Source organism: Notolepis coatsorum, assembly GCF_963971535.1.
Source record: "Notolepis coatsorum genome assembly, chromosome: 13".
Lineage (NCBI taxonomy): Eukaryota > Metazoa > Chordata > Actinopteri > Aulopiformes > Paralepididae > Notolepis > Notolepis coatsorum.
In genome coordinates, this window is record NC_140177.1 from 76,191,564 (window position 1) to 76,306,563 (window position 115,000).

General features: G+C 43.0%; 3 protein-coding genes across 4 annotated transcripts; 2 read left to right on the forward strand and 1 right to left on the reverse strand.

Moving 5' to 3' along the window:
• The first annotated feature begins 12,168 nt into the window (after positions 1-12,168).
• Positions 12,169-60,735, forward strand: pgap6 (post-glycosylphosphatidylinositol attachment to proteins 6). The gene is made up of 13 exons (XM_084326844.1): positions 12,169-12,316; positions 18,421-18,604; positions 19,499-19,700; positions 32,135-32,262; positions 40,054-40,319; positions 41,782-42,137; positions 42,707-42,803; positions 43,824-43,938; positions 44,443-44,585; positions 50,256-50,434; positions 51,381-51,527; positions 51,674-51,790; positions 55,563-60,735. Exons 1-13 carry the CDS (start codon positions 12,253-12,255, stop codon positions 55,878-55,880), a joined length of 2,316 nt encoding a protein of 771 aa, XP_084182970.1. The 5' UTR covers positions 12,169-12,252; the 3' UTR covers positions 55,881-60,735.
• Positions 60,736-65,014: 4,279 nt separating this feature from the next.
• On the reverse strand, positions 65,015-81,377 carry rgs11 (regulator of G protein signaling 11; the record flags this gene model as incomplete). The annotated part of the gene is made up of 17 exons (XM_084327713.1): positions 65,015-65,144; positions 65,305-65,387; positions 65,637-65,775; positions 65,899-65,986; positions 69,926-70,041; positions 70,900-71,013; positions 71,384-71,445; positions 71,545-71,568; positions 72,113-72,181; positions 73,596-73,677; positions 75,860-75,936; positions 76,345-76,403; positions 77,149-77,200; positions 77,544-77,650; positions 80,175-80,225; positions 80,949-81,045; positions 81,315-81,377. The coding sequence occupies 17 exons, from the start codon at positions 81,375-81,377 to the stop codon at positions 65,015-65,017; spliced, it is 1,413 nt and encodes a 470-aa protein (XP_084183839.1).
• Positions 81,378-84,232: 2,855 nt separating this feature from the next.
• Positions 84,233-106,527, forward strand: ints15 (integrator complex subunit 15). 2 transcript variants are annotated; one of them, XM_084327151.1, is made up of 8 exons: positions 84,233-84,325; positions 85,096-85,296; positions 92,006-92,227; positions 101,963-102,128; positions 102,920-103,197; positions 103,532-103,769; positions 105,398-105,437; positions 106,051-106,527. In XM_084327151.1, exons 2-8 carry the CDS (start codon positions 85,102-85,104, stop codon positions 106,394-106,396), a joined length of 1,485 nt encoding a protein of 494 aa, XP_084183277.1. In that variant the 5' UTR covers positions 84,233-84,325; positions 85,096-85,101; the 3' UTR covers positions 106,397-106,527. The 2 variants fall into 2 exon arrangements, with proteins under 2 accessions (XP_084183277.1, XP_084183278.1); XM_084327152.1 differs by lacking the exon at positions 84,233-84,325 and having other exon boundaries at positions 85,244-85,296; positions 91,995-92,227.
• The last annotated feature ends 8,473 nt before the right edge of the window (positions 106,528-115,000 follow it).

The following is a 115,000-nucleotide window of genomic DNA, read 5'->3' on the forward strand; positions in this document are numbered from 1 at the left end:
ATCCTGCTACATGGAGCTGCAGTCCATGTAGTGTTAGCTTGTGTTAGTTGGGAGCTGCAGTCTGTGTTGTGTTAACTTGTGTTAGCTTGTGGAGCTGCAGTCCGTGTTGTGTTAGCTTGTGTTAGCTTGGGGAGCTGCAGTCTGTGTTGTGTTAGCTTGTGTTAGCTTTGGGAGCTGCAGTCTGTGTTGTGTTAGCTTGTGTTAGCTTGGGGAGCTGCAGTCCGTGTTGTGTTAGCTTGTGTTAGCTTGGGGAGCTGCAGTCCGTGTTGTGTTAGCTTGTGTTAGCTTGGGGAGCTGCAGTCTGTGTTGTGTTAGCTTGTGTTAGCTTGGGGAGCTGCAGTCTGTGTTGTGTTAGCTTGTGTTAGCTTTGGGGAGCTGCAGTCTGTGTTGTGTTAGCTTGTGTTAGCTTGGGGAGCTGCAGTCTGTGTTGTGTTAGCTTGTGTTAGCTTGGGGAGCTGCAGTCTGTGTTGTGTTAGCTTGTGTTAGCTTGGGAGCTGCAGTCCATGTTGTGTTAGCTTGTGTTAGCTTGGGGAGCTGCAGTCTGTATTGTGTTAGCTTGTGTTAGCTTGGGGAGCTGCAGTCCGTGTTGTGTTAGCTTGTGTTAGCTTGGGGAGCTGCAGTCCATGTTGTGTTAGCTTGTGTTAGCTTGGGAGCTGCAGTCTGTGTTGTGTTAGCTTGTGTTAGCTTGGGGAGCTGCAGTCCGTGTTGTGTTAGCTTGTGTTAGCTTGGGGAGCTGCAGTCCATGTTGTGTTAGCTTGTGTTAGCTTGGGGAGCTGCAGTCTGTGTTGTGTTAGCTTGTGTTAGCTTGGGGAGCTGCAGTCTGTGTTGTGTTAGCTTGTGTTAGCTTGGGGAGCTGCAGTCCGTGTTGTGTTAGCTTGTGTTAGCTTGGGGAGCTGCAGTCCATGTTGTGTTAGCTTGTGTTAGCTTGGGGAGCTGCAGTCTGTGTTGTGTTAGCTTGTGTTAGCTTGGGGATCTGCAGTCTGTGTTGTGTTAGCTTGTGTTAGCTTGGGGAGCTGCAGTCTGTGTTGTGTTAGCTTGTGTTAGCTTGGGGAGCTGCAGTCTGTGTTGTGTTAGCTTGTGTTAGCTTGGGGAGCTGCAGTCTGTGTTGTGTTAGTATTCATTCCATTCTAAACGTTAGTTACAAAACATGACCTGTCTATATAACGTTGAGGAACAAATTATAAGTGTGTGGGTGTGTGTTTTGGTGAACATTGGACTGCAAACAGAAAATGCATCACAGTTAGACAGTAGCTACTGTAGCTGTCCTTCCGGATTAGCTTTGAGCTAACTATCTTTCCCGACCCATGTATTCATTCCATTCTAAACATAACGTAGTTTACAAAACATGACCTGTCTATATAACGTTGAGGAACAAATTATAAGTGTGGGTGTGTGTTTTGGTGAACATTGGACTGCAAACAGAAAATGCATCACAGTTAGACAGTATAGCTATACTGTTAGCTGTCCTTCCGGATTAGCTTTGAGCTAACTATCTTTCCCGACCCGTATTCATTCCATTCTAAACATAACGTTAGTTTACAAAACATGACCCGTCTATATAACGTTGAGGAACAAATTATATAGACGGGTAATGTTTTGAACAACTAACGTTACGTTTAGAATGGAATGCATCGGCAAAGATCCGTTAGCTCAAAGCTATTCCGGCCAGTTTATCAACTTCCTGTCATTTAGAAATATGATTTTATAGTGAAAATCATTACCAAAACGTCCGGAAAAACCTAACGGGAGCATTATAGACGGTCATACAAATGTACAAATGCTATAAGGTGGCAAGAAATGCACTATAAACAATACTTTATGCATCGGCAAAGATCCTTAGCTCAAAGCTATTAAGGCAATGCTGGCTAACAAGAGGCTAGCCGACAATGCTGGCTAACAAGAGGCAAGCCGAGCCGGGCCAGAGCCGGTTTATCTTTGGCGAGCCCGAGTCGGCTCTGGCACGGCAAGCCGAGCCGGGCCAGAGCCGGTTTATCTTTGGCGAGCCCGAGTCGGCTCAGCCCCGGCAACCATTGCCGGGCCAGAGCCGGTTTATCTTTGGCGAGCCCGAGTCGGCTCAGCCCCGGCAACCATTGCCGGGCCAGAGCCGGTTTATCTTTGGCGAGCCCGAGTCGGCTCCGCCCCGGCAACCATTGCCGGGCCAGAGCCGGTTTATCTTTGGCGAGCGCGAGTCGGCTCCGCCCCGGCAACCATTGCCGGGCCAGAGCCGGTTTATCTTTGGCGAGCGCGAGTCGGCTCTGCCCCGGCAACCATTACCGCGCCAGATCCGGCTCATCGTTGGCGTGCCGTGCCGGACATATGCCGAGTGTGCCGACCGGTAGCCGGAATTGGGCCGAGTATGCTGGCCACCTGGGCTAGAACCCACCTCACCCCTGCCCACTTTGACAACCTAGGATGGCTTAGAGTAGACGACAGAGTACAGCAACTTGCAATGGGCCTGGTCTACAAGATACACTACACGACCAAGGTACCCATGTACATGACAAAATACTTCCCAAAGGTCAGTGAATACCACGATCACAACACCAGAGGGAGCTCCACAAATCACGTTAAACCCAGATTCGGCTCAAACAAGGGACTAAACACGTTTCGCAATTATGCCACATCAATGTGGAACGCCCTACCCAAAGCTGTAAAGGAATGTGAATCACTAACCACTTTCAAAAACACTCTCAAAAAACACCTAAGGGAGACTGCAACTCGAAACTGGCCCCTGTAAATGTCCGAACACAACCCCCTCCAATGTACAGTAAATTACCAAGTATGGTCTTGTCAATAATCCAATGTACAGTGTTTGTTTGTACAGGTGTACAGTGTCCCCACCCACCCCTCCTACCCAACCCCCCCCCCCCCCCCCCCCCCCACCCATCCACCTCCAATGTACAGTCCCCCCCACCCCCACCTACCCAATCCAATGTACAGTTTCTACGTCTAATGTATATACTCTTTTCTTTCTGGACTCTTTTTGTATCACAAACAGTACTGTAATTGCAAATCTGGTATGTCATAAATGTATAGATGTAGCAGTACTGTCTATCGGTATGTCATGTATGTCACATATGTTACGATGAATTGAAAATGGGGGACCCTGATGTAAACAAGACGAAAGTCTTTCTCTGGTCTGCATCCCCTTAACAATTGTATGTATTGAGCTGTACTGTACTGTACCCATTCTGCAATCTGTTAATAAAGTTTTCAATCAATCAATCAATCAATCAAGTCTGAAGCTAACTGAATTACAGACAGGATATTGACCGGACCCCATTGACTTTGCATTGGTTTGTGGCTAACTAGTCGCCGTCGGTGCTAGTTTAAAGAACAGCGTGGATTGTGATGAGACAGGAATGATTCTTACTGTAACTGAGGGGTACAATTCAATGACTGTATTGATAAGTATGGTATCATTAAACCACTACCGCTTTATGTACTTTAATTACTGGCCATACAGTACATGATATATAAATATGATGAACACTTCCCACAATGAATCGGTTCCACACAAAGGTGTAATCAAGTATTTATTGCAGCAAAAGGTACATAATATACTTCTCTATTTTACTTTGGATGCGCTTATAAGGCAAAGGAATGTGCGTAGGCAAATCAATAATGAATGTCCATTCTCTGTTCTTGTTCTTTAATAGTTGTCATACAGAAGTACAGAATACTTTCATACAAAATGCTTCTTACTGTTACGCTCCAGAGACTGTGCTAGACAAGATAGTATCAAATAACATAATAACATAATATAGCATGAATTTAGAAGAAGAAAATGAGGTCACAGTGTTCGGTATAGACATATGTACAATGTTCTGAGTTACCATATAATATACAATACACAATACTATGCAGTGTACTAATGTACAGTACTATCTAGTGCAAAGCAGAAATGGGATGAGGTACAATTTTAGGTACAATTTACAGTAAGGTGTACGAGTTGTAGTGCAATCCTTCATCCATAAATATAAAGTGTGGGGAGTGGGTGCTACAGTGTGTTTGTTTAAAGTGGGTGTGTGCTATAAGTGTGTGGAGTGGGTGCTACAGTGTGTTTGTTTAAAGTGAGTGTGTGCGTGTGGATGTGTGTGCTATGTGCGTTTGGTGGTTGTTGTTGTGTAGTGTTCATTCATTGTTCGTTTAGCAGCCTGATGGCCTGGGGATAGAAGCTTCTTCTGAGTCTTTCTGTGCTCGCCTTGAGACTCCTGTATCGCTTGCCTGACGGCAGCAGTTCAAAGAGGCAGTTGTTCGGGTGACTGGAGTCTTTAATGATTCTCTTAGCCTTGCCCTTGCAACGCTTGTAGTAAATGTTCTGGAGGGTGGGGAGCCCCCCTCCAATTGTGCGTTCGGCTGAACGTGTCACTCTTTGTAGTCTGCTTTGGTCTTGTGCAGTGCTATTCCCAAACCAGGAGGTGATGTTGCCGGTCAAGATGCTCTCTATTGTACATGAGTAGAAGTTCTTAAGGATCTTCTGGCTGACTTGGAACTTCCTTAGGCGCCTGAGGAAGTAGAGGCGTTGTCGTGCCTTCTTCACAACACTGTTAATGTGTGTGGTCCATGTCAAGTCCTCGGATATGTAGGCTCCGAGGTACTTAAAGCTGTTGACTCTCTCAACCGGTGCCCCGTCGATGCTGAGGGGGCTGTAGTCCTTGACCCCCGACCTCCTGAAGTCCACAATCATCTCCTTTGTTTGCTGACGTTCAGGGAGAGGCTGTTTTCCTGGCACCATCCCGCCAGGACCTTGACCTCTTCCAGGTAGGCCCTCTCGTCGTTGGCAGAGATCAGGCCCACCACCACTGTGTCGTCAGCAAATTTGACGATTGTATTGCTACTCCGCTGAGCCACACAGTCGTGTGTGTACAGGGAGTAGAGGAGGGGACTCAGAACACAGCCCTGGGGGGCCCCTATGTTGAGGGTGATGGATGAGGAGGTGCAGTTGCCTGCTCTCACCACCTGGGGTCTGCCAGTCAGGAAGTCCAAGACCCACTGGCAGAGGTCATAGCCCAAGCCCAGGTCCCTGAGCCTCTGGTTACGCAGGAGGTAATTATACAACCTGAATCTTAGGGAATTATATCTATGGTACACTAGTAATATATAGCGGGAGATACTGGAAGGGTCCCCCGGTTGTAAGCCAGCAGGGGTAGAGGATCTGTCGGTAGTAGAGAGTCTGGTCAACAATGACTAAGGAGACTCCAAGTACAGGAGACGGTGCAATAGTCTCTTGATCCACAGACGAATACAGCTGTTCTCCGTAGACTGTAGCTCCACAGTGGAAAGCTAGCCGGCCTCAGGCTCTCTGAGGCGCAGACTCGACGTGGCTCCTCACAGGGTAAATCCCACACGTGTAGGCGTCGGCGATTCTCCGCTCCATAAATCACAGGACCAAAACAAATATAATCCAGCCGCAAAGGGCTATGTAGTCGTCGGGTAGATTAATCCAGTGTACATGTCCACACGGTTCTCGTCTAGGTCTCCTCGGGTGAAAGCGCCATGAAAGCAGCCCAGCCTGGATAAGCACTCTAGCTGATACGAGGAAGCGTTGGTGATGCTGGTCACTGTAGAACTTTAGCCGCACGATACACTATACACAAATAGACTATTACTGACTTAATAGAAATATGTCGCACTCGACGGTATAGCGCCAAACTCTGACAATTCAGTTATTAATTCGCACGCGGTCTCAATGCTCTTATTTGGGGCCAAACAGGCCATACTTCACCGCACGGAGTATCGTGGGTGAGGCTTCAACGTATTGGGTAACTCTACTTCTGTATTCACCTGCGCCATATTTATATGCACGGCGAACAATCTAGTGCCAACCTCATTTCTGTCTCGTATTCCTGGGCAAGGCCGGGCATGTACAGACATGTCTTGACGGTGGCTTTGAACCTGACTCCGGAGGCATGGCCCTGGCGCCTGTGGACCGCTGTCCAATAGGAGAACGAAACATCATGGTCCGTACTAGGCTAAAGGGATATTCCGTGTATATGTACAAGGAATATACAAGGGATATCAAACGATATACAAATACTATGCAATATATATCAATCAATAAATATATATATTCGGTTTAATCTGATCCTTTGTAACACTTACCAATCAACAGGTAGTAGGGTTGGGGTTCCAAAAATAAGAAATGTATATAACTATAACTCCAACAGTATGTTGTGCATTGAATAAGAACTTCCCTTTAATTAAGATAGCTTATATCAACAGTATGCCATTCCGTGCATTACTTTAACAATCTATTTTTCAAATAACGTTAATATGTGTTGGAATGGACTCAAAATAAAGGGCTGTTTCCTTTCACCACAGGGAATGTTTTATCACCCATTGTCATGCGACTTCCACAATCCTATTGATTGATTGATTGATTGAAAAGTTTATTAACAGATTGCAGAATGGGTACAGTACAGTACAGCTCAATACATACAATTGTTAAGGGGATGCAGACCAGAGAAAGACTTTCGTCTTGTTTACATCAGGGTCCCCCATTTTCAATTCATCATAACATATATGACATACATGACATACAGATAGACAGTACTGCTACATCTATACATTTATGACATATCAGATTTGCAAATACAGTACTGTTTGTGATACAAAAAGTGTCCAGAAAAAGAGTGTAGGCCTATATACATTTGACGTAGAAACTGTACATTGGAGGAGGTTGGGTGGGTGGGGTGGGGTTGGTGGGTGGGGGCTGTACATTGGAGGGGGGGGGGGGACACTGTACTCTGTACATTGGAATACTGACAAAGCCATACTTGGTAATTTACTGTACAACTGGGTTAATCACCCAAACTAAAACACTCCAAAGCATACGAAAGCTTGGGTGCTCATTTGCGCCTTTATACACTAGGGACATTGATTATGACAACACTTTCTCTAGTCTACAATATAATTAGACTGACCGTATAGGATTCCATTTGTTTATTTGTATACGTGCAAAACGCAATTTGTTATGCGTTTCATATAGAGTTTTAGATGTCCCTATGCCATAAATGTCATGTATGTGTATGTCATAAATGTCTATATGAATTGAAAATGGGGGACCCTGATGGAAACAAGACAAACGTCTTTCTCAGGTCTGCATCCCCTTAACAATTGTATGTATTGAGCCGTACTGTATTGTACCCATTCTGCAATCTGTTAAATAAAGTTTTCATTCATTCATTCATTCATTCATTCATTCATTCATTCATTCATTCATCTTCTGGTGCCATATTTTATTAGTTAAATATGATGGTATAAAACAACATAAAGTAAATCAGAACATTATATTGCATATTTAGAACGGTATAATAATAATAATAATAATAATAATAATAATAATAATAATAATAATAATAATAATAATAATAATAATAATAATAATAATAATAATAATAATAATAATAATAATAATAATAATAATAATAATAAATAATAATAATAATAATAATAATAATAATAACCCACCCAAATGAGCCCCCGGCCATTTAAACAAACAGAACCGGTCGTGCGCGGAAGGCGTGCACTTGTTGCGCACAGGTAGGCTCGCCCCGTGCGGGTTGCCGATGTGAAATTCCGACTATTGTGCAAAGACTATAGACAGCATTTCCAGCTTTATGTTCTAGGCTCCACCGGCAGTGGCTCAACCCTGCATAGTGAATTGTACGGCTATAGGACATATGATTACATTTACACTTCCAGCGATTTCTTTCTCCGCAAGGCTTTTTCTGTGATTCTGGCAAGTTTGGCTTTATCATCATCATCATGGTTAATTGTGGAGTTTTCAGGAATACAAAACGCGCGTACTGTGGACTCGGTAACTTGTCAGAGAGTCTACATTCTTCTCATACTGGCTCTTGACTTTCAACGGCGCAGCCGCTTCACAAGAAAAGTTGACGACCACTGCTACTGACTGTTATGGAAGAGGGAAGTGTGAGCGAATCGCTTCCAGATTTGAAAGAGCTGGAAAATAAGATGGGGAGGAAAACCCCAGAGAGCCTTCTGATATGGATGAGGGATGCTGCTCTTCGAGAAGATTGTTGGAGCTCAGATGTGGTCGACCACAACTCCCTCGGCGACAGTTTCTCGGGCAAGATCAGAACCTTGAAACTAGAAATGGTAAAGACTTGTATTTCATTGGTTATTTAATTATTTTATGGATACTCTTTCACAATAATGGCCTATCTATCATGTGGGTCCTATGAACATTTGTAAAACATTCCTTGTTTGCAGAATTGCAGTGCAGGCACCAGGGGGCAGTAATACTTGAGCAACTTGTTTTAGCATCCATGCAGTTGGTTTAGTGTTTACCCTAAAAATGCCAGGGTTTTTCTATCAGCTGTAGACATACTTTGAACCCACCACATGCTTACATGCACTTGACAGACATACTGAACGCTCTTTCAGCACCACGCCCACCCAAGGCCTTTAACTCATTTACCTCCATTCATTTTACCCATTGTAAATAGTATAGCCTCACTCCGTTCTCATTTTCCTCCTACCTCTTATCCACCATTTCTATGTGTGTAGATTTAGTATATTTGTACCTCATACCACCCCAACACACTCTCTGTCTCTCTCTCTCTCTCTCTCTCTCTCTCTCTCTCTCTCTCTCTCTCTCTCTCTCTCTCTCTCTCTCTCTCTCTCTCTCTCTCTCACTCACTATAGATCCATTCTGTTAATGCTTTCTCTCTTATCACACACACTCTTATATTCCCTTTATTCTCACTTATGCCTGACCCGGCCCCTCTTTGCAGAGCCGTCTGCGTTCTGCAGATGTGAGCATCCTTCGCCAGCTGGTGGCCGTGCATGAGGGCATCGAGGGGATGCGCTGGCTACTGGAGGAGCGAGGTACCCTGGCCAGCCGTGGCAGCAGTGTGACCGGCAGCCTGACCAGCCTGGTGGCTCTGGATGGGGGCCCTGGGTCCTCCATGTCCCCCTGCAGGTACTAACCATAGTGCAACTATTTGAGCAGTTTATGCTTCTGACAATAAATTATGCTACATAATTTATGCTACAATTATTTTCATTTTTACGTTATTATTATTATTATTATTATTATTATTATTATTATTATTATTATTATTATTATTATTATTATTATTATTATTATTATTATTATTATTATTATTGTTGTTGTTGTTGTTGTTGTTGTTGTTGTTGTTATTATTATTATTATTATTATTTTTTAAACATTGATCTTAACTGATCACTGTGACTTTATTGCTTTTATCGTTATATATGCCTATGTTTGTGTACAGCACTTTGAGCTACATGACATGTATGAAAGGTGCTTTATAAATACTTACTTACTTACTTACATAGAAAACAGAATAAAGAATTAGCACTAATTTCCCTAAGTTAATTAATACATTTATAAATCTAATGCTATCTATCTATCTATATCTACCTACCTACCCACCCACCCACCCGCCCGCTAAACTCACACAAGTGTATTGTGCTCTGAAAATTGAAAATTGAATAATTTTTGTATTTACTAAATAATTTCTCTGGGGTGGTGGGGGGCTAGTGCAGTAATCATATGCATAGTTGTATATGGGGAGGGGACATGTTTATTTCTTATTCTTTACAGTATGTGTGAATAAATATATTGCCTATCTCCCTGCAGGGAGAGCCCCAGTTCAAATAGCCTGCAGGAATCCAGTGAAAATGAGGAACCTTCAGGTCCAACGCTGAATAATGATGACGACGTCTTACGCCATACAAACTATTCTGACCAGTGGAACAGTGGATCTACTGAGGAGGGGCCTCCTAGTCATTCAGGCTCTAAGTCTGGACTCAGTTGCACTGTAGGGGAAAGGCACGGTCAGGCTCGGTCAAGCCCAAACGCTGCCACTGCCAGTCAACTGGAGCTGCAGCCGTGGGTTTCTGCCGTGGCTCCCACACAGGACTTCAAGTCCGACGCTGAGGATAGAATCCAGATATCTGACCCTCTCAGGAGAGCCTTGTTGAGATCCAACAGGACCGTAAGGAGGGGACTGACAGGGAGCGGTCGCTCTGCTCCTTCTCCCAAGATTGAGGAAGATACGTCTCCAACACACTGCAGTCTACCGAGAGAGAGTCCCAGAGCGTCCCAGAGCAGTGTGGCAGAGGCGGAACGGAGCAGGCCCAGTAGAGATGAGGTTCTGTTGGGCTACGACGCTCAGTGGCACTGGGTGGAGTCGGAGGACGACGTGACTTTCCTGTGACCCTCTGTGAGCGACTTTAATCTACGATGGTTGGTTAGGAGGAGTGAGTGTTATTAAACCGCCAAAGACGCAGTGAGAATTAGTGATGATCTGGTTGGACATGACATGCGTCTAGGTGGAACAAGGACAATATTTAATGCAGGAAGTGTCAGTGTTATAAGTTGGTGATGCTCTAGAGAGTTATAGTGTCAGTCTGGACTGTTTTGTTTAGATTTAGTGCACTATTGTAAGTAACTGTGTTGTATCTTCCATGGGAAATGTCATCATGGATGTGTCATAATATGATACATATTATGCATAATCATTATAGTTATTACATGCTCACAATATGTACTGCCTTCTGGAAAGGGCATTACACGTAATGTTGTGCTTAGGTCACAATTATAGTTGAGGGCGTTTGTGATGCCATTGTGATGCATTATTAGCCTACATCATGGTGCAATAATGAGTAGGTAATTCAAATATTTCACATTTACATTTTTGGTAATAAACAAGAGAAATATCAGAGTGAGTGGGTAATTGAGTGAATACATTAATGATAAACTTAATTGTATTGGTATTGCACGTTTCTAAACAATAGAGGCCTTACATGGACTGTTGACTCTTCCAACATGGCTACTTATAACCATTGGTAACCAACCACTTTCAAAAGAAAATGGCAACCGTAGCTTCTGTGGTGGAGTGGGTAAAAAGACATTTGGCATCCAACCAGAGTGCAAATGTAACAGTAAAGTGCAATAGGAAAACATACAATGTACAGGTGATTAAACTGGGTATAAAATATATGAATTAGTACTACTGAGTATAGTGCTAATCAGATGTATGTACAGAGTTGTAGTATTAATATGTACAGTGATACAGGTATAAAGACACTGGTAGTAGTCATACTGGCCGGCAGTGTAACTAGTAAGGGATATGTACAGATATAGATATGGTATCTATCTACAGATATGTAAAAAGGATTATATGCAGATATGTACAAAGAGATGTGGATATATATATGGTAAGAATAAATATATATATATACATGGTATACAGCACTATTGTACATGCTATCATAGAGTTATATGCAGGTGTATAAGTAGGTACCGGTATATATAATAATAATAATGGATTGGATTTATATAGCGCTCTTTGTGACACCCCAGTGACTCCAGAGCGCTTACAGAGTCCATTATGTGTTCATACACAGTCGTACCGGTGGTGGTAAGCTACAATTGCAGCCAGAGCTGCCCTGAGGCAGACTCACGGAAGCGTGGCGAATAATCATCGCCTACGGCCCCTCTGACCACCACCAACATTCATTCACATGCATACGAGTCAAGTAGGTTAAGTGTCTTGCCCAAGGACACAACGGCAGTGGGATGGACATGGGCTTGAGCGGGATTCGAACCACCAACCCTTCGATCATTGGACGACCCGCTCTACCCCTGAGCCACGCCGCCCCACAAATCCCATAGAAGGATTGTATGCAGGTATATTCAGACATCCATGTGTGTGTATATATATATATATATATATATATATATATATATATATATATATATATATATATATATATATATATATATATATATATATATATATATATATATATATATATATATATATATGCTGTAAATGTATACAGTATATACAGCACTTGTACATGTTATGATCATACAGAGTTAGATGGGTAGACTATGAGGTAGGTAGTTTCCCATCTCATTCATATTTCATGATTTCATTAATTCCATGGATAGCTCAATAAACTCATGCAACATTATGCCGAAGTAAATACTTGTGTTGTTGCGTCATGGTAGGATAGCAGCATCAACCAAAGTGACGAGAGGCAATTGCGCCCTCTGGCGATGTTGCAAGCGGCTCAAACACACACACGCACGCACGCGCGCACACACGCCACCGACGTCATGTATTTACTTAGTAACCAGGAAGCGCTGTGCAGGTCAAAGAATTGCCCCTGAGGCTTGCCAGTGCCTGGACTACAGCTTGTCAAATGAGGATGTGTGCGTTAATTATCCGAAGATAAAAGGGAAATATGGACGTTTATTTTCTACATAGTCTGCTTTTTATCGCTCTGACAGTCGGGACATTTGGAGACGGTAAGTAGTCGGTAGCGAGAGGAATGAAGTCTGCGGATGAAGAGACATTAGCATGCTTGCTAGATGACTAGCTAGTAGCTAACATTACATTGATTTAAAACATCCTACTACTAGTTGAGCTGAGCGCCGAGGGCTGCCTCTCCGAAACTCAATGTAGACACGGTACACGTGATATTGAACACTGGGCTCGTCCCCATAGACATGCTGCTCTCTGGGCCTGACAAGTGACAGAGGTTTCATAACAAACATATAGCCCCCCCCCTGTATCTTTCTTTCATCTAGCGAACTGTTTATTAACAGATTGCAGAATGGGTACAGTACAGCTCAATACACACAATTGTTAAGGGGTTGCAGACCAGATTAATTAAAATAGCAGTACTGTCTATCTGTATGTCATGTGTGTCATATATGTTATGATGAATTGAAAATGGGGGACCCTGATGTAAACGAGACTAAAGTCTTTCTCTGGTCTGCATCCCCTTAACAATTGTATGTATTGAGCTGTACTGTACTGTACCCATTCTGCAATCTGTTAATAAACTTTTCAATCAATCAATCAGAGAAAGACTTTCGTCTTGTTTACATCAGGGTCCCCCATTTTCAATTCATCATAACATATATGACACACATGACATACAGATAGACAGTACTGCTACATCTATACATTTATGACATACCAGATTTGCAAATACAGTACTGTTTGTGATACAAAAAGTGTCCAGAAAAGAGTGTATACATTTGACGTAGAAACTGTACATTGGAGGAGGTTGGGTAGGTGGGGGGGGTACTGTACATTGGAATACTGACAAAGCCATACTTGGTCATTTACTGTACAACTGGGTTCGGACATTTACAGGGGCCAGTTTCGAATTGCAGTCTCCCGTAGGCCTATTCCTTAATGACAGGTCAGTAGTGCTGCTTTTGCTTCCGCGTTTTCCCTGATTGGCTGCGCCATGCCCCGCGGCAGGCGCGGCAACCGCAGAGCAGAGCGGCGGAGCGGCAGAGCGCGAGCGGAATTAGGTAACCGCCGCAGGAATCCGCCATGATTTTCATTCGGCGCTTCAGCTCACCTGGCATAGCAGCGGTCCGCGGTCCTGCGGTTCGTTGTTGACGAGTTCGAATCCCATGATTTTTCTTTTTTTAACGTGATTTTTTTTTTAACGTGTATTCTTTCGCCGGTTAAGGTTAGGCATGGTTAAGGTTAAGGTTAGGCATTGTTTCGGAGTTGGTTAAGGTTAGAACGGTTAAGTTTAGGCGCTGTTAAGGAGCTGGTTAAGGTTAGAGTTTGTCTTAGAGACAGCCTATTTCCGCACTGCCGCTCTCCCGCGTTGCCGCGGTCACATGGTCAAATTGTCACATTCTTGCACTCATGACCTGTCATAAAGCCACACGCCTCCCGTAGGTGTTCCTTGAGAGTGGTTTTGAAAGTGGGTAGTGATTCACATTCCTTTACAGCTTTGGGTAGGGCGTTCCACATTGATGTGGCATAATTGCGAAACGTGTTTAGTCCCTTGTTTGAGCCGAATCTGGGTTTAACATGATTTGTGGAGCTCCCTCTGGTGTTGTGATCGTGGTATTCACTGACCTTTGGGAAGTATTTTGACATGTACATGGGTACCTTGGTTGTGTAGTGTATCTTGTAGACCAGGCCCATTGCAAGTTGCTGTACTCTGTCGTCTACTCTAAGCCATCCTAGGTTGTCAAAGTGGGCAGGGGTGAGGTGGGTTCTAGGAGTAAGGTCAAGCAGTAGTCTGACCAGTTTGTTTTGAGATGTTTGTAATTTTGTTTTTAGCGCCTTTGAGGTGCTTTGGTACCATGAGGTGCAAGCATAGTCATAGTACCCTTGAATGAGTGCTCCTGCCAGAGTCTTCAGGGTATTCTTGTTTACCAGTGAGGAGATCCGGTACAAGAATCGAGTTCGTTGGTTGACTTTTCTTTATTACATTGGATGCCATTTTGTCACAGGAAAGATTTGCCTCTAGGATGGAGCCCAGGTAGGTAATTTCTTCTTTCCTTGTTGTGACAATATTGTCACCCACTGTAACTGAGAAGCCGTCGGTCTTGCTGAGGCCCCGTCCACACGAACGCTGGGTTTAATGTAACCGTGATTGTATGTGCGCAGTTGCACTGTTCGGCCACACACAACCGGGGATTTGCTACACTGCAACCGCGGTCTTTTGAAACCGGTGGCCAGGGTGGAGTTGTGCGGTTTTGCAGTTGCGTGTGGGCATAGCAACCGAGGTTATTCCCAGTGTTTACAGCAGAGCTGTCGCAATTATTCCCCATGTTCACGGCAGACCGCGGGGTAGAGAGATTAGAGCAGAGCCAACTACACCAGTGTTTACAGCAGAGCTGTCCCAAGTAGCGTTATATGAAAATTATTGTAACAAACTTTTGTTCAAAACGTATCGTCTGTGTTGAAGAGTGTTGTGATCGACTGATGTCTGTTGACGCTCAGAGTAAACATGTAGCTGCAGCTAAACTAAACTCATGTGTTGTCAAGTTATTGTTATAACTTATAAGGAACCCAGTCCAGACTGCATCCCCTTAACAATTGTTTGTATTAAGCCGTATTGTATTGTACCCATTCTGCAATCTGTTAAATAACGTTTACATCCATTTCATATCGGTAACGTTACTTCTTCTTCTTCAGTTAATTAATGGCAGATCGCGACCCAACAGGAAGTTTAGTGAGCGTTCAGTCTTTTCTGATTGGTTGAAATGGCCTTCATGTCTGAACAACATCGCCGCCTACTGCTTTGGCATTGTATTACATTGTACTAAATGTATCGGTTGCTGGGTTCCAGCTCTGCCCGTGAGTACGCAGTTATACACGGTTGTCCACCTGTGTTCACCGTGTGGACGGAGTTTTATTTTCTACATAGTCTGCTTTGTATCGCTCTGACAGTCGGGACATTTGGAGACGGTAAGTACTAAGTAGTCGGTAGCGAGAGGAATGAAGTCTGCGGATGAACAGCCATTAGCATGCTTGCTAGATGACTAGCTAGTAGCTAGGCTTGGGCGGTATAATCTTTTTCATACCGTCATACTTGCTGACATAATACCCCGGTATACGGTATATGACGTATGACTTTCATTTTCATCAGGGGGGGGGGGGGGGGAGCTAACAATATACTCGTTATCACCATACATAACGCTTGCTTATATTGAAACACGTTGAGATTAGGGCCGTTCTTTCAACCTGAAAGTGCACTTTCTTCAACCTCGAAGTAAACAAATCACAGAACGGTAGCCACTGCCGGCACCATCCAGGTATCAACGTGAGCTAACGGTAGCTAGTTAGCCACCATCCAGGTATCAACGTGAGCTAACGGTAGCTAGTTAGCCACCATCCAGGTATCAACGTGAGCTAACGGTAGCTAGTTAGCCACCATCCAGGTATCAACGTGAGCTAACGGTAGCTAGTTAGCCACCATCCAGGTATCAACGTGAGCTAACGGTAGCTAGTTAGCCACCATCCAGGTATCCATGGTGTACACCTGATATTGAACACTGGGCTCGTCCCCATAGACATATGCTGCTCTCTGGGCCTGACAAGTGACAGAGGTTTCATAACAAACATATAGCCCTCCCCTGTATCTTTCATCTAGCGAACACATTAGCCAGATAAACATAATGTAATCCGTTATCTAACGTTATCAATTATACGAGGTATTGTTCTGCATTTATCCATCCCACTATTTAGTTCCCACCAGGGACCAATTTTAGTTCTAATGTACGTCTGTCGTCTGCCCCTTTCAGCCTAATTTAGCATGCGTTTCCACGGTGACCATTTCTAACTATTGACGAGCTTTGTTTATACATACAAAGCTCGTCAATAGAGCTCCACCAGTTCCTACTGAAGACTGCTCTAATCTGTTGTATAGTTTCTGCCATGTATGGTTTCTCTTACACATGAGATATATATAACGAGATACATATCTTGTTATAACAAGAAACATATTATAACGAGATAAAGATCTTGGGCAATCTATAAATTGGGGTAATGGAAGAGCTGTGTGTTTTACGCCTGAGCGACCATAAAGACTTTACGGATAGACAGATAGACAGTATTGTAGCATTTCCCAAGCTGGACTTTACTTCAGACAAAATGAACTCCGTGAGACTGATGGCTATGGTGCGGTATGCCAACCATTTATTGACCGTTTCACTATTTGACACCGTACGAGCTGAAAGTGGAAACAGACATACAGTCATTCGTTTGTCCAAACCACGTTTCCAGTGAAAGGTGTATCACTGGTTAGCATCTTAGCTAGTTCAGCTCAATACACAAAATATGAAGATTGCCAATATAAACAAATAACACAATCCATAAATAAACACGTACCTCTTCGCCTTCCAGCTAGGTGCTAAACAAGGTAAGAAGGGGGGTTTCCTTCACGAACTGTTATATTAATGAGAGATATCCTTTATTTACATTAGTACTCTCTCCCGTCCCGTCAAGCATTTCTCTGAACTGTAACGTTAACCGGAAGTCGTTGTTACGCAAGGTAGACACAGTGCGAGCGGGACCACCAGTATCTTCAAAAATAAAAGACAGCATTTCAAAATAAAAGACGGCAAAAACAATTCCACGAAAAATCAAGTCTAACGTTATAAACAGAGGAATTTGGTTCTTTACAAGTATAGATGTAGCACCATTAGTGTCTATCTGTATGGTATGTTATGATGAATTGAAAATGGGGGACCCTGATGTAAACAAGACTAAAGTCTTTCTCTGGTCTGCATCCCCTTAACAATTGTGTGTATTGAGCTGTACTGTATTGTACCCATTCTGCAATCTGTTAATAAAATGTTCAATCAATCAATCAAAACTGCCTGCAACGTTGACAAACTAATGATAAAGAATGGGCCCCGCATAGAGAAGCATCCAACTGCAGAGCCGCAAGGCGGCGCTCTCAGGTCCGGCGCTCTCAGGACCGGCGTTCTGAGGACCGCTCAGCAGCGCCACCCACCCAATGGCTGAATTGGGTCACGAGACCGTCACGAGACAAAATAAATATCGCGCAAATTCATTGATTGGTTATGCTTAGAGTTTATCTTTAGAGCAGGGCGATAGACCACCAGCCCTGATTCCAAACTCTAAGCATAACCAACTTCGAAAGAGAGCGACTTCGAAAGAGTCGCCAAGCTTAACCAGAACGGAAACAAGGCGGACAGTAATTTACTCATACAGCTTACAGCGCGGCGCGCCCGCACAGTGCAATACTCCAATTCAGCCATTGGGTGGGTGGCGCTGCTGAGCGGTCCTCAGAGCGCCGGTCCTGAGAGCCGGACCTGAGAGCGCCGCTCTGCGGCTCTGCAGTTGGATACTATTGCCCACATACGGGAACCAGGATATAATAACCGAAGGACCCCTACCTGCGCAAATGAATACCAAATGAGTGTGAGTCCCATTGCGCCTGTAAACAATGGGCCAGGTTGTGTGTAAAACACTCCCCAGGAAGCTCAGTAAAGTGTATCATGTTTCTCTACCCTGGTTCTCTATACATAGTGAAACAAGGAACATTCCACCAGGATAGAGAGATATCATACACTTTACTGAGTTTGTCTGCTTAAGTTTGTCTGCTTTTTTTTTTTTTTTTTTTTTTTTTTTTTTACTTTGATTGGATTTGATTTCTGTGTAACTGTCAAGATTGTCTGATCTTGGACCTGCAAACGAACTCGCCCCAAGATAATCTAAAATACTTATACTAGTAGCACACCTGGAGAGGTTGGCTTTCCATAGAATTAAAATACATTTTGACATATACCAGGTATTTGTTCTGTGTGCATTTATCCATCCCACTATTTAGGTCCCAGGGACCAATTTTAGTTCTAATGTCAAGTTCAAGTTCAAGTTCAAGTTCTTTAATAGTTGTCATACAGAAGTACAGAATACTTTCATACAAAATGCTTCTTACTGTTACGCTCCAGTCAAGAGCAATGACTGCAGTATGTAGGACCTTCTTGCTGTGAGGCAACAGTGCTCCTAACCACTGCTCCGCTGTGCTGCCTGCCTCACACTTGAGGCTTGTTCGGTCATGATGGCTGATTCAAAGAGAGCTGCTGAGTGCGTGTGTGTGTGTGTTTGTTTGTTTCAGATGGACAGGTGACATTCGTATCAGAACTGTCATCCAAGCCTGCTCAGAAGCTGTCGAAATACGGTTGGTACGGCAATGTGAGGATGCAGAGGTTCCGGATTCCGGAGGACGCTGCGATGGCTCGCTGGCTGTTCTCCGTGACCAGGAGCAGTGGTTTCCACTGCGGGCAGCACAATGTCTCCATGTAAGCTACTGCACCCCACGTCATCATGACTGCACCCTTATTCATCCCTCTGTCATTCATTCCGTCACTCCTCATAGTCCTCCTTCTTCCCCCTCTTACTGAGTTACCTGGGGGTCTTTCTTTGGGGTGACAGTGGCTCAGGAGGTAGAACAGTCGTCTGGTAATCGGAAGGTCCTCTGGTTTGATTCTGCCTCCTCCCAGCATCATGTCGAAGTGTCCTATACCGCTCCTGGTGAGCAGGTTGGCACCTTGCGTGGTTGCATCTGCCGAGCCACCGCTTAAACCCTCTGTGGGTGAATGGGTGAATGTGAGGCACAAGTTGTAAAGTGCTTTGAATAAAAGCACTATATACTGTAAATGCAGTCCATTTGACCATTTACCTGGGGTCTGTCTCTACTCCATACATCATCTTTCTTTTTTTTTAAACTTTGGCCATTTCCCTGGCTCTTTTATACGTTTATCGCATTTATACTTGGTCAAGTTCGACGGACAGAAGCAGGCTGAAAGGGTTCAGATGGGGGGGAAGACACTCTGGGAAAGGCACGGCTGCAGTCCGGGATTCGAACTCGCTCAGCCCCAGATCCGTGACGAGCACGGTTGTCCACGGCGCTGAAATAGCACTCGCGGTACGTGGTGAGCTACTGGAGCTCCCCCATACATCATCTTTCATCTAAATTTATTTCCTCTATCTGTTATTCCTCCACTATTTCTATTATTTTACTATTTCTACTATTTTTATTGTTCTCCTTCATGTCCTTTGATGCCTCTCAATCAAATTCGATTTGTGGCTGTTTTTAACTACTTCACAATCACAGAATTCCCACAAATCTTCTTCCTCTCTCCTCCCTCACCACTCCAGTTATCTTCCTGTGTGTGTCTCTCTCTCTTTCCCAGCCATGTCAGGTGGGGTGCCCCCCCGGTTGTAAACCTGGCAGGTTCAGTGTTCCCCAACTCAACACTGTGGAACCCCGCCCTCTCGTTAACCTTACCCGTGACATCACACAGCTCCACAACCTTTAACGTGTCGGACCCCGCCCCCGGACACTGGTACCTGGTCGCCCATCTGCCACGAGATGATGGGCGCATAGAACACAAGGCGAGTACAGAGCAGTGAATCTTTTTGTTAGCCCAGTCTCTAATGTGGCGACGTCTGACAAGACAGTCTTTCATGGGCATCAGCGGACTTGTTTTTTTAAGCTAGCTCAAAGTTAGCGGTATCACATGAAACTAGAGACTACAAAGAACTAGGTTATGCTAGTTTAGGGCTGGGCGATAAAACGAGAATGATAATTATCGCGATATATTTTAATAATCCATATCGATTGATAATAAATAAAAATCATTTTTTTTTTTTTTTTGTGACCTGCAACAGGGCAGTTTTAAAACCAGAGACAGTGGACAGACTTGTCTTTCTTGCCTGCAACGTAAAGTAATGGCTTTGCTTGTCCAAATGACAATACTGACCAAATTGAGATTTATTTTTCTCTTGTCCATTTATTTAGTTTGCTTTCTAATTTAAAATACAGTTTGAAACTGTCTGTACACAGTAGGTTATGTGTGCTAGCAGAGCTAGGCTCCAGTCGCGAGTCACGGTGCACGTGTGCGGTGGTTTGTCCACCAAAAAAGCGCCAAAAGATAGAAAAGAAACTAGCAGAGCCAGAACTGTTCAACTCCCCTGGAGCCACAGCCAGCAGAGAAGCCGGTTTACTTTAGCTTTCAAACCAGCTGCAGCCTGAGAACTGGAGTGTGAGGGGCTGTAACACTAAAGATGGCGGCAATGACAAAGAATTGCTGCAAAATAAACATACATCTGTTGTTTAAAAAAATAAATGTAATACTTATAACAATAGTACTTATAGTACAATAGTACAATAATACTTACAACAATCGAGTGATATGATAACATTATCATATCGTTATCGTGATATCATTTTTGGCCATATCGCCCAGCCCTAAGTTTACAGCAAACGTTTCAAGTCCTGTTTTATTTGTCACATATAAGTAGGGCTGACCTTCGAATTTCTTTTTGGCATTCGAAGCTTCGGGGGCGAGATTCGATTTTAATTTGAAGCTTAGAGATAAAAAAAAAATATATATATATATACCGGTATATAGTTTTTATTAATTAATACATTTTTTTATGTTGTGGGACTTGTACAGCACTTTGGTCAACTTTGTTGTTTTTAAATGTGCTCTATAAATAAAGTGGATTGGATTAATTAATTAAATTAATAATGAGTCAGGAGCTGCGCTGCCTGGGCGGCTGCTCTCCATTACACAGCCAACAACATTACATTACATAATTATGTTGCAACCTTTGTCTATAAAGCAAACAATTATATAAATATTTATATGTAGTTAATGGAGACAAAGGCAGAATTCGACTTAATTTTTTATTATTTATTATATGGGTCGGGACACTATAAAAAATACTATAGAGAATTGTAGGTGCTGTAAAGTTTAAACCCTTTTAAATCTTAGACAAACGAAACACTTTCATGAAATATTGTAAGCCGTCATTTGAGGCTTTATAAAAGCAGCACAATGAACACAAATATGTCAGTGCCGAGTTTGACCTCATCTTAAATAACAAACGGCATTGCTTGTTGTAGTTAACAAGGCAGAGTTGATTTGGCAGGTAAAAAAAAAATATATATATAGAATATATATATTTCTTTAATATATTCAAATTTTATTTTCCCATTCGAATCCCATGCCCATCGAACGAAGCTTCGAAGTATTTAAGACAGCCTACATATAAGGTACATGTACATCATAGTGAAATGTTTGGTTCTGTATGACCCTCCTGAGATTGTGCTTCATACAGTAAAGAGTGAAAGATCAAACACTCTCAGGCATTAAAGCGTTCCGTCTTGAGACGGAATTCCGTCCATTTGATTCGGAGTCTGACGGATTGCCCGTCAATTGGCTACCTGGTATAATATGACTTGTAGATGCATACAGATTGAAACTAAATTGAGCCAATCAGGCATCAAATATCATGAAAAAGGGAATTTTTTCCTACCGCAGCCACGCCAAGCAGTCATGGCGAGCAATAATGGCAGGACGCACGCAGCGACTCGAGAGACAGGATTACGCTAATAGTAGAAAGAAGTTTCAGTCAAGCGACCTGCACAACCCCGCCCCCACACACACACACGCTACTGCATCAAAGTTACTTATGATTAACAAAGGCATTCGTTTTGTGGCATTAACGTTATAGTTACACGTTCAATAACATCAGCGTATTTACCCGACCATATAGCATTGTTGTTGGTCATTCATAGCTCAGTTCCTTCCTTTGCTCAGAGAGCCCGTACTGAATTGTACCCATTCTGCAATCTGTTAATAAAGTTTTCAATCACAATCAGACAAATGTATAGAAAAGCTTTTATTATAACATTCGTTGCAGTAAAATCATCATGCCTCGTTTGGTACTCCTGTTATTAGCTCCGGTATGTTTGTTATTGATTCTCTCATGTAAATCAATGGCGGACTTCCCGGAAGTAAAAAACGAATAAGCGCTTGCCGATTGGTGGTAAGAACAGCAGAGGCGGGTGCAAGCGGTGTGACATAATTGGCAGAATCGACTGTCAATCAAAATTGTTCTGTTGCCGTCTAGAGATAGTGCTCTCTTATTAAAACTCATAAACAAGTCTTGAGCAAGACAAGTTAGTCTGTTAGGTTATGAAAGCCAGTGAGTATTGTATGACTCAATTATGGTAGAAAAGGGTAACCACTGCGCTCAGACAGGTGCGTAGTCCAATATTAATTATGCAAAAAAAGGGAGGTAGGGACCGCACTCTGAATATCGTTGTTTTTTATTTTCAAAGGACACAAAACGTTTTCAGCCATCCGGCCTCACACACTGATGAAGGCCGGATGGCTGAAAACGTTTTGTGTCCTTTGAAAATAAAAAACAACGATATTCAGAGTGCGGTCCCTACCTCCCTTTTTTTGCATATTGTATGACTCAGACTTCAGCAATAATTATGACTCATGAGCATTATAAAATAAAAACACACATGGTATGGTGGAATACCATAAAGTAAAGCGGGGCTCGCAACACGTAGTTCCAAGGTGTTTATTTGACAAAAAAAGGCAGATGCGACGTTTCGACCCTTCTGGTCTTCTTCAAGCATGAAGACCACACAACACTGACATCTTTTTATACAGGAAGTGAACTAAATTGAATATCAGCCCCACCTTTTTGTCAAATAAACACCTTGGAACTACGAATGAGTTGCGAGCCCTGCTTTATCTTATGTATTACTATTTTTACAGTTTGGCTCAGCACCAACAAACGGAGGATGTGCGTTATTTATTTTTTCTGAATACCATAAAGTACCATAAGTAAGTAAAGAGGCCTATGTTCATATCTGTGAGCACAATTTGTAACACAAAAAGAGAGACGTGTAGCCTATTTATTTATTTAATATTTTATTTATTCATTTTATTATTATTATTTTATTTGTTGCCATGCCTAAAATAATAGTCAAGCATAGGGCTAAAACATTTTCATAAACAATAATATAATTGTTTGTTATATGGTTATAATAAAAGCTTTTCTATACATTTGTCTGATTGATTGATTGATTGAAAACTTTATTAACAGATTGCAGAATGGGTATAGTACAGTATGGCTCAATACACACAATTGTTAAGGGGATGCAGACCAGAGAGACTTTCATCTTGTTTACATCAGGGTCCCCCATTTTCAATTCATCATAACATATATGACACACATGACATACAGATAGACAATACTGCTACATCTATACATTTATGACATACCAGATTTACAAATACAGTATTGTTTGTGATACAATAAGAGTCTAAAAAAGAGAGTATATACATTTGATGAAGAAACTACATTGGAGGAGGTTGGGTAGGTTGGGTGGAGGGGGGGGGAACTGTACATTGGAGGTGGTTGGGTGGGTGGGTGGGGGGGGGGGGGGTAACTGTACATTGGATTATCGACGAAACCGAAACAAGTAGGCACCCTTAAAACGCTAACGCTATTAAAAAAAATACAGTGGAGGTTAAAATAAGAATATGACTTGGCCTGAAAAAAAGGAGATTTTTTTTGCTTTAAACAATATACAAAACTAAAATGTAGAAAATGCTAAAGAAAAAAGGAGGTTAACAATTGCTCCAAAGTTAAGCAAAATAAGACAATTTTCAAAGTGGTCTCTTGACCTTTCACCTCAAGGTATCTTTATAAAAGTGGGCTCAATGGAACCATAACACTCACCTTTATAACCATGCTGGATTACTCTTGTCCCATGCAGGTTTATGATTGTTGTGCAGAAATGTGATTTTCTTTTTCTTTTCTTTTTCTTATTATATATTTACCCTATTTCTGCACATTGCCCTCCGTAAAAACAGTCTTGGAATTGCACTAATTTGGTATGGCTGAAAAGCTGACATTCGTGTGAATCCAATGAGCTCAATAGACCTCTCACTGGTTTTCGACATTTTGACGAGGCCCAGTGCCTTTTCCTTCAGCCCATGTTGAAAATGAAACTAATGTTGTCCTTGATACTGCATGTGGGGATAATGGGGAAATTGCATTGGATTTCATCTTTTGTTAACGTTCCAATTTTTTAAAGCCAAGTTCTTAACAACAAATGACGGATGTTGCAGAGAATGCACTGACGCCAGTGACCTGATCTACAATGCTAAGCTATTTTTGGCTAGCGATTTTAACTGCCGCTTCGATATTCAAAATCCCTCGCCTTATCAGAGAGACAAATGTATATTAGAAGGTCTTGTTCCAGTGGAACACAGCCTGCATGAACACAGACAAAGCTAGGAGTGATCTATTATTATATAATATAGTATTAATAGTCCATTAATTTTCCTATAGCTGCAGCAAAGGCTGCAGAGACGGGATCAGCTGGAAATAGGTCCCCTGTGAGAGGTCTATGAGCCATTTCAAACTGTACTTCACTGTATACAATGAGCATACCTTGATACATTGACATTAAGTGGGATTTTCAGAAAGGAATGCTTTTTTCTGATTGCAAAAATGGCAAATGTTTGCAGGAATTTCCAGATATCGAGTGATTCAGCCCTACCCAAAGCTGTAAAGGAATGTGAATCCCTACCCACATTCAAAACCGCTCTTAAAGAGCACCTACGGGAGGCTGCAATTCGAAACTGGCCACCGTAAATGCCCAAACCCCCCACCACCTCCTAATAGACAGTCTCCTCCCAACCGCATGTATATATTCTCTCCCCGCTGTATGTATTTTTCTCTCCCACCCACCCCCTCCAAATGTACAGTCTCCACCCCACCGTATGTATATTTCTCTCCCACCCACCCACCCCCTCCTAATGTACAGTCTCCTCCCCATCATATGTATATACTCTGTCAGGATCTATGGGTAACAGTACTGTATATTTGAATACCGTTTATGTCACAAATGTATCGGTACTAAATACCTGTATGTCCCTATGCCATAAATGTCATGTATGTTGTGTATGTCATAAATGTCTATGAATTGAAAATGGGGGACCCTGATGTAAACAAGACAAACGTCTTTCTCTGGTCTGCATCCCCTTAACAATTGTGTGTATTGAGCCGTACTGTATTGTACCCATTCTGCAATCTGTTAAATAAAGTTTTCATTCATTCATTCATTCATTCATTCATTCATTCATGGTAAATTACAGTATGAACTTTTCTCAAGTGTTTTTCAAGGTCTTGAGGTGTTAACACATTGGGCGCCAGACCTGAGATTTCTCAGGGTTTTGGTTTTTTCTTTTCTTTGATTTTTTTTATTCGTTACAGGTTCACAGACCTCAGTGTTACCATAGGAAATATGTCCTGTCATGAACCATGCTCCGGGTACAGACAAAATAAGGGAGACCACACAAGTACTTGAGGATTTTAAAGAAAAGTAATTTAATTAAGCTATTAAACTATTTACAAACAAAGGAATTAAAGAATGAGTGGATCAGTAATATCAGTAATGTAGTGAGTGCATGGATGAGTCTGTGTGTGGTGCGTGTAAGTGATAAGATGAGAAAACAAACAAAACAAAACAAAATGTCATGACTAGCTTGGAGGATAGAGACAGCCAAAATGGATAGGGCGGCTACGTGGCGTAGTGGGCAAGGCACTCGCCACGAAATGCTGGAGATGCTGGGCTCGTCAGTTCGAGCCCAGCGCTCCACATTTGCTTTCAGTTTAGCTGGTCGTCCGTACTAATACACATTGGCCGTATTAGGGGGTGGGAAACTGATGGGTGGGGATCGGGCGTTGTGGACAGCGACTCCTACAGGTCGGTTGGTGCGCCTGCGCAGTAGAATCAGGAAGTGTCGGGGGCAGTGTGAGCCTCCCACGGGTTACTCCTCGCCACTGAGAGATCGAGCTGCGCAGGTGAAAAGATGCGACTGCTGTTACCTCAAGTACCGGAGGGGACTTGTGCTATGTATGACTTAGTCCACATTGCAGCCGGCTTGTGGGAGGCAAGAAACAGCGTCCGTGACAGGGGAGGGTTGAATTGGATGATACGAAATTGGGATGGGAGAAAATATAGAAAAATGGGAGAAAAAGTGGATCAAAAAAAAAGAGACAGCCAAAATGGAGAAGCCAGTCCTTTTACACAGGTGTGCCTCCTCCTCCTGGTGTGTCTGATTGCCAGGCTGTGAATGACAGACAGGTTAATACAGATACCCAGGTATATCCCTTAGTCAACCTGTAGGAGAGGGATGGGGTTGTCACAATCCCAAAAGTGCAATACCGGCCGCATCCTACTAGGTGGCAGTATCGCCCACTCTTTGAAACCTTATTTCACACTGTGTGTTACATTGTATATGGACTGGGCGGAGAATTTAGACCAAGCCAAGTGAATCGCTTCATCCGACCACTTCGAAACGCGTTCAGCACACTTGAGGCATATCTTGTGCCACTTCATGTCAGGGACCCGATCGACATCAATACTGGAAATCGCGATCAGACAATTGGAATATTCTTTTTGCGATACCTCCTAGTAAAGGTAAGGACTATATGACATCAATCCAACAATGATTTCACATCGATCGCAAACGCATGCCGTTGCTGACGATCAAAGCATCAAAAAACGACCCCCCCCCCCCCCCCCCCCCTTTCATGCATTCATGATGAAACATAATACCTATTATTATATACCTTTTGAATTGGAAATAGTAGCGTGTCCAGGCGAGCAACGCCAACGCTTTTAGTCAAATTCACATATTGCTCCATAACAGTTACCAGGAATTAGCCAGGATCACTCTGAAACGATACAATATTCACCACGGTATAACACGCGAACGTATACATGAACAAATGTATTCTTTTTCACATGTTGAACGATGGATAGTTAATGTGAAATGAGCCATAGTATTGTTTCCATAGCTATAATATAGAATATAGATATAGCCCTGCAAACACCGCAACGCACAGTGAAAATCCCTATCCTTTACAGCGCTGAGTACAAAGATGGATAGACCGGCTGGCGCCCAAAGTGTTAATGTGTTCTTTTGGAGTGGTTTTTGACCAATTTCCCAATTCTGAAGTGGTCAGAAATGGCTGCAGAAACGTATTCCAATTAATTGAGCATGTGAATGGTCATTATAGGTAAAGGACACAATGGCCCAAGCCCGTTCATTTACATTTTGTCATTTAGCTGACGCTTTTATCCAAAGTGACTTTTTTATCTTTACGACAAGTCAGCAGGAAGGGACAACTCTTACAGGTGATTAACAATGTTCATCAAACAGTGCTGAAACTTTGGTGCTGCAGTGTTGAGTGCATAATAGTAAAGACATATTAGTATAGTAAGAAGAATGCATGATAGTATAGATGGTAAGAAGGTTAGTGTTTTTGTTTACTTTTTAATTTATTTCAGATATTGATTGATCTGTCCTAACTGTGGTGGGAAGTTCGTTCCACGATTGTGGAGCGAGGACAGAGAATAGGCGGCTTCTCTTTGATGACCCTCCCGGAGCTCGGATAGGTGTGGGTCTGAGGCGGCCAGAGGATGTAGAGCGGAGGAGTCTTGAGCAGGGGTGCAGTGGTCATGCCACACGGTACCACGCCGTCCCAGCACCTTTCTGAGCAGAAGTATGCGCACGGATGTGCACGCGCACGCACACAAATGCGTTCACAACTTTCACTCGACTCGTCATTTTTGCACAACAATAGCATAACAAAGAACGAGAAGTGCAAAACCAAAATACAAGCCCTGTACCAATTGGTGGGGGTTTGCTTGAGCTGTGTGGAACCTCTGTGTGACAAATGGTCCCGACTGGAAGGATGGTCCCGACTGGAAGGATGGTCCCGACTGGAAGGATGAGACATTTGTTAAGTTGTGCTTCAGAAGGAAACTGTCCTTCTGTAAACTGTAAGTTACATTGTTAATTTAGTTTGTATTTACTTTTCTAGTTTAAGTTAATTCAATTAAAGAAATTGTAACTACAATATTGTATCTACAATTACATTTAAAACATTGTTTGTTTTTCAACCATAACTGTTGACAATATAATTTCTTTATTGAAGGCTACATCCTGCTACCTTTTTCAGCTTCTATATTTCAAGGCAATATTTACAAAAACTAAACTAAAACTAGTAATTTCCTATACAAACATGTTTCCTACTATTTATGCATAATAATCATCTGTTCTGTGCGCAAGCGAGGGAACATGTATGCGCGTGCACGCGCATGCACGTGGCATCATTTAAACAGAGTACACTACAGGCACTTTTTTTTTTTTTTTTTTATCCACTTTTTCTCCCATTTTCTATTTTTCTCCCATCCCAATTTTTCATATCGTCCAATTCAAGCCTCCCCTGTCTTCGAACGTTGTTTCTTGCCTCCCACAAGCCGGCTGCAATGTGGACTAAGTCATACATAGCACGAGTCCCCTCCGATACTCGAGGTAACAGCCGTCGCATCTTTTCACCTGCGTGGCTCGATCTTTCAGCGTCGGGGGTCTGGGCTTTGGAGGGGCCCCGCCCCCGTCGCTTCTTGATTCTACTGCGCAGGCGCACCAACCGACCTGTAGGAGTCGCTGTCCACAACGCCCGATCCCCACCCTTCACACTTTTTTTTTTTTTTTTTTTTTGGTCTTTTTCCCCCTCTTTCCTCAGATTTTTCTCCCATCCCAATGTTAGTCGTTATGCCAATTCCCAATCCCCTTCCTGGTCGCTGCACACTTACCCCCCACAGTCGGTCTGGGAGAGTGGAGGCTATCACGTGCTTCCTCCGACACACGTCTAGCCAATCAACCGCTTCTTTTCACCTGGCAGCACGGACTCTCACTGAGAGGGTGTAACGTGTGGAAGGATCACACTACCCCCCTTAGATCCTATCCTGAGCAGGCGCCCCGACCGAACTGTAGGAGTCGCTGTTTACAACGACCCGGACCCACCCCGCCAGCTTTCCCACCCTCTAATACTGCCAATGGACCTATCTCAAACCCTGCCCTCTTTTCTTGATCCTCCAATCACAACTGTCGCGAGGATCAAGAAAAGAGGGCAGGGTTTGAGATAGGTCAATTGTATTAGTGTGAACGGCCAGCCAAGCTGGTGACACGTCGGGAGCTGGATTCGAACAGGTGAATCCAGCGCAATCTCCGCTACGCCACCTGACCGCCTAGTACAGGCACTTCTGAAATTACGACTGCACCCCTGGACTTGAGGGTGTGTAGTTTGAGACCATTGACCAGAGGTAGGTGGGAGCCGTTTCCTTTGCTGCACGATGTGCCAGGTCGAGTACCTTGAAGCGGATTCGTGCGGCGATGGGGAGCCAGTGCAGGTCCATAAGAAGTGGGGTAACATGGGCTGACTTTGGTAGGTTGGAGATCAGGCTGACTGCTGTGTTCTGGATGAGTTGAAGAGGCTTGGTGGCGGTGATCGGCAGACCAGCAGGCACTAGTGCATTGCAGTAGTCGAGGTGCGACATGACTGTTGATTGGACAAGGAGTTGAGTGGCTTCTTTTGTCAGGAAGGGGCGGATCCTTCTGACATTGCTCAGGAGGAATCTGCAGGTTCTGGTCGTTGCGGCGATGTGAGCGGAGAAGTTCAGCCGATCGTCAAGGACTACACCAAGGTTCTTGGCGGTTTGGGGGTGAGGCCACGGCTACATTTTCCACTGATGGAAAGGTCGGTCAGCGGGGATGATTTGGCTGACAGGTGAAGCAATTCTGTTTTGCTTAGGTTCAGGTTTAGGTGGTTGGTTGTCATCCAGGCGGAGATTCACTCGGAGACATGGATATCTGAGGGAGGAAAGGAGAGGAAGAGTTGAGTATCATCGGCATAGCAATGATACGAGAAGGCATGAGACGTAATTGTTACCCAGAGATTTGGTGTAGAGGGAGAAGAGGAGGGGTCCAAGGACCGAGCCCTGGGGGACACTCTACCCGTCAGCCGTGCCAGAGCAACCTTTATAGTGAGGGGGCCAACATGGGGTGGATATCTTGCTACTTTTGATTCTGTGTTTCCCCCACTGAGTGACCTGCCAGGCTGCGCCAGCATTTTTAAGCGGTGCCTCGTTTTAGTGCAGCATAGGTGGCAAAAAGCCGGTAAGACTTTTGAAAGCGATTCTCCAGGAATTGGCTGGGTGTGAGGCACCCACTGGATAGATTACACATACAAATAGATTCACAGATGTGTGTGTGTGTGTGTGTGTTTACCACCACAATGAGACGAGCCGCTGTAATGTGCGCTGTGTTCCCTTCTAAAGTGTATCGGCCTGAAATTAAGTTGATTATTTATTGTGGAGATGGGTCTGGTCTGGCAGTGCAAGACTATGGCTAAATGGATTAGAAATGTATAAATTAATTCGAAATGTACTGGAATAAAAGACCCTGCACAGATGCCCTCGCAGTTTACAACTGGAACCACCAACAGACTCCCTCATCTCTTGCATAAAGTAATATTATTTATATATAGATTTCAGTGCCCCATGCTTTGGCTTTTTGCTCTTTTTTTCTTCTTTTTCTTTTTTTTACATTTATTGTCCATTTCCTTTCACTTGACTATCTAGTTTTGTTGTTTGCCGCTCTTTCTGTTTGATTTCTATTAACATCATGGATGCATCCACTTTAGGAGGGGCCACTCACCACACCACCCTACATCTGCCTTGCACTAGCTAGCCCATTGCCAGTTGGGATCGAGTAACCTTGATTCTGGTTGGCAATACATCTTCTCTGTGCAGAAGGTAAATGCTCTGAGAAGTCATGGCACTCAGGATTACAGAAGATAACCCTTTCTGTCTGCCTCTGTGCTTGGATGTTCACTTGTGATGCCAGTGTTGGAAGCTACCGTAATGACTGTAATAGAGTAATAATGTAACGGACCGGTTCAAATGACCATAATCCTTGAAAGTGGGGGGACCAAAAGTCCCCTGGCCCCTCCTTTCTCAGCGCCAATGCTGCACTTTAAACATTTTAATATGTGGGATGCAAAACACAATGTTTGTTACATAGTAAGACATATTTACATGCTGTGTTGAGCTGAGCTGTATCTCAAATTATTCTTTAGGGTCCCATCTTTCTGATGGTGTATAAGACTTGTACATGGCACCTACTGCTGACATTGAATCTTCCCCCTCAATACACCCCTCGTCCCCTCCCCTGAAAAGGGGAACAAACCAACCTTATTCATCACCTCCATGTACCAATAATTAATATCCGAGTTCACCTCTCTCCCCCAATTCATCAATTTCATCGGACGTGCAAACAAACCTGACACTATCAATCTGTTTGTTTCCACACGGTTGCTTGCTTGACCACCAACAATGGTCTGGTACAGATTGGTTTCGCTGAATGGTGAAGATATGGAGGTAACGGTAGCCGATCTCTCTGCTCCTCATGACAAACAACACAGTTGAGGGATCATTAGGAATGCTGTGGTGAATCTAGTAATCTGCACTAACCTGTTTTTCTAGAGTTGTGGTATGTTGGGTGTGTTTTCCTATGTGAAACTGCTCAATGACATTCTTCTAGACTAGAGTAAAGACATTCCTTTTTCATTTCTCAGCTCTGCTCCTGTTTGTTCAAAGCTGGCAGTAAAAGAAAGCAAGAGAAAGTCGAGTACAATTTATTTGTAAAGCCCAATATTACAATACATGTTTTTATTGGGCTTCACAAGCCCACAGTGAACACCACCCCCTGATCTTAACACTCAATGAAGATGGATAGATTGATGGATAGATGTTGTGGCTCAGCTGACGCAACAGGGTATCAACAACATTCACAGAGTGTTGTAGTGTAGTGGTTAACACTGTCGCCTCACAGCTAGAAGATCTTGGGGGGAAAGGATGACGGGATGGGAAGTGCAGAGAACATTTTGTCAGTGCGTGTGTTCCTGTGGGTCGCCCATCGTTCGTGTGTGTGTGTGTGTGTGTGTTAATCTGATGACAAATAAAGACTTATACATTGGGAGTTGCCACCCAGGAAGATCATAAGGCACTGTGACAAATGCACAGACGCAGGATGGAGAGGCTGGTTGGGCACACTCTCTCTCACTCTCTCTCTCTCTCTCACTTCATCACACAGGGATTTCCATCCTGTTCCTACTTTTTCCAGCCACAGCTGTCAATCAGAAGAGCCATCGACACGCCCATCCTCCAGCAGGCCACACCCCTCTCTCATACTGCAGTTTCTGACAGACCTGCACGCCTCAAGTAGGTTGTGTGTGTGACTGTGTGTGTGTTGCGGCACAGCTACAGGAGGCTATGGGAACCTCAGTTTACGCCATATTTATATTTACTGTATATATTATATATATATATATATATATTAGGGCTGTCAAAATTAATGCTTTAACTTATTTTAAAGCGTTAAAATAAATGAATCTAGATTAATCTATGGAGTGAAAAATCTTCAATCTTAGCGCCGCGGATATAAGAAAGAGGTCTAGCTGAGTCAATGTTGATGGTTTTGTTGAACATCTGCATTTCACAGGAGAGAAACTGTATTCAAAGAAAGCTATTAACACTTTAATCGCCATGTGTTAAATTCATAATTTACCATCCCTCGCCAGCTCTATTTGTCTATGGAGAAGTTCCCCTTCTTTGCAGGGCTATAACTTTTTAAATTCTATTGCTACATTGCCATTATTATGGCCCATTCAATGTCCTATATGTATTGTTCAGGGTGTAGCAACGTTAAACTTTTTCATTCACATATTCATACTAAAATATGGTCTAAAGTATAAGTATGTTTTTATCGTTTTCTGCAGCTTTCTTCAGAACGTGATTTATAGCCCTAAATGCATTATATTGATGATCAAATACAGTTTGGTAGGAATCTGTGCGAGATAAAAAGTTTCAACTGGACATGGTTCTAGAAGTTTCTACGCATCATCTGATGATGACCGGATGGGCGGGGGATCGTTTATAATTCCGTGGGCAGCGTTAGATGATTCATCCAGAGTGGGTCATATGTTCATCAGATCAGTTAGTATAGAATACGTTAGAAAATAACGCTGAATCTTACCGTGGCTTCCTCGTGCCGCTGGCAGATGAGCGTGGAACAGATTTTTTCCTATTATGGGATGTAGAAATGCCCGATCCATTTCCAGGTTGTATAATAGTATATACGTCCAAATAACGTTGTTTATTGAGTTAGGGCGAGCAATCTATTATCCAGTGTTTCAAGATGGAGTCGCGGGAGCTATAGCGAGTGGCCGGACCACATTTGGATGAGTACTACCGGTTCAAAGGTTAATATCTGGTTGGCGATCTGCCGATCGGCCACCAGATGGCGCTCTTGAACCGCTAGAGAGTTGAGAGGAGATCAGCAGTGTGTCTCAGGGCTCCGGAAAGGAAATATGATTTCGATGACAGATTTTTGAAATATTGACATCAAAGACGAGTTACGGCGTCTTCGGCAGAATGAGCATGGCTCGGAATGACGTGAAAACTCGTTCCCGGCGATCATAGTGTTAAAATAGTCTTTGAATCTAAATATACTTTCTTTGTGTTGATTTTACATTAATTCCATGATTTTACTAAAGTAAATAATGGAGGATGATCTACGGAGTTGATTTATATAATAAAAAAATTAATAAAAAAAATGGAGTTATGAGGTTTTGTCCCGACATCAACGATATGTTACAAGCTTCTGTCTTTTTTTTCCGATCAAATCTTTATTCATTTTCATTTTTTTTAAACAAGACAAGACGCAACACAATACAGTAATAATAAACAACAATACTAGACAGGACTTCACATGACAATAACAGTAGTAATAATAATAACACAAAATGATAATAAATTGGACTAACAAAATAATAAAAACAAGAGTATGAATAAAAAAAAGTTGCCACTGAAATTCTAGGTAAGGAATAGGAGTTAACCCCTTACTGTATAGTGAACCTCCTGAGCACCCTCCATCTCCAGATCCGGCAGCCACGGATCTCAACCCGGAGGACCCACAGTCCGGCACCCCCGCGAGCCAAAGCACCATGCCTCTTTGATGCCTCGACCCGCAGAGACCCCGAACCGCGGCCCCCCCCGGCCCGAGCCCGAAACATATATATAATTAAATATATAAGAAAAAACAATCGAATACATAAAACCAAAAAGAAAAATAACAGACATGAACACTCGCTCTCCCCCCCCCCCCCCCGCTCACCCCAGGACCCCAACGTGAGTCAATCATATAATACCTTATTTGATACTAAAAAATTCCAAAGTTATATGCGTTCCTTTAACTTTTCCACCGCAGCCAACCAGATTGCGATATTGGCTTCATTAACACCTATAACACGTGCAGTGGATATCTCTAGATAAATGACATCAAGATAGGTGAGAATCCATACCTTCGGACATAACTTATATGGTTGTATCCAGCGTGAAGCAATCAATTTTTTGGCAGCTGTAAGGCCGGCCAAAATGAGTCTCTTTACATGTACAGAGGTCGGCAATTGAGAAACATTATTTAACAATAATACAGAAGGCAAGGTCGGTATAGTCAAAGAGAAAATCTCTGATAGCTGAGGGGTAACATTTTCCCAGAAGATCTCAACAGGAGGGCACTCCCAGTACATATGCATATATGTTCCAATGGCACCGTTTGGACATAAGGTACATCGAGAGTCAGGTCTGAGACCCATTAGGTTCAATCGCCTGGGGGTCAAATAAGTCCTATAAACAAAATTTAGATTAACACTTTGATTGCCATGGTTAAATTCATAATTTACCATCCCTAGCCAGCTCTATTTGTCTATGGAGAAGTTCCCCTTCTTTGCAGGGCTATAACTTTTTAAATTGTATTGCTAAATTGACATTATTATGGCCCATTCAATGTCCTATATCTATTGTTCAGGGTGTAGCAACGTTATACTTTTTCATTCACATATTATTATTCATACTAAAATACGGTCTAAAGTATAAGTATGTTTTTATCGTTTTCTGCAGCTTTCTCCAGAACTTGATTTATAGCCCTAAATGCATTATATTGATGATCAAATACAGTTTGGTAGGAATCTGTGCGAGATAAAAAATTTCAACTGGATGTGCTTCTAGGAGTTACTACGTATGATCTGATGTTGACCGGATGGGCGGGGGGTCGTTTATAATTCCGTGGGCAACGTTATATCATTCATCTAGTGTGGGTGATATGATCATCAGAGCAGTTTATATGGAACACGTTAAAAAAAAAACGCTGAATCTTACCGTATCTTCCTCGCGCCGTTGGGCGATGGGTGTGGAGCAGAGATATTCCTATTATGGTTTGTAGAAATACCCGATCCATTTCCAGGTTGTATAATAGTATATACGTCCAAATCATGTTGTTTATCGAGTTATTTGCACCGATCGGTGTTCACTGTGTCAAGATGGAGTCCCTCTAACGATAGCGAGTGCCCGGACAAAATATGGGTGAGCACCACTTCATCCACAGATCACTTCCTGTTGGGCGATCTGCCGATCGGCCACCAGATGGCGCTCTTGAACCGCTAGAGAGTTGAGTGGGACTCAGCAGTATATCTCAGGTCCCCGGGGGAGAAATATGATTTCGATCACAGATTTTTTAAATATTGATATCAAAGACGTGTTACGGCGTCTTCGGCAGAATGAGCATGCCGGGGAATGACGAGTTACGGCGTCTCCGGCGATTAAAGTGTTAATCTGTTGGTGATCTGGGTTGCGTGATGATAGCCGAACATTTTCCCAGGCTGCATCCCAATCAAAATCTATATCCAACTCAGGAATATCCTTTCTCCAAATCGTATCTAGGGGTAGGTCCTTATATGAGGACATAAGTACGTGCAGATAAAAGTCCGAGACGAAGCCTCTCGATGTCTCCCTGTCATAAAATAATTTGTGAAACCGGTGACGCTCTAGTGGAACGTCCCATGGAACGCCATGAGCCTTCAGAGCTGCTCTAATTTGTAAATAAAAGAAAAAGGAGGTTCTGGGGAGATCATATCCGTTGGATAGATCCTGGAAAGAGCGGAGACCAGAGTTATCGAAGATATCCCCCAATGTATGGATGTCTTTCTTTTCCCATCTAGGGTACCTAATAGGTTGTTGTCCAATAAGGAGTAAATTGTTATTAAATAGAGGGGAATGCGTGTGCCATTTATGGCGGTTAGTGCACGCTTTCTGGGTGTCACGCCAAATCTGGATCACATGTGTGATAAGAGGGCCAAATCGTAATTTGCATTGCTTAATTGAAATGTTGGTATACACAATATCCTGAAGTCTATAAGGGGTCACTATCTTCTCCTCCAATGGTCGCCAGGACACGGCTGCTTGAGCGTCAAACCAAGTGATGAGAGGCCTCAAAGAGTACGCTTGAAAATAATATTTGAAGTCTGGAAATGCTAAACCCTGTCGAGTTTACTCCTCTGTGCAGTGGATCTCTTTAAGCGTGGGCGTTTGTTGTTCCAGACGAATTTATATGCAGCAGAGTGCAGTTTTTGCCAGTAACCAACAGGAGGAGATAACGGTAGCATGGAGTTGATAAAGTTAATTCTGTGTAAAACATTCATCTTAATTATTGACGCACGGGCCTGTAATGAATTTTTTTATTTGGACCACCTGTTGGAAGTCTACAAGCTTCGGTCTTAACACTTTAGTTGCCAAAGGACGAGTTTAGGCGTCCTTCCCCGCCATGCTCAAGTTGCCGAAGACGCCGTAACTCGTCTTTGATATCAATATTTCAAAAATCTGTGATCGGAATCATATTTCCTTTCCGGGGACCTGAGACACAAGTGTGATCTCCTCTCAATCCTCTAGCGGTTCAAGACCGCCATCTGGTGGCCGATCGGCAGATCGAAAAAAACGGATGTTACCTTTAACCCGGCAGGACTCACTCCATATGTGGTCCGGGCACTCGCTAATGTTAGAGAGACTCAGTCTTCACACAGTGAACATCGATCGCTGCAAATAACTCGAAAAAACAACATGATTTGGACGTATATATTATTATACAACCTGGAAATGGACCGGGTATTTCAACATCCCATAATGGAAAACTGTCTACCCCACGCTGATCGCCCAACAGCCCGTGGAGACTGGGGTGAGTTTTAGCGTGTAATATTACCGTGTTCGACACTAACTGCTATGATGAACATTTGACCCACATTAGATGAATGGTAAAACGTTGCCCACGGAATTATAAACGATCCCCCGCCCATCCGGTCAATATCAGATGATACGTAGAAACTTCTAGAAGTACGTCCAATTGAAATTTTTGATCTCGCACAGATTCCTACCAAACTGTATTTCATCATCAATATAATGTATTTGGGGCTATAAATCACGTTCTGGAGAAAGCTGCAGAAAGAGATGAAAACATACTTATACTTTAGATCATATTTTAGTATGAATATGTGAATGAAAAAGTTTAACGTTGCTACACCATGAACAATACATATAGGACCTTGAATGGGCCCTAATAATGGCAATCTAGCAATAGAATTAAAAAAGTTATAGCCCTGCAAAGAAGGGGAACTTCTCCATGTTAAATAGAGCTGGCAACGGATGGTATATCATGAATTTAACCTTAGGCAATCAAAGTGTTAAGTAGAAAAATGCGATTATTAATCTAGATTAATTACAGAAAATTGTGAGATTAATTAGTTAATATTTTTTTATCTATTGACAGCACTAATATATATATATATATATATATATATATATATATATATATATATATATATATATATATATATATATATACCGGTATCCACATTAAATTGAACACAAACTGTTCAAAAGATAATTATAACACCACCGACAAAGTACTGGGTCCATGTCCATTATTAATGCAACGTGAGAAGATGGGATACCTATTTCAGAATCAAGAGGAGAAGGAGACGAACTACAGACATTGGTCCTCATGATATTAATATGTACAATGATACAGGTATAAAGCAAATTCAATTAGTTAGATTGGACATTTTGATTAATTATATCAAGCAGAGAACGGAGAAATTCTGCACTACTGATGAATTAAGTTATATCAGAACGCACACACACACCAAGCCGCCTACTGCATCGTTAATAAACTATAGATTTTATATGGAATTCGTTAAACTTATCCTTTGTGTCTGTTGTCATTTGTGTCATTTATTTATTTATTTATTTACTCTGCAGGGGTAGACCGTCCGCATGGCTACATCTGTACAATAATGCTTTATATACCGTATATATATATTTACCGTATATATATTTACCGTATACATATATATATATTTATCCACATCTGTCTGAATATACCTGCATATAATCCTTTTTACTTACCTGTAGATACTATATTTATATCTGTATATATTCCTTACCTACTCTTATTGGTTATACCGCTGGCCAGTATGACTTACTACCATAGGGTATTTATACCTGTATCACTGTACATAATAATACTATAACACTACATACATCCGATTAGCGTTATTACTTAGTAGTACTCATTGATATATACTCCAGTTTAATCACCTATACATTGTATATTGCTATTGCTATTACTGTTACATTTGCACTCTGGTTTGATGCCAAACTTATTTTTGTTCTACTGTACTTGTGCTGTATAATGACAATAAATACATTTCAATCTAATATTTAAGCATTACATCACACGCAGGAGTGGTTTGTGACCAATAAACCATGCCTAGGGGTGGTCGTTAGACCCCCCTAGGCATGGTTTATTGGTCACAAACCACGACTGCACGTGGTGTAAAGCTTTTATACAACTGCCAGATTCATCCAACCTTATTTCTATACAATAAACACACATTAATCGAAGATTTATTGAAAAAACCATCCGCCAGAAAAAGTAGTTCCCACAACTACAAAAAAGACAAGTTGCCTCCATGTGGAAGCAGCTTGAAGTGCATCCAACCAAACTAACACATCCAACTGTGTATTATTGGAATGATTGAGAGAAGTTGCCTCATGTGGAAGCAGCTTGAAGTGCATCCAACCAACTAACACATCCAACTGTGTATTATTGGAATGATTGATTGAAAATTTTATTACCAGATGCAGAATGGGTACAATACAGTACGGCTCAATACACACAATTGTTAAGGGAATGCAGACCTACTTTCCATAGAACTTCATTCTTAGATGCTTCTATATAAAGTAGGTAAAACAAATTAAAACGTTTTCTTTGCCCTATAGGAAAAAAACGTTTTCTTCGCCCTATTTTTTTATTTATTTCTTTTAGCCTAAACTTAACCAGTTGGAAACCAGGGGTACAGTAATAAAATTAGCAATCAACCAATCAATCAATTCAATAGACCATGCTCACTTAAAACAGCGCTGCTTCTCTCTCAGTCTGACTCCCCCGCTGTTGCAGACAGGAGTGTGTGTGTGTGTGTGTGTGTGTGCGTGTGTGTGTGTGTGTGTGTGTGTGTCACAGTGTGTGTGTGTGTATGTGTGTGTGTGTGTGTGTGTGTGTGTGTGTGTGTATGTGTGTGTGTGTGTTTGTGGGTACGCCAGCGTCGGACAGTGTGAGAGAGAACGCTGCAGTCAGTAGAAAGAAGGAAGTAGAAATTTAAATCAATCAATTAATCTATCAATCAAACCGCGATTTTTCTTTTGTTCTAGATTGACTCAAGACCCATCAATTACATCATCCAACATTGTTTAAAGGGCTAACACATTCCCCTTGACAGAATCGCTTCATATTTAGTCGTTATGGTGCTTTCAACATAACCATTTGTTGTCCGCGATCTTGTTTTCTCCCGGAGTGAGCCGGGGAGGGTTATGTGATTCGGTTGTGGGCGGGTCCTGAGCCCAGGACCGTGGATTGTTGCCAATAAAGACGTGTGAATGGCCAATCAGAATCGAGAAATTTGCATGCCGTTGTATAATATCTAATAGTGACTAAATCTGCTGTTTTGATACTTAGGAGAGAGTAGAGTTCTGGAGTCTAGGGGACAGCCGCTGCAAAAGCACAGTCACCTTTTGATTTTCATCTCTTGCGTGTTTGTTAACACACCGTATGTGACTATGTTTTAGGTTGTTTGTCCCAGAGTTCACCTCCTCGCTGTCCGTCTCTGTGACTGACTGTTCCTCGGTGGAGGAGCCACAGAATGGAACGTGTTCATTGGTCTTGAGGCTTGGCTCCTCCTCTTTGAAGGATGGCCCAGTTACCGTGAACTGCTCAGCCATTGGATGCTCCGCAACTCTCTCTGCCCCACCGTGGAACACCTGGTTACGAGTTGTGGTGGAGAGTGTCCATGACAACCGTACTGTGACCTTCAATGTCACATCAAACTATACAGGTGAAACGCACACACACCCGGTTGGTTTCAATCAATTACATTATTTTATTTACTCATGCCCGAGCATTCATTCTCATCGATTCTATTATAAAAAGAAATATATATATAAATTCTCATGACGAAGGTTTTTCAGTATCTGAATTTGAATGAAATCCCACTTCTTGAATTGGTTCAAGGACACTAAATAGACCTGTTCGCTGTTTACAAACATACCGTGTTCGAGCCAATCAGCAATACCAACTGAGTCACATGTCTAAATTACCCCGGACCAGGCGGTCAGGTGGCGTAGCGGAGATTGCGTTCGTCACCAACACCGGAGACGCTGGATTCGCCTGTTCGAATCCAGCTCACAGCTCCGGCGTTGTCACCAGCTTGGCTGGCCGTTCACACTAATACAATTGGCAGTGTTAGAGGTGGGAAAGCTGGTGGGGTGGGTCCGGGTCGTTGTAAACAGCGACTCCTACAGTTCGGTCGGGGCGCCTGCTCAGCGCGGATAGGATCTAAGGGGGGTAGTGTGATCCTTCCACACGTTACAGTCGTTACACCCTCTCAGTGAGAGTCCGCGCTGCCAGGTGAAAAGAAGCGGTTGATTGGCTAGACGTGTGTCGGAGGAAGCACGTGGTAGCCTCCACTCTCCCAGACCGACTGTGGGGGGTAAGTGCGCAGCGACCAGGAAGGGGATTGGGAATTGGCATAACGACTAACATTGGGATGGGAGAAAATCGGAGGAAAAAGGAGGGGGAAAAAGATTAAAAAAAAGATTTAAAATAAATAAATTACCCCGGACCTGCGCGAGCTGCTGCACCAAAAGAAGTACAACGGGGCTCTATGGAGAAACCATGACACCCCGAACACACTGCACCCCAGCACAATTGACCTATCTTAACCCCAACCTCTTTTCGTGATCCTCCAATCGCTGTTGTGATTGGAGGATCAAGAAAAGAGGCCAGGGTTTGAGATACAGCAGGTAAATTTGAGCAAGTGCCATACCCCCATCTCCCATTGGTTGACTTAGCCTCCAACATACTAACCTTGAAGTGAAAAGCGGCAGCGGTGGCCTAAAGGTTAGAGAAGCGGGTTTGTGACCGGAAGGTCGCCGGTTCGATCCCCTGGACCGGCAGGAAAAATCTGCCGCTGAAGTGCCCTTGAGCAAGGCACTTAACCCCCAACTGCTCCAGTGGAGTTGCTCAGTGGCCAATGGTGTCAGACTGTGGTTGTACTGGGCAGCTCCCAGGTGTGAATGGAACTGTGTGAATGTGAAGCAGGGCGTAGCTGAAAAATAGCATCTGTGCTCAGCGAACCTACCCTGGGTAAATAAAGGTTAAACAAAACAAAAAAATGAATTGAGCCCAACCCTGATAAACGCCTTAATCTCTGAGGTTCACATGCATTTCCCCCCCCTGTGTCTGCTATATCTGCGATAATGCTTTGTGCGTTTGTGTTTCTAATGTGTGCGTGTCAGTGGGCTGCAAGCCGAAGAGTGTGGGCCTCGCGGGAGACGACGACATCGACACGCTCCGCCGCATCAGCAGCAACGCCACGTCGCCAGGCAACAGCTCGGCGGTTGCAGAGCCGGCGGTCGCCCCTAACAACACATCAACCTCATCGCTGTCTTTGCCGCTCCTGTCTTCGTTGTCGTCGGGGTGCGTGCTGAGCGTTCCAGTGCTCAGCGAGGAGCTGGACGTTCTGTCTCTCCGCTTCAACCCCGTCAACGGACCCAACGTCAGCGTGACCAGTGCCTACCCCACACTGCTCAGCTACCCCCTGCAAGCGCACACGAGCGGAGGCACGCTCAACCTGCAGCTCACACTCAACACGGTGAGTCGTGCACTGTGATCTGGACACACGCACACGCACACACACACACATACACTCACAATAGCAGGGGTATGTATCTATTGATGCCTTGTTGGTCTTAGTTTTGACTCACGACTCAGTCCGATTCCCTGCATAATTACTCGTAAAGTATACATGTGCACGGCTGCACACACACACACACACACACACACACATCGAATTTAAAGATAAGACTGAGTTTAAAGATCAATGTCAATAAATTATTTCACTTCATTTAGTTTCACTTTTCATTTATTGTACTTTATTTGACCTAAGGAGTCAATTGAGTCAAACCTCCTTTTCAGTGACGCAGAGGACGTCTTCATACATTACAAGACATGACATTGTTTGAAATAAACAGTAAAACAAAAGCAGTTGTGCAATCAAGAATATATCTGTATAGTAGCAAATAAATAAAACAATGAGACCGTAGTAGGTCAAGGAAAGCAATCGCACGTTGCTTTAATCAAGGTTGTTGGTTGAAATCTAAAGTGAGACAAGATTACTGAATTTACATGCTATAAATATTGTGTGTGTGTGTGTGTCTACAGACTAATATGACCATAGGGAACGGCAGCAGTGTTGTGGCCTGTCTGTCTCCCTGGGCTCCCGTCCTCAACCTCAGCCACTCTCAACCCTGTCACACAGGTACTAGTCATATCAACCACTCTCAACCCTGTCACATAGGTACTACTCATATCAACCGCTCTCAACCCTGTCACATAGGTACTACTCATATAAACCACTCTCAATCATGTCACATAGGTACTACTCATATCAACCACCCTCAACCCTGTCACACAGGTACTACTCATATCAACCATTCTCAACCCTGTCACACAGGTACTACTCATATCAACCACTCTCAACCCTGTCACACTGTCACAGTGTCACACTGGTACTACTCATGTCAACCATGGCATCTATTACTATTCTTGACAGTGACTTAAGTGACCGCCTATTCTCAGTCCTTGCCCCACAATGGTGGAACGAACTGCCCACCACAGTTAGGACAGCCGAAACCCGTCCAATCTTTCGCGGTCAACTAAAGACGCACTTCTTCAACCATTATCTGACATTTAAAAAATAAAAATAAATCTAACCCTAACTAACCTTACTGTCATGTACTTGTCCTAATATACTAACATACACTGTAGCACTCAACACTTTGATGAACATTGTTACTCAGCTGATAGATTTGTGCCCTTCCTGATGACTTGTCGTACAGAACTTGTAAGTCACTTTGGATAAAAGCGTCAGCTAAATGACTAAATGTAAATGTTAACTATTCTTACAAGTCTTGACAGATTACTTGGTTTGCATTAATCGCTATGGTCACAGGAACATAACAGTTGAGATATAATTCACTTGATGGGTTCATGTCCTTAGTATACTTGCACATAAAAGATAATGAGATGGACTAAAAGATTGCAAAGTATACATTCAAGGATACAAGAAAGCAGTGCCTTTTTCCAATCTGTGTGCCTGCCAGTCGTTATCTGTCCACTCCCCTTGTACACACTGAGATGAAGCTTGAAAAAGGCTGTGTTGTATTGATATTGTTTCACCACGTCATAAAACTGTGTGTGTGTGCGTGTGCGTGTGCGTGTGTGTGTGTGTGTGTGTGTGTGTGTGTGTGTGTGCGTGCGTACCTGTTTGTGTCTGTAGCGTTGTTCTTAGGCTATGGTGTCCGTGTGAACGCCAGTGCTCCCAAAGCTGTGGTCAGACTGCCTTTCCCTCAGTCATCAACCTGGTACCTCACCCTGCAGCTCACTTGTAACAGGTACACCACACACACACACACACACACACACACACACGCACGCTTGTTTTAAGCATAGGTTCCAGGATGGTGTTGATTAGATAAAACACTGTTCCTGCATACTGTTCCCCGAGTGTAGGTCTGTATTTATCACGCATCTTAACCCTTTCACTGCCGCACACTACCAAATGGTTAACCATTTCACTGTGACAACACAGAAGGTTAACCCTTTCACTGCCACGTGACAAAGGGTTAACCCTTTCACTACCACATTACAGAAGGTTAACCCTTTAACTATCACACTACAGACGGTTGGTTAAAGTAGGAGTGCTGCTCTGAGAGCAGATTGGCTCATACGTCATTGTGAGCTATCTGGTCATGTGACCGGAGCACTGATCAGTATTCCTATTTATACAGTAGAAGTGTGATAAATATGGAGCCCTGTAATTTGATAAGATATCTCCCTGTCTTGTTCGCTCCCTATATATATATATATATGTGTGTGTGTGTGTGTGTGTCCTACAGCAGTGACTGTGGTAATACGTCAGTGGTTTCTGTGGTACCAGAGGTGTTTATCAGTGCCTGTATGGAGGACTGTGGGACGTACGGAGAATGCAGACTACTGAGATCCTACAGCTACCTCTATGCTTCCTGCGTCTGCAAGGCTGGTACGACACACATGCATACACACGCACACACGCACTCACTCATACACCTGCTATTACTCATGCAAGTACCTCAAGAGTGCTCATTGGAATCTGTATTAGGCCTTTCACACCGGCCGGGCTCCGTGCCGGAGCCGGTTCCCGAACGTAATCTCGAACCGGCCAGCGCGTTCACACCGGGAATAATTGGTTCGGAACATGACCGAGGCTTTAGTTCGGCCCTCTAAGAAAATACTGAGCACCGATTTGACAGATATTGCGATTAAATTTGCGATTATAATTTCATTTTTTTAACCAGCCCCACAGAGGTTTATTGTTAAATGCGGCTTGCATCTGGCCTACGTGGCGGGTCTGTTCGGGACACCGAGCCTGAAAATGTTTCTTTTTACCTGGGAATCGAGACCGGTACCCAACGGTACCTTTTTTTCTGTACTTTACTCTCCCTCTCTGAGGTCTAAACTTCACAACACACAATCTAAAACCCCTTACCTCCCTCTCCCAAACCGTTCCTACAACAATTTGTCGTACAACATGATGTTGCATGATCATGTATATTTATTTTGTATTATAATTTTTTTTATGTTTAAATATCAACATTATCTGGCAATCCTCAGTAAATACTATCAAACTCCTCTGATGTCAGACCAGATATGAGACACGTGCACACACAGACACACACACACACACTGAAAAGGAGAATGGCTTAAATGATTTTTTTATTTTATTTTATTTTTTTATCTACTTTTTCTCCCCATTTTTCTATTTTTCTCCCGTCCCCAATTTCGTATTTTGTCCAATTCTACCCTCCCCTGTCTCGAACGTTGTTAGGCCATGCCTCCCACAAGCCGGCTGCAATGTGGACGAAGCCTTGCATCACGTGTCCCCTTCGCTACTCGAGGAAGCAGCCGTCGCATCTTTTCACCTGCACAGCGCGATCTCTCAGCGGCGGGGGTCTGCGTGGGAGGGACACGCCGCCCTCGTCGCTTCCTGATTCTACTGCGCAGGCGCACCAACCGACCTGTAGGAGTCGCTGTCCACAACGTCCAATCCCCACCCACCAGCTTCCCACCGCCTAATACTGCCCAGCATCTCCTGCGTTGGTGGTGAGCGCCTTGCCCACTGCGCCACCTAGCCGCCGGCTTAAATTATTTTTGAATATTTCAGCTAATGAAGTTAAATGTTTATTATCATCAACTATCCAGTTCGTTTTTATATTGCAACGTTTTTCTACTTAAACATTAATTGAACCAGTAGAGAGAGAGAGACGGGCTCCCCCCCTGAGCCCCGCTCCCCCCCACCATTTCCTTACTCAGCTCAGATGTTTTCTCTGTCTTGAGCAGGGTTAGCTAGGAACAGCTTTTTCAAGGTTTGCACCTTGGGCATGGAATGGGCTACAGGACCATATCCACACCCCGGTCTCTCTTGGTGAATTTAAATCTCTATTACATAATTTCCTACAAGAAGAATGTCGCTGCTTTCTGTAGTCGGGTCCCAACTGCAAAACTGCAAAATTACTGTATTACCCTGTATTATACTGTCATATACTTTTACTATCATGTAGACTATTCTGCTTTGTGTTTTTGTGTTTACATGTGATGTATTGTATTTGTGTTTTATTATGTTCTTGTGTGATGTATCGCACATTTTATTGCTGTGTGATGTATTGCAAATGTTATTGCTGTCATCTTGGCCAGGTCTCCCTTGCAAAGAAGATCTTGTATCTCAATGAGACTTCCTGGTTAAATAAATAAAAAAAAAGAATAATACGTTTGCGATTTGCTAATTGCATCATTTCAAATAGCGATGAATCGTTCAGCCCTAGTTTGAAAGTGCCGGCTGGCTCGAGATTACGTTCGGGAACCGGCTCCGGCACGGTGTGAAAGGCCTATCTGTGACAGCTCTGTTGACAAACAGGTGCTCTAGTCATGACCTTAGTACTGTACTAGACTACATCAACCTCTTAACTCAATCAGCGCCAGACCCGAAGAAAGTCTGGTTAACTCACCAACCGTTCAGCGCCAGACCAGAGTATAGTTGGGTTTTTATCGTTATTTCTTTTATTCAATATTTTTATACATTTCTCTCACACGGACCTCGGGGGTTACCATAGGGAACCACTCTGAGATCACTAGAGTGCAATACCAGCCGCATCTTGATAGGTGGCAGTATCGCCCACCCTTTTTTCACACTCGGTGTTACGTTTAATTCACTCCGTGCGCAGTTTTTTTGGTCAGGCGAGTCTAGCGGTTCACTCGATGGCATTGAAACACGTCCAATGCCCCCGATGCATGTGTAGTGGTGGATTATGTTGGTGACACGATGGACACCAATACTGGAAATCGCGATCAGACAATTGGAGTATTCTTTTTGCGGTACCTCCTAGTTAAGGTAAGGACTATATGACATCAATCCTGCTTTGATCCAACCATGATTTCACATCGATGGCAACGACCATGTGTAACGTACTCCAGAATGTATGCCGTTGGTGATGATCAAAGCATCAAAAAACGACCCCCCCCCCCCCTTTCATGCGTTCATGATGAAACATAATACCCATTACCGGTATATACATTTGATTTGGAAATAGTAGCGTGTCCAGGCAAGCAACGCTTTTAGTAAAATGCACGTATTCCTCCATAGCGCCGTTTTATGGAATTAGCCAGGATCACTCTGAAACTCTACTTATATTCACCACGGTATAACACGCAAACGTATACATGAAAAAAAGATTTCATGTATACGTTTCTTAGTACACTTGATCTCAAGAAGGTGCTGAATGAGCTCAGTGGCATTCTTTCACTTGTGGTCAATGTTAGCTGCTGGTGTTATTCACCGTCAAGGATGGAAAAGAAAACGAATAATAATAATAATTTGTATTCTCCTTTTGGTTCATTACAATTTACTCAAGCATACAATATTTCTGACAGTGGGAATACATTCCCTGAGTTCCATAGATGTCCCTAGATACCAAGAACATGCAAATGGAGGTTTCATGTATATCACTGATAGGGAGTCCACACGTGATAACAATTTAACAAAAGATTAATTATTTATTTATTTAATCCTATCTAAACAACACAAGGCATAATGACATAAACAATGAAATGGTTTGTATGAGAATCCGTAGTGAGTGCAGTGTGTATGAGTGAGTAAGTATGCTGTGGTGTGTGTGGTATCAGTGCTACAATATGTCAAAAGGTTTCAGCTTGGGTGTAGTACAACCTGTGCCTAGGAGTGGAGAAAGCAGATGGGGAAAGCAGACAAAGGGGTTAGACAGGGGAACATATACTGGTGCTGCAGGCAGCTCTCTGCACTGCACAGGTGCTTCAAATTTGGCTAACGACCTACCCACTCCACCATGCTCTCTCCGAGTCAACAGACTCCCCATTTGTGTCTAATCTGGCCGTCGCTTATCAATGACTTGTTTGCAGTCAACATTGTCAAAACTGATTGTTTTTTAATCGGTTCATTTCCGTTTTATACCATTTTGAAAAACGCTAGTTTTTTTTAAGTTTCAGGAAAATATAAAGATTCTGTGATAAACGCCCTTTACTGGAATATTCTGGAATACACAAAAACTTTGTATTTTTTCGGCCTATTTATGAATCGTTTTCAAATAAACGCTAGATTATTGATAGTATATGTGTACTTGTGCACGCTATATAAGCGGGCTGAAAAATCAAATCTCTTATTTCCTGATCGCACACACACACACATATGGCACACGATCTCTGTGAAAAAAGTTCTGATTATCCTAAGACTCGTAAAATAGATTCCTTACCTCAGATCAGATGTTCTCCAAAAAGATTATTCCAATTCCTGATCGCCATTCCAAATATCGATCGCGTTTATTGATCCAATGCTGGATACTGGAAATATGTATTTCACGCTGTTTTGGGGCTCGGAAATGACTTGGATCCTCTCGGGTGGCTTGCCCGAGAAGTAAAATGAGGAAGCTGGATTTCCCCCCCCCCCATGTGTTTCGTTTCAATCCATTCCAAAGGGGTGCAGTACCACAGGGAGACGATAGGGGGTGGTATTTTCCCAATGGAGCTCAGAGAGAGTTTGCAGCAGCACTAACGTGAGACTAGATTGAAGAAATATGAATTCAAATCGCTAATAATAAAAATAAAAAAGCGAGATTTATCGTCGCTGACACAACGGTCGGCATGAACTAACGATAAATCTCGTCGCTGGCACTCAATGTGTTAAGAGGTTACCCTGTGAGGCCCAAATAAAAAGACATTAGCAACTTCAGAGGCCAGAGGGTAGGACCTATAAAGACATGTGCTATCCAATAGCATTGTGAGGCTGAACAACAGGACCCATTGACTATGTACATGTGCTAAAACATTTAAATAAACATTTATAGACTTTTATCATTTATAGTGATTTTGTAATTCTGCAACCGTGGGTCTCACAGGGTACTTTTAACCATGTGAGGCCAAAAAGAAAAGACATTAGCAACTTCAGAGGCCAAAGGGTGGGACCTATAAACTAGGGCTGTCAGTCTATCGCGTTAATTCGATTAATTAATTACACCGCAAATTATCGCGTTATGAAAATTACAGCAAAATTAATAAAAAAAAATATATACATTCATTTTTATTTTTTAAATCTCATTAATTCCATAAGTACGTAGAATAAACATTTACAGACTTTTTTTTTTTAAATGGTCCATTTGCATGTTCTTGGTATCTGATTCTAGGAACATCTATGGATCTCAGGGAATGTATTCAGTGTCAGAAATACTGTGTCTGTTACTAGGCTTGAGTAAATTGTAAACAGAAGGTTTTGTAGATACAGTACTGAATTCTACCATCCGGACACATGCAATTTGAAATATGATTATAGAATATAGAATATCAGGCCTATAAATGACCTTATTATGGCCAAGTCGCACATCTATGGATCGGGCCAAATCTCCCCTTTCCAATGGCAGAGTTCAATCTGGATTTAGTATCACCAGGCGTGATTCACGAACCGTGAATGAAATCTACTGTAAGTACACTTTTTTTATAATTGAAATGTCTCCACCATTTTTCATCAGATTGCAACGGCGTTTTTTGCTAGACGTTCACAGAAAGGTAGAGAAACTAACTCTGTTCTGTTTTATTGCAATAACGTTCAGTGCCGCAAGATCGTAGTAAAAAAAATTGTTATGCGATTAATTAGATTAATTAATTACAAATCCTGTAATTAATTAGATACATTTTTTAATCGCCTGACAGCACTACTATAAACATCATATAATGACTGAAAAAAAGTTGAGAAACGCTGGTATATATGGTGTGGCTCTTTGTGGTACCACCGTAATTTTTGTGGCTCTAAGTCTCTGACTGGTTGTCCACCCCTGGGTTAGGGTCTTTACTCTTGGCTACATTTAAAAAAGAAACGCAATATCACTTAATACTATCTATTAATCTATTTGTGACGTGAAATAAATCTTGGCCCGGTACTGGCCCGATCGGGCTTAAGAGGTTAACAAAACTCACCATCTGTTGGCAAGAAACTCAGACTAGGATTCATCCTCTCTCTTTTCAATCTATTTCTCACACAACTCTCTCACTCGCCCTCTTTATTTTGCACTGTTTCTCTCTCTTTCTCACACACACTTTCACTTCTCTCTCTCTCTCTCTCTCTCTCTCTCTCTCTCTCTCTCTCTCTGTTCAGGCTGGAGTGGGTGGGGCTGTACTGATGACTCGACAGCCCAGTCGTACAGTCGCCAGATGACGGCAGCTCTACTGCTCACGCTCAGTAACCTGCTCTTCCTGCCGCCCATAGTGGTGGCCGTCAGACGCTCCTACATCACAGAGGCCTCCGTCTACCTCTTCACCATGTTCTTCTCTACGGTAACACGCACGCACGCGCACACACACACACACACACACACACACACACAATGTTGCATCTTCTATGGGTCAAATGAGTCCTAAACACACACATACACACAGATGTATTTATTTGATTGAAACATTTATTTATTTGACAAACTAATTTTACCTTCACAGGTCACATCTTAATTTGTAAGGCTACAAAATATGGCTTATTGATAATATGTGCAAATTGATTTGATATTTGTATGCAAAATGGTAAATTATAGAAGCACTTTTGATTAAGTGAATGTAGATTATCTTATCATGTTTACTTCTAGCGGTCATATGACCAGTGAGTCGCAGTGTTATGCATATATGGACTACAATACCCTGCAGCATTGTGATATGTTCTGTATGCGTGTGTGATTGATTGATTGAAAACTTTATTAACAGATTGCAGAATGGTGTACAGTACATTACAGCTCAATACACACAATTGTTAAGAGGATGCAGACCAGAGAAAGACTTTCATCTTGTTTACATCAGGGTCCCCCATTTTCAATTCATCATAACATATATGACATACACGACATACAGATAGACAGGACTACATCTATACATTTATGACATACCAGATTTGCAAATACAGTACTGTTTGTGATACAAAAATAGTCTAAAAAAGAGAGCATATACATTTGACGTAGAAACTGTACATTGGAGGAGGTTGGGTAGGTCGTGGGTGGGGGGGGGGGGAACTGTACAACTGTACAAGCAAAACTGTACATTGGAATAGCGACGAAACCATACTCGGTTCTAAGAAGAGGGTCTCGTGTATTCTTGGGTTAGGTAATTTACTGTACATTGGAGGGGGTTGGGTTAGGACATTTACAGGGGCCAGTTTCGAATTGCAGTCTCCCGTAGGTGTTCTTTGAGAGTGATTTTGAAAGTGGGTAGTGATTCAGTGTGTGCTCCATATTTGTAGTTCTACCACGCCTGTGACCAGCCAGGTGTAGCGGTTATGTGCATAATGGACTACGACACCCTGCAGTACTGTGACTTCCTGGGCTCCGTCTCCTCCATCTGGGTCACCATCCTCTGCATGGCCCGCGTTCGAGACACACTCAAATATGTAAGACACAGGCTTCATGGTCACACTAACTTAAGATACTTTCATATTTGTAATAGTTCCCGTTTTTATTTCTGTCACTTTTGTGTTTCTAAACTATGTGTCTTTTCTCTCTCCCTTTCTCTCTCTCTCTTTCTGTGTGCATATAGTCTCTGTTCATGTTAGGCACTTTGCTGATAGCCATGTCAATGCAGTTGGACCGTAGAGGTATATGGAACATGTTGGGACCCATCCTGTGTGCTGTGCTGGCCATGGTCACCGCCTGGGTAAGAGACAGTTACCCAGTTATACAAGGATTTAATAATGCATCGTCCCACAGTACTGGGTCAGGACCTACATATAGGTCACAGAGAGATGAATGTGTCCTCAAACTAATTATTTTAATATTTTTATCATTTTGCTCCCATCCCCCACTTTTGTCATTATGCCAATTACCTTCCTGGTTGTTGTGCCGCCCTACTGTCGGTCTGGAGAGGATGTACAACATGCCTCCTCCGACACATGACAGTTTCACTGGAAGAGCATAACACGCATGGAGGTTCATGCTATCTCCCCCAGATCCCCTCCCTGCTGAATAGGTGCCCCGACCGGCCAGTAGGAGTCGCTATTGCAATGACCAGGACTCATACCCCACCCAGGGTTTCCGTTAGCCGGTAATTACCGGTATTTGACCGGCAAAATCTGTTGAAGTCCGACATATTTAATCTCTCCGGTCATAATGTCCGGTGAAAATAATTCCCTCTAAGCACAATTTCATTATTTGAATTGTATTCAAATAGGCTAAAATTAAATAGCCTATGCGATGAACGAAACAATCATTACATTTGTTTCATCGTTGCTTCACCAAGCAGGTCTAATAATGACAACGACGTTGTCAGCGAGAGCTTAGTGGCGTCTATACTTTCCGTAGCGGCATTTCTGCAGGACGCTCTCTGATTGGCCGACGTCAGTTTCTACACTGGTTAGGCTTAGGCACTCTTTCGAAGTAGGTTAAGGTTAGAGTTTGTCTTAGAGCGTGACGGCAAGTTCTTTCGACGGTTAAGCTTAGGCACTCTTTCGAAGTTGGTTAGAGTTTGTCTTAGAGCATGGCGATAGAACGCCAGGTAGTTTGCAGGCTGTTCGACGCGGAAATGGGCAAAGACACAGCTCGTCACGCGATTGGGCAAACATGTCAGTGGCCAATCAGAGAGCGTCAGTCAGTGGCCAATCAGAGAGCGTCCTGCAGAAATGCGGCTACGGAAAGTATAGACACAGCTTAGTGCTGGGTTTGCGAGTGCATGCCGCTGCAGAGCCACAGAACCCACCAGCTGTGCCGGCACAGTGCAATACTCCAATTCAGCCATTGGCAATTCAGCTGTTGGGTGGGGGGCGCTGCTGAGCGGTCCCCAGATAGGGCCTGAAAACAGCTGAATCTGCGGCTCTGCAGCGGCATACTCTCGCAAATAAGTCGTTGGGAGGTGGAGATTCATCACGCAAACCCACGATAATGTTGCCATCTCTCTCTGCCAAATTTCTCCGTTCTTCGCTTGATATAATAATACAAATGTCCAATATAACGGAATTCGTTAGATCATAAAAATGTGATTATAACAGACTGCTGTTTATTAATGTCGGGCCGACTGCCCACAGACACCTATTTGATTTAAAGTCAGCAGCAGCACGGAGTCTCTGGACTTATTTTATTTGGAATATAATGACTGTATACGCAAAAGTAGCCTAGTTTTAAGTTAAAATATTATAAATCTACATGCCTTGAAGATGTCATTCTTTATATAGCCTGCCTATCAATTGTTTTTAAGCTCAATAAACTCTTACCGGAATTTCTCTCATTTGACCGGTAGATTGAAATCTACCGGACACTGAGGCCGGCAACAATTTTTTCTAACGGAAACCCTGACCCCACCGGCTTCCCACCCGCGAACACTTGTCAATTGTGTTCGTAGGGACGAATGACTGACTGGATTGAACCCAGGTTTCTGGGGTGGTAGGCGAGTACTTAGACCTCTACACTACCCAGCCGCACCAATTATATTGAATTCATATAAAGCTACTAACCAACCACAATTATATTCTAATCATAAGGAGCATATGCTACTAAAATGGCAACCCTGTACGAGTGTGGTAAGAAAACACGAGCTGGGATATAACACGAAGAGGAGAGAGAAAAAAGCAAACAGTATTTTTCTAGCCGCTGTATTTCTCTGATCCTAATAATAATACATTTATTTTGTAAAGAGCTTCAAAAAGAAGCTGATCTCCAACCTACCAAAGTCAGCCCATGTTACCAAACTTCTTAGAGAGCTGCACAGGCTTCAAGGTTCTTGTTCTGGCATATCTTACAGCAAGGGGAACGGCTCCCTCCTACCTCTGGTCAATGGTCTCTAACTAGTAACTACACACCCGCAAGACCCCTGCGCTCTGCATGTTCTAACTACACACCCTCAAGACCCCTGCGCTCTGCATGTTCTAACTACACACCCTCAAGACCCCTGCGCTCTGCATGTTCTAACTACACACCCTCAAGACCCCTGTGCTCTGCATGTTCTAACTACACACCCTCAAGACCCCTGCGCTCTGCATGTTCTAACTACACACCCTCAAGACCCCTGTGCTCTGCATGTTCTAACTACACACCCTCAAGACCCCTGTGCTCTGCATGTTCTAACTACACACCCTCAAGACCCCTGCGCTCTGCATCTTCTAACTACACACCCTCAAGACCCCTGCGCTCTGCATGTTCTAGCCATCTGAGACCGCCTCCTATTCGGGCTCTTGCGGGGTGATCAAAGTGAAGCCGGCTATTCCCTGTCCTCGCTCCACGATGGTGGAATGAACTTCCCACTACAGTCAGGACAGCCGAAAACCCGCCCAATTTTCCACCCTCGACTAAAAACACACTTCTTCAATCAATATCTGAAAAACTAAAAATAAATTACATTTAAAAAATGAAAAGACTGACCTTATTTCTGTCTTTTACTAGTATGTACTTTGCTACTATGCCTATACTACTACCTACTATGCACTCAAGAGTGTAGCACAAAAAAAACAGAAAGAAAACCTTTACTATTATGCACACTAAATAATCTTCCTTGCCTATAGTACTACCTACTATGCTAATATGTCTCTATTACTATGCACTCAAGACTGTAGCACCCAAGTTCAACACTGTTTGACAAACAATGTTACTTAGCTGCCAGAGTTGTACCATTCCTGCTGACCCGTTGTACAGAACTTGTAAGGCGCTTTGGATAAAAGTGTCAGCTAAATCAGTGGTTCCCAAAGTGGGGGTCGCAACCCCCGAAATGATAAAAAAATCTTTAATAAAATTTTTTTTTTATTATTATTTCCACACAAAAAAAGGCCACTGAACTTAGAAGCAGGCCAGGCCAGTGTTTCTAGTTGCAGCGGCGCGATAGTTAGATAACCTAGGTGGGGAACAACCAGGAGATCACTGCAACTCACACAAGTTGGAGAACTATCTCTCTCTCTCTCTCTCTCTCTCGGCACTGGCATTTAAAGGGTACAAATAAAAAAATTCCTGCAACAGAATGCAGGAAATGAAGTCTTTGTAACAAAAGATTTCCTGGTGGGGGACCCCCAGACCCCCTGCTTAAAAAGTGGCCTGACTGGGGCTATATTTCGCATTATATTTCCTGGCCTGAATGATTTCCCCAGTCCGGCCCTGGTTAAAAGCCTACAATGCTTATTAGTGTGTGTGCGCGTTTGAACGTTTGCATATTTCAACCATACATTTCCATTTATATAAAAAAAAATTATAATTAATTTTTTTGCCTCCTATAATAGTGGGGGTCGTGGCTCTCTGACACCGTTATTTTGGGGGTCGCAGCCTGAAAACTTTGGGAACCCCTGAGCTAAATGACTAAATGTAAATGACTGCATTTGGGAAACACAATTTGACATTTAGTTGGTTGAATCAACTAATGGATTAGTTGAAAAAGTCCTACGACTGTTAAATGGACTATGAATCTCTTTTAGTTGAGGACAGCCCTGAGTGAACTGACGTGATGTTCTGTCCAGGTGTACCGAGGGGTGCGGCGGCGCCAGTGCTACCCTCCCTCCTGGCAGCGCTGGGTGCTCTACCTCATCCCCGGGATGACCTGCGCGCTCACCGGGGTATGCCTGTATGTCTTCGCCGAGACGGAGGACAACTACTACTACACCCACTCACTGTGGCACGTCCTGGTGACCAGCAGCGTGGTCTTCCTCCTCCCGCCCAAGGAGAAGCACAGCGAGGCCTGCGGCTGGACCATGGGCTGGAGGTGGACCTGGAGCCCCCGGGTCTGTGGCTACACTCTGTGTCAGAGCGGCAAGGAGGAGCTCTACACGGTCACGTAGTAGGGACGCGCACACACACACACACACACACACACACACACACACACACACACACACACACACACACACACACACACACACACACACACTCTTACAGTACACACACAACACACATTGAAACCAGTCGCTCCAGGAAATCGCATAATTCATGCAAATTCAGTCAAACTGGGGATTGCAATTTAGTAAAATTCCTGTGATTTTTCTGCATTAAATCCTAATCCAGAGCTGTGTTTGCGTATATATGTATAAATGTTAATTTAGCTAAATGCATAACGCTGCTGTCGGGACAAAACCTCATAACTCCAAAAACCCAACTTTTCAGCAGATGAAAAAAACTAACACAGATTTGAGGGTGAATAGAGTTAGGAGGTTTAGACAGATGATTGGTTTAATGCTTTCCCATTGTTTAAACGTTGTAAAACCCACACACACATATGGAGGATGATCTACGGAGTTGATTTATATAATAAAAAAAAAATTCAAAAAATGGAGTTATGAGGTTTTGTCCCGACAGCAGCGATAAGTAAGTAAGTATGGAGGCGGTCTAGGTCAAAAAAGTGTAATGTGATTAATTGATACGATTTTTTTATTAATCCCAAAAAATGTACATGTTTTTATTGAGAGCCCTATTTATTAAAGCTGCTGCAAAATGGAGCATTTTATCACTACGATCACAAAATAAATTCCTGACAAAATCCTGGAGCGATTGGTATACAGCAACACTAGACACCATGCGTCATATTACACACATTACAATCACACACACACACAGACACACACACGGTTAATCCAAACCCAACCTGCTGAAACCTCCAAGGTGGTGCGACACATTTACTGTACCGTCCATACCAGCTCAGGTATGAACGACACTACTTCCTGCTAGCAGAGCACTTGGCCTTTGACCTCACTGTCACACCGGGAGTTACCATTGGAACAACGGCCTACCACAACCACGATAGATGTAAATATTTTACAAAGTGACAAAGATCCGCTGTGCGAAATATGAATGTTGTGAATATTTATGAAGAGCACTACTGAGCTAATATTGAACTCTTTTAAGTGAGTGTTTTTATCCGACCTGTTGATATATTTATAGTAGATGTACCACAGTCTTTATTCCTGCTCTCCTGCCTTTTTCTATGTAACCCACAGACCTGGGCAAAATTAAAGAAAACTGTTTAAAATATATTGATCAGTTAATGATACACTAAGATTTTTGATCATTTGGGATGAGGACCGTGTAGACTCAACCACACACACGCACAATTACATATTACATCGGAATATGGTTGAATCTACATGGTCCACCTTCGATACGGTCCGGCAATGAGGGCCTTGCCGACTCGACCGCAGAATCACATGCCTATTCCAAACTATTACTAGTTATTCCAAGAGAGGGAACAGTTGTGATTGGAGGATCAAGGAAAAGAGGCTCACGTGGTTGAGTCAGCAAGGTCATTTCAAATGATGGAAAATCGCCCACAATGCACCTGTAAGGCGCGCTTGATTTGACCTGCTGGGCACTTGAACCGTCTTGGAAGTCAAGTCAAGTCAAGTGCTCGTTGTGTGTTTCTTTTTGTTGACGTTGTTGTGTTTTTCTTGTTCAACTACAATAACTACAATTTTGCCAAAGTCTGCTTTACCCATCATACCTTGTCATGAATTGACATGAAAGGGAAGGGGGAGGGGTTTGACATCAGCCTCATCCCATCCCCCCATTGTTAATTGTTTGTATAAAGCATCCTCTGTATCGGAACAAACTCCACACGGTGTATACTTCACTAACACTTCATATTACATTCATTCATTCATTCATTCATTCATACCTGAGAAAGCACTCAGGTAGAATTACAAATGATGACTTAACACAGTAATTACCCTGTGATTTGTGTAGCGTTACATTAATTGCTACCCCTTAACCCTTTTACGGTTAACCGTCTGTAGTGCAGTGTTGCGATGCTCATATCAACACTGGTTGCACGCACGCTAATGACGCCACGTGCACGCGCGCTCCCAGGCGCGTGCGCGCGCTCCCGCGCATGCACATAAATGTTCCCTCGCATAAGGACAGACTAAAAACAGTGCCTAATTGCCTCTACGAATGGAATGTAACACCTGACGACCGGCGCTATTGATATGCAAAGTAGCCAGGTGGGTACTGAGAGTTGGCGCATCAGTCGAGTGCAGCGCATTCCTGTGTGCACGCGCGTGCACATCCGTGCGTGTGCGTGCGCACTTCTGCTCAAAAAAATTTGGTTGCACGGGGTGCAACCTCGTCCCATGAGCAACGCATAGTGTGTGATAGTAAAGGGTTAACCTTCTGTAGTGTGGCAGTGAAAGGGTTAACCATTTGTTGTGTGGCAGTGAAAGGGTTAACCTTCTGTATTGTCGGAGTGAAAGGGTTAACCATTTGGTAGTGCGGCAGTGAAAGGTTTAATCCGGGGGAGCAGAAGTGTGAAATGGGGAAGAGAAGATGCACAGTGCCTCTCTTCCTTCCTTACAAGAAAACCCAATATGAGTTCACTCAAGGGTTCCAGCTGCTGTGAAACGGAGTGGTCCCAATTATTTTGTTGTCATCCTTCTCTTTTCTACCTCTTCTTTACTCTCTCTCTCCCTATCTTATAACCTTTCCAATTCTTACTACCCACTTAGATCTCTAAAAGCACTTATTATGAAGCAAAGATGCCACTATGTAATGTACTTAGTGTGTGTGTGGGGGCACTTGATGAATGTATTTTCACTTCAGTGTGTCCAGTGCCTCCTCCCTTCATGTGTCTTGTTTTTTTTTAGTGAGTGAGTGTATATGGGGCGACAGTAACATGGAGCAGTGTTTTTCAAAGTGTGGTTTAGGACCCTTAGGTGGGTCTTGGGGGGGATATTACAATGGGTCTCCATTAATTCTCTGGAAGCTTATGAAGCTAAAGCCCTCTCAAGTCCTTATACATTTTTTAAATAAAGGACTGTAAGATAGTCGTTTCTAAAAGCAGGATACTTGTTGTCCTGTCAGTTGAGACAATGTGGTGCCATCGGTTTTGGGTCATAGGAATATTTATTGTAAAATGTGGGTCCTCTGGAAAAAAACGAAACTTTGAAAACCACTGGCCTAGAGGTTAGAGAAGCGGGCTTGTGGCTGAAAGCTTGCAGGTTCAAATTCCCTCACCAGCTGGAAAGACAATTGGGGTAGGGAATGTGAACAAGTGTCCCTCTCCCTGCCCTTTGTAACTTCTGTCGAGATGCCCTTTAGCAAGGCACTGAATTCCCAACTACTCCCATGGAGCTGATCTCAATGGCCAGCAGTAGAACACTGGTGTTTCTAAAAGCCAGCAGTAGAACACTGGTGTCTTAAAGCCCAGCTCCCAGGTGTCAGCATGTATGAGTAAGAAGCCGGGACCATAGTCGACCTTCCTCCGATAAATAAATTGTCAATAAAATGTATGTTATGCAAATTTGTGTATATTCTTTCCAGCTAATCTACATCTTCCTTAACACTTTGACTGCCATGAAACGTCTTTTCACGTCATTGCTGGCCATGCTCAAGTTGCCGGGGGACGCTGTACAGCGTCCTTATATCAATATTTCAAAAATCTGCGATCGGATTCATATGTCCCCTCCGCTGGCCTGAGATCCACCAGCAGGACCCACTGAGCTCTCTGGCGGTTCAGGAGCGCCATCTGGTGGCCGATCGGCGCAATCGCCAAACAGGATGTTGAATAGAGGTTGTCATGACGACCGTAGTACTTCCGGGCGCTCGCTATAGTTCATGGGACTCTGGCTCGTCACGCTACACGGTGATCGATTGGCAATAACTCGATAAACAACATGATTTGGACGTATATACCATTATACAAGCTGGAGATGGACCGGGTAAAAATATATCCCATAATGATAAGATTTCTACTCGACGATGATCGCCCAACGGCGCGCGGAGACTGGGGTGAGTTTCAGCGTGTAACGTTACCGTCTTCGATACTAACTGCTATTATCAACATTTGACCCACATTAGATGATTGGTATAACGCCCACGGAATTATAAACGCCCCCTCGCCCATCCGGTCAACATCAGATGACGTGTAGTAACTTCTAGAAGTACGTCTAGTTGGAATTTTTTTATATCGCGCTGATTGCCATCAAACTGTATTTCATCATCAATATAATGCATTTGGGGCTATATATCACGTTCTGGAGAAAGCTGCAGAAAGAGATGAAAACATACTTATACATTAGACCATACTTTACTATGAATATGTGAATGAAAAAGTTTAACGTTGCTACACAATGAACAATACATATAGGACTTTGAATGGGCCCTAATAATGGCAATGTAGCAATAGAATTTAAAAAGTTATAGCCCTGCAAAGAAGGGGACTTTCTCCATAGACAAATAGCGCTGGCAATCTATGGTATATCATGAATTTAACCTTAGGCAACCAAAGTGTTAATAATTGTCCCCTTTATTGCTTTTCTTTAGAATCATAGTTGAGATGCTACTCCTGTATGTGGTGTTGGGTTTACTGTCCTTTACTGTCTTCATTTGAGATATTTTTTTTTGTCATGGTGATTTTGCACATTATTCTTGTGTTTCTCTTATGCACAGAAAGCCTTCCTTTTGATTGTTGAAATATTCATTTGTGTGTGTGTGAGAGAGAAAGTGTAAAACTATATTACTACATCAAGGTATTCTGGAGTGTTGATAGACATTCCAGAACATTGAACAACAGAACACTCTATGAGTGGAAGAATGGAAGGAAAGAAACATTTGATAGAAACATTATTCTCCTGTTTACTGTATATTGACTTTGAAATGACAACAGATGTTCAAAGTACCAAAAATAAAGCTCTTATATCTGATAAAGAATAGTGGTCTTTGTTATTGATTCTCTAATGCTCTGTGTAACGGCAAATGTCCATGTTCCAATGTCCTGTTTTACCTTGCACGTTACTTCACAGGTAGGGTATGGGAGTGATCCTACACAGTAGACACAGCAACACACACAGATGGATGTCCAGTCATGATTTCCAGGTTTAGGTGTATTTATTGCTTGAAGTTGCAGTTGTACATTCCATTAATGCCAGTGTGGGTTCTGTAGGGATTATATGTTATTCTGTATTTATTTCATATCTCTTTCTGCTTCTGGCTGCTGAGCTGCTGGTAAGAACGGTGTGCTCCTCACTAATTACTGCACCTGTGACCCCCTAAATACATGACCACCAGTGATGTCTAATCTAAAACCCACCACCAGGTGTCCAATAATAATATTACAAATAATAATAAATAATATGCCACCATCATAATGGCTCCTACACTCTGTCTTCCCCCTCTCTTCCCTGTGACCGTCAAAAGGGAGTGAAGCGGATTACAGTAATCCTCAAACATAGTGCCTACGTCCAGCCTGTACACATCTGGCTGTTTGTGCATGGATCTGTTAGAGTGTGTGTGTGTGTGTGTGTGTGTCTCTTCTGACTGAGATGTGATTGAATTACATGGGCGCATCAAGCTAAAAGCAACACGCATCCCTCCCTTGGACCAACTATGTGGTGTCATAGTTGTACACAACCAACAGAGGGTGCTATACCAGAATAGAGGCCTTGCACAGAATGTTTGTGTTCTCTTCCAGTATGGCTGCCTGTAACCACTTTCAAAAGAAAATGCTTAATTTCTGTCCAGAGTAGGTAAAACATTGGAAAAGCATGATTTCACAATAATAGGACCCCAAATGATTGTGTTTTTATTTATAATATTCTCATACATCAACACATAGCAACCATTGCCATGTACAAGAGCTATTATAAAAGCCATTCAGATAGAAATGTCTGGAGGCGGGGTGGGGGGGGGTGCAGAGGAAGAAAGCAAAGGAGAGTTACGGTAATTACACTATTCAATAGGAAGAGAGACTGACAGGCTGCTATAAGAAATGGAGAGAATAGGAAAAGACCAGATGAAGGGATGAAGAGTGAGAGGTGAGATGAAAGGAAGGGAAACGGGTAAGAAGAAAAAAAAGCTTTATCATACATTAAATGCCCCCCCCCCCCACACACACACTACACTAATGACCAGCAGTGAGCACAACACAGCTGAACGCTACATTTACAATTTATTGGCATGAAAACATGCTTTAGCAAAAATGACGATAACAACAGGGACACGGTCACCGTGACAAGTTCCAGCATGGTAAGAGTAGAAGAGTAAACTTGTGCACTTTCTACACATATTAGGCGTGTTCGAGATTGGCTAGGCAGACGCAGATCTGTGCAGGTTTTACTACGGCCTCGCCAAGCGCGTTGCATGACTGTTAGAATGTTGTCCGACTTGCTCTGAAAATCTGACGAGACGAGGCGCGTAAATCTCGCGGGAGCGAGCCACGCACAGCCTTCAGAGCGAGGCTCCACAGTACCTCTCACCCGACTGCTCCACGCAAATGCATGATGGGAAACGACTTGCTATCTCTGCACAAAGCGCCTATTGGCTCAGAAAAGTTGTCACCACCAGCCACGCCCACAAGAGGAAGTTATGAGACGTTTGATTGATGGAAAACTTTATTAACCGATTGCAGAATGGGTACAATAATACAGTACGGGTCCCGTCTATCAGATATATTTATTATTAGAGGTCAAGGTCCTGGCGGGATGGTGCCAGGAAAACAGCCTCTCCCTGAACGTCAGCAAAACAAAGGAGATGATTGTGGACTTCAGGAGGTCGGGGGTCAAGGACTACAGCCCCCTCAGCATCGACGGGGCACCGGTTGAGAGAGTCAACAGCTTTAAGTACCTCGGAGCCTACATATCCGAGGACTTGACATGGACCACACACATTGACAGTGTTGTGAAGAAGGCACGACAACGCCTCTACTTCCTCAGGCGCCTAAGGAAGTTCCAAGTCAGTCAGAAGATCCTTAAGAACTTCTACTCATGTACAATAGAGAGCATCTTGACCGGCAACATCACCTCCTGGTTTGGGAATAGCACTGCACAAGACCGAAGCAGACTACAAAGAGTGACACGTTCAGCCGAACGCACAATTGGAGGGGGGCTCCCCACCCTCCAGAACATTTACAACAAGCGTTGCAAGGGCAAGGCTAAGAGAATCATTAAAGACTCCAGTCACCCGAACAACTGCCTCTTTGAACTGCTGCGGTCAGGCAAGCGATACCGGAGTCTCAAGGCGAGCACAGAAAGACTCAGAAGAAGCTTCTATCCCCAGGCCATCAGGCTGCTAAATGAACAATGAATGAACACTACACAACAACAACCACCAAACGCACATAGCACACACATCCACACGCACACACTCACTTTAAACAAACACACTGTAGCACCCACTCCACACACTTTATAGCACACACCCACTTTAAACAAACACACTGTAGCACCCACTCCCCACACTTTATATTTATTGATGAAGGATTGCACTACAACTCGTACACCTTACTGTAAATTGTACCTAAAATTGTACCTCATCCCATTTCTGCTTTGCACTAGATAGTACTGTACATTAGTACACTGCATAGTATTGTATATTATATGGTAACTCAGAACATTGTACATATGTCTATACCGAACACTGTGACCTCATTTTTCTTCTTCTAAATTACATGCTATATTATGTTATTTGATACTATCTTGTCTAGCACAGTCTCTGGAGCGTAACAGTAAGAAGCATTTTGTATGAAAGTATTCTGTACTTCTGTATGACAACTATTAAAGAACTTGAACTTGAACTATTATTATTATTGGATACAGGAGTTTGGGTACCAAGAGCTTCCTCAAATAAAGTTATCATATCATGATAAACTTCAAGCTGTCAGACACCAAATTATTTTTATCAGAGTAATGAATGCTGTCTTAATAACCATCTCTGCAATGGAGTTTATATCAAAATAACAATATATCAACCCCCCTGAACAAATGGTGATTGCTTCTTCAAGTCGATTCTACAGACGGACTGTTTCTATCATCGGAATTAAATAATTATAATGGTAATAAATACGACAATTACGTTTTGCATTTATAGTCATGACTCAATGAGCAATCTGACCATTACCGCTCTATGTACAGTACTCCTCTAAGCAATCTGGCTCTCAGTTAACCCAATCGCTAGATATATTAACGAATTCCATATAAATCTATAGTTCATTAACGATGCAGCAGCTGAGCTGATAGTACTGTATCCCGCACATACACACACACGTCTGTTTTGCCTCAATATATACTGTATATATAATTCTGTTTTGCCTCAATATACAGTATATATATATATTGATGCAAAACAGAATTATTCAGCAGTGTGTGTGTGTTGTGTGTGCTCGCTGCGGTGGCCAGGAGCGCGCAACAGGATGGTATACATATGGTATGGTATATGAATAGTATATTCCACTATAGCAGTATATGGTGTGCTGTACATTTGAATCTAATCTAATTGTGCACGCGGCCATCGCATTATAATGAGCTGGACAGGTGTGTGGTGACGTGAACGTGTATCTGCCATGCGAGACTAGGCGAGAGGCTCTTGTGAAATCTGAAGTGTCCGACGTTCTGACTCCTCCCCCGGCTGCACTCGTCTATTTTCGAGGCGAGCCGAAATCAATCTCGAACACGCCTATTACAACTCAGACGTTTTCCAGTTCATACGCACTCTACCATGTGTTTCTAGTGCTCTGTACCTGCGTACAAACTCACACGGCTCTTTCACAGTGAATATTACAAGGAAGGGTTTACATTTACAATGGCTCTGTTGGATCTGGGGATGAAAGTATAGGCTGGATAGGAAGACTTCTTATCAGGGACCATATCACGCGTAGAGGTAGGTTCAACATTCTTTTTACTGAGATGTAGTGGTGTAAAAGCTATTATAAAATGTTTACATTTATGCCATTGTCTTGGTGCTGGAATAAGATCTAAACTAAAACCTACACTGACGCCCGTCCTTTAAGGACTGAGATCTAGTTAGTCAGCATATCATCGCTGTAAAACTTGGAATATAAAGAAAATGTATATTCGGGTTTGCGTTTTGATCAAAGATAAAAGAAAAAGATGAACAGTGATCTGTCAATGGTTACTATGGTGATCAAGGGAGACGAGCTGCGAGGACATCGTACTAGTGTTGTCCGACTGGTTGTCACACCCGGTTGCCATATCGATCAGACCTGGGAGACCATTGATGAATTGGTACCCGCCCCCTTGGCATGTTCATCTTCCTCGATTGCCTGGGTGACAGCCTGGGCAGGTGAGGGACTAGCATGGCGCTGGCGTCTCATGAAGGGAAATACACTTGAGAAAGAGAGGGAGAGGCCAAGCATTCATTGAATAAGAAACTAGTGTTATGGTATGAAGTGACTTGAGTAAGAAAACAATATTGTGCTATCTAATATTATAGAAAATGTCTGATACTGAGAGAATAAAAAGATAATAAAAAAAAAAGTATTGGCACCTTTTCTTGGTCTCCTGGGGGACAAGAGCTTTGGCCAACTTGTTCTTGTACAGATCAGACTTCAAATATCTTGGATAGGAGTCCTACATAAGCACACACACCAACACACATTCAAAAATCTATTAAGATCAGATATTCCTTTATTGATCCCCTTGGAGAAAGGCGGTACAGGTACGGGCAGAGTAATAGGAAGACAATAGATATAGGCAATAAGAAATTAGAAAAATGTAATCCACTTGAGAGCATGCTATGTCTGCAGACAAGGTGCCTTTCTTCTGTCCAACACATGTATTGTGGTTTTTTTGTACGTGCATATTCTATTCTATACAGACCTTCTTCATGAGAAAGTAGATGTGCATCTGTGCATCGTCCATGACAAAGCGATGTGGCCGTTGGATTCCTGTTAGAGTTTTATCCATCGTCTTACTGTCAATGTTCACCCACTTAGACGCTCCCGGAGCCAGGAACTGCCTGGTGGTGTGACCACACACACACACACACACACACACACACACAGAATTTCAATAAATTTTTTAAATTACGATTATATATGGTATATTCATGTAGTTACCACGTGTGTGTGTTTAAACCTACTTGTAAACCTCCTCTACTTTCTGTATGATCTTAGAACTTTCTCCGTGCCTCAGATCCTCACAGGCCTGCCAGAAGCACAGGTTCTCCGCTACCAAACCCAGTTGGAGAGAGAATCAGATTGTGAATGAATCCTTTGTCTCCATCCATCTCCTACCCAGTGGTCATCCCTCCCATCCCTCCTTCCCAAAGGCCCAATCTGTGATCCAAACATAAACAAATAGTAGCCCCAAAAATTAAAAGACGTGTTTTCATTCTCCTGTTGATTTACTGAGATCTTAATACAAGGACTTAACATCAGACAACAGGTTATTATTACTATATTAATATAGTTCTTTTTACTATACTTTGTGGCCATTAACTCATTCCCTGCCAACAATGATTTAATACGTGTTTGTCCGCCAATCGAATAACGCCAACCACGTACATATATACGTTATTTGATCGCTATTTCTTTTATTCGCTATTTCCATTCATGAATCATCCAGGAAGGCTGTGCAACCATATGGAATGACTCTGAGATCGCAAAAGTACAATACCGCCGCCTGGTGGTATGCGGCCGATGTTGCACTCCCTTTGTGACTGTGTATGTGGCTGTGTATCATTGAAATTGATCCGGGCGGAGTTTTCGAGTAGCCTGGACCGAGGGGTCTACCCGATCGCATTGAATAGTTTTCGGGACGCCCGATTCATTATGCTGTGGGGGGTTATGTCGTGGCCCAAATGGACATACGATCTAGCAGATGGCAATCAAATAATTGGAATATTCTTTTTGGAATCTCATCCGCCAAAGTGGTTTTGTGGCACAACTTGCCCCCGGTGCGGGGTAAGTTGTGACATTAGAGAGAATACACTGGGGTAAATTGTGCCATTGATAATTTTAGGTAAAACAGATCATTTTAATCTCAAAAGCGGTAAAAGCATCCTGCAGATCTTCTTTTTTTTTTTTACTTTTTTTTTTAGCGTTTATCGCTTTCCTGGTCAAGCATGACCGACAGTTGTAGGGTGAAACGGGAGAGAGAGCAGGGGGAGACATTCGGCAAATGACGGCGAGTCCGGGAATTGAACTCTGAGTCAACCAGATCTGTGACGCAGCACGGAGTTCCGCGACGCAGCGCGGTAACATGGTGTGCTACTGGAGCACCCTCCTGCAGATCTTCATCTCCTTTCCAACCTGACGTATAGTCTTCCCCTGTTGCACCTCTTTCACTGCTCTTTCCAACTTCTCAAGAGGAGTTGAAACCCTGTCTGTCTTCCGTTTGTATATCTGCGTGGCATGATGGATTTTGGTCTAAAATTAAGAATATCACATAGTTTTAGTGATCAAATGCAAGAATGCAATGTACAATAACAATAAAATACAATAAAGTAATATATATAGTTAATAAAATAAGTTGGGGCAACTTAACAAAGAGAATATCTGGCACAACTTAACCCAGGCCCTTTGGCACAAATCACCCCAAGCCTACCATTTTGAAAAAAATGCATCCCCCAGCTGTTTTGAGCTAGCATCATGGTAACTGTATAGACTCATGGTGTAGCTTACTAAAGCACTAAAACATGTGTGAACTGTTTTCAAAATTGTCTATAATTGTTCAAACACAGCAATCAAAAAACCTTGATCATACAAATTTTACTTTGGAGGGCAAAAAACAGTTTTTTGAACTTAAATGTGCTTACCTCTCAAGCCAGGTGTCTCCCTTCTCTGCAGGTTGAGTGAAATGGATGCCTCTTCAAAAATATGTTGTCACATGACCAACTTCTTCTATGGTTTTCTAGATAACAGGGGTGGAACTACATGCCCCTTGGCACTACTCACCCCACTCTCCCCTACTAGCCTCACAGGAATTACCCTAAACCACTTTAAAACCATACTTATATTCACCATGGTATAAAAAAATATGCATGCTCAGAGCGTTTCCAGAGCGTCTCGCGACTCCCGCGGCTCCGCCACTTGCTCGATGTTGATTGGTCGGTCAAAAAAAGTTACCTTGATGAACTAGTTTTAACTTTAGGCGCTGGGAGCGCTCCGCCCAAAAACGCTAGGCGCCGAGAGCACTAAAACGCGAGGCGCGGCGCTGGGAAAAGGAGCGCGCCTGTCGCGTCTGTAGCATAGAAATTAATGACAGAAAGGAGCTGAGAACTCATAAAACGTCCCCGGTCGACACGGCCCTAAGAAGGTTTCAAAAACCTTGTTTTCCATCTACAAACAAAACTCTTCAAGAATATATTATGTGAATATACATTTATATGATCAAAGTTATATATATATATATCCAGATTGGGGCTTTAACTCATTGGATGCCATTCACGAATAAAGTCGGGTTAACTCGTCGACGCTTGAGCGCCAAACCCGAGAAAAGTTATTTTTTTTTTTTTTTTTTTTTTTATCTTTTCCCCCCTCCTTTTTCCTCCGATTTTCTCCCATCCCAATGTTAGTCGTTATGCCAATTCCCAATCCCCTTCCTGGTCGCTGCGCACTTACCCCCCACAGTCGGTCTGGGAGAGTGGAGGCCATCACGTGCTTCCTCCGACACACGTCTAGCCAATCAACCGCTTCTTTTCACCTGGCAGCGTGGACTCTCACTGAGAGGGTGTAACGTGTGGAAGGATCACACTACCCCCCTTAGATCCTATCCGCGCTGAGCAGGCGCCCCGACCGAACTGTAGGAGTCGCTGTTTACAACGACCCGGACCCACCCCGCCAGCTTTCCCACCCTCTAATACTGCCAATTGTATTAGTGTGAACGGCCAGCCAAGCTGGTGACAACGCCGGGAGCTGGATTCGAACAGGCGAATCCAGCGTCTCCGGTGTTGGTGACGAACGCAATCTCCGCTACGCCACCTGACCGCCCCTGAAAAGTCGGGTTTTCTATCGTTATTTCTTTTATTCGATATTCCCATTCATAATCCATCGAGGGAGCCTGTGTTATCATTCGGAATGAGTCTGAGATCGCAAACGTCCAATAACGCCGCCTGCCGCCTTGCGGCCGGTATTGCACATCTTTGAAACTTTCTGGCGTGGGCTGTGCGTCGATCTAAAAAGTCCGGGCCGGGTTTTCCTTGTCGGGCAGGACACGCGTTTATAACGGGATTGAGGAGAATCAAGCACTCCCGGTTCATGTTCTTTGGTGGATTATGTTGGCAACACGATCGACATCAATACTTGGAATGGCAATCAGATCATTGTAAACGAATTGTAAACGTATTCCGTTGGTGACGATCAAAGCATAGAAAAACGTCCGTCCCCCCACCCTTTCATGCATTCATGATAAAACATAATACCGATAATATAGCGTTGATTTCAGATTGATTGTTGATACAGGCGAGAAATGGCACGTTTTTAGTGAAATGCACGTATTGCTGCATAGCATCTTTTTCTGGGATTAGACAGGATTACTCTAAAACTATACTCATATTCACCACGCATTAGGCGACACAAGAAAATTGCATGTGTGTTCCTGTGTGTGTGTGCCGCCCATCGCATGTGTGTGTCGTTTGCATGCCAAATAAAGACTTCCTAAGTCCTGCATTATTATTATTATTATTATTATTATTATACTCATATTCACCACGGTATAAAACGGGAATGTATGGATGTATGTATTTTATTTTTTTCACAAATTGAACGATAGATACTCGATGTAAAATGGGCAATAGTATTATATCTATAGCTATGATATATAATATAGTTTGAGCCCTGCAAACGCCGCCATGTATCCCTATACTTTAAAGCGGTGGCCTTCTTACCACACGGTACACAGCGCCATCTGGCACTGATTGAGTTAATAGTCATCAGCAGTCATCAGCATAATCTCTTCAAGGTCGTTTACATAGCCTACTGCCTTGAAGGAAACCTGCTGTTGCTCCACATAACCTGGATTTCATATAGACTTGATGTGGACTATGTCATGGATGTGAACATTTTATGTTTTTTGCTGCCATCTTGACCAGGAATCCCTGGAAGAACAGTGATTGTATCTCAATGGGACATTCCTGACTAAATAAAGGATCAAAATTGAACTCTCACCACTGAACTCTTTCTCCAGGTAGATCATGAACTCCTTCTTCCCCATGGAGTCCTTCAGGAGCTCCATGAAGCTGAAGCTCCAGCGTTCCACCCTCAGTCTGGTCGGAGTGAACACCCTGCTCACACAGACAGAGACGTCAAGGCACAGAGACAGATATAGACACATTCAGACACAGATACAGATAAAGATACAGACACAGAGACAGATGCAGATATAGACACATTCAGACACAGATACAGAGACAGATAAAGATTCAGACACAGAGACAAATTCAGAGACAGATACATACAGAGACGGATACAGATATGGATACAGAGACGAATACAGAGACAGATTCAGATACAGACAAGGAAACAGACAGAGATCCATGCTGTTCCTCATAACAGCGCCGGCTAGTTGGCCACGAACCAATGCAAAGTCAATGGTGACAAGCTCCTGTCTGTACAAACTGCCTCTCTTCAATCACCACCAGAACTTCGCCAATCGCAACCAGTAAGTCAGCTAATACTGCAGCTAGGCCTCAGTTACACTACTGGCAAGTATTTCATACAGACTTTATGTTAAACATAATAATAATAATAAAAGTTCTGAACTATCCCTTTAAGTCTCAACTGTTGTTTAGTGCTGGATATTTAAGACATATGTTGTAATAATAGTTCTCTGTGAGGAGGATATGTGATACTTGGACATAAAACCTAACAACATATTCAACATGTAACAACAGTTAACTGCAGACACTCTTTCCTCAAATATTTTAAATTGTAGTAGGAAAGTTGATGAAATAGTGTGTGCAGTAAACTAGAGGTCTGTTCTCCTCTGAGTGACATCATCCGACAGCGTTTTTTCGAGCCAAAGATTATCACATGACCTCCTCACAACAGAAAGGATTATGGTTGAAAATCAGCGAAGTGGCCCTTTAATACAATATACAGTATAATATGTTTTAGTTTAGTGTGTGTGTATGTGTGCTCACATGTTTGCATTCATGGTCCAATGGGAGGTGTCATCTGAGATCCAGGGGTTGCTGGGAAGGCAGCCCTGCATGATAGGGTCATGGTTCTGGTACTGTTCACTGAACTTCACAAATCTACACACACACAAACACATACACAGATACACACACATGTAAGATGCACACACACACACACAGTATTATTATATTAGTGCTGCGGATCATGTGAGTTAATGGCCACTAATTCCAACTTGCCTCCAGGACGCCTCCATTAGAGGCTCTTATACCCAGAGTATTAGAGTGTGTGTGTGTGTGTGTGTGTGTGTGTGCGTGTGCATGCGTGCAATAGAGGGAAAGTGATGAACATGATGGTCCAACAGTGCCATGTCCATTAGTCCTTTAGAATCACTACAGTATTTATGCGGTGAATCATTGTGTGTGTGACTGTGTGTGTGTGTGTAAGTGTGTGTGCATGCGTGCGTGTGTGTGTGTGTGTGATACATACCCCTCCAGGCATATTGAAGACTTTACACGGTTTCTTCCAAGCGCCCTTTTACTGTTTTCAATCTATAAGCAATAAATACATACACACACACACACACGCAGTAAGTATATACCATGTACTGTATAGTTCCAATGAGGGTATTAAATATTCACTATGCTTACCTCTCTCTTGAAGTAGTCAGCATTCTAGTTCTATCCAGGTAAACACCCAGAGAGAGAGAGAGAGAGAGAGAGGTTATGTTAATAATACACACACTGATTACATTGTGAGTGACAGTAAATATGGAGGTGCCTTGCTCCGTGTCTGCCCTAATACTACAGGCTTATAGGAACCCAAAAAAGCCTCGCTTACAGTCTCCACCATTATCTGAGACATATCCCAAAACTACACCATTTCCATTAATTTGGTTCTGAGAGTTATTGAGTTGGACATGTGTGATGTAATTATGATGTTTCCACTCATAATGAATCAATGTACTATAACACAAGTCATGTATGTACAGTGTATTCACTTAGTGTTGCCAGTGGCATATTACAGTTATCTGTTGCACTTACTTTGGAACAGTGCAAGCATGAATAAATAGGAAAAGTGATAGAAGAGAGAGGAAAATGAGAGGGGGACAGGGAGAGCGAGAGATGTGTTATCATGTCATCTTAGAATGGTCAAGGTAGAAAAACAAGAGAGTTGCGCAGGAAACAAGGTAAGGTGATGTAAGGTGACATCACTTACTAGTGTGACTCGTGTGTTGATGTTGTTCCATCTCTCTGGACCCATGTCAAACACATTATGAGCCCCGGGCTGGGAACACACATGCACACACACACACATTTGTGTCACATTGGGTCTGTGTGTGCACATCCACGCATTCATTCCTGTGTGTGTGTGTGTGTGTGTGTGTGTGTGTGTGTGTGTGCAACTGTGCATGCGTGTGTGCATGCTAGCGAGTACTTAGCCATCCACTCTACTGGCTCTGACTTTTGTTCCCCCATTTCTCTTTCTTTTTCTCCATCCCTCGTTCTTAATTCATGAGGAAAAGAAAAGGATGGAGTATAGACCCCTCCCCTCTCCTCCTCCTGCCCTCCCTTTCACTCTCCATCACCCCATGTCCCTGATCACCTCTCTTCCTCACCCGCTCTTTCTCAGTGTCTGTCTCTCTCTCTCTCTCTCTCTCTCTCTCTCTCTCTCTCTCTCTCTCTCTCTCTCTCTCTCGCTCTCTCTCTCTCTCTCTCTCTCTTTCCCCTTGCTTTATCTCCTCGCTTAGCTACTGAAGCTCTTACCAGAGGAGCTGAATATTTCATGCAGGAAGCAGAAGGAACTGGGGCTGACGATTAGTCAGGCTATCAGACCTCACTGAGAACTCAAACTGTTTCCCAAATCAACATAGAGTAGAACAGGGTGTTATAGTATAGTAAAGAATATAGCAGTAGACTAGAACTACTAGTAGTAGTAGTAGTAGTAGTAGTAGTAGTAGTAGTAGTAGTAGTAGTAGTAGTAGTAGTAGTAGTAGTAGTAGTAGTAGTAGTAGTAGTGGTAGTGGTAGTAGCAGGGGTGTAAAAAGTACCCAGAAATTATACTTAAGTGAAAGTATGGGTACCGTCTCAAAATCGTACTCAAGTAAAAGTCAGAATATCTGGCTAAAAACACACTTGAGTAAAAGTAAAAAAGTTTCTATTTTTAAATGTACTTAAGTACTAAAAAGTTAAAGTAAAAACCTTTTTTCTGACTGTCTATTCTTCTGATAGCAGGTGTTTAATCAAAGATCCCCGCTTTCAGTCTTGCACACGGACCAATCAGCATGGGTATGGGCGGGTTCATTTTCCATTGATGGGGATTTGATTGGCTGTCTTTAAATAAAGTGCGGCCGCAGGATTAATAACGTTAACGTTAGTTCGGCCAGAGAAACAAATATACTAATTAAAATTGTTGGCCCTGCGAGATTTGTACTTTGTACTTTGTAGGTCTGTATTTAAAATTTAAGGAGTAAAAGGTATGTTTTTTTCCTCTGAAATGTAATTGAGTAAAAGTACAAGTATACAAACCTAATAATACTCAAGTAAAGTACAAATCCCCCAAAACAGTACTTAAGTATTGTAACGAAGTACAATTACTCAAGTACTTTACACCCCTAAGTAGTAGTAGTAGTAGTAGTAGTACCACTAGTAGCAGTATGTAGAAGTGTAGCAGAGGAATAGAATAGAATAGAGGCACATACTTGGGGTCTGTTGATGAGCCAGTAGGCCTGCTCTTGACATTCTAGAACTATCCGATCTGCCTTCCGCCTCTGTTTTGATGCCCTAAAGAGAAAATACCATGTAAATGTGTGTGTGTGTGTGTGTGTGTGTGTGTGTGTGTGTGTGTGTGTGCAGGGCCGCCTGGGAGAAATGCGAGGCCCTGTGCGAGATTTAACGCGAGCCCCCCCCCCCCCCCCCCCCCCCAAAAGGTTTTTAAAAAAAAAAGAAATTATATATATATATATATATATATATATATATATTTTTTTTTTTTTTTTTCATACAGTCAACATATTCTTAAATAATAGCGCTGCCCGAGGCGGGGCATGATACAGTCAACATATAGCAAAAGAGAGAGCGAGAGAGAGCTCCCGTTCTACAGTCAATATACAGTGTACAGAGAGAGAGAGAGAGAGAGAGAGACACATTGGAAAGAAATTGAAATGCTATTTGGCCCTAAACAGAGAGTACACAGTGGCAGAATACCTGAGCACTGTGACTGAAGATCCTTGACTATACAGACTCAGCGAGCACAGCCTAGCCATCGAGAAAGGCCGCCATAGGCAGACTGTGTGTGTTAGAAAGAGAGAGAGAGAGAGAGAGAGCATGTGTGTTAGAGAGAGAGCATGTATGAGAGAGAGAGAGAGAGAGAGAGAGAGAGAGAGAGAGCATGTGTGTGTGTTAGAGAGAGAGCATGTATGAGAGATCAAAAAGGACAAAGATCAACACTTAAATCCAAAGAGAAGAGGGTCTATAGAGAAACCAAAGCAGCAAGGAGCCAATGGCCGACATCAGCTAAATAAGCTAGCCAGGTACTGTGACACACACAGCTTTGGCCAACGGCCCAACGCTACCCAAGCTACACAAACGACCAAGACATTCACACACAGCACATGTCGTATCTCCAAATGTTGTGAAGTAGCATATGTTTTGCCTGGAAAAAAACATCGTTATTAACAAAACATTCGGGAGGGGAAGGAAGGAAGAGTGGGGTAATGTCATGACATTTTCATTAATCTTACCTGCACCAAGGAACGCAGGGCGAAAGGCCGTAACACAGGTCTCCACGTTGACGAAAGGCCTCTCGCTGTCGGGACAAAAATAAGCTGCTGCCAGAGCCTTGTCATGGTGCAGGCCCGACTACATCTTCTGTCAAAGATGATGTCGTAGTCAGAGTGCCAGAACCCCCTGCTATTCTCACGGCTAATGTCAATGGTCGTAGCACAAGCTAACAGCTAACTCAAGGCTAACTGATAGCATCAAACGAACGTTCCCAGCCGAGCGCAGCCGGCAGTTAACGTCGAAGCTAAACAGCTAACTGGCTAACAGTTAGCTCAATCAGGCTATCGCTAACCATTAGCTAACGCAGAAGCAAGCTATGCGGCTACATACAGCCAGGTGCTGACACCAGGCACACACCGTTAGCTACTAGTAGTACTATTAGCTAGTCGACCAGTTTGGCTCCAGAGAGAGAGAGAGAGAGATAGGTCCACGGCGGGAATATAATAATAGTTGACTCACCATAACGCAGTATCAATGCGGCGCCAATGGTAAAGTTGGAAGGAGACTTTCTTGGCCCACGGTGTAATTTCTTCTGATCCATGCTGCTTTTGAAAAGACATCCACTGGCTCCTCTGAATAGCGCTGAATTAGATCATCCCTCTACCTCGTGTTAGTCGTGTGTCTTCTTCTTCTTCTTCTTCTTCTTCTTCTATTTTGTGTATTACGGCGGACGGGAGAAGGGCCCGGAAACACTATCCTAAAATCTGTAGAGCAGCAAAGCCGCAGAAACCGGAAAACTGCAGTCTGCAGAGCCGCAGAGGCAGGAACAAGTCAGACACATTCTACAAACGTGTCTAATGTGAAATATATAAGCATATAAGCAAAACTAGATTTTAGGTCTGTGATGAAAAAGGGCCTCGCGGGAAGGGGGGCCTCGCAAAAAAAATTAAATAAATAAAAAAAATAAAAATAAAAAAAAAATTGCGAGGCCCCCCTTCCCGCGAGGCCCTGTGCGACCGCACTGCTCGCACACCCCCTGAGGCGGCCCTGTGTGTGTGTGTGTGTGTGTGTGTGTGTGTGTGTGTGTGTGTGTGTGTGTGTGTGTGTGTGTGTGTGTGTGTGTGTGTGTGTGTGTGTGTGTGTGTGTGGAATATATATGTGTGCACGTGTGTCTGTGCATCCTTGCACAGGTTTGCATTTGTGTGTGAAAGAGAGCATGTCTGGGTGTGTGTGTGTGTGTTACCTGAGTTGTTCTCTGGCCTGCATCACCACAAAGTCCCATGTGTGGTTGATCCTCTTGTGTAGTAGACAGTAACTCTCCTACAACAACAGGAGAGGAACGGGACATCTGATAAAACAGCAGAATATGAAGGAATTTCACACACACACACACACACACACACACACACACACACACACACACACACACACACACATACACGTACACACAAATCTTTCTCATCAGGATGGAAAACAGACAGGATTGTTCTAGATCAATGAGACTGATCCTTCGAGAAGGATGGCAAACATTCCTCCTCCACTCTGGAAACCAGACAAATTAAGATTCACCACTGCATAATCCATGGCCAGTGGGGCATACATGCACGTGTCACACACACATAAACAGATACTAACTCACACATGCACACAATCACACACACACATACACAAAAACAAACTTCATGCAAAACAAGTGTGTGCACACAGATACACACCCACACAGTTTACCTTCTCATACTCCATCAGCTCTCCCTGTTTTCTGATGTTCTTCTTAGCTAGATAGATGGCTAATGCACATCAGGGAATAAGGAGATAACAAGGAGAGGGAACAAGGAGAGGGGAAAATGAGAAGGAAAAAGGAGAAGGAACAAGGAGAATGAACAAGGAGGAGGGGACAAGGAGAAGGAACAAGGAGAGGGAACAAGGAGAAGGGAACAAGAAGAGGGAATAAGGAGAAGGAACAAGGAGAAGGGAACAAGAAGAGGGAATAAGGAGATAAGTTCAAAGAGAGAAGGGAATTAAACATTTGAAGCGTTTATAATGTGAACTATGACCCTGAACGCTCAGAAACTACAGCGATTTTGTCAATGGCCCTACCCCTTAAACCTACATGTTACAGATAAGGATTTCCACTTCCTCTCCTTGGGTGTACAATCTACCCACTTTCAAACCAAAAGTCCTGTGCTCACAATAATGAAATAATAACCAACCAATTTGGACTAGGGGCAGACTTCTCTAAGTGTCTACTACTATTATTCATCTTAGATTCACTATAGTCCAGCTCTGTTAGATATATTCATAATAGACTCACCGTTGGCCAGCTCTGTTATATATATATTCATCATATAAACTGACTATAGTCCAGCTCTGTTAGATATATTAATAATATAAACTGACTATAGTCCAGCTCTGTTAGATACTGTATATTCATCATATAGACTCACTCTATAGTCCAGCTCTGTTATATATATATTCATCATATAAACTGACTATAGTCCAGCTCTGTTAGATATATTCATCATATAAACTCACCATAGTCCAGCTCTGAGGCCGGCCATCTGGTGCTGGTCCAGAAATAAGGAGTCTGACAAAGATAGACAAGAGAGATTATTTACTTTTTTTGACAAAGATGGATGGAAGAGAGAGGGAGGGAGGGAGGGAGGGAGAGATTGAAACAGATGCAAACAGATTGAGAGCATGATAGATGGATGGAAGAGGGAGGGAGGGAGGGAGGGTGTGATGAAAACAGATTGAGGGCATGATAGATGGATGGAGGACATGGAAATGGAGTAATTAAATGAAGGGAGGAATGGAAGGAGGAATGGAGGGAGGGGAATCTAGTGGGGAAAAAAGGTAAAGTCACTTTGAAGATGACAGATAGAGGAGGGACTTTGGAACAGACATAAATCGATGCTGAGTATTCTGACCTGGAAGCGGTAGGGTGACTCATCGGGTCGTAACACCAGGGATCGTGGCTCCTTCAGGGGGTAAACATACCCTTGCTTCACCAGCAGGGCACCAAGGTGCAGAGCCTCTGGAAACACCCCAGAAGAACAGCACTACTAGTACCAGAACTGAGCTGTCTCACACATCTCTTCAATCTCACTCACAAGCGATGCTTGGGGAACTTTTTAGAGGCAACAGAACATTGATTTTAGCAGTAAATGCTATATGGATAACATACGTAGATACTGTAACAAGTAACATTATAATGACTGTTTTCACATTCCCCATCCATCTTGCCTCAAATGGTGCATTTTATATAGTGCTTTTATCCAAAGCGCTTTACAATTGTGTTCCTCACATTCACCCATTCACTCACACATTCACACATCGATGGTGGAGGCAGCCATGCAAGGTGCCAACCTGCAATTAGGGGTTAAGTGTCTTGCTCAAGGACATTTCGACACACTGCCAGGGAGGAGCAGTAATCGAACCGGGAACCTCCGGATTACCAGACAACTGCTCTACCTCCCGAGCCACTGATGCCCCAAAACAGTGAGTGGCCATCATGGCCTTTAGTATTCATAGTATTCTCATGACGTGTCTTGCAAAACAATATGGCGCAATGCCACAGGCAATGGTTGTCATTTAATCATAATCGCCTGCTAGTTGATTACAATCACCTGTTGTCTGTTGACCACGACGTCTGTGATGGAATACATAGCTATATCCATTCTCCAAGTCTCCCTTGTTTAAGTGTTTCCTTCATGTGTCTCTCTTAAATCAGAGCTTTGTGCTCGAATTTGAGAGGGAATCGTTCTACAATGGCTACACATCCATCACAATCCCACTTTTGTAACATAGTACAAAAAAAATTATGCAATGCATTTAAGTTGCACTCTGTATGATTTTAAACTGTTTGTAATGAGGATCATGTATAGACTAAGTACAATAAGCACATCATGTATTAATGGTTAAGTCTACACAGTCCTCATTCCAAATCTTACCATGTGCACCTTTAAATCTGTGTTTAAAGGTGGTCTCGTCAACTTTCATTCATTCATTCATTCATTCATTCATTCATTCATTCATTCATTCATTCATTCATTCTATCTTTATTTCAACTTCAAATGAATTGAGGGCAAGCCTTCATTTTCAATTACATTGAGCATGCATATGTAGCCGGTTCAACATAGAACCTGCCACGACTTCGACCGTGCCTTGAGTGGGAGTCGAACCCCGGGCGTCCGCACGGGGGGAAGCAACACAAACCGCTGCGCCAAGAGAGGAATTCCTCTCTAAGCGCTCAGTTTGGATGCCTCTGGGGAGTGAGTTTTACTTCCATGTACCGCTACCGAGCCAGCCACATCTCTGGTCACACTATCGCGGTACATATCCGTTACACTCACCCTCCCTAAACTCACACCACCCAAGGCATCCGGGTCACGGCACCACTGTAGCCGGTTCAACATAGAACATGCCACGACTTCGACCGTGCCTTGAGTGGGAGTCGAACCCCGGGCGTCCGCACGGGGGGAAGCAACACAAACCGCTGCGCCAAGAGAGGAATTCCTCTCTAAGCGCTGAGCTTGAATGCCTCTGGGGAGTGAGTTTTACTTCCATGCACCGCTACCGAGCCAGCCACATCTCTGGTCACACTATCGCGGTGCATATCCGTTACACATACATAATAAATACAAAAGATATATGTAAATATAATGGAGTTTGCACAACCCATTAAAACAACTGCAGATTATGGTGGAATGGTTGGTGATTAAGGATGTGAACTGACTAAAGGATACCAGAATATAAATTTTTTTGTTTGTTTGTTTGTTTGTTTGTTTGTTTGTTTGTTTGTTTGTTTGTTTGTTGTATGCCGTTCCATGTGTCAGGAGCATAGAAGCTAAAGGCAGTTTACCCAAGTTCAGTACAAACTCTAGGTGCTTTGAGTGTAAGAAGCCAATCATTTGTGTACCAATAGGTCTAGATGTCCACTCCGATAGCGAAGTAAGATAATTTGGGCAATCTCCAAATATATACAGAAGCAGATGCCAATGCAGCTCTCGCCTCTCTGCTAGGGGGGATCATCCAACCCTATTATACAGGACACAATGGTGAGTAGTACCATAACTATCACTAGTGATAAATCTAATGGCTGAATGATATACTTGATCTACTTGATCTACTCTGAACCCTGGAGGAAAGGGACCAACCCCTTTACAAGAATCAACGTTAAATTAGCATAAGGAACCTTCCTCTACCAGGAGTCCTCAAGGGAACCATGATGAAACCATAATCCTCAGGTAAGCTAATCAAACTCAGTTCCCCAGGGGCCAATCCTGCCTCTGTTTACAGGAAGCACACACCTGCCCCCCTGCCAATCAGCTTGCAGAAGACACTGTATATTATCCTAGCAACGCCATAGCGATGCCCTGACAACAACCCAGACATACCCATTGGAGAATCAGACAGGAAAGTTCCACGGAGATATTCTCTCTCTTCACATACTGTACACACACACACACACACACACACACACACACACACAAGCACACACAAGCACACACATACACACTATTAGACATTACATTCTTGTGTCAAACAAAATCACTTACCTTCCTCACAGATATTGTATTTCTGAATCAGCCATCCAATGATGTCAATTCCTGGAGACAGGTAGAGTGAGAAAGAAACAGACAGGGGGGAGAGAGAGAGAGAGAGAGAGAGAGAGAGAGAGAGAGAGAGAGAGAGAGAGGGAGATGGAGAGAGAGAGATGGGAGATCAATAAAATAGGCTTTTCCACAGTATTATGTTTCACCAATAGACACCACAGCAGCCTGTCTGACCATTCTTGCTCTCTCTCTCTGTCTCCTTCTCTCTCCTCACTCATGCTCTTTCTCGATCTCATTGTGTCTCTCTCTATCTCCCTCTCTCTGAAGAAAGAGGAACTTATAGGATAGAGGAACTTTCTTCCTCTACCTTGTCCTGTGGGATACACACACACACACACACACACACACACACACACACACACACACACACACACACACACACACACACACACACACACACACACACACACACACACACACACACACACACACACACACACACACACTGACAAACATGGACACACATATAGGCTACACACCAAACAAGAATGAACACATGCACAAACAAACACACACATACGTGTACATAAAGAGACAGACACACACACCAAACAAACAAAAACACACGTGTGCGCACACACACACACACACACACACACACACACACACTCACACACACTCACACACACACATACCTGTAGACAGATAGACATACATATGAACAAACGCACACACACACACACACACACACACACACACACACGCACACACACACACCTGTCATGGCGTGTGGGATGACAGTGATGAGGAGTCTCTGGTTTCTCATCTTCATTCCCATGTCTGGATCCTGCATGGCCACAATCACTTTTTCCATCTGCAGACACACACACACACACACACACACACACACACACACACGAGCTTTGGGAATTTATAAAGTAGGCTATAACTGTGAAAATATAGCACACATTAAAACCTTGTTATGTATTATTATAGCCCTATATTTAACACTTACAAGAAATATATTCATCTGAATTAGATAAATTATTGGCATTCGAGCAGTTGGCTGTATTTGGCCATATGCGTGTCCAGAGTCAACACACAACCAAAACAACAAAGAAGGCTGGAATATGTTATATTTACCCTTCGGAAGCATGCCATCTGCTCCCTCTGCCAGCCACCTTTCGCCAATGTGTTGATGGTCATCTCCACGGTGTTGTCTGTGCCTGGTTGGCAGGACGGTGAGGTGCAGAACTGAACTGACACCGGAGCGCCAGAGAAAGGGAGGGCGCACCACTTTTTTCTTTTTTATATCTTCCATCAACCCGTCCAGAGGTTGTTTCGCTGCTCGCGCGCTCCCCGATGTGGATTAAAGCGGATTATAATATATTTATATTCTATTACATGTTACGAGACACGGGCTTTCAACACGACGTGTTGTAGGCTAAATGAGTATCTGCCACTGTGTCAATGCTTCACTTTTATGCTTGTTCATGGATAATCTAAACGCAACATTCATATTTTCTGTATTTTTCATCTGACTGAATGAATGAATGAATGAAAACTTTATTTAACAGATTGCAGAATGGGTACAATACAGTACGGCTCAATACACACAATTGTTAAGGGGATGCAGACCTGAGAAAGACGTTGTCTTGTTTCCATCAGGGTCCCCCATTTTCAATTCATATAGACATTTATGACATACACAACATACATGACATTTATGGCATAGGGACATATAGGTATTTAGTACTGATACATTTGTGACATAAACGGTATTCAAATATACAGTACTGTTACCCCTAGATCCTGACAGAGTATATACATATGATGGGGAGGGGACTGTACATTAGGAGGGGGTGGGTGGGTGGGAGAGACTCGAGAGATATACATACGGCGGGGAGGGAATATATACATGCGGTGGGGAGGAGACTGTCTATTAGGAGGTGGTGGGGGTTTTGGGCATTTACGGTGGCCAGTTTCGAATTGCAGCCTCCCGTAGGTGCTCTTTAAGAGCGGTTTTGAATGTGGGTAGGGATTCACAATTCACATTCCTTTACAGCTTTAGGTAGGGCGTTCCACATTGATGTGGCATAATTGCGAATCGTATTTAGTCCCTTGTTTGAGCCGAATCTGGGTTTAACATGATTTGTTGAGCTTCCTCTGGTGTAGTGGTTGTGGTATTCACTGACCTTTGGGAAGTATTTTGACATGTACATGGGTACCTTAGTCGTATAGTGTATCTTGTAGACCAGGCCCATTGCAAGTTGCTGTACTCTGTCGTCTACTCTAAGCCATCCTAGGTTGTCAAAGTGGGCAGGGGTGAGGTGGGTTCTGGGGGTAAGGTCAAGTAGTAGTCTGACCAGTTTGTTTTGTGATATTTGTAATTTTGTTTTAAGCGCCTTTGAGGTGCTTTGGTACCATGAGGTGCACGCATAGTCGTAGTACCCTTGAATGAGTGCTCCTGCCAGTCTTCAGGGTATTCTTGTTTACCAGAGAGGAGATCCGGTACAAGAATCTAGTTCGTTGGTTGACTTTTTTTATTACATTGGATGCCATTTTGTCACAGGAAAGATTTGCCTCTAGGATGGAACCCAGGTAGGTAATTTCGTCTTTCCTTGTGACAATATTGTCACCCACTGCAACTGAGAAGCCGTCGGTCTTGCTGAGTTTGTTATTTGAACCGAAGAGAATGGACTCTGTTTTGCCCATGTGCACGATAGTTTGTTATCAGCGAGCCATATGCAGAGTTCCGAGCTGAGGGTTTTTTCAACCTGCAACTTGTTCTTGTCAGAGACCAGCAGGGCTGAGTCGTCCGCAAACAGGAACACGTTGCAGTCACAGGCTGACGACATGTCATTTGCATAAATTAGGAAGAGTAGCGGTCCTAGTATGCTTCCTTGTGGAACACCACAGCTCACTGTGAGGGGGGGGGGAGATACTACCGTTTACCTCTACCATCTGTTCTCTCCCCTCCAGGTAGGATTGCATCCATCTCACTGATAAGCTGTCAATTTTTTCAAATTAATTGTATTGGGAAATTATTATTATTATTATTATTATTATTATTCGTAGTATTACTACTAATAGCACCAGTAGGCCATTGTTAGTAGTAGTAGTAGTAGTAGTAGTAGTAGTAGTAGTAGTAGTAGTAGTAGTAGTAGTAGTAGTAGTAGTAGTAGCACATTTACATTTAGTCATTTAGCTGACGCTTTTATCCAAAGCGATTTACAAGTTCTGTACGACAAGTCATCAGGAAGGGCACAACTCTATCAGCTGAGTAACAATATTCATCAAAGTGTTGAGTGCTACAGTGTAGGTTAGTTTATTAGGACAAGTGCATGACAGTACGGTTAGTTAGGGTTAGATATATATATATATATTTTTTTTTTTAGTAGTAGTAGTAGTAGTAGTAGTAGTAGTAGTAGTAGTAGTAGTAGTAGTAGTAGTAGTAGTAGTAGTAGTAGTTTTCAGGTCTGCATCCCCAATTGTGTGTATTGAGCCATACTGTATTGTACCCATTCTGCAATCTGTTAAATAAAGTTTTCATTCATTCATTCAGTAGTAGTAGTAGTTGTAGTAGTAGTAGTAGTAGTAGTAGTAGTAGTAGTAGTAGTAGTAGTAGTAATAGTAGTTGTTGTAGTAGTAGTAGTAGTAGTAGTAGTAGTAGTAGTAGTAGTAGTAGTAGTAGTAGTAGTAGTAGTAGTAGTAGAAGTAGTAGTTGCTGCAGAAGTAGACTATTAAAGGTCCAATCAGTTATCGAAACGTAAACAAATGTGTATCCCATCAACCACCACCAAAATAAGAAATAGAAATGGAGATGTGTTTTCATTCTCTAGTTGATTGGCAAGCTCTTGATAGAAGGGTTAAATATACGTTTTCAATTATATTTGCTGTATTTTGTGGCTGTAAACTGTGTGTTTATGTTGGTAATAAACACAGGAATAAACAGATCCCTTTCTATTGAATAGGTGAAATAAATACTAAAATAAAAACATGTTCAAGTAATGTCCAAGTGACCATGGCATTTTGTCCTCCACGGGCTTCCGTACTCAGAGGAAGTGGCAGAGGCATTGTCGTGTTGATTTTGCAGGCTTAGGGTTTCTTCGCTATTACTTTAATATTAAGTCTATTTCCCGTGAGAAACAGAGGTAAGAGTTGAAACTTTATTACGGAAACTTGAACTCGCTTCTTACGTAATGATAAGTAGCGAACTTGTGGTCTGCTTGCTGACTTGCTAGCTTGTTAGCTAACGTTGCTAGCAAAGGAGAGCGCCCCCAGCTCCTCCACCCTGCCTGACCCTCCTAGTCCTAGTATCAATGAATGAATGAATGAAAACTTTATTTAACAGATTGCAGAATGGGTACAATACAGTACGGCTCAATACACACAATTGTTAAGGGGATGCAGACCAGAGAAAGACGTTTGTCTTGTTTAGATCAATAGTAGTGTGTTTTTGCCGGTATCACAACTGTGCACCAGCAAGCTGCAGCAATATGGCAGACAGATCATAACGTTATAGACCAATGACCTCGCCTTACCGTATATCGTATTAGAATACTTTTTTGTATTCTTCGCAGTAACGACGCTAGCAAAGCAAAGAGCGGTCTCTCTGACATACATTTATGACTCTCACTGCAATCGCCCAATGCTTTATAGGTTATTTGTGGTGGTTGGAGATTGGGGAGGGATACAGTCATACAGAAACTATTCATAGCCGAAACAGCTGCAAAAAGACAATACAGAACTTTTTTTTTTAAATTATCATTATAGTATCATTATATTTATTGTGGTGCCTACCATAAAAGTCAAAAACAAAACGGTTAATTCTACTACTACTACTTAAAATGACTGAACCTGATATTTTTAAAGATGCATTGAAGGAACACATTGTGGAATAAAATATACTTGTTGTTGCCAGGCAGCGATGGGTGACATCCGTCAGTCCTTGCTGCCGCGCGATGTGCTGAGCGCCGCCAAGGAGCTGCTGTACCACCTGGACATCTACATCTGTAACCTGGTGCAGTCAGGCAGGCAGCCTCCTCAGGTTGACAGCAAGACACTGGAGCTGGTGGAGGAGTTCATACTGCATGCTCCCAAGGACAGAAACAGTCCACCCAGGGTAATGTGCACACATTTAGCACTCGGACACAACATGCATGCACACGCACAATCGCACACACACACACACACACACACACACGTGCACTTACCGATACAAAACCCTTGGCAGAGGAGCTCTTAAAAATGTGCATGTGCACACACACACACACACACACACACACACACACACACAGATACAGGGCCTAAGGGCAGCAGTTACAGAACTCACTGCAAGCCTTGCATCACCTCTGCTGATTATAGTAGTAGTAGAAGTAGACTAGAGAGTGGTACAATAGTAATTATAGCCAGAACAATTGTAATAGTAGTAGTAGAAGTAGACTAGAGAGTGGTACAATAGTAATTATAGCCAGAACAATTGTAATAGTAGTAGTAGAAGTAAACTAGAGAGTGGTACAATAGTAATTATAGCCAGAACAATTGTAATAGTAGTAGTAGAAGTAAACTAGAGAGTGGTACAATAGTAATTATAGCCAGAACAATTGTAATAGTAGTAGTAGAAGTAAACTAGAGAGTGGTACAATAGTAATTATAGCCAGAACAATTGTAATAGTAGTAGTAGAAGTAAACTAGAGAGTGGTACAATAGTAATTATAGCCAGAACAATTGTAGTAGAAGTAGACTAGAGAGTGGTACAATAGTAATTATAGCCAGAACAATTGTAATGGTAGTAGTAGTAGAAGTAAACTAGAGAGTGGTACAATAGTAATTATAGCCAGAACAATTGTAATAGTAGTAGTAGAAGTAGACTAGAGAGTGGTACAATAGTAATTATAGCCAGAACAATTGTAATAGTAGTAGTAGAAGTAAACTAGAGAGTGGTACAATAGTAATTATAGCCAGAACAATTGTAATAGTAGTAGTAGAAGTAGACTAGAGAGTGGTACAATAGTAATTATAGCCAGAACAATTGTAATAGTAGTAATAGAAGTAAACTAGAGAGTGGTACAATAGTAATTATAGCCAGAACAATTGTAATAGTAGTAGTGGAAGTAAACTAGAGAGTGGTACAATAGTAATTATAGCCAGAACAATTGTAATAGTAGTAGTAGAAGTAAACTAGAGAGTGGTACAATAGTAATTATAGCCAGAACAATTGTAATAGTAGTAGTAGAAGTAGACTAGAGAGTGGTACAATAGTAATTATAGCCAGAACAATTGTAATAGTAGTAGTAGAAGTAAACTAGAGAGTGGTACAATAGTAATTATAGCCAGAACAATTGTAATAGTAGTAGTAGAAGTAAACTAGAGAGTGGTACAATAGTAATTATAGCCAGAACAATTGTAATAGTAGTAGTGGAAGTAAACTAGAGAGTGGTACAATAGTAATTATAGCCAGAACAATTGTAATAGTAGTAGTGGAAGTAAACTAGAGAGTGGTACAATAGTAATTATAGCCAGAACAATTGTAATAGTAGTAGTAGAAGTAAACTAGAGAGTGGTACAATAGTAATTATAGCCAGAACAATTGTAATAGTAGTAGTAGAAGTAGACTAGAGAGTGGTACAATAGTAATTATAGCCAGAACAATTGTAATAGTAGTAGTAGAAGTAGACTAGAGAGTGGTACAATAGTAATTATAGCCAGAACAAGTGTAGTAGTAGTAGTAGTAGTAGAAGTAGACTAGAGAGTACAATTAAGCATTACATCACACGCAGGAGTGGGTTGTGACAATTAGACCATGCCTAGGGGTGGTCGTTAGACCCCCCTAGGCATGGTCTAATTGTTACAACCCACGACTGCGCGTGGTGTAATGGCTTTTATACAACTGGCACATTCATCCAACCTTATTGCTAGGGATGCACGATATTGATTTTTTGACACCGATAACTTTATGCTCCTCAAGCCGATACCGATAACCGATATTTATTGTATTATAATTTTTTTTTTAACTATATATATATATATATATATATATATATATATTTTTTTTTAATCAATTTTTTGTTTTTTTAGTATTTATAAGCTCCGACGTCATCGGTACTGCTATCGGTACTCGAGAAATTATGGAGGTTTTTTTTGAGGAATTTAAACGTCGCAAACTAATCTTGTTGGCCGTTGTCTATATCTCTCCTGCCTCTGTGTCTGCCTGCGCGGGGAGCGGGCTGCCTGCTCTCTCCTCTCTTCACCTCCCACACACACACACACACACTCACACACACACACACACACTCACTCACTCACACGGGTGCTGCGCTGCCGAGTGTCAGACAGCTCTGCTCTCATAATGGCGGACAGAACGAAATGTTCAAAAGTCTGGGTCTATTTTACTAAAGTCGATGCTGACAACGCTCGTTGCCACAAGTGCAACAAGACATTTGCCAGTAATGTATAAGCGCTGGTACTTGTCAATGTGGCTGGCGGGGAGATAACGTTAGCTCCGAGTAGAGTAATGGCTGACACTCCGGAGGTAAATAAACGAACGAGAGCTTCTGATTGGTGGTAAGAAGAAGAGGTGGGTGCAAGCCGTGGGACGTAATTGGCAGATCGACTGTCTGTCTCCGAATGTAACTTGACTACGTCACAGCCAAGAAAGGGAGCGCTGGATTTGTGAAAAACTCCCTGTTCCTAAACCACACGCTATCAGTTTTACCACAGTACTGGCAAAACGGGAGGAGGCTATAATAAAAACAAGCGCCCTTCATCCAAATCCACCCACACCGGATTTCTTTTAACCAAAAAATTTATTATATGTTATCGGAGCTATCAATAACGTTATCGAGTTTATCGGGATGACGTCATAATTGCTGATATCGGCCCGATAATTATCGGCCCGATAATTATCGTGCATCCCTACTTATTGCTATACAATAAACACACATTAATTGAAGATTTATTGAAAAAACCATCCGCCAGAAAAAGTAGTTCCCAAAAAAATTAAAAGGGAAGTTGCCTCCATGTGGAAGCAGGCTGGAAGTGCATCCAACTGTTCTCAGTAGGACATCCAACAAACTAACACATCCAACTGTGTCTCAACTAAGACATCCAACAAACTAAGACATCCAACTGTCTTTCAACTAGGCATCCAACAAACTAAGACATCCAACTGTCTTTCACCTAGACATCCAACAAACTAAGACATCCAACTGTCTTTCAACTAGGCATCCAACAAACTAAGACATCCAACTGTCTTTCACCTAGACATCCAACAAACTAAGACATCCAACTGTCTTTCAACTAGACATTCAGCAAACTAACACATCTAACTTTTCTTTAGTTTTTAACCTACTTTATACAACGGCATGCAAATTTCTCGATTCTGATTGGTTGAAACAGTCAATTTACACGTATGTATCTGTCATGATCCACGCTCTTGGTCCCAGGACCCGCCCACAACCGAATCACTATCACTCCGCGTCCAAGTTTTTCGAAAAAAACAAGATGGCGGACAATAATCTTTACAAATGGATATGTTGATAGCGTCATAACGACAAAATAAAACCCGATTCTGTCACAGCGAATGTCTTAGTCTCTTACACAATGTTGGATTGTGTAATCTATGGGTCATGAGTCATTGTGGAACAAAAGAAAAATCGTGGATTGATTGATTGATTGATTATTTGCAATTTCTTTAAAAAAAAATGTCTTCCTTCCCCCTGACTGCAGAGCTCACTCTCACGTTACTGTCTGGCACACCCACCCACACACACACACACACACACACACACACACACACACTCGCATTCACATTCACATTCACACACACACACACACACACACACACTCCTGTCTGCAACGGCGGAGGAGATGAGAGAGAGCTGGGTGTTGCGCTGTTTTAAGTGAGCATGGCCTATTGAATTGATAGATTGGTTGATTGCTAATTTTATTACTGTACGCCTGGTTTCCAACTGGTTAAGTTTAGGCCCTCTAAAGTAGGTTTAAAAAAATAAATAAAAAAATTGTGCGAAAACTTTTTTTTTCCTATAGGGCAAAGAGAATTTTTATTTGTTTTACCTACTTTCTATAGAAGCATCTAAGAATGAAGTTCTATAGAAAGTAGGTCTGCATCCCCTTAACAATTGTGTGTATTGAGCCGTACTGTATTGTACCCATTCTGCATCTGGTAATAACATTTTCAATCAATCATTCCAATAACAACCGCTAACTTCATAATTAAAAACTAAAGAAAAGTTGGATGTGTTAGTTGGTTGGATGTCTTAGTTGAAACACAGTTGGATGTGTTAGTTGGTTGGATGTCTTAGTTGCAAGACAGTTGGATGTGTTAGTTGGTTGGATGTCTTAGTTGAAAGACAGTTGGATGTGTTAGTTGGTTGGATGTCTTAGTTGCAAGACAGTTGGATGCGTTAGTTGGTTGGATGTCTTAGTTGAAAGACAGTTGGATGTGTTAGTTGGTTGGATGCACTTACGAGCTGCTTCCACATGGAGGCAATTTCTCTTTTTTGTTGTTGTGGGAACTACTTTTTGTGGCGGATGTTTTTTTCAATAAATCTTCGATTAATGTGTGTTTATTGTATAGCAATAAGGTTGGATGAATGTGGCAGTTGTATAAAAGCATTACACCACTTGCAGTCATGATTTGTGAAAAATAAACCATGCCTAGGGGGGGTCTAACGACCACCCCTAGGCATGGTTTATTTTTCACAAACCACTCCTGCGCGTGATGTAATGCTTAATTCTATAGAACTTCATATCTATAGAAAGTAGGTAAAACAAATTTAAAAAAAGTTTTCTTTTCCTTTTTTAGGGGGGTTCTTTGCCCTATAAGAGTTTTTTTTTAGTTTTTTTTTTTAAACCTACTTTCTATAGAAGCAGCTGGGAGGTGCGCTGTTTTAAGTGAGCGACGCGTGGGTTATTGAATTGATTGATTGATTGATTGCTCATTTGATTACTGTCCGCCTTGTTTCCAACTGGTTAAGTTTAGGCCCTCTTTCGAAGTTGGTTAACACTATGGCGTCCGTTCACGAGTATATACGTGTTTCGAAAAAGAGCGTTGTGGACCAGAGCCACGTATATACTCGTGGCAAGTTGTTATTGTTTTATTCCATATTTATAACGCTTATTAGGTACCCGATCCACTAGCAGGATCTTTCCACATATTTGATTTTCGAAACATGCAGTACCGGCCAGATCCGCTTAGGGGCGCCATCGCTCCACTGCAGGATAAAAAAAAAATGCTTTTACAGTTCTGTGGGCGGATCATAGATCCTTGATTCCAAAAGAAGACCCTCCATCTTGGATCAGCCTGCCGAACGTTTTATTCAGCGTGGAATAATGGGATTTATGATTAGCCAATGTGCATATCGATCTACCAGAATCCGATGACTGGTGAGGAAATGCTGCCGGCGATCACATGGCCTGACGGTAGGATAATATTACCCCAAATTACAGTTGGATTGGACATTGTTTTATAACGTAACGTGATCGATCAGTGAAAATGCTATATTGAACGCACACTGTATTGCTAATCAATAATAGTAATCGGCGTTCCCCGCCGCCCCCATTTCATCCATAGATGCTCTGTAATAGTCCGGATGCTACGCAGTTTGTTTTATTTCATTCGTATATATACAGCAGAAATGGCGTTTGATATAACGGCGCCAACGTTTAGCCTTTTTTGCAGCCTCCTGCAGAAAAGCCTAGACGAAAAGCGCGATATACCTTATATTCACGACGCTATAAAATGACAACCAACCGATGGATTTTTATTTTCTTTAAGCCATTATGAAGGCACGGTTTATGCACTCAAGTGACAATGAGAATGGACAGATAGCAATACTATAATTAAGCATTGAAAAATTGAAAAAGAAATAGCAAATTAATCAATCAATCCGCGATTTTTCTTTTGTTACACAATGATTCATGACCCATAGATTACACAATTCAACATTGTGTAAGAGACTAAGACATTCGCCGTGACAGAATCACTTGATATTTAGTCGTTTAGTCGTTATCAACATATCCATTTGTTAAAGATTATTGTCCGCCATCTTGTGATCCGGCGGAGTGATGTGATGTGATTCGGTTGTGGGCGGGTCCTGGGCCAACAGCGTGGAATTGTGAAGAATAAACATGTGTAAAATGACTGTTTCAGCCAATCAGAATCGAGAAATTTGCATGCCGTTGTATAAATGATATATAAAGCTCTTAGAAAGTACATCGGTTTGTTTACAATCCTCTGTCCTCTGAGGCCTAAATCGCCGCGGGGTGCCGGTCGTCATAGTGTTAAGGTTAGAGTTTGGAATCAGGGCTGGTGGTCTATCGCCCTGCTCTAAAGACAAACTCTAACCTTAACCAACTTCGAAAGAGGGCCTAAACTTAACCAGTTGGAAACAAGGCTGCTTCTATAGAAAGTAGGTTTAAAAAAAAAAAAATTTAAATAAGAATTGCAACTAATCAATCAATCAATCAATTTGCGCGATTTTTATTTTGTTCCACAATGACTCATGACCCATCAATTACATCATCCAACATTGTTTAAGCAACTAAGACATTCGCCGTGACAGAATCGTTTTCCATTTAGTCTTTAATGACCCTATCACCATATCCTTTCATAACGTTTACTGTCCGCCATCTTGCTTGCATTTCTAAAAACGTGCACGGCGGAGTGATAGTAATTCGGTTGTGGGCGGGTCCTGGGACCAAGAGCGTGGGGTTATTACAAATACCCATGTGTAACTTGACTGTTTCAGCCAATCGGAATCGAGAAATTTGCATGCTGTTGTATAATAGTAATTTTAGTTTTCTTCCAGAGGATGAGTGCCCTGCAGGAGCTCCAGCTGTTGGAGATCATGTGCAGCTGTTTCCAGGAACAGAGCAGAGACGCTGTCCGTCAACTCATGTTCTCCGCCCTCTTCAGTCTCCAAGGCAACCAGGCCGACGAGAGCCGCATGGCTTTGCTAGGCAAGCTGGTCTCCATGGCAATCGCAGTGGGTAGGGTGCCCATCTTGGAATGTGCTGCTACCTGGCTACAGGTGAGAAATGGTATAGATAGGTTTCCTGTAGGGATGCTCGATATTGGCTTTTTTACCTATACCGATATTGTCCAACTCTTAATTTCCGATACCGATATCAACCAATATCAACCGATACCGATATATGCAGGGTTTCCCCCCCCAAAAAACGGAATAATTTCAGGTAATTAACATTACATATCTCTTGTTGTGGAATTAACACAACATTATGCATACTTTTGACAATAAATAAAATCAGAATTTGTTCTTACTTGCTTGCCTGGGTAAATAAAGGTTATAGAAATGTAAAGAAAATGAAAACCGATACCGATATTTTCCGATATCACATTTTAATGCCAATATCGGCCGATAATATTGGTATGCCGATAATATCGGACATCCCTAGTTTCCTGTTATGTAAAACACACTTTTCACATCAACCCTCGTATCCGCTGGAGAAAGCCCAATCTCAGCTGTCACCGGCAACCAGCTCTTGCTGTTGACGACACATTACCTTCTGAGTGACGAGTTGGCGCCGCCCTGCTCAGCTGCCTCTCTGTGGGCTCCGTTGAGATTGTGCTTGATTTGGTAAATTTGTATAGTTTTACAATTTTCTTATGCACCAACTGCTAGTGCATGTAATTATATGACCGTCAGACACTTTTGAACATTGGACTACAGTTCACTCTGTCTGGATTGCTCTCTCAACCGGCTTGTTGACACACACTGGCCGGCAGAGATTGTCAAGCAGAACGCCATGGGGGAGGACAACAACATCAGGTGTAAGAAGAGAGAAGAACAGGGGAAACGAGCCGGCCTTAGAAAAAGACTCCATTCCCGGACGCACCGACCACCGCTCCCCAGCATCTTGCTGGCCAACGTCCAGTCCATCGAGAACAAACTGGACAACATTAGGGCCAGGATCAAGTTCCAGAGGGACATCAGGGACTGCAATGTCCTTTGTTTCACTGAGACTTGGTTGATGCCAGCGGTACCAGACCACGCTATCCAGCCCGCCGACTCCGTTCACAGCAAGGACAGAACAGAAGAGTAGGGCAAATCAAAGTGAGGAGGCGTGAGTTTCATGGTTAACAACTGGTGTGACTCAGGGAACGTTAAGAGACTATCGGACCACTGTTCGGCTAACCTGGAGTACAGTATCCATCAAGTGTCATCAATTCTTCATTCCGAGATAATTCACATCGGTCATCCTAATCAGTACAGGAGTTTACACCCCCCCTCAAGTCGACACTGGGGCAGCGCTTCACGACAAGGTAAACAAACCGCTAACATAGATGCTGTGTTTGTAGTGGCTGGGGACTTTAACTCATTCCCCGCCAACAACGAGTTTACTCGTTATTGGGAGCCGACGCTTGAACGCCAACAACGAGTATACTCGTTATTTGATTGTTTTTCGATATTTGTATTCATTATTCATCCAGGGACCTTGGTGTTACCATAGGGAATGAGTCTGAGTTTTCCAAAGTGCAATACCGGCCGCATCCAGCTAGACGGCGGTATCAAGCACCCTTTGAAACCTTGTATCTTGGCCTGTGTAATGGTTAAATGTCTCCGGTTTCACTTTTCCTTGTCGGGAGAATGGAGCGGTTCTCCCGGTTCCATTGAAGCGCGTCAAATATCCCCGATCCATATGTTGTGGTGGGTTATGCCGTGGACCAAATGGACATCGGATGTACCAGATGGCCATCAAACTATTGGAATATTATTTTTGGAATACTCCCAATCACAGGTAAGGACTATCTGACGTCAATTTTAGCTTGATCCTGCAATGCTTTTATACTGATCGGGCTGATGAGAGTTTTTAGTGTTCAATACGAATGCCGTTACTGCCAATCAAATAATCAAAAACAACCCCCCCCCTTTCATGCATTCATGATGGAACATAATACCTATGATATAGATTTGATTTGCGAATAATAGCGTGCACAGGCAAGAAACGGCATCGCTTAGAGTAGGATTCACGTATGAGGCTATAACACAGCCGTAACACCGTGGGTGGACAGTACTATCAGAGCAGCTCTGAATACTCTCACCACTGCCTACAACCTGGGCAGAGAGACAGGAAACATGGAAGAGTACAAGACTACAGTCTACACTCTGCGCAAGGCTGTTAAACTTGCAAAACGGACGTATGCTGACAAAATGGAGGCACAAATGGCACAGAATGACACAAGGGGCTTATGGCGGGGACTGAGGACGATAACTGACTACAAAGTCAGCGCCCCCTCAATGGGGAGCGACGACGCCTCCCTCGTGGACCAGCTCAACACCTTCTATGTGCGGTTTGGTGCAAACAGTGGCGCCGCTAGCTCAACGGCTAGTGACGTCACTGGCGCGCCGGCTGTTGTGGAGGGGCGGGGGGGGGGGGGGCATCCGCGGGGGGGCGGGGACGCTCTCTCATTGTCGGTACACAGTGTGAGAAGAGCATTTATGCAGGTGAACACCTGAAAAGCTGCTGGCCCAGATGGAATAACAGGACACATACTTAAGTCCTGTGCTAACCAGCTAGCCCCTGTGTTCACCACCATATTTAATCGATCCCTGGCGGAGTCAGTGGTCCCTGCCTGCTTCAAGATGTCTACCATTATCCCGGTACCAAAGAAACCCTCCCCAACAGGTCTCAATGACTACAGACCGGTGGCACTCGCCTCTGTGGCCATGAAATGTTTCGAGAGGCTGGTCAAGGATCACATTTGTGCCTCCCTCCCCAGTGATATGGACCCTATGCAATTTGCATACAGGCCAAACGGGTCCACTGATGATGCGGTCTCCCAAGTACTGCACAGCACCCTCTCTCACCTAGACCACCAGAAGGGGGGCTATGTGAGACTGTTGTTCATTGACTACAGCTCAGCGTTCAACACCATAGTCCCCACCAGACTGGTGGACAAGCTGATCGAGCTGGGTCTGAGCTCCGCTCTGAGCGCCTGGATACTGGACTTTCTGAGCGAAAGGCCCCAGGCGGTCAGGGTGGGGGGCCAGACCTCCAACACCATCACCCTGAGCATCGGGTCCCCCCAGGGTTGTGTTCTGAGCCCCCTGCTGTACTCACTATACACACATGACTGTGTGGCCAAGTTCAGCTCCAACTCCATAGTGAAGTTTGTGGACGACACAGTGGTGGTGGGGCTGATCTCGGACAATGACGAGAAGGCCTACCAGGAGGAGGTTGAGGTATTGGAACGCTGGTGCCAGGACAACAGCCTGCTCCTGAACATTGGTAAAACCAAGGAGCTGATCGTGGATTTTAGGAGGAGACAGCAGGAGACACACACACCACTGAGGATAAACGGGGCGTGGACAGGGTGAGCAGCTTCAAGTACCTGGGGGTCCACATCTCAGAGGACCTGACATGGACAACACACATAGACTCAGTCGTAAAAAAAAGGCGAAGCAGCGCCTCTACCACCTGAGACAGTTAAGGAAGTTCAGAGTATCTGGGAAGATACTCCAGTCCTTCTACTCCGGAGCTATAGAGAGCATCTTGACTGGAAACATCACTGCCTGGTATGGAAACAGCACGGCACAGGACAAGAAGGCCCTACAGAGAGTGGTGCGCTCAGCTGAGTGTACCACGGGTATTGCACTACCAACCCTGCAGGTCCTATACAACAAGAGGTGCAAATCCAGAGCCTGCAGGATAATGAAAGACCCTCACCACCCCAACAACAGCCTGTTCATGCTGCTGCGGTCAGGCAAACGCCTGCAAACACCAGTAACTAGGACAGAGAGACTTCGGCTCAGCTTCTTCCCCCAGACCTTGAACACTGAACTCTCCATGCACAAGCACACACACAACACACACACTGTACACGCTCACACACTAGCAGCCACTTTAACATGAGCGCACACACACTCATACTGCACACGCTCACACTTATGGTCACTTTACAGAAGGAAAGGTCACTTTAAGAATAGTATAGTATAGGGGCGGCTACGTGGCGTAGTGGGCAAGGCGCTCGCCACGAATGCTGGAGACGCTGGGCTCGCCTGTTCGAGCCCAGCGCTCCACATTGCTTTCAGTTTAGCTGGTCGTTCATACTAATACACATTGGCCGTATTAGGGGGTGGGAAACTGATGGGTGGGGATCGGGCGTTGTGGACAGCGACTCCTACAGGTCGGTTGGTGCGCCTGCGCAGTAGAATCAGGAAGTGTCGGGGGCAGCGTGAGCCTCCCACGCGTTACTCCTCGCCACTGAGAGATCGAGCTGCGCAGGTGAAAAGATGCGACTGCTGTTACCTCAAGTACCGGAGGGGACTTGTGCTATGTATGACTTAGTCCACATTGCAGCCGGCTTGTGGGAGGCAAGAAACAGCGTTCGTGACAGGGGAGGGTTGAATTGGATGATACGAAATTGGGATGGGAGAAAAATATAGAAAATGGGAGAAAAAGTGGATATAAAAAAAAAAAGTATAGTATAGCTTGAGATTGTAAAATATAGCATTGTATAGCAGTGTACATAAAGACCCAGTGCTTCATCCGTAGCTAACAGTGTATTGCACTACCACAGGACCTTGCATGTCCTACCATGCTCTGTAAATAACTCATGTACAGATACCGATATGCCCTACTTTGTTACTTGTTATTGCACAATGTCGTTCTATTGGATTCTTATTATATATTACTATTGTAATTATGCACATCGTTGCGGGCAAGACCCCCCCGCATTTTATTGTACTTGTATGCCGTGACAAATAAAACTCTTGTATCTTGTATGTTAAATGGGCCATAGTATTGTATCTATAGCTATAATATAGAATATAGTTATAGCTCTACAAACAAGGTGACACACTCCTATCTTTTAAAGCGTGGCAGTGCTATGACGGGCTCCGTCTAATTCCCGGCGGGGAATGAGTTAACAGGGCGCATCTTAAAAAAGTTTTACCGAGTTTCTACCAGCATGTGACTTGTCCCACCAGGCGAGAGTACATTAGATCACTGCTACTCGCAATCAAGCATGGTTACAAGTTACAGGCGCTTAGTCCATTCGGTAAATCAGACCATGAGTGCCATCTTTCTCATGACAAAATATAAACAAAGACTTAAGCGCGCTCCCGCGGAAATGCGAGAAGTGAAGCGATGGTCTCTGAACTCATAAAACACGCTCCAAGCTGCACTTGATTGCACAGACTGGGGCATGTTTCGTGAGAGCACAGAGAACATCAATGATTATACAGAAACAGTGCTAAACTTTGTTGGTAAATAGTCCCCTCCACCTCAATTTGAGTTTTCCCAAACCAAAAGCCTTCGGTAGACAAATTGGTCCGCAAAGCTCTGAATGGGCGACCGTGCACCTACATCGCCGGGCTCGTGACAGGCAACATGGACGAGCACAAAGCGACACGCTACAACCTACGGAGAACAGTGATAGAGGCAAAGGGGTGGTAATGGGACATGGTGGAACAGGCTGATTCCAGAGGCATGTGGCAGGGCCTCAGAACGATGACATACTACAAAGGCACCCCCCCATGGTGAACACTGATGTCTCCTTGGCAAATAAGCTCAATACTTTCTATGCACGCTTTGAGGCTGTACATTCCAACAACAGCCTACAGGCCACTACAATAGAAAGTAGAGCCACTGCCAGGGCGGCTAGGTGGTGTAGTGGGCAAGGCACTCGCCACCAGTGTGGAGACGCTAGGATTCGCGTGTTCGAATCCAGCTCTCCACATTGTTTTCAGTTTAGCTGGTCGTCCGCAGTAATACACATTGGCCGTATTACGGGGAGGGAAAACTGAAGGGTGGGGATCGAACGTTGTGAACAAGCGACTCCTACAAGTCGGTTGGTGCGCCTGCGCAGTAGAATCAGGAAGTGTCGGGGGCAGCGTGAGCCTCCCACGCGTTACTCCTCGACACTGAGAGATCGAGCTGCGCAGGTGAAAAGATGCGACTGCTGTTACCTCAAGTACCGGAGGGGACTTGTGCTATGTATGACTTGGTCCACATTGCAGCCGGCTTGTGGGAGGCAAGAAACAGCGTTCGTGACAGGGGAGGGTTGAATTGGATGATACGAAATTGGGATGGGAGGAAAATATAGAAAAATGGGAGAAAAAGTGGATCAAAAAAAGAAAGTAGAGCCACTGCCGATGGAGACTCAGTGTTCAGGTTAACAGAGCATGAGCGAGGTGAGGAGGACCTTTTAAGAAAGTGAATACCAGGAAGGCAGCAGGACCAGGTGGCGTCCTAAAAGTCTGTGCCGACCAACTGGCTCTGGTATTCAGTGACATATTCAACCTGTCCCTAGAACAGTCTGTCATCTCCACCTATTTGAAAAAGTCCACTATTGTCCCTGTACCCAAAAAACCCATGTCAACTTGCCTCAACGACTATCGCCCTGACTAGCTCTCACCTTCATAGCCATGAAGCGCTTTGAGAAGCTAGTGAAGGGCTACATCTGTTCCTCCCTCTCCAACACCCTGGCCCCCCTGCATTTTGAGGCAAAGAAGCAGGGGAACTATCAAATGCTATTCATTGACTACAGCTCAGCATTCAACACCATAGTCCCCTCCAAGCTTGTCGTCAAGCTCAGAGACCTGGGCTTGAACTACGACCTCTGCCAGTGGGTCTTGGACTTCCTGACAGGAAGACCCCAAGTGGTGAGAGCAGGTAACTGCACCTCCTAATCCATCACTCTCAACACAGGTGCCCCCAGTGCTGTGTTCTGAGCCCCCTCTTCTACTCTCTTTTACACGTATGACTGTGGCACAGCGAAACAGCAACACAATCATCACGTTTGCTGACGACACAGCTATGGTGGGCCTGATCTCTGCAAACGACGAGAGGGCCTACCTGGGAGAGGTAGAGAACCTGGCGCTGTGGTCCCAGAAGAACAGCCTGTCCCTGAACGTCAGCAAAACCAAAGAACTGATTGTGGATTTTAGGAGGTCTAGGGCAAGGAACCACAGCCCCCTAAGCATCTACAATTTAAAGTACCTCAGAGTCCACATATCTGAGGACTTGACATGGACAACAACACACATAAACAGTGTAGTGAAGAAGCCACGACAGCGCCTCTACTTCCTTAGGCCTCTAAGGAAGTTCAAAGTGAGTCAGAAGAACTTATACTCATGCACAATAGAGAGCATCCTGACTGGTAACATCACCTCCTGGTTTGGGAATAGCACTGCACACGACCACAGTAGACTGCAGAGAGTGACTCGATCAGCCGAACGCACAATTGGAGGTGGGACATTTACACCAGGCGTTGCAGGGCCAAGGCTAGGAGAATAGTTAAAGACTCTAGCCAGCCAAACAACTGCCTCTTTGCACTGCTGCGGTCAGGCAAGCGCTTTCTTTCGTGTAACGTCAGAGGTCCAACTCTGTATCTTGTAGCCATGCCCTTAACTCTGGTCCCACATCAAAGAGGCTGGCTTCCGAGGGTGGTTTGTTTAGGGGGCAGATGGTCAGGATGTGGTCAACAGTCTGCTCAGGGTCTCCACACTCGAATGCAGCGCTGTCTGCCAGGCCCCACTTATTTAATGATGCTATAAAGCGACAACCCCAGATCTTAAACGTTCAGCAGAGTCCATTGCCGGCGTGGAAGATCGTCTCCTGTGGCGCCATCTCCTGGATCCCAGATGTAGTGGTGGATACGGGTTGGCCCAGCACTCTCCCACTCTCTCTTCCAGGCTGCCGCCAACCATCCATTTCTGGATAGGTCCTCAGTGGTGGAACGGAGCATCTCTTGTGTCGCCTTGTTGTAGGGGTGGCGGGACTTGAGTCTGCTCATAGGTGCTATTGTTGTTGTGGTGTTGTGTAGGATGTGCCAGTCATGCTTCACTGCTTTTAGGCAAGCGCTACCGGAGTCTCATGGCCAGTACAGAGAGACTCAAAAGGAGCTTCTATCCCCAGGCCATCAGGATGCTCAATGACTATGCAACACTAACCCATCCATTCTACATTTATTGCACACACATGCACACACTCATTTTAAACATTCACTTTAGACACTTTACACATTTTAACACTACACCATATTTGATCTATTTATTACTAAAAGATTTGTACTACATCTCTACCTCATCTTGACTGGAAGCCTTCCACATGGAACTTGTAAAGAGACTCGCTGCCCATCAATCCGACGCTGCCCGATGCACCCCCCCCCCCCCCCCCCCACTCTCAAGTGTGCTGGAGCCTATGGAACTCACAAGGTCACGTCGGGGAGTCGAGAGATAAGAACAGAAGACAGCGTTCCTCCTACGCAACACCACCTACCACAACCAGACTTGGCTCGTTGCACTCGCCCCCACCCCCGGCCCCTCCAGTCGCAGTCCCATCCCCCACCCCCCTCTCCTCTGCGTTGGTGCTGCTGATAACAGATGCGCATGTTGATGAATTTATGACTGTGTGCCATTATTACTACCAAATGTAATAATTGTGAAAGCCCCTTGAATATTGAATATTACTATAATGAAGAGCACTGCTCTGTTGTAATCCAAAATTGAACTATTTTATCACTGTTATGTTAAATACCCTGTTGTATGTCTGTTCCATTTTATAATTCTTAGACTATTTTTAAACCGAATCACCTTAAACTATTTTTGTCATTTGTATTACTGAATGAAACTGTAAACAGAGAACCTATTGGGATACTAGGTCCTAATGTGAAACACTGAAACACTTACCTTGCTCATGCTCGCTTATGCCTATATTTTTACTGTTGTGAAGCACTTTGAACTGCAACTTCTGTATGAAAAGTGCTATACAAATAAAGTATTATTATTATTATCTTTGCATTTTGTACTTTTCTTTTATATTTTGTATAGTGTTTGTTCTTTATTCTTTTGACCTTTTTTTACTGTATGAAGCACAATCTTAGGGGGCTCATACAGAACCAAGCATTTCACTGTAATGTACATGTTTCTTAAAGGGTTCTGCCATCTACACAATCACACATACTGCAAACAAATCAAACAAATTCAAATTCACTTATCTGTGTGTGTTTGATTTTTATTTGGAAATTACAAACCCATCATAAAAACAAATTATCATGAGCGATTTGTTTTCCTGAGGATATCGCCTAAAAGCATTCATTAAAACACTTATTTCCAAGGTAGTCCTCGATGGAAGACAACATTTTTTACTAATTAATCTCACAATTTTCTGTAATTCATCTAGATTAATCTAGATTAAAAATAACATTTTTCTACTTAAGACCGAAGCTTGTAACAGATATTTACTGTTTAAATATTTATTTAAAATCATGGAATTAATGTAAAATCAACACAAAGAAAGTATATTTAAATTCAAATACTATTTTAATAGCTTTTTTGAATACAGTTTCTCTCCTGTGAAATACACATGTTCAACAAAACCATCAACATTGACTCAGCTAGACCTCTTTCTTATATCCGCGGCAGTAAGATTGAAGATTTTTCACTCCATAGATTAATCTAGATACATTTATTTTAATGCTTTAAATAATTTAAATTAATCTCAAATTAAAGCATTAATTTTGACAGCCCTAATAAAAACATAAATTAAAACATAAAAACACAGCACATATGTCTACTCTAGCCCTGGAATCTGAATTTCTGCCCTATGGCTGCTGAGCCATTTGCTCTTCCCATAATTTAGCCTTTACCTTTGTTTTAAAAATGCTTTTGGTTTGACTTTGTTTGGTAGGCACTGGAGCTAGTTCATTCCAAAGTACAACACCTGTGTAAAAAAAAAAGGGGGAGCTGTGTGCCTGCATGCTTGTGCACGTGTGTATTGTAATGTTTTGTTTCTTCCAGAGAACCCACCGTGTGTACTGTGTGCGCCTGGCCCGTGTGCTGGTAGATGACTACTGTAGTCTGGTGCCAGGCTCCGTGTCGACCCTCCACAACATCCACAGCTCCAGCCCACGATTCTGCTGCCAGTTCATCACCGCCGTCGCCACTCTCTACGACCTGACCTCAGGTACCGACCCAAGGCCTTCCCTGGCTTCTAGAGAGGCCTAGACGGGAACATTATGAATTGAAGGCACACCACCCGCTTTGTCTCTTCTGTGGTGGAGAGGATCAATCCGATTGACCTATCTCAAGCCCTGCCCTCTTTCCTTGAGCCTTGATCCTTCCCCTTGGACAAGATTCAAGAGATTTATTCGTCACATACATACACGAGACATGTAGTGAAATGAAGGTGGCCATACCCACCTTGATTGTGTAAAAAAAAAAATAATAATAATAATAATAATAGAATAAAATAGAATGGATAATAAAATAGACAAACGTCGAGAAAAGAGGGTGTGGTTTCAGATGGGTTGAAGATCCAACTCTAAATAAAAAAGACAATTCCTGCACGCTCATTATCGCCTATGCATTGATTTACTGGAAAAGGTTGACGTTTCGGTCACAAAGACCTTTTCACGAGCCCAATGCAGGGGGGAAATAACTCTATTCCAAAGCCGTTAGCAATGGAAATGGTTCATTTAGAAAATGTGCATGACAATGTAGCTGGGCAGGTGTAGGATTTGAATACTATACATTGCATTGAATGGCTTTCATGTGTTATTCATGTCATTATTTTAAAAAGTAAAGAATAAATAACAATAATATTGTTTTCGAAAATACGGTAGAATATCCCCCTTCCCTTGTCTGTAGAATAAGACGGACACACCTTCTTTTAATGTAGTCTTGGGTATCATTAAGAGGTGTTTGCATGTGTGTTTGCATGTGTGTGTGTGTGTATGTTTGTGTGTGTGCCTACAGAGGATCTGACCCCACCTCTAGAACTCCTCCAGATGATTGTGTCGTGGCTCCAAGACGACCCTCGGCTAGTTCTCATCACCTTCCTGAACACGCCCCTCTCTGGCAGCCCACCAATCAGCTCACTCGACTTCACACCACTGGGAGGACTGGTGCGTTGGTGTGTCAAAGCCCCACTGGCATTCAGGAAGGACAAGAAACAGGCGTTGATCAATGGGACCACTGAGAACGAGCAAGAGGCCGGCCCCCTGTTCTCTGCTCTACATTTGAGTGTCCTGCAGGTATGTGTGTGTTTCAAAGAGATTGAAGTTAGTTAAATAAATGGAGAGACTCTCCGAAGATATATATCAATTTCAGTATTTGTTTTTGTATAAGTGAATGTTCTTAAGAGTGAGAGAAATGAGACTGCCTGACCACTGTCCAGTTCAGCACCATGGACAGCACTGAGCCACAGTTCCACTGTGAACAGAGATTAAATGCTGGCACACTGGAGAGGGGATTAAGCTCGTTTGGCCCTTATTTTCACTGGATATTATGTCCAGAGAGGAATTTAAATATGTCCGACTTGTGTGTGTGTGCACGCGTGTTGTAATAACCATCCAACCCTCCTCTCAGGTGTTCATGCTGCTGCCCAACATCCTGAATGAAAAGGGGCTGTTTGGTCGCCTGGCGCTGTTACAGCTGGAGCCACTAGCCGCGCTGACCTCTGACCTCTCCCGCCTGCTGGACCAGGCTGACAAACATGCACACTTGTCCTCCGCAGACACACACACACTCTCCCAGCTCTTACTGGACCGGCTGGCGCAGGCCCTGCAGGTGGCCATGGCTAACGGAGCACTGCTTTGCTCCAGAGGTGATGAGAGATGGATGGATGGATGGATGGATGGATGGATGGATGGATGGAAAGGTGGATTTTAGATTATATATTAGATTGGCACAAAAAATGGCACAAAAAGTTATTACTAAGGTCAATCAAAAAACCAAATTTTTATTTAGAATTTCCTCGTTCATAAATAGAAACGCTCTGAGGACCCTAGCTGGAGCCCTCATCCAATGTCACTTTGACTACTCTTGCACTTCATGGTACAGCAACATATCAAAACAAATGAAGACAAAGCTCCAGACCTCCCAAAACAAACTAGTGAGACTCCTGCACAACCTTCACTTTAGGACTCACCTAACGCCAGCCCACTTTAGCAGTCTGGGATGGCTTAGGGTTGAAGAAAGGGTACACCAGCTTAAAATGCTACTGGTTTTTAAAGTACTGAAAGAAACGGTCCCCAAGTACCTAGTAAATTATTTTAATAAAGTAGGAGATGTCCACAAACACGCCACAAGAGGGAGCCCCACGGACCTGGTCCCGCCAAGAGTCAGGACATGCATGGGGAAAGATGCATTTTTTTACTCGGCTACGGTAATGTGGAATGCCCTGCCAACATTCATAAAACTCCTGAACTCCCCTCTCGGATTTAAATCCGCCCTAAAAACATGGCTCAGCAGCAACTCAAATTGGTCTTAATATGTTTTTTATCTCTTTTATCATAACTTGGCTTTTATTTCTTTTATCATGAGTTGCTTTTAAGGGTTGCGGATTTTCTTTTAACATTAGTTAACTGTATGAGTTGTCAGGTTAGGTGTTTTTATACACATTTTTAGGATGTATCCTGTCTAGTGTACATGTCCATTTGTGTTTCTGTGCCTTTTTATGTTCCATGTATGGACCACAATGGAAACAAGCCTTGGCTTTATTGTGTTTTATCCATTTTTGACCAGCGTTGTTGACACTGTTATTGTCTTGTCTTTTAAAATGTTTTTGTCCTACGATTTGTGTCAAAATAAAGTATTCAATCAAAAAAAAAAAAAGATTAGATTTAGACTATTGGATTACTAGATTATATATAGCATATATTAGCATTTAAGCATTTAGTTTCTTTAGACTATATATTAGATTAGATTTAGATTATTATATTATATATTGTAACCATATTTATTGTAGGGCAAAATAACAGAGGGGCATACATACCCTCATCTCGCACCTTGTTGTCCAGAGTTAACTATATTGTATATTCTTTACACTGCCTTTTATTCTATTTTTATTTGTACTTCTCCACTGTACTATAATTCTGTGACCTGTATGTCTTCTACTACCTGTACCTCCCCTCCCCCTCCCCCATTCTGCTATGATGCCTGAATTTCCCCAAGGGGATCAATAAAGGAATATCTTATCTTATCTTAAACAAGGGAGGGGGGAGGAGGAGGAAAGAAGGATGTATGGATGAAGGAGATGGAGAAGGGGCTATTGAAGTAGTTTTACATCATGACTTGGTTAGCAGAAAAAAGACAAGCTCAGTCGTATTATGGTTGGACCCTCGGCATTGGAAGTTGGGGTGGGATATAATTGGCTCACTGACTCATATACAACTCTTGTATTTTGGTTGTCTCTATTTTGATGTCACGTCCTGTCTCTTGTTGTCTCTACAGAGGACCTGAGGGCGATCTGCTCCCGCCTTCCCCACAACAAGTAAGAACCAGTGATTATTGACTGCTCTTTCCCCTGATGGTGCAACTCCATCAACCAGTCACCAATATAGCCAAGTGACCTGGGACACTCTACCGATATTCCAACAGTCAACTAGTTTTTCATCCACGAAAAGTTGACCACTGCTAAAACTGTCATAGGCCATTTCAGCCAATTCCTTGTTTCCCTGCCGATGTGACTATAGTTCCATAAATACATTTTCTGCCCGGCTTCGACCATAATGGAAGTTGATGAGCGCTGTTTCCTGGTGCTACAGAAATACACGTCCTGGTTGAACACATGGTCACCTCATCAACACACTGCTCTGTGTGTGTGTGTGTGTGTGTACTGTGACAAACCACCTCCAACACAAACATTTATGTTTATCCTTCGCTGCCCTCTCTTTTTCTTTTCTCCCAGTTTAACTGGCAATATGGTATGGATACTGCTATTAGCATAAGGCTCATTTTTATTGTTTACGACTACTAGATATCCCCAAAAAAAGAATCAAAACTTGAATCGAATTGTGACCCCTCACAATCTAATTAATATTGAAAATGTGTGTATTGTTACACCTTTAACCATTATTATTGACCTCTTTCTTCCCTGTCAACAGTTTGCTCCAGTTGGTGATGTCAGGACCAGTGATGTACTACAACAACATCCACAGCCCTTCGCTGGCTTTCAGTCCCCATGCCTCTCACTCTCCTCTGGCCTCGCACCCCACACACCAGCCCCTAGCCTCCCATCCTGCCTCTCATCCCCAGCACCCCACACACCAGCCCCTAGCCTCCCATCCTGCCTCTCATCCCCAGCACCCCACACACCAGCCCCTAGCCTCTCATCCCACCTCGCATCCGCAGTACCCCACACACCAGCCCCTAGCCTCCCATCCTGCCCCACATCCCCAGTACCCCGCCCAGCCTTTCCTCTGGCCTCGCACCCCGCACACCCGCCCCTAGCCTCCCATCCCGCCCCACATCCGCAGCACCCCACACACCAGCCCCTAGCCTCCCATCCCGCCCCACATCCCCAGCACCCCACACACCAGCCCCTAGCCTCCCATCCTGCCTCTCATCCCCAGCACCCCACACACCAGCCCCTAGCCTCCCATCCTGCCTCTCATCCCCAGCACCCCACACACCAGCCCCTAGCCTCCCATCCTGCCTCTCATCCCCAGCACCCCACACACCAGCCCCTAGCCTCTCATCCCACCTCGCATCCCCAGCACCCCACACACCAGCCCCCTAGCCTCTCATCCCACCTCGCATCCCCAGCACCCCACACACCAGCCCCCTAGCCTCTCATCCCACCTCGCATCCCCAGCACCCCACACACCCGCCCCTAGCCTCCCATCCCGCCTCTCATCCCCAGCACCCCACACACCAGCCCCTAGCCTCCCATCCTGTCCCACATCCGCAGTACCCAACACACCAGCCCCTAGCCTCCCATCCTGCCCCACATCCGCAGTACCCAACACACCCGCCCCTCCCATCCTACCTCTCACCCCCAGTCCTCACCCTCTCATTCCCAGTCCCCACCCTCTCATTCCCAGTACCCCCCAGCCTTTCAAGAAGATCCTTCCCCTACCGCCCCACCCACTAAAAAGGGACACTTCGCTTGCAAATGAGAGGGTGTGTGTGTGTGCCTTTGTGTAGACAGGTTTATAATGTATGCATGTGATTGTGTGAGTGATTAGTCTGTTAATATTAGGATGGTATGCTTCTGAGACAGTCTGATACTTTGTGAGGAGGAACACATTTGTCCAATAAATCTTTTTTTCTACTTTGTTGAAATGACTTGAGTTTTCTTTTTAATCACATTCTCATGTTGTTTAGTGTATCGGCCACTGGTGGTCACTGTTGTCATATTCTTAGCTACAAACACCTATCGCTAGGCTCTCAACTGCATCCACGTCTGCATTCCAGGTTTGAATGTGAAAATATGCCATTGTCTTCAGTTCATTATAATGTAAATGTAGTACTATATTTGCTCATACTTCCTCTACCAGCTGCTATCGGTCAATCTTTGATTGTACACAGGGTGTAGGAACAGTTTTTAAGGGCCTTTAAGAAACTCAACAGCAACTTTTGTGTAAGAGACACCAGATGGTGGCCAATTGTCTGCCACAGTGTCTGGTAAAGCAGACAAACATCCCGGCACAGCCAAAACGTGGCAGCGTTTGGGCTTGTAGCCTGTTGTGATTTTCCCACCCTAGAAATTAGAATATTTTGTAACGGGTAACTCGATGTGACACCACAGGCTTAGCATGAATTCTGTTAGCATTGTTGTAATATCGGTTGTTTACTCATTTTGTATGTCCCAAAAGGAGTTTTCCTAATAAAACAATGAAGACCTGCATTATAAGAACCATTTCTGAATGAGATTATCTCCCTTGTCTCACTGATTAAGCTTCTTTACACTGAGCACTAAGTACTATTCAGATTCCATTTTTATCAATATTTTGCCTCCATATTGCCATTTCCGTAATGATTGAACACCATGCAAGACCGTTGCACACAGAAACATTTATAAATGAAAAACCTTCACCAGTGAGGCTATGATGTAGGAGAGAGCTTAAAATATGTGTCCTAAAGCCCCTAGGACCTAGGATAAGCATGGTCCTGCACTGGACCTGATAACATATCGCTGCTCCACTGATGCTCAACCCACCCCAAGATTTCTTGCTGCCCTCATCATCCAACACCAGAATTGCATCATCCCAAATCCTGTTGAATGTCAACGCAAGCCACCCTTTTAGAGTGGGGTGGGCTACAACGTGCAAGAGCTGTGTGTCTGTCATCTTGCTTCATGTCTAGTGTGTATTCTATTGCATGCCTTTCTGATCTTGACAGCTTTCTTCCTTGTTTCTCAGAAGCCCAGGTGGCAGGAATGTGCCCTGTTCACTTCAAATAACAATTTGGTTGTCACTCGCTTCCATGTCCAGGCACAACAGGGCTGTACCTACCTACCTCTAGGCCCTGCTTTCTATGTGTCAGGACCAAACATGGGTCCCCTGTACACAACAGTAGTAATACGTTTGTGATCTCATTGAGGTCCCTCACTTAATGACATAAGAAACTAAGGTCTGAGGCTAATTTAGTAGGCTACATGTGGTTTTGCACTCCAGAACCTCTAATTAAATAAGTATATTTACACTCATGTCCAATTGTATCTAACACAGCTGTAGTGAAGTTGTACTGTACTGTACCCTCCCCCCCCATATGTTCTCATTGGTGGGAGTGGTCAGCGATAAGACTCGGAGTGATGCATAACTGTTGGTTGTAAAGGTGCCAAAATAGATACTGTTAAAGGGAAGTTTAAGTGAAAGAAGGCGGGGTGTGTGTGTGTGTCAGGGTTATTATAGTTTAAAAAATGTCATTTTTTTTTTTTTTTTTTTATCAGTTTAATTTCAGTTAGTCTCCAGAGTGGGTTTGCTAGTATGAGTTTTTTTTATATTAGTTTCATTGTTAGCTTTTTGTCAGGGGAAATATCTAAGACGTCCAGCATATTGTGTAATATTACAAACGAATCACTTTATGAAGGCAATTGACTCACAGTTATGTAGACATGTAGATCCCAGTCCCAATGAACATTATGCACCATGTGTGTGTGTGTGTGTGGAAAGAGCGGACTTTCTGATATTAATTAGGAAATCAATAGGTTGAATACATCTAAACTGATACACTGTGGACTGTGCTTTGAGATATTGCCCAAATGTAAAAATAAATACTACTACTAGGTTATTACTACTACTGCTACAGTAACTACTATTACTACTAATAATAATGATAATAATATGAACATGAATAGTAATAATAATAATAAACAATCATATCAAACAAAATAAGCTTAATTAAAACAGTTTTTAACAAGTTTCAAACATGTATTTCCCCTCAAACCCAGGAGATTGTTACAGTAGCTAGTTCATGTCTATCATCATACAACAAGACCTTTAGTGACACTTTCAAGTCCAATCCATAATTTGGTGTGTTTTGGAGTTTCGCCACAGTATTGCCAGAATATGTTCTGGGAGCAAAAAGGTTGAGAACTGCAACATACTTTAACTGTAAGACGAGAGGCTTCTTCTAAAAACAACACTTTCCAGCTGTCTGAGCCCAACTCTAGCCCACAGACTGGCCTGGCCTGGCTCCAGCTCGCAGGTGTGCAGTGTGGTCGACTTGTGTGTGTGTGTCTGTGTCAGCAGTCGTACCCACGCGCGGTTTCCTGTGGAAGAAAGCCTCCATGGCCAAAGACCACATCTGGTCCAGAGCTGCAGGAACGGACTCTGGGATTGAGTCTGGTTTGACCCCACCAGAGAGCCTCAAGCAGCCAGCCATTATGCATTGAGTCATTAGCCTGCTCTCCTTGTGGAAGATTTAGTCATTTGCTATGACAAATCACTATGTCTAAAGTGGCAGGCTAATACTGCAAAGGGATTTTGTACCCAAAGTTCAAAACCCATACTGATGTTGTGGCTTGAGAGAACACAATATTTGTATGTACATTTTTTTTTTTTTTATTATACTCTCTTCTAAGGATATATCAAAACTGTGTTGGGTATAGGAGATCAAGAGGCAAACAGATACAGATATTGTTGAACTAGATCTTCCACCAACTGCTGATGAAATTGTTGCGATTATTCAGCGCTCTTTCCGACATAGCTTACTAGATAACATAACAAGTGTTAGGGTTTGTTCTCTTTTCTAGTTTTAACAGAAACACAAAGGAATCAAGCTGAACACTGAATCAACAGAACACCTGACATTGTGAAAGTAGTAATTATAGACAAACTGACAAAGGGTCGTCATGACTGATTGCTTTAGAAAACAAAGTAGACTTTTACAGACCTGTTTTCACATATCCCTAGACAACAAAACCTTCTCCATGAGCAATATAAAAGTCCAGCCATGGCTGTGTTATTGCTACGTGAGACCACCTTGATCTTTATTCTTCTCAAAAAGAGATCACCATTATACTGTGTTCACACCCAACAAAGTCTAAACCTGCATAATTGACCTTTCCTCAGAGACAAACACATTTGTTTTGAAGATAAGAGAAAACTGTACTTTAGTGGGATTTAGGCACATCATGGGAAACAGAATACACTGTACTCCTCACAGCCTTGGGCCTGGCAGAGACTAAAGGTTTCTCTGAGCACTCTCTTTCTCTCTCTCTGTGTGAGTGTGTGTGTGTGTGTGTGTGTGTGTGTGTGTGTGTGTGTGTGTGTGTGTGTGTGTGTGTGTGTGTGTGCGTGCGTGCGTGTGAGTGTGTGTGCGTGCGTGTGTGTGTGTGTGTGTGTGATGGGTTATTACTTATTAGCAGTGCAGGTGGCTACCAGGTGAGCTGGAAGGGACTTACAGGCTTAGTATCATCCTGTGAAAAAGTGAACAAAGAAACGATAAAGAAAGCAGCTTATCATCCCATTTGATAGGCAGCTGGAAAGCGAGGACTTGTAAAAGGAAATCAATAGTTTGAATACATCCAAACTGACACACTGATACATTGTGGATTGTTTGAAATATTCCCCAAATGTGTGTGTGTGTGTGTGTGTGTGTGTGTGTGTGTGTGTGTGTGTGTGTGTGTGTGTGTGTGTGTGCGTGCGTGAGGGAGGGAGGGAGGGAGGGAGGGAGTGTATTTCCATGCATGCACGGTACAATTGTATGAAGTTACGAACCCCCTGTCATTGTTTCTAAAGAAAATAGTTTCCTCCAGACAGTGGACGTGAACCGTCGGTCTGTTGTTACAACACTACACAGCGTAGCCATACAGTAGGTGTAGGTGCTGCAGGGTGGAAACCTGCCCGCTTGCTGTACCGTTCTCTCTCAACACCTTTGCCCCAGAGTTAACAATTCAACCGCTGCCCCTGAGACTCTGGCTATTATCACATGTCGCTTGGCCGGTCTAACATTATCTAGAACGACCAGTAATGATTACACTCTGAAAAGGAGAGAATTAATCCCGCGCTGTGAGCAGTTGCTACGGGAGCTTTACATTCTTGGCTTGAGATGCCGTGCAGCTACAACAACGATTCGACCAAAAGTAATGCCGTTGAACTTTCAGAACTATAAATCCTTGACTATTGTTGGCTTTGAGGCAGGACGGAAATAAATGTCCCATTGTGTCAAGTTGTTTTGTGTGCAGAAGAGATATCGTTTTCTCAATGAGTACTGTACAAACCGTAAATAATGTAGAGTAGCTCGAGCATAGACTGTGTGCCAGGGTATGCATTGCTTGCTGGTGCATATCAGGCTTTAGCTGTCTAACCAATATAGGCCATCTACCATACCAATCGCATCCTCTTTCACATACAGTTCAGTTTTGATTGTTTGTATGGTCATTGATTGTTGACGTGAGTAAATGTTAAACTATTGTGTAGAGTTGAACATTGAGGAAATGGTATTTGGATGACGTGAAAATGCACATGGGAAAAAAAGGAAGCTACAACAGAAGCTCAGACCACCCAAAGGCTTGGTTGAATAGAATGGTTTTTAATGGGCATATAGGCTCATAATTACTGAAGATACCCAAAAGAGCAATTAGAGGCTCTTTCTGCTCCATTCTCAACAGGCACACTTGACTTACTTGACTTAATCCTCTTTACCCCGTTGGGGGGCATAGGGAGTCCACCAGAGCTCTCCATCTCACTCTCTTCTGGGCCAGGGCCTTTGCTTCTTGCCAGCTCACTCCGATGTTCTTTAAGTCTTGGTGTGTGGAACGTCTCCAGATGTTTGATTGATTGATTGAAAATGTTATTAACAGATTGCAGAATGGGTACAATACAGTACGGCTCAATACACACAATTGTTAAGGGGATGCAGACCAGAGAAAGACTTTCTTCTTGTTTACTGTATATCAGGGTCCCCCATTTTCAATTCATCATAACATATATGACATACATGACATACAGATAGACAGTACTGCTACATCTTGTTTAAGATGCACAGTGAAGTTACCGGTTGTTATTTGATTGATTGATTGATTGATTGATTGATTGATTGAACATTTTATTAACAGACTGCAGAATGGGTACAATACAGTACAGCTCAATACACACAATTGTTAAGGGGATGCAGACCAGAGAAAGACTTTCGTCTTGTTTACATCAGGGTCCCCCATTTTCAATGCATCATAACATATATGATATACATGACATACAGGTAGACAGTAGGCCTACTGCTACATCTTGTTTAAGAAGCACAGTGAAGTTATCGGTTGTTATTTGATTGATTGATTGATTGATTGATTGATTGATTGATTGATTGATTGATTGATTGATTGATTGAAAATTGTATTAACAGATTGCAGAATGGGTACAATACAGTACAGCTCAATACACACAATTGTTAAGGGGATGCTGACCAGAGAAAGACTTTCGTCTTGTTTACATCAGGGTCCCCCATTTTCAATGCATCATAACATATATTTATTTAACCTTTATTTGACCAGGTAGTCACTTGAGATCAAAGATCTCTTTTTCGAGCAAGACCTGGCCTGAATATATGACATACATGACATACAGATAGACAGTACTACATCTATACATTTATGACATACCAGATTTACAAATACAGTACTGTTTGTGATACAAGAAGAGTCTAAAAAAGAGAGTATACATTTGACGAAGAAACTCTACATTGGAGGAGGTTGGTAGGTAGGACTCAGATTGGTAGGTGGGGTGGAGGGGGGGTATTTCGTATAACACACTCCACGTGACCCCAGAACCTCAATGTAAATAAACCATAATCACCCTACAAAAACAGTACTGTATTTGTAAATCTGGTATGTCATAAATGTATAGATGTAGCAGTACTGTCTATCTGGGTTTAACATGGTTTGTGGAGCTCCCTCTGGTGTCTACTAGTCACTAGTGGATCTACTATTGGATCTACTTTATCTGTGGATGGTTTTGTGAATAAATCTCCATTATGCTTCAATTACTGTGTGTTTATTCTATAGCAATAAGGTTGGGTGAATTCGGCCATTGTATAAAAGACATTACACCACTTTCTGCTGCACGTCGGGCCTAACAACCACCCCTAGGCATGATATAATTCCTATAACACACTCCTGCGCGTGATGTAATGCTTAAATGCATGCTAGGTACTAGGGCTGTCCCCGACTAAGGATTTGGATAGTCGACTTTGATTGGCCGAAACTAGCAGATAGTCGACTATTAGTCGACTATGAAAAAAAAATATTGATTTTTTTCTTTTTTTTAATAAACATTTTTTTTCTTTTTTTTTCATTCCATTTGGGCTGTGGGGGTGCTTAATGTCTGAAGGAGTCGACGGAAGGCTTCTTGTCCTCTGCAAAAGCATGCAATTGGTCCACTGATGGATACATCTTGATATTTGTCTAGTCTAGTGTGTTCATTAGATGGGTGAAATCCTCTTTCAGTGCCTCTGTGCCTGTTTTCTTAGGCAGTTAGCCTCTGGTATGCGTGCCATTAGCGTTAGCCATGCTTCTAGGCGTCTTTTCTTTTGGAAAGAATGATAATTTTTTTAATAATAATAATAATAATATAATAATAATAATAATAATAATAATAATAATAATAATAATAATAATAATAATAATAATAATAATAATAATAATAATAATAATAATAATAATAATAATAATAATAATAATAATAATAATAATAATAATAATAATAATAATAATAATAATAATAATAATAATAATAATAATAATAATAATAATAATAATAAAAATTCAATGTATAATACTTTTCTTTTTTTTTGCATTCGACTAAGAGGTTGGCAGTCGACTACGGCTCCTTTCGATCGATTAGTCGACTATTCGACTAATAGGGGTCAGCCCTACTAGGTACACACTCCTCCTGCCATTGACATTGACCAAGGCACTGGCATTAGAAACTGCAGTTGGTCAATTGGATGCTTTACTATCAAAGATGGGAAACACAAATAAAAAACAAAGAAGGAAAATCCAAATAGTTGACTCATTTTGACTGCAGCTTTGCCTCTGCCCACTGCAAGTACCCAATCACAGAGGGCACTTATTTCACAACCCTGTCTGGAGTGTGAGCTTGATATGTGTGATGATGATCCCATTTACTGATGCAGATATTGACTTCTACTAAAGAGTGTTTACATGGAATGTCATGCTTTGCTATCAAAGATGGAGACAAAATCTCTTTATAAATATTAGTCAATAGTAGTTTGCTAGTGTTGGAAGCTGCTTCACTCCTGCCCACTGCAAATGTATGCCCAATCAGAGCCACAATTTCTCAACCCTGTTCCAGGTGCTATTAGCATTATTTTGAGTGTTACCATTTTCTTATTCACTGATAGTCAGCTCCGGGAGGGTCATCAAAGACAAGCCGCCTATTCTCTGTCCTTGCCCCACAATGGTGGAACGACACACCTCTTCAATCAATAGCAAATTGACTATACTCACTTGTATAGATAGATAGATAGATAGATAGATAGATAGATAGATAGATAGATAGATAGATAGATAGATAGATAGATAGATAGATAGATAGATAGATAGATAGATAGATAGATAGATAGATAGATAGATAGATAGATAGATAGATA

Bases quoted from the DNA above. Each gene is read 5' to 3' on its own strand.
- pgap6 (XM_084326844.1), top strand. From the start codon at position 12,253: ATGGACGTTTATTTTCTACATAGTCTGCTTTTTATCGCTCTGACAGTC. The intron at 19,701-32,134 runs GCGAGTACAGAG...TTCATCACACAG, and splicing joins ATGGGCGCATAGAACACAAG to GGATTTCCATCCTGTTCCTA. The intron at 42,804-43,823 runs GTACTAGTCATA...TTGTGTCTGTAG, and splicing joins CTCTCAACCCTGTCACACAG to CGTTGTTCTTAGGCTATGGT.
- ints15 (XM_084327151.1), top strand. From the start codon at position 85,102: ATGGGTGACATCCGTCAGTCCTTGCTGCCGCGCGATGTGCTGAGCGCC. The intron at 102,129-102,919 runs GTACCGACCCAA...GTGTGCCTACAG, and splicing joins TCTCTACGACCTGACCTCAG to AGGATCTGACCCCACCTCTA. The intron at 103,770-105,397 runs GTGATGAGAGAT...TTGTCTCTACAG, and splicing joins AGCACTGCTTTGCTCCAGAG to AGGACCTGAGGGCGATCTGC.